Source organism: Hippopotamus amphibius, chromosome 13 (genome assembly GCF_030028045.1).
Source record: "Hippopotamus amphibius kiboko isolate mHipAmp2 chromosome 13, mHipAmp2.hap2, whole genome shotgun sequence".
Lineage (NCBI taxonomy): Eukaryota > Metazoa > Chordata > Mammalia > Artiodactyla > Hippopotamidae > Hippopotamus > Hippopotamus amphibius.
Genome location: NC_080198.1, coordinates 103,512,610 through 103,649,888, shown reverse-complemented (window position 1 = coordinate 103,649,888; position 137,279 = coordinate 103,512,610). Strand labels below are relative to the sequence as shown.

The following is a 137,279-nucleotide window of genomic DNA, read 5'->3' as shown; positions in this document are numbered from 1 at the left end:
CCTCTGGTTCACGGTCAGCTGGCCAGAGGCGCGGGAACAGCCGGACTTGGTGTCTGCAGGGAGCGCAGAGGCGGACTCCCTCTCGGGGTGGACGTGTCAGAATGGAGTGGGATTCTCAGATTCCACGCTGGCGTGGAAACCTGCTGGGTGAGGAGGAGCCGCCACACACAGTCACTGGAATTGGGTCCAGGAAGCCTTTCCAGTATGACACCACTGTGTGGCGTTTAAAGACGTGCACCCTATGCTCATAGCAGCACTGTTTCCAGTGGGCAAGACATGGAAGCAGCCTCAGTGCCCATCAGCAGATGAGTGGATAAAGAAGATGTGGCACATGTCGACAATGGAACACGACTCAGCCATAAAAAGGAATGACATGATGCCATTTGCAGTAACATGGATGGACCTGGAGATCATCATATGAAGTGAAGTAAGTCAGACACCACATGATATCACTTACACTGGAATCTAAAATATGACACAAATGAACGTATTTACAAAACAGGAATAGACTCACAGACATAGAGAACAGACTTGCGGTTGCCAAGGCGGGGAGGGATGGACTGGGAGTTTGGGATCAGCAGATGCAGGCTAGTATGTATAGGATGGAGGAACAACAAATTCCCACTGTAGAGCACAGGGAACTGTATTCAGGTTTATCCTGGGATAAAGCGTAATGGAAAAGAACACAGAAAGAATATATAGAGAGAGATACCTGAGTCACTTTGCTGTGCAGCAGAAATTTACACAACACTGTAAAAAAAAGCTGACAAAACAACACTATAAGATGTGCACATGCACTTTTGTTGTAGAAGCACAAAAACTCCCTGAGCACGACCCACAGTCAAGGAGAGGTGAGGACTTCCTAGGTGGCGCAGTGGTTGAGAATCTGCCTGCCAATGCAGGGGACATGGGTTCGAGCCCTGCCCTGGGAAGATTCCACATGTGCGGAGCAACGAAGCTCGTGTGCCACAACTATGGAGCCTGTGCCCTAGAGCCTGTGTGCCGCAACTATTGAAGCCCACGCGCCTAGAGCCCGTGCTCCACAAGAGAAGCCACTACAATGAGCCCTGGCGCCACAATGAAGAGTAGCCCCTGCTCACCGCAACCAGAGAAAGCCTGTGTGCAGCAACGAAGACCCAACACAGCCAATAAATAAATAAAATTTAAAAAAAAAAGGAGAGGTGAGTGGTGACCCAGAGGATGAGGGGACGCCCTGGCTGCTCCTGTATCACTTTACATATTTAAAAGTAAAAGAAATATGTGGACCAAACACGGGGAATGACATTTTGAACTGCTAAGAGCTTTGTGTTGTATTCTTGATGCAATGTAAACTGCATTTCGTCGGTGGATACACATATATTATATTACGTGCAGTACATTATATTTAACATTTTTCCTGGTCAAAATAAAGGAAGTGCGTGGGGAGGAGGCTGTCCGAAGCTAAGCCGGTCAGCAGCCACACGCCACGGCAGCTGTCCAAATTGAGATGGTCCAAATTGAGATGTGCTTTATGTGTAAAATACAACCAGACTTCTGCACTTAGTATGGGAAAAAAGAATACAAAAATCTCTTTACCCTCCAGCCTCCCAAGAGTGAGCACGTGCACTCGCATCCGGGCAGGTGGCGGGGACGGAGGCTGGGATTGCCGGCATCTGGCCGGGGGTCGTTGTTGAGTGAACACTGAATTATTGAATTATCGAAGGCTGCATGGAGGGGCTTGGTGACGGGCGTAGGGGTGGAGCCCTCAGCAAAGAAGAGGGAGATGCTGAGTTTTGTCAAAAGGCTGAGTTTAGGTCCTGAGGGACCCTGAAGGAGGCAGCGAACAGGCAGTCAGCTGAAAGCACAGAGGTCTGGAAGGAGCTGGAAGTTGTTACACTGCCCCCACACACCGGGGCTCATGAAACGCGCACAAACTCGGGAAGAGAAACCTGCTCCTGCTTGTGGCTGGAACAAGACAAAGGGCCCAGGCACCAGGGAAGACTGGGCTCTGACGCCTGCTCTCACACAGCTCCATCCCAGGCACACAGCACCTTCCCTAAGCTTCGATTTTTCTCACCTGTAAAAGGCTGTTTCCAGGATTAACGGAGGCAGTGACCTTAGAGTGCTTGCCGCACAGCGCCTGGTCCATGAGGAGCTCTCAAGACAAATTAGCCATTGATCAAGGAACGCCGGTGCTGACAGAGATGGTGGTGGGCGAGGGACCCCGGGGCTGGCGTGCAGGCTCTGGCAGGCTGGTTGGATGGTCAGGTGAGGGCATGGCCCCTGGCAGCTCCTGGAGCTTCCCCCCAGCCTCCAAGAAGGGATGGGGATGGCAAGAGGTGAGCGAGGCGGGGGCGGGGCAGAGCTCACGGCTGTGGGCGGCTCGGCTGGGCAGGGACAGGGGCTGCTGCCTCGTGGTGGGCCGGCGGAGCGGACGGTCCGGTCCTGCAGGTGCGTTGAGGGAGGCGCCCAGCAAAGGCGACGTGCCAGCGGGCCAGTACACGGGGCAGCGACGAGGGTCCGGGGTGGGCACAGGCGCAGAGGGCACTGAGCGAACCGAGGCTGGGAGGTGAAAGATCAGGTGGAGAGAAAGCCCCTAAAATGAGCGCACCAGGGTCCGGCACTGCCCCAGGCAGAGGCCCGGAGGCTGGAAAAGGCCCCTTTCCGAGCAGCCCCGGGGTCGGGAGCGCGCCGTCCTCGGTCGTCGGCCTTTCCCCTGGACACGACTGGAGTCTCCCAGCGGGACGAGAGCCTCTGGCACCGAGGCCACGCCCCTCCGCGGCCCAAATCTGCCAAGAAGAGGAGAGTGACGTGTGCCAGGCTGGATTGGCAAAATAAGGCAGTCACTGGGGCTCTTATCTGGAAATGTTTGCAAATATGCCAGATGTAACTGATTTTCAGAAAGCTTTTCCCCTCGGGGGATTAATTTTACTGTTTCAGCTTTTTGCAGAATGTTCATCTGACAGCTGATGAGGACTCCAATGGCTTCACACCTGCACCCCGGTTCAGGGAAGGGCGCCTGTCCCCGGGGGGCCTCAGAGCTGGCCCCGGGCAGGAAAGAAGGAGCAAACTGCCCAGCCTTGGCTGAGTTCTGTACTGGGTTCAATACCGTTCAGTACTGTTCCCCACTCCCCACCCCGCCACGTGCTTGTTCACCCAGAACATGGCCTTATCTGGAAGTGGGGTCTTTGCAGATCACTGTGGACTAGAGAAGGACCTAAAGCCAACGGTGTCCTTATAAGAGGCAGAGAAGGGAGCACAGACCCAGGAGGAGGCCGCTAAAGGCGGGCAGAGATCACGGTGAGTCCACAGGCCCAGACACACGCAGACTGCTGGCCCTGGAGCCTGGGGGAGGCACGGAAGGGATTCTTCCTCAGAGCTTCCAGAGCAGCCAAGCCCGTGGGCCCCCTGACCTCCCACTTCCGGCCTCCAGATTGCGGGAGAAGAAACGTTTGCTGTTTGAAGCCCCGTCGTCCGTGTTGCTTTGTGACAGCAGCCCCAGGAAACTAAGACCAGCTCCTACAGCGTCCAGGTCAGGCCCACGCCCTGGTGCCCCTCTCCCTCCTCCCTGACTCAGGGACACCAGTCAGTTTGCTTCCCCAGGAAGCACACCAGCCTCAGTCGCCACCCCTGCTTCTTCCCTGGGCCCCACAAGACAGGAGTCCCCTGGGACCCACAGAGGAGGCTGAAGGGTCAGGCTGGGCCAGGCCCGTAAGTTTTTACTTTCCTTCAGAAAGGCAGCTCTTTAGAGTTTCTGGGTAGGACAACACGATCTGACACCTGTTTCAGGAGAAACCTGCATCAGGAATGGAGCTGAAGGAAGGGCCCTGGCTGGTGGTGCAGGAATAGTGCGAGGACACGGCAGGTGCACGGGCCAAAGCCAGGCCTGAGTGTCGGTCGGGGAGAAAGGCGTCCCTCCAGCTGCCGCGCGCAGAACGGGACGGGGCCAGCGCGGCCTCCCTTCCCCCGCCTGTCTGCTTGGCCCTCCCGCCCTCGGTGTAGCCCAAGTGGCCGTGACCACACAGTCTGCTCGACCAGGACAAAAGCCACACAGAGACGGGGAGGAAATGATCATTCTGTGGCATGTGTTGTGCTTTTAACACACATTTCATTGACCCTAAAGTGGCGGGTTTCTACTGACATTCTGTTAAGGATCGAGAGTAGGTAAAAAGGCAAAGGAGAGGTGGCGGCTTCTCTAAATGACACAGACGTGGACCGTTTAAGAAAAACGTTACAGACAGTGACAGGAACCACCAGGCTTTCTCCCACCACCCCAGGAAGTCCTTAGAATTCAAACTGGGGACATGATGATGTATGGGCACTATTTTCCAAAGTTAAATTTTCGTTTTCCATTTTGGTGGGGTTTTTTCCTGTCAATTAATTACTGTGCTGAAAAGTCGCAAAAGAGCAAAGACGGTGGGTCATCTAGAAAATAAACCAGTCGACATTAGGCTCCTGCCTTTGTCGCCTATAAAAATAGGTATACAGGTATAGCTTATACTTACTTATATGCCAGAACTCATTTTTCTTAGAGTCTCTCATTTATTAATGCTCATTCATAGCTTGGTGAGAAAACAGTGCTTTGGGGCCATAACAACACTGCGGGCTTGCATGCGGCCCGTGCCCAGAGGTCACGCAGAGGTCCGTGCCCCCCAGGCCGCAGCAGTGTCTCTGCAACACCCCCGCCCGGGAGCCTGGACACTCAGCCTGCCCCGCACCCGCCCCAACCCCAGGGCAGCCCGGGCGTGGCTGGCTGTGCTGTGACGGCCGCTGGGTGAGGCGCCGTCCCATCGGCCTGGCCCACCTGGATGGGACGGAGCGTGTGGGCCTACGTGCCGCTCTGCACCCACACGTACCCTCCGAGAGGTGCTCCCCGTGCGCAAGGGACGCAGCAGCCCACGGCCAGGCCACTCCACCCGACACGTCGCACCTGGAGTCCTGGGTGCCCAGGCCTGGCCCTCAGATGTCACCCGGGAGGCTGTGTGTGTGTGTGTGTGCACGCGCGTGTGTGTGCGCGCGTGTGTGTTTGTGTTCATGCACTGATGCCTGTGCTTGCAAACGTAGGTATGCGTGGGACTGTAAGCGCATGCATGCGCCGTGCACATGTGCACACATGTGCGTGTGTGTTTGCGGGCATGTGCACATGTGCACACGTGTGCGTGTGTGTTTGCGGGCATTGCTGGGCGCATGTGACTCACAGGATGTGTGTGCTCACTCGTGTGTGTGGACACGCCGCACACAACTGCGCTTGTGTGTACACCCGTGCGTGTGCACTTCCACATGTTCAGGGCCCACCCACTCGGCGCCACGACACTGGCCAAGAGTGACCAGCCGTCTGACCTTCATCACAAACACCACCTGATTTTTTAAATTAAATGATTGTTTAATTAAAAGTGAAAAATTCCGTTTTCTGGTTGAGATTTGCGTTGCCAAGAGCACCTGCTCTGCCTGAGGAAGGCATGTAAACCCAGGCACTCTGGGAGCACTTGTCTATCCGTCTTAAGAAAACACGGCTTGTTTGGTGACTGTGTCATGTGTTGTGTTAATTAAGTTATTCTTTTAAATGTAAACAACCTTTATGTTTAAAATAATAGTTTACAAACTCAGCATTAAGCAATGTAAAAACACTAAAATGTGTTTAATCTTGGTATTTCATCATGATAATAAACTCTTGGTCCGGCCTCCACCAGGCCAAGAGTTTATTATTATTCTGAAAAATAGAATAAGACCCATATTTTAAGAAAGCTCCAAGAACTGGCATTATTTTCCAAGGAGCAAAAAGAACCAATTCTAAGCGACTAACAAACTTTCACAAAGGAGACTAAGCGTGAGTGAGAAGGGCTTGTGCGCCGGACAAGCTTCCAGGACTCTGCAGCCATCACAGGAACTCCGTCCTAATTCGAAGGAAGCCGGGCAGCTTCGCGATTTTCTCCACCCGTCTCCCTGAATGCTGGTCTTTGGAACAAATTAAGTGCAGGGATAGTTGAGATTTTATTTCCTCTAGTGAACTTTAAAACATACAGCCCTGCTATCCCCCATCATTGTATCAGCCTCTATAAAGTGGACTTAACCACATTCGTGGAGTTAGAAACGTATCTTTAAAAATCCCCTCTCGCTTCTTGGTCATTCGCACGCTTGACGGGGAGAAGCAGCTGTCTGCACCCTGAGGCCCTCTGCTGCCCCGCCCCCTTCTGCCTTCTGTTTTATCCCAAGGAAAGTCCGACACTTGAGGTCACTGGTTGTGCTTGCAAATTTGAAAGATTCATAAGGCATCTTACACTTTCAGCTGCACAAACCATGTAAGATGGAACCTCAGAAAACAGGAAGGATATGGGAAGGTCTGACATCTGACGTCTGTGCTGCCCGTGCGTTTGCTCCGTTCTGGGGGTCCCTGTCCAGCAGCCTCCACAGGAGCCCACCGTGCGCCTGGCCCACTGGGAGCACGTGGGCCTGGCAAACTCCTCGTGTCGTTCTGGGAGGTCAGCCGTGCAGCTGCCAGTGAGATCTCTGCTCCAGCAGTGGGGAGCAGCCCTGCTCAGGGGCAGGAAATGCCTTATTGGTTTGACTTAGAAAGTCACTTTTGCTACCACTTATCCCTTTTTCTGCTTAGGCTGACGGCCAGTGGGCTGGTGGTGCGGGGGCAGCGTGGGGAGCAGGCGATAAGGACCAGCAGTGGGACTCGCCGGGCAGGGCCCTCAGCCTGGCTGAATCCAGAGGCCTAATATAGACCATTATCTGAAGAGGTCTGTGCATGAGGACCTAGTAGATGGGTCCTGAATGATTCTTTTTCCGCGGGTGGCATCAACACAAGAAGGAAAAGACACTGCCCATGGCCTCTTAGATCAGAATCCCCAAGTTTCAAAGTAATTGTCCAAGCATCAGCATGATGGCTTTGCCACCTCCACTGAATGGTGACAGCCCTCCACTTCTCTGAGTGGAAAGGGGGCCTCCTCTCTCTAGCAGCCTCCATTGCAGCTGGGCAGCCGGGCCAGGTCCCAACTGGATATAGGCTTCGATCACCTGGGTACAGGTGAACTCCAGCTTCAGGCAAGGTACCTGGGAGCTAAGGAGGGGTCTCACCCCAGAGCCTGCACCTGAAAACTACATCTCCAACACTAAATCTGGCTGCTTTTTCACAATCAGAAGTGGACCCCAATACACCCTACAAAGATCACACATTATTTCCTTAGCTTTTCTCACCTCAAGTGTCTTATACGGTGCTCAGCCTAGCAGAGCACAGAGTGTACCCTCAACTCCTTTTGCAGGAGGCACGCACCACTTGAGTCAAGGCAGGGCTCTGCCTAGAGCAAGTCCTGAGTCAGCAGCACACCTGCCTGGCCCACAGTTCCGGCACGTGGAAGCTGCATCGCCTTCTCCCAAGGTTCAGAGTCCGCCCGGCTCTCAGTGAGCCCACCCGGCTCTCAGTGAGCCCACAAGACTGGGGGGAAACACACCTCAGCATTATTTGGAACACATTTCATATTGTGTGTGTAAATACGCACACACATGTATATCCTAACGATTTAAAAGTATGACCCTCACATCAGTTAAGGCTATTTAAGGGGTATATTTCAAATGAAATGCTATCATATTCAAAATTACCAGATTAATGAATTAATCAACAGGATAATAACCTTTTCCAGAAAAACTATGACTGTGATTTTCCAAAATAGGATTGGGTTGTTCACATGTATTAACCAAAATAAGCTCAGCTTTACCATAAAAACCCCATCGCCAGTTTCCAGAAAAAGAAATGTACAGGACCTGATATACACACAGAAAGCCTCCGAAAGAGGTTGGATTCAGTCAACCAACTAGCATAACACAGCTGTTCAAACTCAACATTTGTCTAACCGAATTCAATCACGTCCCCCCAAAACTCATTTGCGAGTTGACATCCTCTAACCCCAATCTGATGAATAGCTCCAATAACATAGCAGTTAATTTAATAAAGGAACTCACCAATTTTAAATTGCAATAAATTTACCAAACATTTTCACTGTTTATGGAGAGCTTTACAGTAAGAAAGTATCCACAAAAGCAGGCACATCCGTGTACAAAGTGCGGCTGTTGGGTGCTTCTTCACTTCCATTCCTAAAGTAGCAGCCGCCCTGTCCTTCTGTCCTCTCGGCGAGCGTTCTTCCCGACGCGAAGGCACCCTCGCTGGGCGAGCTCTCCCTCGAGCCTGGGCGGGCGCCCAGGGAACGGGCTTGCCACAGACGAGTGCGGTGCGGTCGAGCCAACCCCGGAACATTTGCTGTAAACTTGAAAATGGAGTCCGGATATGAACAGACAGAGAAAAGAAGAAAAACCTCCCAGACACATCAGCAATAACACCGGAGGGCCAGTCTCGCGGCGGGGAGCCCCCAGAGGCGCCGCGCCGAGACCGCCCCCGAAGACGCGGCGCCACGGGGAGGCCCGGCTTCGCGCCGCGCCAGCCCCCGACCTCGCCCGCCGGGGCGGCCGGGGAGCCGGGGCGGGCGCGGAAGGTCCGGATCGGCCCGGAGGCTCAGCAGGCCCGGCGCGGCTCCCAGGGGCGCGCCGCCTCGCAGGGCGGCCGGCAGCAGTAGGGGTAGGAGGCGTTGAGGTCGGGGTCCGAGGGCGCGTACCCCGGCAGCTCCACGGACGGGTGCCCCCCGCAGCACACCTCCACGCCCGCCTCGTCGAACGCGCGGGAGACGCCCACGTTGATGTAGGAGACCGCGTGGCGCGCCGCGAAGCCCGCGCAGTCCCCCGGGGCGGCGAAGTCCGACTCCTCCGGGGACAGGATGCAAGCCTCGCTCGGCCGCGGCTGCAGCCGCCGCCCCCGCCGGCCCCGCCGGCCGCGCCGCGCCCGGGAGGCTGGCGGCTGCGCACGGAGCCCCGGGCCGCCGCGGGGCCGCGCCGGGGCCCGGCCTCCCTTCCGCCGGCCGCGCCGGGCCTGCGACGACTTGTAGTTCTTGACCAGCAGCAGGCTGAGCAGGCCCAGGAGGCACTCGAGCGAGTTGAAGACGGTGGAGAGCACCAGGCCGCGCTGGTAGTCCTTCAGCTGGCGGCACTTGGCGGGCGTGGCGCCGTCCGGGGTGCTGCGGGCGCGCGGCGCGCCGGGGGCCGGGCCGGGGGCGGCGGCCGCGGGGCCCGGGGCCGGGCCGGGGCCGGGGGGCAGGCAGTAGTGCGAGTACTTGCGCTCCACGAGCGACACGGTGTCGCCGTCGATCACGGCCCCCGCGAAGGCGCTGAGGACGCCGAGCATGAAGACGAGCACGCCCAGCAGCAGCAGGTTCTGGCTGTGCGCCGGCCCCGCGGGCCCGGCTGCGCCCCCCGGCTCGCCCGGCGCGGCCTCCGGGGCCCCTGCGGGGGCCGCGGGCACCCCGAGCCCCGGGCCCGGGCCCGGCCCCGCGAGGGGCGCGTCCCGGGGCCCGCAGCAGAGCAGGGCGGCGCCGAGCAGCGAGAGGCCGGCGGCCAGCAGCAGCCCCGAGTAGAAGGCGCCGGCGGCCGCCCCCAGCCGGAACGGCTCCCCGCGCAGCTCCGAGCCCAGCGAGAAGCACTTGAGGCCGACGGCGGCGGCGCTGAGCGCGCAGGCGAGCAGCAGGCAGGAGGAGAGCGCGGCGCAGGCCCCGCGGACGCTCCACTTCATCCTCCGCGCCCGAGCCGGCCCGCACCCCGCGCGCCCGCCGCCGCCCGCCGCCGCCCCCGCCGCCTGCGCCTCCTCCCGGCGCCGCGCGGCCGGACCGCCGGCCTCCTCCTCATCCTCCCGCGTCCTCCCGGGCCCGCGCCGCCGCCGCCGCCGCCGCCGCCGGAGCCCGCATCCTCCGCCTCCCGCCGCCGCCGCCGCCGCCGCCGCGGCCCCGCGCAGGGAACCGATGCGGCGCGGAGGACCGCTCGGCGCGCGCGCCCCCTCCCCGGCCCGCGGCGCCCCTCCCAGGACGCTCAGCTCCCCCCCGCGCCGCCCGCGGCCCGGCGCGCCCGGCCCAGGCGCCGCCCTCCCGCGCCCCCCCCAGCCCCCGTGGCCCCTGAGACACCCCCCGGCCGCCTCCCCAAGGAGAGGCGCCCCCCGCCGCGTCTCTCCGCCCGCCTGCCCCGGTCAGCGCCCCCGGCCTCTCTGCGAACGCCACCCCGCACCCCTGGGCTCCTTCCCCAGACGCCCCCAGGCCCCACCCCCAGCACCTCCCACCTCTCGCGCCCCAGCGTTTGCGCCCCCCCCCCCCGGTCGCAGGGCTGGGGTCTCACTCCGTGCCCACCGGCCTGCCCGAGAGCAGGACGCCCGAGGAAGTTAGCTTGGGATGCAGGAGCGGGGGAGCTCCCATCCTGGGGGGCTACAGGGGAGAGCCGAAGCGCCGGACAGGGGCCGGGGCGAGACGGGGGGCGAGGGGAAGAAGGAAGAGCCTGGGTGGGAAGGAGGCTGGGGGCCGGGGGGGCGGGAAGGGAAGGGGAGAGAGGAGCCCGGGAGAGGAGGGGCGAGCCGGGCTGCTGGCGGGGTGCGGGCGGGAGTCCGGATGCGGGGGGAGAGGGAGTGGGAGGAGCAGCTCAGGTGCCGGGACCCTCGGGGGGTGGGGGCTGCTGCCGAGCTGGTGGCGAAGCCTCCGGCGGACCCTTGGGGGAGTCTCGCTGGGCTTTCGTCGGAAAAGCGCCTCTCAGGGTCGCGCGGCAGTTTTCCGCAGATGCGGGTGCGAGTGAGTTAACTCGTCAGAAGGCGGTTCGCGGCCGGAGAGCAACGCGGGGCGGCAAATCGCCTCCTTCCGACCGGCGCGGACCGAGAGGAACTCCCAGGGGGCGAAAGCAGGGCGTGGGGATGGCCTTCCCCCGGCCTCTCCGGGGCCCCGGCCTCCTCCGGGCACGCGAGCGGGGAGGGGCGTCTCTGGGAAGCGCCCTGAGGTGCCACCGGGCCGGGCGGCTGGGCCTGCGCCCCGGGCCCTCCCCACGCCGCGGCCGCCGGTGACTCAGCCCCGCGCTCCCTGCGGCGTTCGGCCCCTTTGCGCTGGATCCCGGGGAGGCGGGCGCGGGGGGCGCGGGGGCGGGGCGGGGGTGCTCCGAGAACGCGGCCGCCTTCCTGCCGCCCGCCTGGCAGCTCCAGGCCCGGGGGGAGACCCCCCCCCCGGAGCTCACGGAGCCCCTTGCCGCACGGCGTGCCCGCGGTGCCCGGCGGGCGGGGGCTCAAGCCCCAGAGGCCCCCCGCCCCCGGACAGCGCCTCGCCCACCTTCGCCAGCGGCCGGCGCGCAGGGGGCCCCCCCGCCCACGTGTCGCGGAAGCCGTCCGCGCGGGGAATATACGCGGAGGCCCCTCATGCGGCGCTCCGGTCATTTGCGTGGGCTTGGCTTGAACGGCAGTGGCTGCGCGGCGAAGGAGCGGGTTCCACTGTATTTTTAGCAGGGAGTGCAGATTTTAGAACATCAGCTGCACCTCCTCGTTCCGTCCTGCTCCTCAGGCATGACGACGTGCCGGAAAAGTAGGGGTAGGGAGCCCTCGTTCACTTTTATGGGGTGCAGGTTTAAAGGCACAGGGTGTAAATCAGCTTGTATAAGAACCGTGGCACCCACGCGCGTGAGCGGAGTTGCCAGGAGCTGACTTGCAGTGATTATCTCGGTTTCCAGGGAGACGAGCTTTGCAGCCACCTCCCTGAAGGATGGAGCAGAGTCTCCGTTCCCACTGAGGTGCTGCAACAGCCAGACTGACTCGGCTTTGCGGGGAGGAAGTGAGCTGACGTCGACGGGTCCTGCGCCCGGCCTCGGAAGGAGGCCTGAGCCGGCCTGGGCGGGCTGGGGGCGGGGCAGTGCAGCAGCCTCGCCAAGCAAGGGGCCTGAACGAGGCAGGTCTGTGGTTTAGTGTTTCTCCAGGGTCTGAGCTCGCCGCCCCCACCCCTCGCTGGATGCTCCCCTGCCCCGCCCACCTCTCTGTGCCTCTTCGCCAGGCGGGGCCTTGGCTCGTGCTGTTGCCTTCTTCTGCTGTGTGTTCCCAGGGCGGCAGCCCAGCCTAGCTTCTGCCTTCTCATCACTTAGACCTTAGCTTCAGCTCCCTTAACCGGACCTAACTTTTGTTGGGTCCCTGCTGTCCTCCCCACAATGTAAAGAGTGCTCCCCAGGGCTTTCTTGTTCAGTCCTTGCAACAAGCCTTGAGGCACGTGGGCCTGTTATCCTCACAGAGGCTTTACACCCAAGTAGGGTGACCTGCGGAGACAGGACTCAAACCCAGACTCTGCCTCTGCCTCCCTGCCCCCCTCCCTGCCCCCCCACCTCCCTGCCCCCCTGCATTCTCACCTCCCTGTCCCATCTCCCTGCACCCCACTCCCTGGCCCCCACCTCCCTGCATTCCCACATCCCTGCCCTCACCTTCCTGCACCCCACTGCCTCCGGGCCCTCCAGCTCCTGGCAAAGCGTCCCCCATAACAGGCAGGATCTCCCGGTGGTCTGAATGTCTGTCTTCCCTACCAGATTGGGAGTTCAGTGCAAGCAGGGTCCATGTCCAACTTGTCCCCACCTGCTCCCCATCAGGACTCAAACCTGCCCTGGCTGCACAGAATAGACGAGTGAGCAGGAGGATGAATGGGTGGATGGCAGCCGACCTGGGGTTGCTCTGTCCTGTGACAGCATCTAATGTCAGTCCAGTTTTGCTCACAAGGAGAACAGGGCCAGGTGACAAAGCCAGGCCAGTAGGCAGGAGAGGACCCACCTCCCTGTTGCAGTGAGGGAGGCCCTCTGGGAGGGACCCAGGAGGAGAGCAGAACTCTGTGAACTCTGTGGGCAGAGAGTGACCAGCGGGTGTCCTGTCATGAAGCGTCTTGAGCTGTGCAACTTCTGACTTCATCCTGAGGATGGGGAGACCCTAGAAAGGCCACAGCACGCTGCAGTGTTTTAGAGGCACTGCTGTGAGAAGACTGGGTTGGGGAGATGGCGGCCTGTGGGGGTTCAGGTGCAGGTGGAGGGTGCTGCCCCCATCACAGTGATCATCGAACGCAATCTCAGGCTTTCCCTTGCCCCCCCCCCCCCACTGCCTGGCCCTCGGCAGGCGGTCAGCTGTCTTGACACGTGGGTGTCTGTCTCCCCTCTGTGTCTGCAGCGGAGGGGGCAGCAGTCTGGGGTCCCTGGCATACAAAGCGCACAGGGACCCTGTAAGCACCCCACTCTCACAGTGAGCACCTCTGCTCTTGACAGTCCTTTCCCCCAACCCCTGACAGGCTCACCTGTGAAGCGTCTCCCTTCCCAGCCGCCTGGCGCAGCTGCAGCCCCGGGAGGAACTTGGGGCCCCACAGTGAACTCGGAGCCAGGGAGCTGACTCTGGAAAGAAGCACCACCCTCGTGAGAATGATTCTCTAGGTGGTGAGGGGCGGGTGGGAAGGAGTAATTTTAAAAATCGCAGCGCCTACCTCGTGCCAAGCAAATTCACAGGGACCCTGTGGTGCCTCTGTGTGGGACACATCACTGCCACATTCTAAAAACAGGGCCCAGAGACCAGAGAAAACGATGTTTTTAAACCACCATGTGTTTTTCTTTTCTGATTACAGCAGTAACCATGTGTCAAGTGAGAATATTTTCTCTATTACCTTTAAATTGCATTTTAATATTTACATATTTATTAGCATTCAAAATCCAATCTCCTACAGTGTTGACTTCAATTAATTTGGCTGATTCTGTTTTTTATTTGTTTTTCATTTAACTTTCCAGTATTTTTATCCTTTATCTTTTTAACTGGCTAAATGGTCAAATTTTTCTTTTATTATTAATTCTAAGCTCCTTTTTTTCCAGGAACAATCAATATTGATCTTCACGTATCGGTGCAGTGTGTGCATCTCTGTGCCAGCTCTGCACGGGCGATGGCTAATTTAAAGAATTCAGTCTCGAGACTTCCCTGGTGGGGCACAGTGGGTAAGAGTCCACCTGCCAATGCAGGGGACACAGGTTCGATCGCTGGTCCAGGAAGATCCCACGTGCCACGGAGCAGTGAAGCCCGAGCGCCACAACTACTGAGCCCGCGCACCTAGAGCCCGTGCTCCAGAACAAGAGAAGCCACCGCAGTGAGAAGCCCACACACTGCAACAAAGAGTAGCCGTCGCTCTCCACAACTAGAGAAAGCTGGCGCGCAGCAACGAAGACCCAACGCAGCCAATAAAGAAAGAAAGAAAGAACTCAGTCTCGCAAAACCAGAGCCAGTGAATTCTTGGAGACACAGCACGAACTTTGTTATTTTATAAGCTTCTGTCTCGTGAAGTATAATAGAGCCACAGGAATTCCATAAAACATGCACATCACAGTTTAATGACTTATCCATAAACTTGTGTGTGCTTGTCACCAAATCAGGAGACGGAGCGCTGCAGACCCGAGCACGCAGCTCTCCCCGCCCTCCGCCAAAGTTTCTGCTCACTTCCTTGAAACCACTTCCTTGGGTGTTTATTGGTACTTTGATCACGTTTTAGTTTGGCTTTGCCTGTTGTTTGAACTGTATACAAATGGAATCATAGGCATGATCGTGGCGTCTGGTTTCCTTGGTCCAACTTGATGCCTGTTGCTGTGTCTGCCCTTTATCCCTTTCAGCGCTGGTGCCGCACCCCCGTGCGCGTGTGCCACAGGTCACACCCACGTTACTGGTGCTGAGCGTTTGGGCTTTAGTTTGGGGGTGTTACAAATAAAGCTGTTGTGGACGTTCTTATGCTCATGCACTGATGCACTTGAGGCTGCGTGTTGTTGGATCATGGGTAATATATACATATTCAGCTTTTTGTGCTCTTTTTTTTTAATATAAATTTATTTATTTATTTATTGGATTTATTTTTTTATTGGCTGTGTTGGGTCTTTGTTGCTGCACACGGACGTTCTCTTGTTGCAGCGAGCAGGGGCTACTCTTCATTGTGGTGCGCGGGCTCCTCATTGTGGTGGCTTCTCTTGTTGTGGAGCACGGGCTCTAGGCATGTGGGCTTCAGTAGTTGCAGCACACAGGCTCAATAGTTGTGGCTCACAGACTCTAGAGCGCAGGCTCAATAGTTGTGGTGCACAGGCTTAGTTGCTCCATGGCATATGGTATCTTCCTGGGGCAGGGCTCGAACCTGTGTCCCCTGCATTGGCAGGCAGATTCTTAACCCCTGCGCCACCTAGGAAGTCCCTGTGCTCGTTTTATTGAGATATAATTTACAGGCAGTAACAATCACTGATTTTAAGTGTTCGACTCAATGAGTTTGGACAACTGTACGGGTTGGTACGAGTTACCCCCACAGTCACAGTACAGGACTAGTCTAAACCCCCACACCAAAGTTCCACTTCTCAGTCAGGCTCTCCTCCACCCCAGGCACGGCAGAACTGCTCATCTGCCTTCTGTTGCTGTAGTTTTAGTATAAAATTTCATGTTCCTACAGCCATAAAGTATGTCATCTTTCATGTTTGGCTTCTTTCACTTGACAATGCTTTGTTTTTATTGTTGAGTAGAATTCCACCAAAATTTGATTATCCACTCACAAAAGGATGGACATTAGATTGTCCGTATGGAATTATGAATTAACGTTCACGTACAAGTCTTTTGTGAACGTACGTTTAATTCTTCTTGGGTTTGTACTTAAGAGTGGAATTGCTGGGTTGTGTCTTAAGTTCACATTTAGCTTTATAAGAAACTGCCCAGTTGTTTTGCAGCAGTGGCTGTACCGTTCTGCACTCCCCTCAGTCACGTTTGAAAGTTCCTGGCACTCCATCGCCTCAGCAAACCTCGATGTTCTCAGCAGTCTGCTTAGTAATGTTGCGCATATGACTTTGATTGGAATCGGATTGAACCTATAGATTAATTTGAGCATGACTGATATGTCAGCAACATTGTATCTTCTGATCCATGGACAAGGTTTATCTCTACATTTATTTAGGTCTTCATTAATTTCTTTCAATATTTTATAGTTTTCAGTATACAGGCCTTGCACACATTTTGTTAAATTAGCCTCTAAGTATTTTATATATTTATTCCTTCTGTAAATATTACTTTAAATAGTATTTTATTGTCCAATTGTTTGTTACTAGTATATGCAGATACATTTGATTTTTCAAGTTGCCTTGTAATTCTGCAACCTTGCTAAGCTGACTTATGCTAGCAGCTATTTTTGTATATCCCTTAACATCTTCTATGCAGACAATCATATCACGGGTAAGCAGAAACCGTCTTAATGCTTCTTTTCCTGCCTGCGTGCCTTTTCTTTCTTTTTCTTGCTTAACCCTCACGCGCAGTAGCAAATAGAAGTACTGGGAGTAAAATTCCTTGCCTTGTTCTGGATTTTTCTTTTTTTTTTTGGTTGCACCGTGGCAAGCAGGACCTTCGTTTCCCGACCAGGAGACCAGAGAAGCTCGACGTCCTCATCCCTGGACCGCCCGCCAACTCCCCATTGTTCCTGATTTCAGTGGGAAATCATTTGACCTTTCGCCCTTAAGTATGATGTACACTCTAGCAGTTTTGGAGAAAACTTTCATCGGATTGAAATCTATTTTTAGTTTTCTGGGACTTTTCTTTGATCATGAACAGGTGATGAGTTTTTGTTGCTGCTGTTGTATTTGTTGAGATTATTATATGGTTTTTCTTTTTCAGTCTGTTAATACGGTGAATTACATTAATTGCATTCCTGATCTAAATCCCACTTGGTCATTCTCAAGCAAGTAGCATCTATTGCCTGTTATCAGGAAGAGAAGTACAAATACTTCTGCCCACTACGTCTTGGTTTAGGAGTCGCCAAGGAAAACAATATAGTCAAGCACTGGATGGAACAGGCTTTACTCACACAGACAAGTGACAGAGCAAAATAATAGCTTCCAAGTGAGTGTTGGTTTCCCTCCCATGGCCAGCGGGTCCTTCCCAGCAGCTGACACGTGGCCGTTAGCCGGCATGCACCCTGCTTGTGCTGCAGCAGAAGGACCCTGTCTCCTCCCCACGTGGAACCGATGTGGGGTTGGTCGGGCGCCCTCCAGCAAGGAACACACATGGAGCCTAAAATAAGGAAAACTATTCCCACACAAGCTGACAAGCCCAGTACAGACTTGAGGACTCTTTACCTCTTGGTGAGGAAGTGCTCCAAGCCCAAGGCCTATTCCTACGCTGCCGAGTGGGGGTTAAAAGACTGCCTTTGTCAACAGTCGTGATGTGTTGTCCTTTTTACACTGGGGCGGGTGTGACTGCTATTATTTAGTTGAGGATTTTTGTGTCTAGGTTAACGAGGGATACTATTTTTAGTTTTCTTGTAATGTTTTGTCTTATTCTAGTGTCATGGTGATCCTAACTTCATAAAATGAGTGGGGAAGTTCTCCCTTATTTTCTCTTTTCTGAAGAATCTGTGTAGAATTGGTATTACCAAGATTTCTTCCTTAGGTGTTTGGTAAAATTCATGTGTGAAGCCATCTGGGGTTAAAGTTTTCTTTCTGGGATGCTTTTAACTATAAATTCAATTTTTTAAAACAGTTAGTTATAGGGCTATTCAGGTTACATGTTTTTCTTTTTTTTTTTTTTAATATTTATTTATTTGGTTGTTCCAGGTCTTAGTTGTGGCAGGCGGGCTCCTTAAGTTGCAGCAGGCAGGCTCCTTCATTGCGGCATGCATGTGGGATCTAGTTCCCTGACCTGGGATCCAGCCAGGGCCCCTGCATTGGGAGCGCGGAGCCTTATCCGCTGTGCCGCCAGGGAAGTCCCCATCTTTTTCTTGAATAAGCGTTAGTAGTTTGTGTCTTTTGAAGAATTCGTCTGTTACATGTAGGTTTTCAGATTTGTTGGCATAAAGTTGTCCACAATATTCCCTCCTACGTGGTGATTTTTACTGTATGTAAAATATATCTCAATAAAACTGAAAGAAAAAAATGTTTAAATTTTTTTTAAATTTTTATTTCTGTAGGATCTGTAGTGACATTTTCTCTTTCATTCCTCATATTCATAATCTGTGTGTTTTTTTCTTGATCAGTTTGGCTAGAGGTTTGTCAATTTTTGACTGTTTCCAAAAACTAGTTTCTGGTTTATTTTCTTTTTTTTTTTTTTATATATATCTTTGATTCTGCCCTTTTATTTCCCCCCTTTTTTTTCTGCTTACTTTGGCTTTAGTTTGCTTTTTTTCTAGTTCTGATTTGAGATCTTTCTTTTCTTCTTATATAATCTTTTAATGCTATAAATTTTCCTTTAAACATTGCTTAGTGGCTTACATCAACGAGTGAATTGAATCCCTTAGTTTGAACTTGAATTCGTAAAAGAAAATTCACTTTTTATTTATATGCCCCCATAACTTTTTAAGGTGGTACCTGATGGAAGATGCTAGAAGGTAGTACTCAAACTGAAAGACAGGAGCTGGCAGAACCGATGGTTGGTGGGTGGATGGATACATGGATAAAATAGGGTAGATGGATAAAATGAAATGCAAGAGGGACTTGAACCAACGGTGATAATGTGTCATGAACTGGGGAACAGGATTGACTCAACGCCAGTCTGTGGTTACAAAAGAAGTTAACTTCTTGTGTTGTGCTGGGGTAGCAGTCGGCCTCAGACGAGCGTGGCTTATACGACAATCAGAGTAGCCCTCACACTTCATGGTTGCAGGAAGCCGTGGTCTGTGTTCTTCATTCTAGGACCCCAAATAGCCCCTTTGGGGACGTGATATGTTCACAGACGAGGGATGGAGGGCATAGGAGGTCCCCCACGCTGTTTAGAAGAGCCATTCCTGCGTCCTCCTACATTCCATTAGCCGGAGCCACAGGTCAGTTGCCTGAGGTCAGGTGCAGGGATGGGGGGCGTGGAGCTTAATCCTCTTACTAGGTTGTCAGCCACTGCTTTTACGCTGCCCGTCGGGCGGTAGTATTTTATCCCAGCTCCTTACTTGTCACCTTACTTGCAGCCACAGCGTCTTCTGAGCAGACTGGTCCTCTGAGCCAAAATATTCGCTCTCAGGGCTTTTCAGCATCCCTCTTGGCCCCTAAGTCTGTGATCACCTGAGTTTCCTAGCTCAGGCAATCACACATCCCCTCCGACGTGAGGGCCCGTCCCCTTCAGCTGGTGTTCTGCGCGTTCAGACACGTTCCGTGGTGAGTCTCCCTCTGAGAGTCACGCCCAGGCCGCAGGACCTACCGTTCTGTGTCTCTGGGGAGCCCTGGCTCATACAGCAACAGCTGAGTTTCCCCCACAGGTTCAGAAAAGCTGCTCGCAGGGCTAAATCAGCCCCGCTGAGGAGAGCTGGTCCCAAGCCCTTCCCCTCGAGGTCTCGGCTCTTCCCTCCCCTGCTCTTGGCCCTGCCGTCAGACGTGCCTCCCCCAGGACAGCCACACTGGGCACGACCCGGAGGAAAGACTCATGATTGGCGAGCACGGCCCGGGAGCTTCCCTCGGCACTGGCGGCCGCTGTCGGGAAACGTTCAAGGCAGCTCCAAGCCAGCCCCCAGCCCGTCTTTGGCCCCAGGATGAGGCTGGCGTAGACCAGGCAAACTACAGCCCACAGCCAAACCTGGCCCACCAGCTGTGTTCACCTCCTAGGGCTGCCCTCACCGAGTCCACACAGTGGGGGCTTCGTGTCCTTACCTCTCAGTTCCCGAGGCCGGACGTCCAGGCTTGCGGGCTGGTCTCCTCTGGGGGATCCGTCCCAGGCCTCTCTCCCGCTCTGGTGGCGGCCAGCAGTCCCTGCATCCTTTGGTTTGCAGACATATCACCCCAGTCTCTGTCTCCATGCACACGTGGCTGTCTCCTCTGCCTTTTCTCATAAAGACACCACCCCCCCTAGTCTGGTAGGACTCATCTTACCTGGGGTACATCTGCGAAGACTTCATTTCCAAAGAGATTCCCATTCATAGACTCCAGGTTAAAAAAACAAAAGGCACGCGTTCATTCACCAAGGCCTTCTTTACAGTTTTAAAGAGAAAAGACAAAGCCCTGTGGTACCTGCTCCTACTCCCCTGCCCCCCAAGCTCTCCCGTGTGCCCCTCAACGCACCCCACTGAGGCAGAGTGCTACTTGGTTGGCTGTCACAGCCATGGGTCCTTGGCTTTTGATTGAGTTAAGCAAAGCTATTGGACGTCCGTAAGCGAGACGGATTCCATCTCTTCTGCCCTCTGCTCCTGGACCCACGTAGGTAATGGCTGTTCCCAGCTCTGGCCGGGCAGGCAGGCAGCCTTAGCAAGGCCACCCGGCAGCACCCAAGGCCGCGCCTTCTCTGGGGGAGTGGCAGCAGCAGAGGTGGCGCTCCCCCCTCCCCCGCTCTCTCAGCTGTTCCAGAACCGGGTGGAGAACAAGGCAGCATTTAATTCCGCTCAAAACCCACACAGAAACATCCTAAATGTCCATGACTAGGAGACGAATCAAACACGTTGTGGAACCTCCACAAAATGGAATTCTGTACAGCCACTAAAAAGGGTGATGGGCAGGCCAGAAATGGCCCACGCCCTGGGTCCCAGTAGGGAATCGTTGGCTTGGACGCATGTGCAGGGAGGAGGCGGGCAGGGGGGAGTGACATCGCCAGCAAAGCTCCTGGCAGGGACACGGACCGATGCAGCCCCTTCGTGGGAAGGGGCGGCCTGACCCTCTGCCCGGCCAGCTCCCCAGCAGCGTGTGTTTCCTTAGGTCACTTCTAACAAGTCCATCTCGGTCGAAGAACTGCCTGCTGTTTGGGGGGTGACCCGCTGGGAACGTCGCGCCAGACCCCGCTGGGGCGCCTGGGGTGGTCACAGTGCCCCAGGCCCTCCCTCGGGTCCACCTCAGCCCCTCCGCCCGCCCGCCTGGAGTTCGGCGAGGTCACCGTCTGCCTCGGCCGCTTCTCCTCGCACTTCTGGCCACGAGTGGCCCACCAGCCCAGGGCGGGGCGCCCGGCTGCCGAGTGGCGGCCCGCGGGGCTGGGGTGCCCCCTGCGGGTGTGGACGCAGACTCCCCGGGGCAGACCTTGGCCAGTGGGAGGCGGGAGGCTGCAGGGCAAGGAACCAAGTCCCCTCCTCCCTCCTTCCTCGGCGGTCCTGGGGCACGTGGCCGAGTGGTCGCACCTGCTGCACGGCCAACCGGGAGCCAGGGCTCAGTCTCCGCCCCCCACCCCCACCCCCACCCCCACCCCCGGGCTCCTATCTCTCCTGTGAAGCACGTTGCCCCGGACTCCGTTTTCAGGGAATCAGTCATGCACGGCATGTGGCTTAAACGACTTCGTGTTTCATGAGCTGTGGGCCAGTCGTTTGGGCCGGGCTCCGCTGGGCAGTTCTGCCCGTCTTGCCTGAGGTCACACGGTGGCTGTGGGCGGCTGGCACCTGGCCTGAGGCTGGGTGGCCTAGGAAGGCCAGACTCAGCAGCCCTCTGGCAGGAGGGCTGGGCCCTGGCTGGTGCGCAGGGAAGACTCAGCCGCTCCACTGGGCGCCTCCCCGCGTTCGCCCCGGACACCTCCGCCCCAGCGCCAGGCGGCAGCCCTGCCTTCTCTCCTCAGGCAGACGTTGTTTTTTCCCCATGTTTCGGCTCCCCCCAGATCAGCACAGACCCCAGACGGGTGGCCACCGTGCCCCCTGGTCCCCATGCTCACAGCTCTGCACCCGCTCCCTCCAGGCCCCCTCGAGGTTGACCTCTGTTCTCCGCCCCGTCCCAGCCTCCCCGCCCGGCCCCTTGTGGCCTGTTTAGGGAGCCCTCAGCCTGCACTGCGCCCGCCCCGCACGCTTCACGTCGCCACGTCTCACCAAAAACAGCCAGAGCCGGGCCGCAGTCAGGCAGTTGGGGGCGGGGGGAGGGGCAGCCGGGGGGCCGCAGGTGCACGCCCGCCCCGACCCGGACCAGCGTCTGAGCCGCGGCCCCTCACCCCACCCCCACGTTCGCATCCCTCCTTCCATCACGGGGCAGCTATCACCTCCCCTGTCACCCCTCCTCTGAAACCACCCTGTGGAAGTACAAGGTCCTCGTGGGTGTGTCCATTTTCTGCACCACAAATTTAATGAGATTTCTGAACGGGAACGCCACTTTTCTCACCCTTTCCATCTCTTGCCGTTCCTCTTGACGGCTTAATTTTAATTTCAGGGCATTTGCTCCTTGTGACATTGTATCATCTCCACGGTTTGGGGCAAGAGCCTAGGACTCTCTCCACGTAGCAGCTGCTGAGACACGCCTTGCTGTGACTGGCTCCCTGAACGGGCTCGCTGACAGAACCCCACTCTGTCATGGGATGACATCGGCAGCACCCATCCCTCCTCACACGCCCTCCGGGTTCACCCGTGCAGACTTACCTGCTGCGTGTGGTGGAGCCTTGAACACAGGTGTACGTCACGCATGCACCCTGCGGGGCAGCACCGCACAGGTGTGCTCAGAGCGGGATCTCACAGGCACGCGGCGCGCTCGGAGCCGCGCCAGGCACAGCGCTCGGCCCGCTCTGCGGGCGCCCCACGTGCTGCATCTGACCGCACCCAGCCCACCCTTGGGGACCGCTCAGGGGCCCGGGCACCACCAGGGCGGCGTTGAGAAGTGAGAGGAAGGGGCGGAGCCCTGCAGGCGAGGCGGCCGGGCACTCACGCACACCCTGGCGGCCACGCGCCCAGAGCTCCTCGGGGCACCGACGCCTGTGCCTCTGCTCGCACGCCTGCAAGCGCTTTAGGGTTGGGGGCGGCAAAACCCACCAGTAAGTCACCCTGGGCTCCCTTCGCACCACCCACTGCCCCCTGGTGTCCCACACAAGAGCTCCCCACCCACTCCGCGCTGGGGCCCCGCTCCGGCAGCCGTGCCTCTGAGCCCAAGGCTGCGCCCCCCAGAGCAGGCCCATTCCTCACACCGGTGCCTGTCACCCCTGCGCCCCTCTCTCCTCAGCCCTGCGGGACAGGGAAGGTGGGCCCTGGGCGTGCGAGTGGAGGACCTGGGGAACACCCTCCCGGAGACCCGGCTCCCCCGGGCCCCTCGTCCGTCAGCCCTGCCCTCGCATCCAGGCGTGATCTGGACTCCAGCGCTGGGGACTCTGGACGCTGTCTGGGGCTGAATTCAGAGCGAGGCGACCCACCGCCCTGACCCCAAATCCAAGCACCAGTGCCCGCCCAGCACCTGCCTCCCCACCAGCATCTCGCACGCCCTCGGCCCCAGTCACACTCACTATTTTTAGGAAAGCGGGGGCCTCAGAGCAGATCCCTGAAAGGAATCTGCTGCGTGACTAAGCAGAGGCGGGAACATCACGGCCCAAGGCCGGGGCCCCGAGCTCGGCCAGCTGGGCCCATTGTGGCCTGCGCAGCTGCCGGGCGCCCCCCCAGGGCACACGCAGAAAGGCCCTTGGAACAGAGATTTGTGCTGAGAGAACTTGTGTGCCTGTACACGCGTGTACACACGTCTCTACCAGCTCAGAACACACAAACCCTGCCTCCCAGTTAAGAGCATGGTAGCAGTGCAGACAGGCAACGTGAGAAAGAGACAGAGAGACGTTAGGCCCTTTCCCTCCTGGTCCTCGGTGGCTCCTGGTCCCCGGCTAAGCCACTCTGCTTCCGCCTCAGAACAGGGCGGCCGGCACCCCCGCGGCTGCCGCAGAAGGAGAGCCCAGGATGCCAGGCACGTCCCAGCCTTTGCTGAGTGATGTGCGCGGCGGGTCCACAGCCCTGACAGAGCTCCTACCCCCAAGCGTGCAGCAGTCCCTGGGCGCAGGTGCACACTCACACGCACACCTGTGAGCACACACTCACATATGCACACGTATCTGCACACAGTGTCCGGTGTGAAGCGAAGGGCACTCCTGCAGCTGGAGAGTCAGGCGGACCTGGGGTGAGCCCTCCAGCTGTGACCCAGCCTCCTTTCTCACAGCCTGGCTTACAGGGGGGCGAGTGTCTGTCTGACTCGAGGGGGGACGGCCGTGCCGTCAGCAGGAGGCGTTGCTGCCCTCTGGGCCCACAGGTCCATGTGTTAGGCACGACACTCAGGAACGATGCTGTCTGTAAAACACAGCAGTGCCAGCAGCGCAGCTGTGGGCGGTACGCAAGGAGTGGGTCTAGCAGCATGAATAAGGGTCCCAATAAGCAGGAATTAGGCCAAGAAGACAGAGGCACAGTGGGCGTTCGCTGAGACCACGTCTACCTAAGGATGCTGGATCTCAGCAGAGACGAGCCACCTCCTGACCAGATAAGAGAAGGGAAGGTCTGCGCAGACCCCCACGTCCTCCTCCCTTCTCCCCACTTCCCTCCGTGGGGTCGACAACACTCCCGGGGGACCCCCTCCCCCTCCCCGGGGCGGAGCTGCGGCCCCGCCTCCCCGGCACCCCTGTGCCCAGGTCTGGGGGCTCAGGAGACCGGGCGCTACCTGCTGGACCGTCCCAGATCCGCAGGCGGCCCCTCAGGCAGAAAGGGTCGCGGCACGTGTGGGGTCACCTCTCTCCAGGGGTGGGGTGTGACCGCCCGCCCCCACCGCCCAGCACCCCGGCCGCAGGCGGGAGGCCCCCAGCTGCCCCCTCACAGCCCCCGTTCCAGGGGGTCAGATGTCCCCGGAAGCGGGCGGCCGGGTCAGCGGGCGTGGTAATCGCCACTAAGAAAGGCTTTGCTGACGACAGTGTTTGCCGCGGGGCCCTGCGCGCCGGGGGCTGGCGCGTCTCTCGGACACCATGAGCCTGGGCGAGGAGCAGGTGCGGACGTTCCTGGACCGGAACCCCGGCTTCGCAGCCCGGTACTTTGGAAAGAAGCTGAGCCCCGAGGATGCGGCCAGCGCCTGCGAGGACGGGCGCCCGGCGGGCTGCACGAGCTTCCGAGAGCTGTGCCAGGTGGAGGAGAGCGCGGCCCTGTTCGAGCTGGTGCAGGACATGCAGGAGAGCGTGAACATGGAGCGGGTGGTCTTCAAGATCCTGCGGCGCCTCTGCCCCCTCCTGCAGGCCGACCGCTGCAGCCTCTTCATGTACCGCCAGCGCAACGGCGTGGCCGAGCTGGCCACGCGCCTCTTCAGCGTGCAGCCCGGCAGCGTCCTGGAGGACTGCCTGGTGCCTCCCGACTCCGAGATCGTCTTCCCGCTGGACGTCGGGGTCGTGGGCCACGTGGCTCAGGCCAAGAAGATGGTGAATGTCCAGGACGTGACGGAGGTGGGTCCCGGGCCTTGTGGGGGTCCGCGAGGGGTTCCCACGGGCTCTGAGGGACAGGTCGGCCCACTGGCCATGAGCGGACCCTCAGCTTTCAGGAAGGCGTTCCGGGAGGCAAGTGGAGCAGGTCCAGGTCAGAGCTCACGGGAGGGAAGGGGCCCCGAGGTGCCTGGGAGGGCGGCCTGGGCAGGCCCTGCGGCCCCCTTGACCCACGCCTCCCCGGATGGCGGTTTGGGGAGGAAGGGGTCTGAGCTGGGGCAGGTGCAGAGACCCAGAAAGGAGGGGCTGGTGGACCCCAGAGCCCTCCGTTCGCAACCTCATCAGAGACCATACTGCTCACTGAGGCGGGCAAGTTTGGGGGTTCAGGAGAAGCAAGTCCCGGTTTCCTGGTGGTCCAGTGGTTAGGACTCGGTGCTTTCAGTGCCGTGGCCCTGGCGTAACCCTGAAACTGAGATCCACAGCGGCGGTCGGAAAAAGAAGCAGCCGCTGGTCCAGGGTGGCGCAGGAGGGGTGGACACAGTGCCTGCCGCCGAGAAGCCCAGGAGGACAGCCTCTGGCCGCATGGGAGGCAGGGGAGGCCAACGGCGCTTCTGGGGGTGAGGCGGGGTGCCAGGAGGACAGGCGCCCCCAGGGAGAAGGGGGTGGGGCGGGGGGGGACGATGCCTGTCGGACACGTGCGAGGGGCTGGGCCCCGAGGTGGCGCGGGGAGGGTCGCTCTCCCGCCCTCCCCCTCCTGCCTGGGAGAGGGTCGCGGGTCTGGCCTGGGAGGAAGCAGGAGCCGTGGGCCGGCTCACCTCCTCCGCTTGCTGTGAGGGAACCCAGAGGGCGTGAGCTCCAGGACGGGCCTCGGCCAACGCAGCCACGGTCCCCGGTCCCTGGAGACACACGGGCTGTGGACAGGCCGCCTCCGCGTCAATCCTCTTACCCTGATCGGCTCCGAGGAGCCCGGGCCCCGCGACCTGAATATGCTAATCGCGGGCGTTGGTGTCACCTTCACTGCCTTGCCAGCAAGCGGGTCAGCGGTGGATCCCAGCCCCAGGACCGCGACTCCCAGGGAAACCAGGCTGGCGGGAGTGGGGGCCCCACTGAGCGCCTCCCTGCCCCCCCTCCTCCACACCACGCTCTGCCCCCTCCCTCCTGTGAGCCTCCCCCCCGCCCAAACCCGCACGGCTGGTTCCGCTGAGGGTCTGGGTCGAACTGCCTGTGCGCCCCTCCCCCGGGGGGGGGCTCAGCTTCCCTTCCCGTCTCCAGCAGGACGGCTCCTCTGCGGTCTCCCCCGCTGCCCACCACAGCCGGACATCTCCTTCGTGGAGCAGGGACCTGGCGCTGGCCGCGATCCGCAGGGCTGCGCTGGGTCTTGTTTATCTTAGCTTCAGTGGAACAGAGACCAGAGTCAAAATCAGCAAAACATGGAGTTTCCAATAAGTGTAACATGAAGCCCAGATGTCACTTTATGGAGAGGAAACGGAGGCAGAACCTGCGTTCCACCGTGGGGGGCAGGGTGGACCGCTGTGGCTGGAGGGGTGCCGCGGGGCTGGGAGGTCACCCCACCACCCCAGCCTGGCCCCTGAGACCCCGGGGCTCTCGGGGAGGCAGCTGGGTGAGAGGCTCCAGAACGCTCAGGGGGGCACCTGGCTCCACCGCAGTCTCTAAAACCGCGTCATGAGGGTCTGGCATCTAGACCCTGTCGAGACGTGTGGCTGGCCACGTGGGGCAACGCCCAGGGGCCGGATGGCTCGGGTGAGGGAGGCGGGGGCAGGACGGGGCAAGGCACCGATGGGCCGAGAGGCAGGGCGGCAGGGGTGCCGCGGGGACCGACGGCTGGATCTGGGCAGTGGAAACGGAGAGCTGGGGGCACTTTAAAGAAGTCAAGGGCTGGGCTAGGTTTGAGGGGCAGGGAGTCGCCAAGGCCCAGGTCCCCTCGTGGGCCAGTGGGTGGATGCCAGTCCTTGGGACGGGGACAGGGCTAGGCAGGTGTTTCTGATAGTGAAGTTCAGGTGCGACGGGCCTGAGGCTGGTCACCCCCAATCAGCTGGGCCAGGACAAAGCTCAGATGAGCTGCTCCCTGTGGAGACAGACCTAAGACCCCGTCCACTGGCCCCTGACCACGGACAGGCCCCGAAGAGCAACTCTAAGACTGCCCTGGGGGCCAGAGTTGGACAAGAAACCCCCTGGAGCAGAAGCCGCCTGGAGCACGGGCTCAGGAGACCCCCGGGGCTGGCGGATAGGTCCTGCGTGTGGAGCCGGCCCAAAGTGGCAGAGGGCAGGAGGAGACGACAGCTTGGACTAGGAGGGGCTTGGGGACAAGTGGACTAGACAGACTCCAGGGGCATCTAGAAGGCCAGTCAGCCAGGTGGCAGCAGATGTGGGAGGAGCTAGGTCTGCCCGCAGCCCAGGGCGGGGGCAGGGTGGGGAGATGACGGCAAGGACTCTGACGAGCCTGTGGATGGAGGGCTGGGGGTCACAGGCTGCGGGAGGGGGTGACAGGGAGTGAGTCGGCTGGAGCCCCAAGGACAGGCCCTTGGCCATGTCCTCGTGTGCTTCCCAGGCCCCAGATACCCAGGGCGTGGCCACACGGGCCTCAGCACCGGCCTGGGCAGCTTAGCCCTGACCCCCAGGGACCAGGGGGGCCAGGACCCCAGATCCACAGAACAAGAGCCTCTCCCTTCTCTCCTCTTGCCTCGCAGTGTCCGCATTTCAGCTCCTTTGCTGATGAGCTGACCGGCTATGTGACAAGGAACATCCTGGCCACGCCCGTCATGAATGGCAAAGATGTGGTGGCCGTGATCATGGCTGTGAACAAACTGGATGGCCCGTGTTTCACAAGTGAGGACGAAGATGTGAGTGTCGGGGAGCCCTCCGGGCACACACACCTGTCTGTCCCTGAGTCGTCAAAGTCCTGTGCCTGGCGGGGCGCAGGCCGGGTGGAGTGCGTGCCTGGCAGGTGATGTCTGTGTGGGCACCTCTCTTCAGCTTGGCTCCGCGGGCTCATCTACGCATCTGCGTGTGCAAGTTCACAGCCCGCGGGCGGAGGTCTGCCCTCCTCCGGGCAGCTGGGTGTCTCCTCCACAAACCAAACCTGGGCGCACCTCTGAAAACCAGGGTGTTTAACGGCTGTCGTCACAACTCTTGTTTCAGGTTTTCCTCAAGTATCTGAACTTCGGGACATTAAACCTGAAGATCTACCACCTGAGCTACCTGCACAGCTGTGAGACGCGCCGCGGCCAGGTACCCGCGCGTGCGGCCCGTCCGCGCACCCCGCCGGCTCCCGGGTGCGTCCGGCTTTCCCGGCCCCGGTCTCTCTGGACAGAGGCATGTCGGGCCGTGCGCACCTGCGCAGCTCGAGGGAGAGGGCTCGGGGCTTTTGCGATCGTGGTTGCGGAGCTGTGAGTGTGCTGAGCTGAGGGCAGGGAGGCCGGGTGCCTCGCCCTCTGGCCCTCGGGGTGTGACCACCTGCACACAGGGGTGTCATCACTCCTCCTTAGAAGCCGCCTCAGACCTTCTTTGCAAGGAGCAGGGACGGATTATGAACATACAACAGGGTCAGAGGGTCCCACCACTCCGCGGCCAAGCCTCCAGGTGGGCTCTGCCCCCGGCCACACAGGAGAGCAGCGGCTTCCGGGACTGGCGTCTGCTTCCCCCTGAGCGAGGCGGCCTGAGGGCCCTGGCGGGGGGGGTGGGGGGACACCGCCCACGGTCCTCTGTGACCCGTGCAGAAGCCGGGGGGGGGGGGGCACAGTGCGGGGGTGGGGGGGGGCCCGGGGCAGGGCCGGGGGTCACGCAGGAGCTGAAAGCTGGCGGCCAGCGGGACTACCGTGTGGGGCTGGGCAGGCCTCGGGGCCGGGCACGGTCCCCTGAGGGCTGCGAAGTGCAATGAGAAAGGCTGCTGGGTGGACACCAAGGCCCACACGGCGGGGACGGGGCTGCACAGGAGATTTACTCCGCCCACCTCTTTCTTTCTGTCATCATTTGTCTATCCGTCTGGACACGTGGGTGTTTCCAGCACAACCTGACAGATTTCATTGTTCAGCTAGTCTTCTCAGGGACTCCTGTGCCCTCTGACACGTCCACTGACCCCACCATTTTGGGTGGTTTTTGTTTGCTTGGTTGGTGGATTTTTCTGGTTTGGGGCTTCTGCACATCCTTGCTCTCGGGCGCTACCAAAGGCTCCCATCTCATCTGCGCTCTCCTGCCCAGTCCTAGAACTAGCCTTCCTCAAGGAGTACTGGTTCCTTGTGCAGGAGCCAGTCTTAGAAGCAACATCTGGGCAGCAGATGTGATCCTGGCTTGGTGTGTCATAGCTTCCAGGCCCTCTGAGCTGACAGAGCAAAGCGATGCGTGTGTGTGCCAGCTCGGGCACGGGCACGTCTGCAGATGCTTCTGTGCGTAACCATCCGCACCCACGTCGGGCGGAACCTGAGTTCTTGCTGCTGTCCTCACACGGGTCATCCTAGCCTCCTCCCCTCCACACCACGGGGAGACCCCTGGCTCCTGTCCTCTGCTGTCCACGTACGCATCGTCCGGCTCCGGCGCACGTGTACAGCAGGGTCAGAACGGGAACCTGTGACCCACGGGAGACACGCTTGCATCACAGGAGCACGGAGGTGTGTGCAGTTCCTTTGCCTTTACTCTTGCAGACGCCACGCATTTCCAAAAATGCTGAGGTCAGCACCTTTTCCCATCCCCAGCCATGAGGCAGTCTCTTGCATTCTCTTGTCACAGTCTGTATTGTTTCCTGGAATCCCCCAACTACTAAATGATTTTTTTTTTTGCAAACATTACGGTTCATTCTTTGTGCTGTAAATTTCTATAGGTCTTGACAAATACATCTTGACGTGTACCTGCCGTTACAGTGTCATAAAGGATCATTTCACCACGCTAAAAGCCCCCACCTCCACCAAAGCCCTGACAACTCCTGATATTGTCACCGTCTCCATAGTTTTGCCTTTTGCAGAATGTCGTGTACTTTGAAGCATACAGTATGCAGCCTTCTAGGACTGGCGTCTTTCGCTCAGGTATATGTGTTTAGGGTTCATCCGTGTCTTCCCACGGCTGGGTAGCACATTGCTTTGTATCGTTGAATAATATCCCAGCATCTGGATGTATCACAGTTTATTTATCCATTCACCCATGGAAGGACATCTTGATTGCTTCCAGTTTGGGGCAATTGTGAATAAAACTACCAGAAACATTTGTAGACAGGTTTTTGTGCGGGCACGAGTTGTCAGTTCAGCGGAGCTAATAGCAAGGCGTGTGATTGCTGGATAATATGGTATAATTGTGTTTAACTCTGTGAGAAACCACGTACACGTGCCTATACCATTTTACATCCCCATCGACAATGGACGGAAATTCCTGTTGCTCTGCATGCTTGTTAGCTTTTGGTGCTGTCAGTTACTTAGAGTTTAGCCACTCTAACAGGTACTTCCTGGTACTGCTTCATTTACAGCCCTGGAGTGGCATGTGCTGCTGAGCATATTCTCAGCACTTATTCGCCTAAGAGTATGTCTTACTCTTCGGTGAGGTGTCTGTTCAGAGTTTTGCCCGTTTTAAAATTAGGGTGTCTGTTTTCTTATTGTTTAGTTTTAACAGCTTTTTGCAAAATTGGGGGTTAAGTCCTTTATCGGATATGTATTTTGCAAATATTTTCTCCAATGATATAGCTTACCTTTTCATTCTCTTACCGGTGTGTTTGGAAAAAGAGAAGGTTTATGTTCTCTTTTTTTTAATTGAAGTGTCGTTGATTTACAATGTTGTATTAATGTCTGCTATACAGCAAAGTGATTCAGATATATATATATATATATGTACACACACATTCTTTTTTAATATTCTTTGCCGTTGTAGTTTATCATAGGATATTGAATAGAGTTCCCTGTGCTCTACAGTAGGACCTTGTTGTTCATCCATCCTGTATATAAAAGCTTACATCTGCTAATCCCAAACTCCCACTCCATCGCTCCCCAACCCCCTCCCCCCTGACAACCACAGGTCTGTTCTCTATGCCCATGAGTCTGAAAAACAGAAGTTTTAAATTTTAATGAGTTTATTTAACAAATTTTTCTTTCATAGATTGTAGCTGGGTGTTGTATCTTAAAACTCTTCAGCAAACCCAAGGTCACCTAGATTTTGTCCTTTGTCATCTTCTAGCAGTTTTACAGTTTCGCATTTTATACTCAGGTCTATGAGTTAATCTTGTGAAAGGTGTAAGGTCTGCATCTACACACACTTTTTTTGCATATGATGTCCAGTTGTTCCAACAGCAGTTAGTGAAAAGACCAGCTTTTCTCCACTAAATTTCTTTGCTCCTTTGTCAAACTGCAGTTGACTGTATTTGTGTGAGTCTCTTTCTGGGCTGTCTATTCTGTTCCATTGATCTATGTTCCTATTTTCTCACCAAAACCATACCGTCTGGATCACTATAGCTTTATAGTCTTGAAGTTGGGAATATCGACCGTCCTTTTCTGCAGTATTGTACTGGCTATTTTGTGGGGTTTTGCCTTTCCATATAAACTTTAAAATCAGTTTTTCCATATGCACAAAATAGCTTGTTGACGTTTTAATTGATTCTGCATTAAATCTGTACGCTAAGTTGGGAAGAATTGGCATCTTAACAATAAGGAGTTTCCAACTCATGAACGGAGAATATCTCTCTGTTTATTTAGATTGTCTTTGATTTCTGCAGAGTTTTGCATACAGATTCTATACATATTTGTTAATTTGTACCTAAGAATTTAATTTTATGCTAATGTAAGTGTATCATGTTCTTAATTTCAAGTTCCAATTGTTCATTGCTGGTGTGAAGGAAAGCAACTAACTTTTGTATGTCAACCTTGTTATCCTGTGACCTTAAGACAGTAACTAATTCGTTCCAAGAGGTTTTAAAAATTGATCCCTTGGTATTTTCACATGGATGATCAGGTCATCTGCAAACAAAGACAGTTTTACTCCTTCCTTCCCCGTCTCTGTCCGTTGTGCTTCCTTTCCTTGTCTCACGGCACTTGCCAGGACGTGCAGTAGGATGCGGACTGTGAGCTGTAAGAGGGGCACCCTTGCTTTGCTCCCAGTATTGAGGGAAGAGCCAGTTTCTCAGCATCAGGTATGACAGTCACTGTAGGGTTCTGTAGAATTTTTATCTAGTTGAAGAAGTTCCTCTCTATTTCCACTTTCCTGAGAGCTTTTCTTCCGAGTGAGTGTTGGATTCTGTCAAATACTTTTTCTCCACCAACTGATATGATTGTGTTATTTTTTTTCTTCTTCAGCCTGATACTGTGGTGACTTACATTAATTGATGTAATTAATTTTCTTTTTTTTTAAATTAACTTATTTATTTTTTTGGCTGCTTTGCGTCTTCGTTGCTACGTGCCAGCTTTCTCTAGTTGTGGCCAGGGGGGCTACTCTTTGTTGTGGTGCGCAGGCTTCTCATTGCAGTGGCTTCTCTTGTTGAGGTGCACAGGCTCTAGAGCGCAGGCTCAGTAGTTGTGGCGCGTGGGTTTAGTTGCTCTGCGGCATGTGGGAATCTTCCCGGACCAGGGATCAAACCCGTGTCCCCTGCATTGGTAGGTAGATTCTTAACCACTGTGCCACCAGAGAAGTCCCACATTAATTGATTTTCAAATGCTGGACCTTGACTACCTGGGATAACTCTCACTTGGTCATGGAGCATAATTATTTTTATATACCTTCGATTTGTTTTGCTAATATTTTGTTAAGAATTTTTGTACCTATGTTCATGAGAGATTTTGGCCTGTAGTTTTTCTTTCCTGTAATGGCTTTATTTGGTTTTTGCATTAGGATAATGCTAGCCTCTTGGAAAAGGTTAAGTGGTCTTCCCTCTGCATCTATTTTCTGGAAAATATTGTAGTGAATTACCGAAATTTCTTCCCTAAATGTTTTGAAGAATTCACCAGTGAATACATCAGGAATTGGTCCTTTCTTTTTGGAAGGTTATTACTTGTTGATCGGATGTCTTTAATACTTATAGGTCTATTCAGATTATTCTCTTTCTCCGTGTGTGGGTATTGGTAGTTTGTGTCTTTCAAGGCTTTGAAACATTCACTTAATCTAAGCTATTTAATCTAAATTATCAAACTTGGGGGCACAGAGTTGTTTTAAAATTTATTATTATTTATTTTCTTCTGCTTCATTTAGGCTTAAATTAATCTTCTTTTTCTAGTTTCCTAGGATTAGATTATTGATTTTACATCATTCTTCTTTTCTAATATGCGCATTCAGTTCTATAAATTTCCCTCCAAGCACTGCTTTCACCGCATCCCACAAACTTTGATAAGTTGTATTTTCATTTTCGTTTAGTTCAAAATCTTTCTAAATTTCTCTCGACACTTCTTCTTTGACCCGTGTATTAATTAGAAGTGTATTGTTTAATCTATCTTGGAATTTTCTGACTATCCTGCTGTTAATGACTTCTGGCTTTTTGCCCTATGGTGTGACAGTGTATTCTTTATGATTTGTAATTCTTTTAAATGTGTTAAGATGTGTTTTGTGGCCCAGAAGATGGTCTATCTCGGCAATGTTCCACGTGACCTTGAGAAGAATGTGTACCTGTTGTCGCTGGCTGAAGCCGTCTGCAGGTGTTCATTATATCCACTGCTGTTTAGTTCAGCGGTTTTCTTACTGATTTTCTGCCTGCTGGACCTACCAATTGGCTGAAAGAATAACACTGACATTTCCAGCTGTAAGAGTGGATTTATCTATCGCTTCTCGCAGCTCTGTTGGTCTTTGCCGTATGACACGTGGTGCTCTCTTGGTAGATGAATACACATCAAGGATTGCTGTCTTCTTGGAGAAAGGACGGCTTTATCATTACGTAACGTCCCTCTTAACTGCTGATAATTCTTCTTCTTTCGAGGTCTGCTTTATGTAAAATTACTCTAGCTACTCCAGCTTTCTTTTGATTGGTGTTAGCATGGTATATGTTTCTCCATCCCTTTACTTTTTCCCCAATTATTTTCACTGTGGTAAAATGCACATAACAAAAAATTATATCTTAATCACTTTTAATCTACAGTTCAGTGGTATTAAGCATATTCGTGTTGTGCAGCCATCCACTCCAGAGCTCTATACAGCTTCCCAAACTGGAACTCAACCCTCACGAAACACTCACTCCCCAGTTCCCCCATCCCAGCCCCTGGGAACCACATTCTACTTTCTGTTTCTATGATTTTAACCCATGTAAGTGGAATCCTACAGAATTCGTCTTTTTGTAACTGACCGATTGCACTGAGCGTAACGTCCCCAAGGTCCATCCATGTTGCAGCCTGTTACAGATTTCCTTCCCTTTTAAGGCTGAACACTATTCCATCGTGTGCACAGACCACATTTTGCTTATCTGTTCATCTGTTGGTGGATGCTTTTGTTGCTTCCATATTTTAGCTGCTATGAATAGTGCTGCTGTGAACATGGGGGTACAAGTATCTCTTTGAAACCCTGCTTTCAATACTTTTGAGTATATGCCCAGAAGTGGAAATGCTGGATCAAATGGTAATTCTGTTCAATGTTTTAAGGACCCTCCAAACTGTTTTCCAAAGTGTCTGCACCATTTTACATTCCCACCAATGGTGCAAAGAGGTCCCAACGTCTCCACCTCCTTGCCAATGCTTGTTTTCTGTTTTGCTTTGTTTTGTTTTTAACAGTAGTCATCCTAACAGGTGTTAGTTAGTTCCGATTGTAGTTCCCCTACGATTAGTGATGTAGGTCATCTTTTCACGTGCTTATTGGCCATGTGTGTTTCTTCTTTGGAGAAATGTCTAAGTTATTTGCCCATTTGTTAATCTGGTTGTTTGTTTTTGTTGTTGTTCTTGAATTTTAGGAGTTCTCTACATAATCTGGGTATTAATCCTTTATCAGAAGTGTGATGTGCAAATATTTTCTCCCATTGTGGGTCGCCTTTTTACTCTGTCGATGGTGTCTTTTGATGCACAAAGGTTTTTAGTTTTCAGGAAGTCCACGTCATCCATTTTTTTCTTTTGTTGTCAGTGCCTTTCATGTCACATTCAAGCAATCATTGCCAAATCCATTGTCATGAAGTTTTTTCCTGTGTTTTATTCTCAGTTCATAGTTTTGCACGTGGATATCCAGTTTTCCTGGCACCATTTGTTGAAAAGACTGCTCTTTCCCCATTCAGTGGTCTTGGCACTCTTGTCAAAAATCCTTTGGTCATATTTGCCAGGGTTTATTTTTGGACTCTATAAGCTACCTCATTAGTCTATATGTCTGTCTTTATGCCAGCAGCACATGTTTTGATTAATGTAGGTTTGTACTATGTTTTGAAATCAGGAAATATGAGTCCTCCAGTTTTGTTTCTTCTTCAAGATTGCTTTGAACATTCAGGGTCCCTTGAGCTTCTATATGAACTTTGGGATGGATTTTTCTACTTCTGCAAAAAGATCATTGCGATTTTGATAGGCATTATATTGAATTTGTAGGTCACCTTGGGTAGTATTCACATTGTAACAATATTAAGTCTTCCAATTCATGAGCAAGGTATGTCTTTCTAAGTATTTATGTCTTCTTTAATTCATTTCCACAATATTTTATAGTTTTCATCATTACAATGGTTCTAGCTTTTATCACAGCTTGCGTGTTTACCTTTACTGGGATCTGTATTTCTCCACAGTTTGAGGTCCTTTCGCTTCCCCTGCAGGACATTTCTTGCAGGGCAGGTCTAGGGCTCATGAACCCCCTCAACTTTTGATTTTCTGGGTATGTCTTAATTTCTCCCTTGCTTCTGAAGGAGAGTTTTGCCAGATATGGGAATCTTGTTTGACAGTTTTTTTTTCCTTTTAGCACTTTGAATACATCAGGCCCCTGCCTTCTGGCCCCCAAGTTTCTAGTGAGAAATCTGTTATGAACTTATTGAGGATCGCTTGTATGTGATGAGTCGCTTCTGTCACTGCTTTCAAGATTCTCTCTTTTGATAGCTTGATTATAGTGGGTCGCGGTGTGGGTGTCTTTGAGTTTATCCTGTTTGGTGTGTGTTGAACTTCTTGGATGGAAATAGTCATGTCTTTCATCAAATTCCAGGGGTTTCCAGCCTTTATTTCTTCAAATAGTCTTGCTGTGTATCCTTCTGCCCCAGGTGAGGTCCAGCCCATCTCTCTTGGGGGAAGTGTTCTGAGTGGCTTTCATTCTGCCCTTGCTTTGAGGCTTGCTTTCTCCCAGCTTCCTTTCAGCCAGGCCCCCTTCACCTAACTGTGGTGAGGACATTTCCCCAAACCCTATCAGCAGCTCAAAAACAGTGGCCTCAGGCCAAGATTCAAATCCAACGTCACACACCCCAGGTGTGGGCCTAGGGAGGCAAGTCTGGGAGCATTTCCTGGGTCCTGCCCCACCGCACACACTTTCTTCCAGGAGAGTCAGATCTCAGGAGAAGCCGGGTTTTTAGTTCTCTACCTGTCATGTCCTGAGCCCCCACCCCTCTCTCCAGGTATCCCCACTTTCCAGCTCTCTTTCGTGCACACTCTCAGGGTCACCTTCCTTCTGCACCTCTCATCAGCCACCATCCTCTGAAAACTTAGGTCCTGTCACTGGGTGGCCCTCAGGGGCTCCCCTGCAGACCCCTGCCCCTTCCTGGCTCTCCCCACTTCACCATTCCTCCCCAGCCATGCTCCCCTCAGGGGCCTCTGTATTTGCTGGTCTCTCTGCCAAGAACACTGTCCCTCCCACCCCATGGCTCCTTTGTGGCGAGGTCTCCCCTGACCTCAGCACCCCCAACCTCTGGCCCTGCATCCCCTCCCAATCCACCTGCTGCGTCCCCTGCGTTTATTTACGCATCTCCCTGTAATGAGCCACCTGGGTGGCTGGTTTGTTCATGTTCTAGCTGCCACCTCTCTCCCCTTTAGAAAGTGAATTCTGAGAGTTGGCGACTTTTGTCTGTTCCGTTGTCCAGTTATACCAGACCTTAGGCGGGCAATACATACCATTCAGCAAATGAATTTCTGGCACTTGGGAAACACGGCTGTCTGGAGACGGCATTTCCAGCTCTGCAGACCACATGCATGGACAGATGTGCTTTGGGTGGGAGTTCTGAAGGGGACTTCCGACAGCGGGCATCCACATCCCAGTCAGGTGCCTTGCTTCCCACTCGGATGTCACGTAATCCCAGCAGAAAGCCGCTCCTGAGACCTTACACGCTGAACAGCATTTTAAACAAACCTAATTACGTCACAGCTCCATCTCACAGCTCTTTTTGAAAAGAAACATCTAAAATGAACAAAGCCTGGATCCCACCCCGCCTGCAGTTCAGCCTGGTGCCTGCTTCTGCAGGGGGCCCCAAGCACGAGTTCCAGCAGCTCTCAGCACAGCGCCCGCCTCGCCCACCTTAGCAGCCCTCCAGGGCCCCAGGCCCCCTCCCCAGGTCAAGGACCCTCTTGGCCTGTCCGGGTCACTTTCCCCTGGACTCCAGCTGGGGGCTCCCATCAAGCCCCTTGTGAAAGTGTCCCGGCCACTTTGGTCAGAGGCCATAGAAGCAACAAAGAAGTCATAGGTTTGACCCTGGGACATTGGAACTTCTCTCAGAGCTGCTGCATCGAGCTGCCCGTGCAGTTTCGTGTGATTCCCACTGCCCAGCAGTCTATGTTGCACCAGCAGCTGGATGAAAACCCCATGGGTGCAGGGCTTGTGCAAAGGCCCTGTGGTTGGTCAGAGTGAGAGCTGAGGTCACAGTGGGAATGTGATGCAGACACAGGGCAGAGAGGTGGCAGGGCCTGGCCACCAGGAAAGCTTTCTCCACCAATAGGGGGAGGTGGGCATAGAGGGGGTGGGGCCAGGCCACAGGCAAAGCCTCCTTCAGCAAAGGAGAGAGCTGGGCAGTGGGCTGCCTCCTGGTGAGAGGACTCTAGGACACGTGGGGTCTCCAGAGCCCATCCCTACCTGTGACACCAAAGGGTGCGGGTGATGCAGAGGGCCCCGAGGACGGCTGGCAGGCAGGGAGCCAGGCAAGCGGAGGAGAGGGGCTGGGCACCAGGCCACCCTTATTAAAGGTCAGAAGGCACAGAAGTGGTGAGTGGGTGTGAAAGGGTGGGGCCTAGAGGGACCTGCCTGTGGGCCATGGCTGTGGAGGTGGGGAAGAGAGCCTGATGGGTGGCCCTGGACAGCAGCCTGGGGCCCAGTCAGGGGTCAATGTCTCAGGCAGGGTCTGGCCTGGGCCACTCTCAACTTGCTGGGCAGAGACCACAAAGGCACTTGACATCCGGAAAGCAATGACGTCACGTTCTCAAGCCCTGGGTGCTGGCACCTGGGGAGATGCTGCTGGGAGAGGCAGTATCCTCAGGGTCCCCGGGCGAATGCGTGTGTCTCAGGTGTGACCGCTCACACCCAGGTGCTGCTGTGGTCAGACAGGTGTTGCTGGGTGTGGCCACAGACCCACAGGTGTGTCCATCCCCCAGGTGCTGCTGTGGTCGGCCAACAAGGTGTTTGAGGAGCTGACGGACATCGAGAGGCAGTTCCACAAGGCCTTCTACACCGTGCGGGCCTATCTGAACTGTGACCGATACTCAGTGGGCCTCCTGGACATGACCAAGGAGAAGGTGAGGCCTCGGTGCCCCCAGACTCCCTGGCCGGCCCGGCCCTGCCCCGCCGCTGACTCCGTGACTCGCTCCCTTCTCTCCTCTGCCCAGGAATTCTTTGACGTGTGGCCTGTGCTGATGGGGGAAGCCCAGCCGTACTCAGGCCCCCGCACGCCTGACGGCCGTGTGAGTCCCAGGGGGTGGGCTGAGGGGAGGGAGGGACGGGCCTACGCACGCACCCTGGACTTCCTGACTCCAGTTCCAGGGTGGGAAGGGGCCTGTCTCCGCCCGACCCAGGGTGGGAGAGGGAAGGAGGGCCGGGGAAGGCTGCGGGGGAGGCGAGGGCAAGGTTGTGGGCTGGCTGGCTATCTGAGCGCTCCAGAGGGCAGGCCCCCGAGGGCCATCTCCCCAGACTCCAGCCCTGAGGTGCTCTGGGGCCAAGGGCCAGGCCTGGCCTCCCGGAGAGGGTTGTCAGCCTGGTCGTCACGCCCGACACCTGTGCTGGTTGACCCGTCCTCCTGCCGCCCAGCTCTTGAATCACTGTGGCATCTGCCGGAGTGGGGCCGCGGGGTGTGTGTGAGCAGGGCAGGGACCTGGGCGGGTACCTCTGCCACCTACTGTGCATCCAACTGGGGTCACACTTCAGAGCCCGGCCGTGCCTCAGTCTCCCCTCCTGTCAAACGGGGGTAATAACAGGATGTCACAGGGACTCCGTGGGTTCTGTGTGCCAAGTGCATTCAGGAGTCCCCGCACAGAGGCTGGCTGTGACCACGACTTGTCACAGTCACGTGAGTGTGCGTGTGTGTGTGTCACCGACGTGCAGACCCGCGTCAGCTGCGTGCGTGTGTGTGAAGGAGTACAGGGCCCAGTTTGTGCGTGGGCTTGAGTGCGACACAGACCACAGGGGAGACGAACGTAAACCCGAGTGTGTCATGTGTGCCCCACGACAGTCAGCAACGGCCCGTGCGTGTGGACACGGTGTGCGCGTGTGGGCGTGTGTGGTGTGTCCTGCGTGTGAGTGTGGTGTATGTGGCGGGGGTGTGTCCGGAGCGTGTCCAGGGCGGCTCCTGTCACCTCTGAGGGGTTCCCGTCGGAGAGGCCCTCACTCCTGCTGCGGTCTGCTTCTCAGGAGATCGTCTTCTACAAAGTCATCGACTACATCCTCCACGGCAAGGAAGACATCAAGGTCATCCCGTACGTGTCAGGGTCTTATCAGAAGCGTCACCCGAGGGCGGGACCACCCCGGACCCAGGCTGCACGGGCCTGAGAACCCACCACACGGAGTCAGCGGCCCCTGGCTTCGCCCGCACGCCTCTGCGCCCCCCAGCCCCGCGCCGTGGGGGCCGGTAGGATGGGGCGGGGAGGCCTGAAGCCCCACGGATGTTGGCTTGGACGTCACAGGCGCCAGGCTCCGTGCAGCCAGCTCAGCAGCGACTGGCCTTTGAGGTCCTAGGGGTCACATCTCGGTCCGCCTGGCCAGCCCGGCAGGTGGAGCCCCCACAGGGGAGGCCCAACACTGCACACCCAGGGGGGCGGGAAGGGAGGGGCCCAGCCCAGCAGGCAGCAGAGCCAGGTGGAGGCCAGGGCGGCCCACAGAGACCAGGGCTGGCAGCTGGCCGTTCCCAGCCCTACACCCGCATGCCCATGTGACCTCCACGGCCCCATAAGCCTGGGAGGACCCCACCCCACAGGCCCCACGCAGGGCCTGGGATCCAGGGCCAGGCCCAGGGGTGAAGCACATGTACCCCGCAGGGCAGGGGCCCTCAGCGCGGGCAGAGAAAGAGGAACGAGGCAGCCCGGGTGCCCCCAGACCTCGCCCCTGGTCGCCCCTCCTCCCAGTCCCTGCCAGCTTCCCACAACCTACCTGGAGCTCAGAGAAGGCAGTCAGCACGGACACACCCCGTGCGTCCGGTCCGCCTGACCCTCTGCTTCCCTCCGGCAGCTCGCCCCCGGCCGATCACTGGGCCCTCGCCAGCGGCCTCCCCACCTACGTGGCAGAAAGCGGCTTTGTGAGTCCCCAGAGCCCTGCACCTGATGGCTGTCTCCCACCCCTTCCCACCGCCTGGGCCCCCAGCCTGCCTACCTGGGAGCTCGTCCGCTCGGACAGTCCACTCCCGAGTCGCACGGTATATGTGGCTGCTTCAAGGGAAACTGTTTCTGATCCTCTTTCAGATCTGTAACATTATGAATGCCCCCGCTGAAGAAATGTTCAAATTTCAGGTATCTGTCTACCCATCAATAGAAAATGCATTGTCCCTAGGAAAGAAGGTACTGTGGCTCAGAAAGGATGGACTGAATGCGTGTTTGTTGCTTAAGAAGCAACCTCAGATCTCATGGGCTCACGGCGGCAAACACGAGCTCCCCGCACACAGGCCTGCAGGTTGGCCGGGCGCGGCTGCCTGGCAAGGTTTCACGTCTGCCCCACGTGGGGACGCACGACCAGGGCGGGCTGTTTTCTGAAAGAGGCCTAGGTCAGGTGGGCTGGTGGAGATGAGCTTTGTCTCTCAGGGCCTCCTCCAGGGACTGGCCGGCGCCCCATCTCACTGGCCAGGCATCAGTGGGATGTGAGCTAGGACCTGCTGCCCCTGTGGCCCAGTGGGATGGGAATGCCAGGCCCCTCCCTGCTCAACACGCAGGAGGGACTTGGCCGCCGCGTTCAGTCAAGCGGGGGGCCTTCCATGCGTGGGGTCCTGTGTGAGCACAGCCCTCACACAGTGAGGCCGCCCTGGCGGAGTGTCCTCCGCCTCCTCCGGGAGAAGTCACGACACACGCTCGCGGGCGTCAAGCGCTCACGCATGGCGAAGGCCAACAGAGAGGAACAGTGACCCGGTCTCCGCGGTGTGAGGGCAGAGGCAGCTAGGTTCACGCTCCCTGGGTGAGAAGCTGGGCCCGGGCCGGGCCAGACCCAGGGCAGCAGGAGCTCTGGACGCCCCTCCCTGCAGGAAGGGCCCCTGGATGACTCCGGGTGGGCTGTCAAGAACGTCCTCTCCATGCCCATCGTCAACAAGAAGGAGGAGATCGTGGGGGTTGCGACGTTTTACAACAGGAAAGACGGGAAGCCCTTCGATGAGCAGGATGAAGTCCTGATGGAGGTAATCACCCATCAGAGGTGGGGCCCTGGAGGTGACACCTGTGTGGTGGGGGACACCACCTGCTCCGGGTCCTGACCCGGCATGAGGCCCAAGGAAGAGCTGTGAGGTCCCATTCTGCGGGCAGGGGGCGGGCCCACCGGGAGCTCCCTGTGCACTGGAGGGCGCACCTGGGAGCCTCCCCCGGGGGCGCCCGTGGCCGGTGACGTGTGCCCGCAGTCCCTCACACAGTTCCTGGGCTGGTCCGTGCTGAACACCGACACCTACGACAAGATGAACAAGCTGGAGAACCGCAAGGACATCGCCCAGGACATGGTTCTGTACCACGTGAGATGCGACAAGGACGAAATCCAGTTGATCCTGGTAAGTCCGGCACCCCCGCGGGGAGGCAGGGCGTCCCAGGAACACAACCTGGAGTCCCACAGGCTGCGCACGGCCGGGGCGTCCCTCCCCTGTGCCTCAGGCCCTCAGCTGCGAGCAGGGAGTGACCACCGCCCCTCTGGTCGTACCACGCGAGGGCGCCAACATCATCGTCCGAGTGGAGAGCTTAGACGGGTGCGGAGAGGCGGGGACGCGCAGGAAATGAGAGCCGGCCCCCAGGCACCATCACCGTCTCTGAAGCCAGAGGCTCGGGCTGGGGCTTCCCGAGGCTCCCGCTGTTCTTTTGTGCCTGTGTCACTTTGTCCCACAGTCAAGAGAGGTGTAGCTGACAGTGTCACTCTGTCTCGTGACACATATCCTCTCTCCTAGCCAACAAGAGAGCGCCTCGGGAGGGAGCCTGCTGACTGCGAGGAGGACGAGCTGGGGAAAATCTTGGTCAGAATCTGACTCCCGCCCCTCAGGTGGAGACTGGGGGGCCTGGGGGTGGGGGGTGTCTCGGTTCCCCAGAGGCCGGAGCGAGCTTGGGCGCGGAGCGCGACCCCGTGATGGACGCGGCTGACTCGCACCCACTCTCCTGCCACGGCGTGCGCCGATGTGGGTGCGCGTGCGCCGGTGCACCTGCGTGTGCGCGTCTGTCTCTGCGTGCGCCTGTGTGTGCCTACCTTTGTGTCAGTTCCCTGACAGCTTCACCGTGTCTGCCCAGCCGGCCAGTTCTTGCTGTTGGGCCACAGGTGGGAGAAGCGGGGAGGGAGGAGGCTGAGCTGGGTGGGGATGCCAGTGCCCCAAGCCACAGGCCCGATGTCACCAGACACCTGGGTGTCTGAGGCTGGACAGAGGGCCCGAGAGGAGAAGAGACGAGGAACAGGTGGGGCTCTGGTGGGCCCGCCTCCCTCAGCCCCGCGATCCCTCCCACAGAAGGAGATGCTGCCGGGGCCCTCCAAGTTTGACATCTATGAGTTCCACTTCTCCGACCTGGAGTGCACGGAGCTGGAGCTGGTCAAGTGCGGCATCCAGATGTACTACGAGCTGGGCGTGGTTCGAAAGTTCCAGATCCCCCAGGAGGTAAGGGGTCGTTTGTGATCAGGGTCCCAGATCTCCCAGGAGGTTGGGGAGAGGGGGTGGGGGTCCCAGGTCCCACAGGAAGTCTGGGAGCAAACATGTTCATTACCGAATGGACAGTGCAGGCTGGCAAAATACACATGGCAAGTGTGCCTAGAATACATGACTGGATAGATGGATGGACGGAAAGTTTGACACACAGGTGCTCCAGGCAATCTGACACACCACGTGCAACACTGGGCAGCATGCGTGTTTGCTATGGGGGGAGAGGAGACAGAAGCAGCCCAGCACCTGTGCAGAAAGCATGCAGCACCCTCTAGGTCTGAGCGCAGAGAGCCCCTCAGAGATGGTCCCGGGGACACGGGACAGCCTTCCCAGCTCTGCCGCTTCCCTGTGGTTTTCCGGCTTCTGGCCTGCTTCCACCTTCACACCTCAGGGAGCATCTGCTTCCCCAAGGCCAGGTGAAGGAACCACGTTTCCTTATGCCCTGGAGAACAAGTGCAGCAGGCTGGCATTTTCTAAGACATTGTACAAAAAACTAAAGGAAAACACAAAAGAAATAAATTATAGACAATATTAACAGAATTGGAAAAAAATTCCAAATAATTTCTGGCCCTAAAAACCACAGTGGAAGCAATGAGAGGCTCCCCTGGGCCCATGTTCTATTGTCCAGCGAGAACTGCCCTTCAGAAAAAGGCTCACCCTCCTGCCGCCCCTCAGCCTCTGGACCTTCAGCCACCACCCCCTTTCCCCATCACGGGGCCAGGTGCCCACACTTCCTGCCCCGTTCAGATACCCGTGGCTGACGCAGACCCCTTCTTCTAAAATATCCCAGCCCCCCTGGCCTGGATTCCCCTTCCTAACCTGGGGCTTGGCAACAGGACGGAGGCCGCGGACGCCCTGTGAACTCCAGGGCTGCTCTTGGCCTCCGCCGCTCTGGCTGACTGCCACCCCCTGTCCACCCCGCAGGCGCCACCCACAGAGGTGTTTGGAGGCCAGTGGTGAATCACTGGACAGGAGGGCCGTGGGGCGGGGGACCGAACGTGGGCCTTTCACACCGCTGTCAGCTGGGGACACGGCAGCGGGACTGGGCGCTCAGGGCCCCAGAGCCCGTGTCTCCGCCTCCCTCAGGTCCTGGTGCGGTTCCTGTTCTCCGTGAGCAAGGGGTACCGGAGAATCACCTACCACAACTGGCGCCACGGCTTCAACGTGGCTCAGACGATGTTCACGCTGCTCACGGTGCGTGGACGGGGCCCCCCGACCCGATCAGGGCTGTGAAGACCCTCCTGGTTCCCAGGGCAGCGCCCTAGGCACCTGGAGGTGGCGGCTCCCCCGCGTGGGAGCTGGGGGCCTTTGAGGGCAGAGGCGCGGAGGAGGCGGACGCCCCTCTGCCGGGCGCACACCCCCAGCCCGGGAAGGGGGTGGAGGGCACCTGAGCTGGGGGGGAGCAGCGCGGTGGGGCCCAGCTCCCCCGCTCCCGCCCCGCCTGCCCCCACCCCCTGGAGCAAGGAAGGAAGGGCAGGCGAGGGTGCCGGCCAGGCTGCGAGGGCTGGGTGTCTGTCTCTGCAGACGGGCCAACTGAAGAGCTACTACACGGACCTGGAGGCCTTCGCCATGGTGACCGCCGGCCTGTGCCATGACATCGACCACCGGGGCACCAACAACCTGTACCAGATGAAGTAGGCGCGGGGCGGGGCCTGGCGAGCGCGCGCCGCCGGGCAGGGGGGGCGGGGCAGAGCGGCGCCCCAAGGCGGGCGCGGGGGGCAGACTGGCTGCGCTGCAGCCTCGGACCACCGCTTCTTTCTAACGAAACCTCCGTAACAGATCCCAGAACCCTCTGGCCAAGCTCCACGGCTCCTCGATTCTGGAACGACATCACCTGGAGTTCGGGAAGTTCCTGCTCTCCGAGGAGGTGCGCCCCCGCACCCCTGGAATCCGCCCGCGCCCGCGCCGCGCAGCTCCGGAGGCCGCAGGCTCTGCGCTGGCGGCGGTGGGATTGCTGGGGCTTCCAGTCTGGATACGCCCCAGCGGGGGTGGGGTGGGCTCGGGTCCGGGTACGTCGGGGGAGGGGCGGGCCCCGGGCCCGCCCGGTGCCCTGTGGGGCCGCCTGGGTCTGACGCCCACGACCCTGGTGTGGCAGCTGGCCAGCAGCGCCAGGAGGGACAGACGGACGACCTCCAGGAGGGGGGTGGGGGAGGGGGACGGACCTTGACCGGAGCCCCGCCCGCAGACCCTGAACATCTACCAGAACCTGAACCGCCGGCAGCACGAGCACGTGATCCACCTCATGGACGTCGCCATCATCGCCACGGACCTGGCGCTCTACTTCAAGTGGGCGCCGCGGCCCGCCCCGGCCCCGCGGGAGGGAGCCTGGCTGGGGTTCCCTGGGGCTCCAGGCTGACACCGCGCCCCGCGGCCCCCGGAGCCTGGACTTGGGGCCTCTGTACCGCTCCTGGAAGGGGGGTGGGGTTAAGAGCAAGTAGGACGGGTGGGGGCGGGGCCCTGCCTGGGTGAGGGGGCGGGGCCGACTCCCTCCCTTTGTCCTTGGGGTTCAGGAAGAGGACAATGTTCCAGAAGATTGTGGATGAGTCCAAGAACTACGAGGACAGGAAGAGCTGGGTGGAGTACCTGTCCCTGGAGACCACGAGGAAGGAGATAGTCATGTGAGTGGAGGGCGAGGTCTCAGCCCCTCAGCTGCCCTTAATCCTGCAGACCTTCCCCCAGCGGGACTAGGAGCCCAGGGCCCCAAAGGCTCCAGAGAAGAACAGCTTTAACGCCTCAAACAAGCGCTCCCCCTCACCTGCTGTCCTCTCAGGAGAGGCAGCAGGATTGGGGTCAGACAGGCCACATCCAGTTAAATAGCTTGCCCACTTCATGAGCCTCCGTTTCTTTGTCTGCAAAGTGGAGATTCAGAGCCACGTCCAGGCCCAGGCCTGTCCCAGAGGTCCAGTAAGGGAATCTGTGTGAATCGCTGCCCCTAAGAAATGCTTGCCGACCTTTGTCCCTGGCTGCGTCGGGAGAGGGGAGAGGAAGAGGGGAGTCTGGGGGGACGGCTGGACTGCTGTGCAGGGTGGGACCATCCACTGCTGGAAGGACATTGGGGCTTGGACCTGTGCCCCATGGTCGCCGGGCCCTGCAGGGGTGGCGGGGAGAGAGGGGAGCCCGTGTGGACATGCCTGGAGCTCCGTCTGCCCGCAGGGCCATGATGATGACGGCGTGCGACCTGTCTGCCATCACCAAGCCCTGGGAAGTCCAGAGCAAGGTCAGAGGCACGCGGGGCCCCAGGCGTCTCGCCGGTCCTCACGGGGCTGCATCCAGGTGGGCCCGGGATGGGGACAGACCCATTCGTCTGCGAGCAGCGCCAAGGGCTGCCACCCAGCTCTGGGGCCCGGCCGGTGCCTGCACGGTGGAGAGGCTGCCGCACTCCTGCGTGCCAGGCCCAAGCTGAGTAGTAGGGACGGAGGCGGGGGTGCAGAAGGCCGAGGGCACTGGCCATCCTGGCAGGACCTCAGGACAACATCGGACCGAGCCCTGGATGCACAGGACGCTGCCCTCCTTGCGCCTTTCAGGTCGCTCTGCTGGTGGCGGCTGAGTTCTGGGAACAAGGGGACTTGGAGAGGACGGTTCTGGATCAGCAGCCCATTGTGAGTGTTGCTTCCAGAATCCTCCACACCTGTCATGGTCCTTGGGAGCCTCAGGCCTGGCTCGGTGCAGACAGGGGACCCCCGGAGGGTTCTGGGGTCCTGGGGCCTAAATCTCACATCTGGGGTCATGTGACATGAGCCTGGTGAGAATTTAGCTGGGTCCGGACCTGGGTAAAGTTGTGGAAAATACAGGGATTGGGTAAAGCTCTGATGCCCCGCAGAGCTGGGAAACTGTTGCTGGAGCTGCAGAGCCAGGCTGTGGCTCATGGCCGAAGCCTCCATGGCCCAGGCAGATCCCCAGTGAGCGTTTGCCTGGCCGGCAGCTGCTCCAGAAAGGCCCAGGGCAGGGCAGGCCTGGCCCATGAGGAGAGTGCTGGCCAGAGAGAGCTGGTGGCTGGAGTCCAGGGCTCTCACCCTGGGTGTGGCTGTGGCTGCAAGGAGGAGAGGGGAGAGGAGGCGGAGACTGTGGGAGGAGGGCTGGAGTGTGCGCAGGGTAGGACTGTCCACTGCTGGAAAAACACCAGCGCTTGGACCTGTGCCCCCATGGTCGCCAGGCCTCACAGGGGTGGAGGGGAGGGAGGGAGGCCAGTCTGGGTGTCCCTGGAACTCGGTCTGCCTACAGGGCCACAATGAGGCCAGGATCTTTGAGTCAGTAATGTGGGGTCAGGAATCTGGCTAGACCGAAGTGGCACCTGCATGGGAACAAGGACATGCGCCCTGCTCGGCAATGAACAGAAGAGATGGAGAGAGATTTTGTCTCACAAGCCAACTCCAGCCACTGAAGAGCTTTTCGAGCACGGGGCTGGGAAGGCTCGTGCCAGTGCAGACTGCAGGAAAGGGTGCCCTGACCAACTAGCAAAGCCTCTTGGGGGGAAGGGCAGGCAAGCTGTTTGCCTCCTCCGGCCAGGCCTCTAGGGTCCTGCATGGCTCACTCCGGCACGCTGAGCTCCAGACGTGGGCAACTCTGAGGAAGAGACTGCCAGGAGGACGCTTGGGGTGGGGGGATGGGGGGGTGGGGGCGGTCCAGAGCCGAGACACCAAGGACAGCTCCTTCAGGAGCCTCTGGGGTTGGCCCGTTAGGAGTCGTGGCCCACGTCTTGGGTCAGCACCATGGATAGCTCGTGGCGGCGGGGAGCTGGAGGGAGGCGCTCGGAGCTCCGCCCAGGCCGACGTGGCCTGAGCCCCTGGCTCCCCAGGGCAGCTCTCCAGAACGCTGACCTGGCTGCCCCAGAGGGGAGAGGGGCGTCCAGGCTTTCCCCCAAGCTCCTCGCCGGGGCGCTGCTCACGCTCGACCCTGTGGATACGTTCATCAAGCGGGGTGGGGCTGAGTCCGGGAGGCTTGGGGCGGCGCCGGGCACGCCTGCCACCGGCTGCCTCACGGTGTCCCCGCTCCCCCACAAGCCAATGATGGACCGGAACAAGGCGGCCGAGCTCCCCAAACTGCAGGTCGGCTTCATCGACTTCGTGTGCACGTTCGTGTACAAGGTGAGCAGGGCAGCCCAGGGCCTGGCTGGGTTTGCAGGGGAGAGGCGGGGGGACGGGACGGGGGTGCTGGTGTGGGGCTCCACCCCCCTCGAATCTGCACTTAAAGTCGAAACCCTCAGTGTCACCCCAAGGGGTCCCCTCCCCATCAGTTCCTCAGAAGCACCATGAGCTCGCCCGCTCTCTGGAATGTTCTCCGGCTCACCTTGAGGCCGTACCTCAGATGCCCCTTCCTGAGCCCCATCACAGGCGCCCCTGCCCAGGGCCTGCACGCTGTTCCCAGGGCGCTGGCTGCAGTGTATGTGCGGTGCATTTGCTCAGTGTCTGAACACTGAGAGGACAGGGGTGGTCCACTGTCTCCAGCTGGGTGCGCCCGGTCCAGCAAACACCCAGGCACAGCCAAGTGACAGTGGAATGCGTGCCAAGGAGCTGGGGCAGGTGCTGTGACATCAGCTCCGGAGACTGGCCAGGGGGTGAGGGGGCAGAGTGACACCCGCCACGATGTCACAGGCTCCACCCTGTTTCTTCGCTGCAGCCTTGTGGGCAGACCCCACACTCCAGGGAGGAGATTGTCAGGGTCTGAGTGAAGTCCTTCCTGACCCGCCCCCTCCCACTCCCCACCTCAGCCCCAAGGCCTCAGTTTCCCTTTACTGAAACACCAGCTCCCTTTTCTGTGTCCACCGAGGCGGGGCTGTGAGTGCTGGGGAGGAAGACGGGACCACGCGTGGTCACTGCTGAGGTCCACCAGGCACTCCCCTCCCGCTGCCTGCCCCACCTCCATCCACCCGCACAGCCTGTGTGTGTGAGCATGTGTTCGTGTGTGAGCATGTGCTGTGTGACATGTGATGTGTGTGAGAGAGGGTGAAAGAGCCCCAAGACCTGCACATCTGCCCAGCCTTCCCAGCCCCCTTGCCAGACAATGTCCCTTCTGCTTTGATGTTTTCTACTCTATTCTTGGGGACCTCGCCCCACAGCTCCTGTTCTAACCTCAAGGACACAAACCCCCAAGTCCTTCTCCCTTTTCAGGCCTTTGCTGGGAATGTGGCATCTCCGTGCCCCCCCCTCCCCCTCCACGAAGCTCAGCCTTCCCAGGAGCCGCTGGGGGTGCAGTCCAACTTCTCAGTCCCCTTTCCAGGAGTTCTCCCGCTTCCACGAGGAGATCCTGCCCATGTTCGACCGGCTGCAGAACAACAGGAAGGAGTGGAAGGCCCTGGCCGACCAGTACGAGGCGAAGGTGAAGGCCCTGGAGGAGGAGCAGAGGAAGGAGACAGAGAGGACGACGGGCAAAAAAGGTCTGCGCTCCACTCCTGCCACCACTAAGACCACACAGCCCGGGCCTCGGCCTGCAGGGGGCAGCCACGAGGCAACAGAGCTCAATCTGGAGAGAAGTCAGGCTTCGGGTGGCCCTGTGAAGGGCGCCCCGGGGCTCCAGGCTGCACAGCTGATTCAGTGTAGCTGAGGAGCCCAGACTGAAGGGCCTGCTCCTGGTCTTAGCCGGGGCCTCTACACGGAAGTAACTGTTACTTCCTTACAAAGGGGAGGAAAGCCTAGCTGAGATACAGTGAACTCTTACCAGCTCTTCCGTTCCATCATCAATCAGCAGCTCCCTCTTAAAGAGCTCAGAAAACCTACCTGCATGCCCGCGCCAGCCTCAGAGATAAAACAGAAAAGCCATGGAAGGCAGAGAGCAAGCAGGAGCCAGCGGGCATGGCGTCTCTCCCCGTGCTGCGGGCAGAGCTTGTCCAGCTGCACCCCACGCTGTGGGAACGAGGCTCTACCGTAACCAGTCAGCGCGCCCCCAACAGCCCCCACCCCGTCAGAATCCCTGAGCTGTTGCCTTTGGTCTCTGCTTGTGTTCCTGAACTTCTGTCGCCCAACATGTCCTGCAGGGGAGGGAACCAATAGAAACAAGCTGGCTTCAGAGAGGCCCAGGCTGGAGTGCCACCAAGGGCTAAACTAGGAACTGCTGGGCTAATTGGCTTAGGCCGACCAGCCCTGGCTCTGCCCTTCCTCCTGCAGGGCAGGCGGAGGGGAGGAGCGGGGCCGCGCCGTTCTCCATCACCGATCACCGTCTTTTCTTTTGCAGCGGGCACAGAAGTTTGCAATGGCGGCCCGGCACCCCAGTCTTCCACCTGCTGCATCCTGTGAGCTGGTCAGCGGGCCCCCTGCCCCCTCATCCCATACCTACACTGGGACTCTGCTTCTAACCATTGGTACAAGAGGTTAGGAAGCCTGAGAAAATGACTGAAGACCATTTTGGATATTTTCAATTTTTTTAACGTTGGTGTTTTTATGAACTAAAGCCAAGTACAAATGATTTGAACAGTGTAGCCTACCTTACACTCACCCATCTTTTGGATGCATAGTAATACCACTAAGAGATCTTCAAAAAGGGTCTGTAAACTGTGTCTAAAAGCACTGGGTGAATGTATCCACAACTGCACATGTGTTTATGTGCATACGTGGAGAAATGGATACACAGATCTCAGTGCCCATCTGGTTCAGGAACAAATATGTGCACAAAAATTTAGAATAAAATCAAAAGAAAACACGCTGCCCTTTTTTTATTTGGCGGAGGACATTCATTTGTGACCAACTGGGAAATCCTGCCAGCGGTCAGACTTGAGTGACGTGTGCAGAAATGGCCTGTAGTAAACACTGCCCAGGGAGCTGCTGCCCCTGCGGACAGACCAGCACCTGGGTCTGCCCACGTCCTCCTGCACCAGAGGCTTCCTTCATGGAAGCCACCACATGCCTTCAAGCGCCTAATGATTCTGAGCCGGGAAGAAAAGCAAGTCAGATCCAAACAGGACAACAAAGGACTCAGGTTTGAAATGGGTACTAAATTATCTGACAGAAATTAAGGACTTTTAACTCGTAACGTTAGCTCCAAAACAAATGTTTCCAGATACTGGAAAGTCCTCTTGGCTGCAGCCTTGGCCAGAGCTACAACGGGAAAGGGGACGCCCCACACAACCTTAAGCTCACAGCAGTGACACCTGGTAACAAGGGCCTGTGACTGGGTGCTCCTCCAGATTCCCAGGGGGACCCAGTGCCCACCACCCACCAACATCAGGACACCCCAGCTGCACCTAAACTGAAAACAGGGCTGTGCGCCGCTTATTTTCTCTTCACATTTGCAAATGAACTCATTCTACAAATGAACTGGGGCTGTAAGCCTAGGAAACCTGCTTCTGGCACAAAGCTGAGAAGAGTGACTTTTGACACCAGGCCTGAGGCTGAATAGGGCACAGCCAACAGGGGTGGCTTCTGAAGGCCCACCCCCCCCCCAACAGCCAGCTGCACCCCAGCCCTGTCCTCAGGGGCCACACCCCCTCCCTGGGGTCTGGAGAGAACCACACGGAGGGGGATGGAGACCCAGGTCCCAACTGTAAAGGCATATGCCCCACCCCCACCCCCCTGCAAAGCCTGCCCCTCCCCGGCCCGGGCCCGAGGACAGAAGACCAGCAGCGCCCACGACGCTGGGCCCGCTGTGTCTCAGTGACAAACTGTATCTTCCGGGACTTCCCCACCGGACGCCGCTCCCTGTTCACGCACTGACCATTGCTTAGTTCCTCTGGAGTCCCTCCCCATCCACACCCCACACCATCTGAAGAGATCCCCATACGAGTACTGAGTCTGAGTCCAGAAACCAGACAACTGCGGACAGTGGAGAAAAGTCAGAGTCACACAACACAGGAAGCTTTATTCATCCACACTGCTCCGCAGAAACGCAGGCTCACTTCAATATGCTGTCCTCTTGGGCTGGAAGGTTCGAAGGAAAACACACACGCCATTACACACTCGGGCCGTCCAAAAGGACCACTTTTGATTTTCAGTGTTAAACAGTCCAGTGCTTCATTCCACGGGAACCTGGCTGTGCTCTGCTTCCACTCCCATCCCTGGCCTTTCTTATCCCGGCCCGTCCTCACCGGAACCTGCCATGCAGGCAGGGAGAGACCAGCCTGGTCCTGGTCCCCTGGCCTCTCTGAGGGTGGCAGACAGCTCACCTCCAAGGCCTAGGGGCCCAGGCCTCACCAAAGGCAGGTACCACCGAGTCCCCACAACACCCACGGTGGCTCGCTCTCCCCCTCCCCGAGAGGAGGGCCCAGGGGCCAGTGGGGATCAGGAGGGGCCCATCTGGAGCAGCAGCTGTTTCTGGAAACCTGGGGGGAGAACAAATCTAAGAAACTGAGCCACCCGAGTACCTTCCGCCAGTTCCCTCTCGATGCGCCTCTGTTCATCCTGCTTCTTCTTCTCCTCAGCTGCCACCCTCCTCTCCTCCTCTGCCCGGGGTTTCAGGTAGTCTGTTAAAGGAGGGGGAGTGGGCAGTGACTGCCATGAACTTTCTCACTGAGGCGGTGAGTAAAAGGCACTCAGTCCACAAACAAAATCACCTTCCAGTGCCCCGTGAACACGGGAGGCACCTGCTTCCCGTTTCCCCTTTGCCGGGGCGTAGATAAAGGCCTGACACTCAGCCCTCCAAGGCGAGCCCACCCCGGAGGGCAGCCACAGGGTCCCCGCGGCCGCGCGCAGGGGTCCCGCCCGCTCGGGGTTCTGGCTCCGGCGCCTCCCGCCCGAGCGCGTCGACTTCCCGCACCGGGAAGCCCGCACCGACTTCGGGACGCCCCGTGTGCGCCCCGCGGCGGCCGCCCGTGCCCACTCACTGTAGCGCTTGGCTCCGTAGGCCACGCCGAGGAACAGGGCGGAGTAACGGCCGAGCTGCGGGGAAAGGGGGGTCAGAACCGGCGGGGCGGAACCGGGGTCGGGGCGCGGGGAGGGGGGCCCGGGCGCGGGGGAGGGGCGCGGAGGCCCGGGTGCGGTCGAGGGGAGCGGGGAGGGGCGCGGGGAGGGGGTCCCGGGTGCGGGGAGGGGTCCCCCGGGCGCGGGGTCGGGGCGCGGGGCCCCGGGCGCGGGGTCGGGGCGCGGGGAGGGGCGCGGGGGAGGGGGGCTCGCGCCCGCGGCGTCAGGGGCCGATGGCGGGGGGGAGGTTCGCGGCCTCCGGGCCGAGGTCGCGCCGGGAGTCTCGAGCTCCGCGGAGTCGCTCACGCGCGGGCCTACGCGGAGTCGAGCAGTCGGCGGCGGCCGCGAAGCCTGGTCACCTTGATGAGTGGAGACACCTGCACCGGTGGCACCATCTTGTCCGTGACCTTCGCACCGGAAGCACAAGCCGGATCGAGGAGGACGCCGCAAGGGCCCGGAAAACCTTGGAGAGGCAGAAGCGCACCAGGGCGGGCGCATGCGCTGTCGGCAGCGAGAAGGCGCCGGGCGCCGCCCCCTGGCGGCCGAAGGGTGAACGGCGCGCGCGCGCGCGCCCGTGCGGGGAGGGGTGACGTCATCGGGCGCGCGGCTCACGACGGGCTCCGCTGACGCAATGGCCCGGGCGGCACGTGCAGGTTCCCGGAGAGGGTGCGACTCCTGCCGCCCCTGACGTTTCCGGGCCGGGTTGAGCACAAGTCGAGACCCGCAGCATAGGCACAAACATTTGCAAAGTGCAAGTCTGCCTTACAAGGTGCGAGACAGCCCTCCATCCGCCGGCCCTCGGCCGCCCCGCCTCGCCCACGGCCGCAGTGCGGCCCCAGCCACGTCCAGGCCTGTCCAGGCCCGCGGCCCCCCAGGTCCGCCCCGAGGACAGCCCGGGAAGGGGCTCGAGGCTCTGCTCAGGGAATCCGGGGTCCGGCTCCCCACAGAGAGGGCTGGCTGCGGCCGGCCCTGCTGGACTCACGGACCGGCCAGGCCGACCACGTGGCCCCCAGAGCCGTTTCCTCGGACCGCACTGCCTAGGGTGCCCCCTCCTGCCACTCCCCGCCCCGCCACAGAGCTAGAGCCTCCTCACTCTCTCCAGCAGAAGGGAGCTCAGAGCTTCCTGGGAAGGGCACCCTAGCACAGCCTGCTCCCTGGGACTCCCCGAATCCGGCCCTCAGGACCGGGCAGCCCCAAACGTCAAGGTCCACATCGGACAGGCCCTCACTCTCACTTCTGCTGCCCTCTGCTTAGGAGGCAGGGGTCACACTGGTGGGCTACTCTGTCCCCTCAGAAGAGATTGTTTCCCCCAGCTCTGCGGTCATCTCCAGGGAAGACAGAGTTGACCCAGCCCAGCTGTGCACAGAGGCTGCCCAGGGATGGGCAGTGGTGGCCAGTCTCCCAACGGAGCCTGCTGTGCTGCCACATTGTTCCCATGGCAACGGGGCTTGGGGGTCTGGTGGGAGGACCACCCATCCCCTGGGCCCTGCGCTGCTCCAGGTATGAGCTCCCTGAGAACCAGGGCTTGGGGCTCACAAGGGTGCCCTCTCCACTGCTAGGGGAGGCCACTGTCTTCTGTTTCCAGAGAGAACCTATGATTCTGAAGAAAGTAGGATGCAGGGACAGAACTCCAGGGCACACAGCATGTGCTCAGTAGATCACCAAGCGGGAGCCCCTCAGGCAGCCTCCGGGGGTTGAGCAGAGTCTGCCCCCTGTGCACTTGCTGGGAGTCCTGGCTCCGGGCCTCCCACTGGGAAACTAGAAAATCACCTGTGCTGTTTCCTGGGCTGGGAGCGGGAACACCACGGAGGATCCTATAGGGCAGCTGGGCTCTTCTCTGAACCCTCTGAGGAATCCTGCCTGACGCCTGTGGCCTCTGCGGCCTCTGAGCACCTCCACTCACTCCTTCCCAAGGAAGCTGTAAGCACACACCGACCCCACAAGGCACAAGATAACCCCCCTCGCCACGCCCCATCCCTCCACCACGCCCCCACCCCTCTGCCTCCACCTTGCCCTTGAGCAGCTGGGCAAGTGACCTCAGGTGACGAACATGTTTTCCCTTCCCTGGATTTTAAAATAAACCACACTCCTCAGCAACTCCTGCTTCCAGAATCAAAAATAAGTGTCTCGGAGGCTGAAGATGGGGCCAGAGCGCTGGTGGGGGGACCACATACCAGTAGCTTCCATGGAGGAGGGGGTGCGACCAGTGGAGGGCACACACAGGCCCAGGAACACATGCTTACCGAAACCACCCAGAGAAGACCCCTGGAGCCGGAGAGACCAACATTGGCCCAGGGTCCTTCCTGGGGACTGCAGGATGGGGTGGGAGTGGGGGCATCCAACCTGGCTCAAGACACAGGGGCCGCCTGCTGACACCCCCGCACCTGTCAGGCCAGCTGTCCTTGCTGAATCCCAGGAGCCAGGCTCTGTGGCTATCTTTAGAGCTGTGCTCAGACCCAGGCCGGTCGCAGGACATCTCCCCAGGGGCTCAGCGAGGCTCCTTAGGCCCTCTCCGAGTCCGGGGCCCCTAAGCACAGACCCCACAGCCTTCCCCTCCCGGTGTGCTGCTCCCCACTTCCACACCCAGACCCACCTGGCTGGGACTGTTGGGGTCCCTGCACAGCCCGGGCCTGGGTCTCCTACATCCGTCACACGTTAGCCCTCCAGGGGTCCTCCAGGTGGAGCCCCCAGGTCCCTCCAGGCGGGTCAGGCATCCCCACCCAGGTCCCTCAAATGGTGAGCTGGCCCTGAGATTGTGGGTGGCAGTGCCTCAGGAGCACCACGTGACCGAGGGTGTGTGCCCCTCACCTTCTAGCTGCAGAGGGGTCCTGTGCTTCAGAGGTGTGGTTCCCTGGGGACTCCACCCAGCAACTGCAGCTTGTCCCAACCCCAGCCAGACCTTGGCCCGGGGGCTCAGAACACTTGCTCTCCAGGTGTGAACCTGTGGAATCCCATGTGCCCGCTTCCGCTCCCCACCGGCCTCCTCCCCCTGCTCAGCCTGCAGAGCCTCCATCCCTCCTGCCCCAACCTCTGCACTTGCCCATCACCAAGGACCGGGGCACCTGCTCCCTGACTTGGTGGTGACCTCCGACATCTGGCACCACCAGCAGGCACCTGGGCCGGGATCCCTCCCCAGACTCTGCCCCTGGGGCCGTGGTGTAGTGAAAAGATCCGGCTGAGTGCTGGGCCCGGTTCACATGGGCCGTCCTCCATCCCAGAAATGTCATCCCCCTCTGAGGACCAGGCAAGGAGCTCCCTGACATGGGGACAGGAGGGGTGGCCCCAGGGCTGAGGTCAGGGCCTGGGACATCTCTGCCACCAAGGCGGGGAGGTGAGGGCACACAGACATACTCGGAGAATGCTAGGTGACTGGCCACCAAGGTCATGAAGAGCAGCCGTGTGCAGATCTGGGAAAGGTGCCCCTTCTTCTGGTTCCTGAAGCCCCCAGGCCCTAGACCCACGTGCAGGGCACCCTGGAGATGCACAAAGTCCAGGAGAACACAGGCTCCAGGATGGGGGGCAGGTGGGGAGGTGCCTGGGAGACTGGGGGCTTATTGGGCCAGCAGGACGGGGACGTCTGACCCACTACTAGCTGCTAGAGCTCACTCTGCAGTCTGGTTCCCCGCGTAGCCCTGAGCCTGTCCTTTCAGGGAGTGACAGCTGGAGTCTGAGCTGTCCTGGGGGACTGGGTAGGAACTTAAGACAGATGATCTCAGCAGGGAGGGCACAGACCATCGCATCGGGCAGACCCAGGCATGGTGGGTGTGCCACGTGCACTCACGTGAATGTGTTTGTACATGATGTGCACGTGGGACTGTGTGCACGTGTCACACGCGTGAGTGTGTTTTGCCTGAATGTGTGTGCACACAAGCTGAATTTGTGCACGTGTGAGGGTGTGCATGTGCTGGGGGTGGGGGAGATCTGTGCCCCATGAGATCCCTGGTGACAGCCTGGGGCTGCAAGATGGGGGTCCTGGCCTTCACCTTAGTGGAATCCCCAGAACAAACCCTTCCACCTGCTGGCCGCCGGCACAGTTCATCTGCTCCCTGGTCCTCCTGGCTGGACTGCAGACCGAGCAGGGCACAGTTCAGGGTGAACTCTGGGTGCTGTGCTCTGTCAGAGCGCCTGCAGCTGCCTCAGCCCAGGGGTCTTACGGCCCCAAGCGCCATGGTCCACCCATCCTATGCACGGTCTCCCCAAGTGCCCGGGTGCCCCCAAGGAGACCCTCCACAGGCTAGAGGCCCCTCAGCCTTGGTGTTCTCATCTCAGGCCAGCAGGAAGACCAAGAAGAAGGAAGCGGGGGCCCTGTGAGCCCAGAGAGCATCATCCAACGTCTTCTCCAACTTCGAGCAGACCCAGCTCCAGGAGTTCAAAGAGGTGAGGCCCTGCTTTTCTATCGGGAACTCTCCACCCAGGAGCTCATGCTGTCCCCTGGGAAAGGTAACGCAGGTGCTAAGACCCTCCATCCAGAGCCAGGAGAGGGGGTGCCTGCACTCAGCCAGGGCAGCTGGGCCGGCAGCCCGGTAACCTTGGCCTCGGTTCCAGGTGTTCACACGCAGGGACCAGAACCGAGATGGCTTCATTGACAAGACCTGAAGGACACCTATGCCTCCCTGGGTACGTGCCCCAGGGCAGAACTCCAGCACAGCACCCCGCCACCCCCAGGGTGTTCTCCAGTCCCAGAGCCTTGCCTGCCCCTTGGCCCTAAAGCCTGACCTGACTTCCCCCGGGCTCCGAGGAGGGGGTGGGCCTCTCCTGGATAGAAATACCCCGTGAGTGTGATCAGGGCTGGAAGAGGGCGTCCCAGGGTGGGCGGTAAAACCTAAGCGTGGGCGTCCCAGAGTGGGAGTCTGGGGCCTGACGCCTCTGCGTGGGGGAGGCTGGCACTCCCACCCCCGGGCACGGTAAGCAGGCCCGGGAAGGGAGCTGGGAGAGGACAGGGAGACCCGGCTACGCTCCCCTGAGGAACCAAAGGCTGGTCCTTTCCAGGCGGCAAGGCCCAGCCCGCGGCCCTCCCTCACGCGCCCCCGGGACGGCTGTCCTCGGTCTGAGGTGGTCCTGTCCTTGGAGCTGGGGGTGCACACCAACCCACCTCCCCTCCAGGCCCCCTCACACCCTGGTGGCAGATCGCAGACCTCCTGGGCCCCTCTCCCCCTGGTCTGTCCACTGCCCAGGGCTGGGATTTGGACTTCTGCGGACCCTCAACCTGCGCCCACCATGCCTGGGCCAAGGGTCCCCGCACCAACTCACCTTCCTCCCTCCGGTCTCCCCATCTTCATTCTGGGGTCACCTGGAGAATGATGCAGGGGTGGCCCCAAGGGGCACCTATACCAACCACAGGGCAGCCAGGGCGGGTGACACGCCTGCCCTGTGACGCCTCCCACCCCCCACCCCCCTCCACATCTGCAGCAGGCAAAACCAACGTCAAGGACCAGGAGCTGGATGCCACGCTCAAGGAGGCCTCAGGGCCCGTCAACTTCGCCATGTTCCTGAAGGTGTTTGGGGAGGAGCTGAGCGGTGAGCGCCTGGTCAGCCCGCCCGCAGGTGTGCCCGCACATTGTGCATGCTTTCTGGGCTCCTAACATTAGAGACCCACGTGTCTCACATAAAGACCCAAATATGCAGATCTCTTGAAAAGGCCCAGGACCTGGCATTCCGGGACCCACATCTGGGACATTCCGGGACCCACATCTGGGGGGCCCCCATCAGCCCCCCCTCTTCTCTGCCCGCTGTCGGGGGCCTCTGTCCCTCACTGAGAACTCACCCAGCTCTGGGCCTGGTGGGACCCAGGGGGCCCCGAGAACAGTACCTCCGTGGGAGCCGAGCATTTCCCAGGTGCTCAGAGTGTCCACTCAGGGCACTGAGTGGGTAAGGACATGGGGAGCCCTGGACAGTCGGGGCAGAACGGGAGTGCGAGATGCCCAGGGCCCAAGGCCTCCTGTGGGCGGGCACGGATGCCGAGGAGACCATCCTCAACGCACTCAAGATGCTGGACCCCGACGGCAGAGGCAGCGTCAACAAGGACGCGTGAGCGCGGCCGCGGGCGCCCGGGCGTCACCAGGGTCGGGGGGCACCAAGCCCACCCCCAGCCCTGCCCCCCTCCAGCTTTCAAGCCGTGATGGGCCTGCCCGGGATCCCGCGTCCCTCAGGGCGATGGGGGCGGGATCAGTCCTACCCACGCGGGGCCAGTGCTCACGGCCACGCGCACCATCGCTGGGTCGTCAGCCCCCTTGGAGGCTGCTGCAGCCAGGCCCCGTGAGCAGGCGTCTTCGGTGTGCCAGGCACGTGCTCCCAGCCTCCCTCAGTCACCGCCCCCGGGGGGTGGGGGGCAGGGGAGGCTCCCCGCGGTCTCCCCCCACCCGCGGCCCAGGCTCCCGAGAGGCACCTGCCCAGTGAGCGGGTGAGACCGAAGGGTGGGCACTTCCACCTGGGGCCGCCCCTCCATTTGGGGGCCGGTGCCTTCCCCAGAACAGCCTCCTGTGGCCCCTCTCTCCTGTCTTCAGCCTCGGGCGGCGGCTCACATCCCGGGCCCACAGGATGACGGCTCAGGAGGCTTGGCCCCTCGTCCCCACCTCGCCTCCTTCCCTAAGGCCCTCCGTGAGGCCCACGCGAGGCCATCGGTGCTCTGGGGGCTCTGGAGGGGGATGTGCCCCAGCTCCCAGAGGCTGCAGCACTGGGGAGGGGGGACACCCACCCCAGCCCCACCCCTCGTTCTGCAGGGTCTCTCCCCACTTCTGCCCCCAAGCACAGACACAAGACAGAGCTCGGAGTCCCGTTCCTGTAATTAGTTCGCCTGCGGGCTGCAGCCGTGGGGACCCTCCCACTCCCTCCCACCCCTGCCTGGGCCTGGTGCCCCCCAGCAAACTCGCAGGTCGACCCGATGTTCCAGTTCTCCACCGTCGACACGGCAGGCAACCCGGACTGCGAGGCACTGAGCTACGTGCTCACCCACGGGGGCGAGAAGGAGCCAAGGGCACCCCCACCCCACTGGGCTGTGGCCAGTTCAATAAACGTGAACCCGCAACCTGCCTGCGAGTGTCTCTGCCGCAGGGGTGGGAGTGTCCACGGGGTGGGGAAGGTCTGGGACGGGAGTGTCCCCCTGGGGGTAGGAGGGTGTTCACGGGGTGAGCGCATCCGCCTGGGGCCCACCCTCTGCCTCCAGCCCAGCCCGGCCGCACCTGCTCTCCCCACCTGTGCTGGCACCAGGCGGGGGGGCCGGCCACGCAGTGGGCAGCAGAGGCCGAGCCTGGCTCTGGGATGGGCTCCTTTAGGGAAAGCCTTCCCCACACCTGTCCCCTCCAGACTCAGCCATGGTGGGCCCTCAGAATCCCCAAGCTACCCAGTCCCCCTCGCCCCGTGCCCCCCACGCCGGGCCGGCCTCCCCGTGTGCAGCCCCTGCACCAGCCACCTGGTCTGGCATGGCCGCAGGGCATCCCGCCTCGTCAGTGGCCTCTCGTCTACACAGCAGCCGCTCTTCTTGCTGCAGCCACAGGGGGTCCGTCCCCTGGGCCAGCCCGCCGTGCCCTGGGTGTTCAGGGGCCCCGGGCCCCCAAGGACGCTGCCGCTGCCCCGGCCTCAGTCGTGACTGGGACAGCCAAGGTGACCAGAGCCTGCCCCTCCTGGCCTCCCCTCACACTCCCAAGCCTGCTCCTTATCACACGAACTGCCCCCGGCCTCTGGCCCTCTGCAGGGCCCCCGCGACGTCCTGGAGGGCTCCCAGGAGGAGGGAGGCAGAGCCAGGAGCTCCGGCTCCAGGAAGGGGCTGCTGGGGGCGGGGGGGCGGCGGCAGAGCCTCAGGGGGCAGCTGCCGGGGGTGGCGCGGGGTCCAGGGTTGCCGAGGTTGCCGGGCACACGTCCTCCTGGATGGAGGGACTGGCGTCGGCCTCGGCCTGCAGGCGCCGGTACGGGGTGTGGAAGAAGAGCACCACGAGGCAGCTGAAGAGGACGCACAGGCCGGCCATCAGCAACATGGACACTGGGGAGACACGGCCCAGCTCTGCCCAAGGCTCGCCAGGCGCCCGCGCACCCGCCCAGGTGCAGGGAACCCCGGACCCCACTCACCGTGACCTGAGAGTGGCCCCAGGGACACAGCCCAGCCCAGCCCCAGGAGGCCCCAAGCGTGGGTTCACAGACCTAGGGGCCATGAGCCGTGACCCCCAAGGTCCCCGCACCCGGTCTGGGGACGTGGGCGTGCGGCACGCCACCTCTCTGGGGGCCGACCCCCGTCCCATCTCTCTGCCTCTGTCTCCATTTCTGTCTGTGTCTGTATCTCTCTCTCTCTCTGTCTCTCCTTGTCTCTGCTTTTCTCTGATCTCATTTCAAAACCACCCCCAGGGGGACTAGAGGTTGGGCTCTCGTAAGGGCCTCAGGGCTGCTCCCGCCAGGCGGAGCCCAGCGTTCTCCCCGTTGCCCTCTGACCGTCCCCCCGCCCCGCTGTGGGTGCCCTGCACCCGCCCGTCAAGGACAGCAGAAGTGGCCAAGGGCGCCCGGAGGGGAGAGTCCCAGGGCGGGGTGGGGGCCGAGCTCCCAGCCTGCGCCCTCGCGGCCCCACAGGCGGTGGCGCTCACCCTTCCAGTCCAGCGGGCCCTGGCCGTCCCGGCAGGTGGAGGAGGACGGCTCTGCGCGGCGCACGGTCAGCGCAGTCAGCAGCAGCATGGTGAGCGCACCCTCGGCCTGCCTGCACAGCCACCAGGCCCTCAGCCCTGCCCGCACAGCCACCAGGCCCTCAGCCCTGCCTGCACAGCCGCGAGGCCCTCAGCCCTGCCCGCGGCCGCCCCGAGGCCAGGGCCCTGTCCCGGTCCGCACGGCCCCGGTGCCCGCCCCAGGCCCGCCCACGGCAGGCTCTGGGTTACCCGCTGTGGGGGCTGGGGCGCGGCGAGGGGAGGGGCTCTGGGTCCCCAGGGAGGCGGTGGGGCGTGGGCACTCACCCCAGCACGAAGACCAGGCCCGCGGCCGCGCCCTCACCCACAGGGAAGGAGCACTCGACAGCCAGCTCCATGGCGACAGGCGCCACCGAGAAACCGAAGAGCCCGAACAGCGCGCAGAGGGTGGCCAGCGCGACGGTCTGTCCCTCCAGCTGGGACACCTGGGGGCAGCGAGCCGCACAGACAGACGGGGGAGGGGTCAGACGTGCCACAGCCCTGCGCGCCCGGAGTCAGGCCCCACAGTGGGGGCGGAGAGGCCACGGTGCCCGTCCCACTCAGGGACCCGCCCAGCAAGAGTCGCCGGGGCCTGAGCGGGACTGCACGTCCGTTCTGGCCCCCCTGCCGGCGGCCCCGCCCCGGGGCGCCCCACTTTCACCCTTGCAAGGTGGTCTCGGCTCAAGAGGACTCTCACCAGGGCAAAGGCCACGCAGACCAGAGATGTCAGGCAGAAGCCGACCTTGACGGCTCCGGTGAAATGCTTGGTCCGGTCCACATACAGGCCGAGAGCCAGCGCCCCCAAGACCCCAAATGCGATGAAGAGAGCCCCGCAGAGGCCTGCAAATTCCTGAAGGAGGAGAGGAGGAGGGGGCGCCCCGTCATCTGCGCCCCGGGAGGAGGCACTCGTGCTCAGGGTGTATGCCGTCACCAGGGAGCCCACAGCAGGGTCACTGAACGGTGCCTGAGGCCCAGGCAGGATGACACGGACCTCCAGGGGGCTGTCCTCCCCTGCAGGTGCCACCTCCCTGTGTGACCGCCAACCAGGAACTGCACAGCTGCCAGAGAAAGGGCCTGGCTGCTGCAAACACCCGCCGTGCCTGTCACCCTGAGAAACTGGGAACACGAGGGGCCCGAACCCCACACCCAGGGCTGACGCCCCAGATGGCGGAGGGCACGGCCACCGATGCTGGGGGCAAAACGAGGCCCTCCCCGCCGCATCTCCAAGACCAGAAGGGCCCACAGGGCTGGGGGGCGCGTGGGCGAAAGCACCACACAAAGCTGCACACAGCACCTCAGCAGCACCCACGTCCCCCCGCCCAGGTGTGGACACCCAGCGCGTGGGGAGGTCGTGGGCCACTCCACGGCCACCCGTGGGAGAGCAGCAGAGGCAGACGGCCTGCGGGGTGACAGGCCCCCAGAGCTCTGTCCTGCTGCGGGGCCCCCAGGTTGGGGCCAGCCCTCACGCTGGAGTAGCCGTTCACGCAGAGGATCTGCTCCAGGAGGGCCGAGAAGCTGGAGACGATGCCGATGCCGCCCCCAAAGCCCACGGCCAGGATGACGTAGGCCTTGTTCCTTGCGAGCTAAAGGGGAGGGGCCGCTCAGTCCAGGAGCCCCAGCAGCACAGGCAGAGGCTCCACGGGGCAGCCCGGCCCCTCCCCTCCTTGGCCTCCCCTGGCCCCGGGGTCCCGCAGCACACACGGCACTGACCCGCTTCAGCCCAGCCAGGAAATTCTGCGAGGTGGAGCGGGCGGCCCCCGCGGAGGGCGGGGTGGGGGGCACGCTCTCCCAGACGCACGCCGTGGCCAGCAGGAAGGCGAGGCCCGCGGGGATGATGTAGACGCCCAGCTGCAGGGAGGGTGCGTGTGAGCGTGTGCAGGCACAGGCCCTCGTGGGTGTGTGCGCCCGCCTGCGGGTGCCCCACGACCGCCGCCCCGGGCTCCCCGCCGGCTGCCCGCCCCGGTCCCCCCGGCGGATGTCAGCAAGCCGCGGGGCTGTGCTGCGCCTGACCTGCTTCGGCACGTGGAAGCCGCCTTCCAAAACACCCCCCCAGGCGGACTCCAACCGCGGCAGCCTCAGCTCGACCCGCTCTGGGAACCCCGTCCAGCTGCCACCTACCCCCTCCCAGCTCTGTGAGTGACCCCGACACTCACCCAGCTGGAAGCCCCTCTCCCCCCAGTGCACCTCCACACCCCCAGCCCTGCGCCTGCCCTGCCCCCCAGCCCAAGCAAAGCCCCGGCTCTCTCCCTGGACACTCCGGGCACACCCCTCGCTCCCCAAGTCATTCTGGACCAGATGGAGTCACGCTCCCCTCACGCCCCCCGGGGGTCCATCCCGCCAGTGCCAACCACCTGCCCCCGGGCTGACTCCTCCCACCAGCCTCCCCTCGCGCAGCAGACACACCGGCCTCTGGCTGCAGCCCCTGCCCCTCAACCTCACGTCCACCTCCGTGCCTGCTGACCCCCCGTCTCCTTCCCTCGCCCCCGCAAATGCCTCCTCCTGCTCCAGCTGGCCTCTGGCCCCTCCAGGGCGCTCTCCCCACCATGGAGACCACCCTACATCCTGGTCCCTGGAGCTGGGCCTGACGCTGGGAAGGGGTCCAGAACTTGCACCCAAGGAAACCCCACGGGCATGGAGTGCACGCACCTGTGTGACCACAGAAGGTGGCAGGTGCGCACTCACGTGGAAAGCTGTGGATGCAAGAGCCCACCACGCGCACAGTCAAGTGTGCACACACACGGGCACACACAGCCCATACACACGCACACACATGCCAACACACAGCCCCTCACGCACAGCGACACGACATACAACACACGGGTGCACACACCTGCACACAGACACGCATGCACACACCACAGACACACGTGAGCGCACCCGTGAGCTCCCTCACCATCAGGGGGATGTCCTCCTCCTTCTTCACCAGGGCAGGAGACAGCAGGTTGGCCACCAGGACGCCCAGGGGGTTTGCTGGATGGACAGGGACACAGTCAGCTCAGCGCGGCAGGCTGGTCCCCAGCCCCCAGCTAGGAGCCCCCGCCCTCGGAGAGCAGGGGGCACAGGGGTGCCAGGCCGCGCACTAAGCCCGTGGGGCTGCCGCTTCCCCCCCCCCCCCCCGGACTCACACATGGTGCCGATCATGTTGGCGGTTGCCCGCTGGTGCTCAGGGAACCACAAGGCGGCCAGCTTGGCTGGAGAGAAGATGACCAGGGTCTGGGCCAGGGCGCAGAGGCTCTGCCCCGCCACGAGGAAGGCAAAGGGGTCCCGGGTGCTGTCGATCATGCAGGGCAGGGCGCGGACCACGCTCCCCGCGAAGTTCAGCCACGCACACAGGACGGTCTGCGGGGGTGGGGCCGGGAGAGCTGCTCACCAGCCCAGACTGACCCCCCACACCTCACCCTCCGCCCACCACGCCATGGCTGGGGACCCGAGTCTAGGGAGGAGGTGACAGCTCTCGAGCCCACCCACGGGGCCCCTGCCCGTCTCAGAGCGGGCCCTGGTGTGGAGTCTGACTCACCGCCCAGCGGAGCCCAGCAGAGTCCAGAACCCAGATGGCCACTACGCCGAATGGGATGGACACCACAAGGTAGACCAGTGAGAGCCAGTTGGTCTGCTCGGTGGAGAGCTGGAAGTGCCGGGTCACCGTGTCAGCCACGGGCGCGAAGCTGAGCCACAGCTGTGGGACACAGGCCGGTATCAGCCCAGGAGGCACCACAGACACCACGGCTGCCTGCCGTCCTGAGTGGGGCCGGCTGGTTTGAGGGAGAGAAAGGGTCCAGCGGTCCTGTCAGGGCCAGGCTCTTTGCCTGGTCACGCCAGAGGTAAGGCACCGATGGGGATTCAGACACCGTGCCTGGGCTGTGGACCGGCCGCATCCTTGCAGGCATGGTCCCGGAGGCGGACAGAGGCTGACACCCTGCCTAGAGTCTGCAGGACAGCAAACCCCCAGGGCTGACCTCCAAGGAGAAGGCCCGAGAGCTGTCAGCACAGGAGAGATGGCCACCATGTGGCGCGGGGTGGGGGGGGTGCCCCGCACCCAGTCACATGGATGTACAGTTTGCCCAGACGGGCCACGCAGAGGAGCACGCTGGGGGCCACTCAGCGAACACTCAGTGCCTCTGGAGCACACCTAAGTGGACAAGGGCTCACTGCAGGAGGCAGGTCTGGCTTGGCACAGAGATGCAGGTGTCGCAAATCAAAGCCTGTGAGCGCTCCGACTCCGAGAGGACCCAGCAACAAGGAAGCCTGACCCAGGCCACACCCCCACGGCGGAGGCAGTGAGGTCCCGGCTTCCTGACCCAGAGTTCTGACCACAAGGCCTCACATGACACTGAGCTTGGGCAATAGCTGCCTCCCCTTCCCTTTTTCAGGACAGAGCTGGGGACCGTTCTCCCAGCTTTAGGAAGAGCACCGTGCAGGCCCAGCTGCTTCCTGCCCGGCCTGGCATCTGGTTGCCACACCTGCCCTCTGAGCCAAGCCCACCCCTTGCCAGCCTGGCCCCATCCTCATTCCTCCCCAGAGCTTGTGGCTGGCAGGGCAGAGAGGGGTCTAAAACACGCACAGCAGCGTGCAGACGACTGTTTGCCATCGCAGATTTCACTTCTACCTGTTCCCAGCCGGCCAGGTGCCCGACCCACCCCCCATCCCCCCGTGTCCTTTGAGAATGTTGGCGGCTACCCCACACGCTGGCTCTCTCCCAGACCCCTCTGGAGCCACCAGACCTCACTCCGAGCACCGCCCCACCCGCCCTTCACGCTGCCCCCTCAGAACCCGGGGCCCCGCTCATCTGGCTGCAGGCGGAGTAAGCAACAGGGCACGCAGACCTGGCCGGGGCACACCTGGTGCTCCCTGCTCCCTGCTGTGACCACACAGGGACTGCGACAATTCCTGGTGCGATTCTTGTCTGCTCCATAATGCCTCGTGATCGAGACAAGTGCAGTGGGACAGCCTCGGTGCCCAAGGACCTCCTCAGGGCCACCCGATGCCCGTCCACCCCCAGACTCATCGAAGCAGCTTGGGGGGCTGCTGGAGACTCCTGCTCTGTATTCTCAGACCAACGCACCCAAACCCACTTCTGGCCTCACAGCTCAGACACGGGAACCGGGGAGCCCTGCAGAGAAAAAAGGCTTCCGGAGTCCCGGCAGACACCGGGCCCGGGCCGCAGAGGCCCCCTGTCCCAGCACAGGACTGGCCACCAAGGAGGAGGCAAAAGCCCTCAGGAAGTCTGGAATGACATCCAAGAGGGGCTGCCACCCAAGAACCTCTCCAAGGCGGCGTCCTCCCGGACTGTCCTCGCCTGCCGGCCCCTCCTCCTCGCAGTCTCTGCCTCTGATTGTCCCAGCTCGGTGCCTCCCTGAGCTGTGGGTCCCACTGCCACCTGCAGCTCTGCATTGCATGACTGTGGCCACCCAATGCTGCCCAGCGGTCCCTGGGGTCCTGTGGGAGACCGAGAGATGTTCCTCTGGGGGGAGGCAGCAGTGCAGGGGAGGCGGGCGCGCTCAGGGGGCCTTTGCGGGCAGCCCTGCAGCCTGGGCAGGCAGCCTCTCGGGCACAGGTGTGGGAAGGGTGTGCAAACGCCTCTCCAGGGCCCTCGAGGGTGGCCCGGCCCAGGCGTGGAGGGGAGGAGAAAGGTCCACCGGTGGAGCCCGGCAGGGCGCGATGGGCTGGGCAGAGCGACCGGGGCCGCAGGGCTGAGTCTCGGGAAGAAGCCGATGGGGAGCGCTGGGTCCCCGGAACTGGCAGACCCAGTTCCCACGGGCTGCTTCTGCTGTCTCAGGGGCGGTGACAACGAACACAGCCCCTGGCAGCCGTGGGGACAGCTCTAGACCAGGTGACAGGCCACTGCAGACCCCGGCTGGGTAGCTGTGAAGAGACTGGGTGGCCAGTAAGGAAGGTCTCCTGTGAGGGACCTTGGAACTGAGTCAGAAACTCAGGGCGGGGCACAGGGCGGGGGGGGGGGTCACGGGACGGGAGCCAGCGGGAAGGCCTGCGCCAGGGGCTGCGCGCTGCGCCGGGGGGGGGGCCAGCGGAGGGGCCCTGCCTGGCTGTGCGCAGGGACCCCCTGCTGTGGCTGCAGAGCGGCGCGTTCACAGGACCCGGGCTCGGTAGCCCCGTCCTCCCTGCGCGGCCGCGGCCAGGGCAGGGGCTCTCTGTCCTCAGCCGGCCCGCGCCGCCCCGCAGCCCCGCAGACGCGAGAGGGTGGAGGGCCGGTCCCGGGACTGGGCGACCGGGTGCTCACCGGCCGGTTCTCCGGAGAGGCGGGCGCCCGCGCGCACCCGGACACCGGCGGAGGCGAGGAGCGCGCCGTCTCGGGCGCGACGGTCGGGGCTCGGCAGGGTCCCGCCTGGGCTCGCGCCCCCGCCCCCTGACCGCCGCCCCGCCCCGCCCCGACCCCGACCCCTGACCCACGCCCTGACCCCGACCCCCGACCCCGCCCCGCTCCCCGCCCCGCCCCGACCCCGACCCCCGGCCCCCGGCCCCCGCCCCGCACCCCGTACCGCGGCGTTGGAGCAGCTGAGCAGGCTGGTCACCAGCAGGAAGAGCCAGCGGCGCGCGTAGGCGCGGTAGCCCCCCAGAGCGCCCCCGGCGAGGGTCGCGGCCGCCCCGGGCCCGGCCCCCGCCTGCCCCGCCATCGCCACCGCGCCCGGCAGCCGGCCTTGGAGGCGCGCGTGGGCCGGGACCGCCCTCTGAGGCGCGTCGGGTCGGTCCCCGCCCCGCCGGGGCGGAAAAGGGACGAATCAAGGAGCTGGACCCGCCCCCGCCGGCCGCGGCGGACGTCTGTCGCGGGGACGAGGACGGGGTCCCCTGGCAGGGGCCAGGCCGGGCCGCGGCCCGTGCGGGGCCCTGCGGCCGACGCGCCCGCGCGGTGGGCGGGAGCGGGCCCGGGAGGGCGCCGCCGCGCGCTTCCCGCCGGAAGGGTCCCTGAACCCGCGCGGGGCCGGAGAGCGGGCCTGTGGGCAGCGCGCAGAGTGGTGCGGGCAGAGGAGGGAGGCGTGGCCCGCGCGCCCTCCTGCCCCGGGTGCCGGCCGTGCCAGCGCACAGGACCCGGGGCCGCGGAGGGCGCCGGCTGGCCTCCCCGCCGGTGATCGTCTGCACTCTGCAGTCGAGAAAACAGCGGGGGCACAGGGAGGAGACCGGTTTCTGCGGGGCTGGAAGGCAGGGAGGGCGGAGCACCCCCGGGCCTCTCCCCTGTGGGCGGGCAGCCTCCTGTCGCGCTTCCTCCCGCCCGTCGGTGCCCCTCCGACGTCCCTCCAGGGCTCCCCCGGGGCGACTCCTCCTGAGCTCGCCTGTGTAGCTCCCTAGGTGGGGCTGGCATAGATGGACATGGGGCCGGCCCGGTGCTCTTCTTCCTCCACGCCCCTCTCACCCTCCTCCTCCTGTGGGCCTGCCCTCCCCACCCAGAGGGCTCTTATGTGGCGTTGGCAGCCACAGAACAGCCACTTTTCCACACACCAACTTGGAACATTGTGGAAACCGACATTAAAGACACGTACCATTTACAATTATGTCAAAGCGAGTTAAATACTTGGGTGTAAACTTAGGAAAACACACACAGGACTTGTGTGCTAAATATTATGCAGCAGTGATGAAAGAACCAAAGAAAACCGAAAATAATGGAGAGATATACCATGTTCAAGGATCAGAGGACTCAGCATAGTAGATGTTGTCTTCTCAAACGGGTCTGGAGGTTTAATACAATTCCTACAAAAGGGTTTTTGTAGACATAGACTGGGAGAAAACGTTTGCAAACCATGTACCTAACAAAGGTACATTATATATCTAGAATATATAAAAAGCCCTCAAAATGCAAAAGTAAAAAAAAAAAAACTCCAGTTAGAAAATGGCCAAAAGACGTGAAGGGGCATGTGTCTGTATCTTGACTGTGGCATGGATACATGGACCTACACACGTGATAACACGCGTGTCAGGTACACATACACACACACACACAGTGAAAGCGAGTGTAACCGGAGAAATCTGGATAAGAGTGTGGATTGGATCAGCCTCTGTGTTATGGCTGTGATAGCGTACATCTGTGTTTTGCAAGATATTATTTGGGGGGGAAACGGCAAAGTCTACAAGGAATCTTGCTATTATTTCTTACAACTGCATTTGAACCTATAATTATCTCAAAATAAGAATCAATTTTTAAAACTTACAAAATGTGGAAAGCACATTCATCTGGAAGCAATGACTTTTTCTCCTCACATCTGATGAAAGAGTTTTGTTTAAATTCTGGACAAGTATCTTTAACGTGAGTATCTACACGGCTCAGGTTTCGACTCGAGCTGTACTAGCACCCACACAAGTGTCTTTCTGCGCCTGGAATCCATGTGCATGTCTTTGGAACCATCACGTCTCGGAGATACATACCCTGTACTGATCTCCACACAAAAACCCCCTTGCGTCTTGCTTTCGAAAATTATCTTTAAAGCCTTGTTTAAAGTAACGTTCAACACACACAATTATGACTAGATCTGTGTTTCAGTTTCTTTTTTTTTCCTTTTTTCTTAACCAAAGGTAGACTCCGATCAGCACCCACATCAGCGCAGACTGAGGCTTTCTTGGGCGGATGTGTCCTCCCTAAGCTGTCTCTTGCCTGAGATTTGGCACCTGGGGGGCGTCTCTTTGCCAAGACTGGAGCAAAGACAGCACATCTTTGCAGAGGATAACATCAGGGAAGAAACCTCACCTCACACGAGGAGTTGCCCCACCCTGTTTGTTTGGTGTTTACTTGGTTTTTATCTTCTCCCCTCAGGAGAATACCAGCTACGTGAGGTCAGGAACCAGTCTGTCCACAGCAGAGTCCTTGGAGAGGGGTGGGGCCAGTGTGCATGGCTGTGGCTGAGAATGGAGTGTGTGGGGTGGCTGCGCTTTCTGCCTTGGGTCTGCCCACCCCACCACCCCCAGTCTGCCCGGTAGGTTCTCAGAGGGGGGCTCGCTTCCCCAGAGTGCACCCCTGGGATGGAGCCCACCAGACCGTCTGGCTCCAAAGCACAGTGTCCCCTCCCAGAGTCGGAGCCTCTCCTGCTTCCCTGGGTTCCCAGCTGCTGAAGGTCACACCCCCCAGTACCTCCCTGGCAAGGGTAAGCAAGCAAGTCGGAATCTGGATTCTCTAGCTGCCTCAAAAGGGCAGTGACTTCATCCTTTTTTAAAAAATAAATAAATAAATTTATGTATTTATTGGCTGCATTGGGTCTTCGTTGCTGCACACAGGCTTTCTCCAGTTGCGGCAAGTGGGGGCTCCTCTTTGTTGTGGTGCACAGGCTCCTCATTGTGGTGGCCTCTCTTGTTACGGAGCATGGGCTCTAGGGGCGTGGGCTTCAGTAGTTGTGGCATGTGGGCTCAATAGCTGTGACACACAGGCTTAGTTGCTCCACAGCATGTGGGATCTTCCCAGACTAGGGATCGAACCTGTGACCCCTGTGTTGGCGGGTGGATTCTTAATCTGTCCAGGGAATCTGTCCACTGAAAACACTTGACAGACTTGCACTGGAACGTGAGCCTGTTTACTTAAACGGAAGATCTCTGTGGCCACTGTGGCCTGTGTGCAGTTGGCTCCCCCAGAGAGGAGCCCTCGGTGGCTGCCTCCTCCCACCCCCGTCTGCCCCTCTGTCTCCCCCCAGCATAGCTGGGGAAGGTCAGCACAGGCTATCATACACCCCAAAGTCCTGGCAACAAGTGCCTGGGACCCAGCTCACTGCCCCTTCCCACCGAGGAGCCTGTGTTCCCATCCACCTGCACTTTTCAGAACCATTCAGCCTGTTGAAGAAGTAGGAGCTTCGTGTGTGTGCACGCCCACATGCATACAAGATGGGCAACTTTTTCATATGTGTAATGTGAGGTTGCATGGGGGGGGCGGGTGGAGAAAGAGAGGGAGGGAGGGAGAGAGAGGAAGGCAGAGAGGGAAGTGGGTATGTGATGTCATGCATGGACTGGTATCCATCTATTTTGTGTGTCTCGTGTGAGATGGGTATCTAGCGTGTATTCATGGTGTGTTTTGTAAGGCTGCATGGTTAGTGATTGGTAAGATATGCATGCTGTGAGATGAATTTGGCCTTTTGTGTGTATATATGGGGTAAAAAGTTTACCTAACTTTTCTGCCTGAATGGAAGAAATGGGCATCTTATTCTTTGGTGTAAAATGGGTGTGTTAGATCAGAAACCATGAAGGCTCTCAGACTGCTCTCTCTGCAGCTATCAAGGTGGCCCATCACAGTATGTCACGTGAGCTGTCTGTGGAAGCGCGACCCCCGGGTCAGAGGCAAAGACCATTGCTTTCTTGCAGCCGTGGCAACACCCCTGACCGGCTCCTCCATCTCTTCTCCACAGGCATGCAGGTGGCACCCACACACGCAGAGGGGTGTGTTTCAGAAGAACCCTGAAATTAGGAAACTCTGATCTGATACAGGACTGCTGCGGACCTCCCCATCCTGCCTTCCAGAGACAGAAAACCTTCTCTTTACTCTCGAATGTGAGCCGATCTTCTACCAGAAGGGGACGTTGCTGTCTGCCCTGGAATGTCTCTAAGGCGAACCTTGACTTGGCTGTAAATGACCTTGCTGAGTGCCTGGACCATGCAGAAACAGACACATGAGATGTTCATGGAGAACTGCTTCCCAAATGGATCTATGTTTTAAAAATACTTCGAGATGGGGATCTGACTGTCCATATGTGGCTAGGGCGTAATGGCTCTTTCAGCATGGTGCTCTGAGCTGGAAACATACGGGGCGTGTATATGTGACATGAGTGACATTTATTGTTTAAAGTGTGAGGTGGGTGTTTAGCCTTTTTCTCTATATTGCTGGAATTAGTATCTCATTTTTCTCTCTACTGTGTGGCATGATATTATGTGTATGGTATGAGATAGTTACCAAATTTTCTGGTATATATACATTGGAAATGGGTATCTATTTGTATGTGTACTGTAAGTTGAATATCTAATATTTTGTAAATGATATGAAATAAATATCTCATTTTTTGTATGTATGGTGGGAGAAGGTATCTGATTTTTCATATAGATGTTTTTCAGATGGATATCTGTTCTGTATTGTGTGAGACAGTCATTTATGTTTATCTCTGTGTGTATTTATGGTGTGAGTTATCTAATTTAATATTTTTACCACGGAGATAAACACGTAGCACTTTCATTTTTATCAGCTCTAAATATTTTGTCCTTTCCTTTGTAATTATCTTTTTTAAATGACAGCTTTATTGAGATATAATCCTCACGTCGTATAATTCACCCATTTAACATGTATAATTCAGTCGATTTTAGTATGTTTGCACAGACGTGCCAGCATCGCCACGATCAATTCCAGAGCATCTCCTCGCCCCAGAGGAAGCGCTGCGCCGCCAGCAGGCACTCCCCACAGCTGAACGTGAGGTTTGCAAGGTTCCCGTGTGTCTATGCATGTGCTCGTACCTCCTTTCTTTTTATTACCAAATAACACTTCACCGTCTGGACGGCATTCTGTTTATCCATCCGTCGGCTGAGGGACGTTAGGGCTGCTATGGACACGTGTACCAATGTGGGGCAGACATTTGTTTTCATTTCTCTTGGGTCTGTACCTAGGTGTGGAACTGCTGGGTCATATGCGAACTTCACATTTAATTTTTCTGAGGAACTACCAGGCTGTTTTCCAAAGCGGCTGCACCATTTTATATTCCCACCAGCAGTGCCTGATGATTCCAATTTTCTCTGCGTCCTTGGCAGCATTTGTTTTTGCCTGTCTTTTGATTCTAGCCGTCCTGGTGGGTGTGAAGTGCTATCTTATGGTTTTGATTTGCATCTCCCTCATGGCTAATGACGTTGAGCATCTTTTTGTGTGCTTATTGGCCATTCGTGTATCTTCTTTAGAGAAATATCTATTCAGATAATTTGTTCATTTTTTAATTGCGTGTTTGTCTTTTTGTTGTTGAGTTATAAGAGTTTATGCGTTGTTTGTATCCTTATATATTTTTTATGTGTTCCAGGTACAAATCTCTTATCAGGTATATGATTTGCAGAAATTTCCTCTCATTCCTTGAGCTGTGTCTTCACTTTCTTGATGGCATCCTTTGACATACATATGTTTTTTATTTTGATGATATTCAATTTATCCATTTTTCCTTTTGTTGCTTGTGCCTGTGGTATCATGTCTAAGAAACCATTGCCTAATCCAAGATTTATATCTATGTTTTCTTCTAAAAGTTTAAAAGTTTGAGCTCTTATATTTAGGACTTTGGTGCATTCGAGTGAATTTTTCTGTATGGTATGTGGTCGGAGTCCAATTTCAGTCTTTTGCACGTGAATATTCAGTTTTCCCAGCACCATTACTTGAAAAGACTATGCTTTCTCCATTGACTTGGCTTGGCATCCTTCTTGAAAATAAGTTGATCATTAAATGTGAGGGCTTATTTCTGGACTCTCAGTTCTAATCCATTGATCTGTATGTCTGTCCTATGCCAGTACCACACTGTCTTGGTCACTGTAGCTTTGTAGTAAAATTTTGAAATCAGGAAATCGGAGTTCTCCAACTTTGTTCTTTTCCAAGATTGTTTTGGTTATTCTGGGTCCCGTGAATCTCCACACACATTTTTGGATCACATTATCAATTTCTGCAAAGAAGTCAGCTCGGTTTTGATATGGATTGCAGATCAGTTAGGGGAATATTTATATCTTAACAATATTGTCTCCAATCAATGAACATGGATGTCTTTCCATTCATTTAGGTCATCTTTAATTTCCTTCAAAAATGTTTCATAGTTTTCAGAATATAAGTATGGTACTCTTCTGTTACATTTATTAGTAATTTGTTTTTTAATTAATACACTATACTTAAATAAATAAAATAAAAAAAATACACTATACTTTTTAGAGCAGTTTTAGGTTTACAGAAAAATTGCTCACAAAATACAGAGAGTTCCCACATGTCCCCTCTCCCCCAGCCCCCCCCCCCCACACCCAGGCCCCTATTATTAACATGGATATAGTTGTTACAATTGCTGAACCAATATCGATACATTGTTACTAACTGAAGTCTATAGTTGACATTGGGGTCACTCTTGGTGCTGTACGTTCTATGGGTCTCCCCGTCCAGACCCCTGGCAACCACTCATCCTCTCTTTTTCTTTTTTTAAATTTTATTATTAATATTTTTTATGCTGCATCAGGTCTTTGTTGCTGCCTGCGGGCCTTCTCTAGTTGCACCCAGCAGGGGGTGGGAGGGCCAGTGGTGCGGGGGGCTGGGGGAGGGGAGGAGAGGGGGATGGGGGCACTCTTTGTTGCAGGCACAGGCTCTAAGCACACAGGCTCAGTAGCTGTGACACACAGGCTTAGTTGCCCCACTGCATGTGGGATCTTAGTTGCCCAACCAGAGATCGAACCCGCGTCCCGTGCATTGCAGGATGGATTCGTTACCACTGGACCACCAAGGAAGTCCCTCTCCTCCCTTGCTTTTGTTTTTTTTTTAATAAGTTTATGTATGTATGTATGTATTTACTTGCTGCATTGGGTCTTCATTGCTGCGCGCTCGGGCTTTCTCTAGTTGCGGTGAGTGGGAGCTGCTCTTGTTCGGGCTTCTCACTGGGCTCTAGGTGTGTGGGCTTCAGTAGTTGTGGCACATGGGCTTAGTTGCTCCACGGCATGTGGGATCTTCCCAGACCAAGGGTCGAACCTGTGTCCCCTGCTTTGGCAGGCAGATTCTTAACCACTGAGCCACCAGGGAAGTCTCCATCCTTTCTTTATCTCCATAGTTTTGCCTTTTCCAGAATGTCATAAAGTTGGAATCATACAGTATGTAGCCTTTTCCACTGGCTTCTTTCACTTAGAAATATGCATTTAAGTTTCCTCCATGTCTTTTATTTTTTTTATTTTTTTTAGATGACACTGAGTTTTTGTTTTCGTTTTGGCTGCATTGGGTCTTTGTTGCTGTGTGCCGGCTTTCTCTAGTTGTGGTGAGTGAGGGCTTCCCTTGTTGTGGAGCACAGGCTTTAGGCACACGAGCTTCAGTAGTTGTAGCACGAAGGCTCAGTAGTTGTAGCACACAGGCTTAGTTGCCCTGCAGCATGTGGGATCTTAGTTCCCTGCCCAGGGCTCGAACCTGCGTCCCCTGTATTGGAAGGTAGATTCTCAACCACTAGACCAGCAGGAATGGCCTTCCTCCATGTCTTTTCATGGCTTGATAGCTCATTTCTTTTTAGTGCTGAATAATGTTCCACTGTATGGATGGACCACAGTTTATCTATTTACCTATTGAAGGACATTTTGGTTGCTTCCAAGTTTTGGTAGTTATGAATAAAACTACTATAAACATTCCTGTGTGATTTTCTGTGTGGACAAATATTTTCAGCTCCTTTGGGTAAATACCAAGGAGCATAGCTGTTGGATCTAATGGTAAGAGAATGTTTAGTTTTCTAAGAAATGGCCACACTATCTTCCAATCTGACTGTATCATTTTGCATTCCCACCAGCAATGATGAGAGTTCCTGTTACTCCACATCCTCACCAGCATTTGGTGGTATCAGTGTTCTGGATTTTGGCCATTCCATTAGTATGTAGTGGTATCAAAATGTCGCTTTGATTTGTATCTCCCTTATTACATATATGTGGACCATCTTTTCATGTGCTTGTTTGCCATCTGTAAATCATCTTCAATGAGGTGTTTGTTCAGATTTTTGCCCATTTTAAACTTCAGTTTTTTATGTTCTTATTGTTGATATTTAATAGTTCTTTGCATATTTTGGATAACAGACATGTGTTTTCCAAATCTACCCCCAGTCTGTGGCTTTTCTTCTCATTCTCTTAACAATGTCTTTCACAGAGCAGAAGTTTTTAATTTTAATGAAGTTCAACTTAAGCGCCTTTTTCTTCCACGGACTATTTGGTGCTGTACCCAAGTCACCACCAACCCCCCACAGTCACTTGTATGTCCTTCCTTGTTTTCTTCTAGGGGTTTTACAGTTTTGTGTCTTACAGTTAGGTCTATACTTCATTTTTTAGTTAATTTTTGTGAAAGTTGTAAAATCTGTGTCTTTACAATGTGTTACGTGTTTTGGCATGTGGGTGTCCACTTGGTCCAGTAACATTTTTTGAAAAGACTATCTTTTCTCCATAGAATTGCCCTTTTCCTTTGTTGACGAGCACTTGACCAAATTTGTGTGATTCTGTATCTAGGCTCTCTATTGTCTTCTGTGGATCAGTTTATCTGTTTTCACCAATACCACACTAACTTGATCACTGTAACTTTATGGTGAGTCTTGATGTGAGATAGCCTCAGTCCTCCAACTTTATTCTTCTCCTTCAACACTGTGTTGGCTGTTCTGGACCTTTTGTCTCTCCATATAAACCTTAGATTCAATTTGTCCATATCTACAAAAAACTTGCTGGGATTTTTATTGAGATTCCATTGAACTGATAAATCCAGCTGGGAAGGACTGGAATCTTGACAATATTGAGTCACCCTATCCATGAACATGGAATATCTTTCCATTTGTTTGGATCTTCTTGGATTTCTTTCATCAGAAATTTGTAGTTTTCCACATATAGATTCTGTACATAATTCACAAGTTATTTTAAAATGTATTTCTAATTTTCCAAACACGAATTTTTAGAAAGCTGTCTTATTGTTTAATTCCATATTACTTGCAGAGAAGTCAGAAAGTGTTGTTTGTAAGAAATAATTTTTTCAAATTGTCTGAGACTTTCTTTGTGATTGAATACCTGGTCAGGATCAGGCTTCAGCTGTTGCTGATGTGGTATCTTCTGATGATCTAGATGCTGCTCTCCCATCGGTGTCTGCTTTCTCTGGTCAGAGGCTGGTGGGCGACCAACCTCCCCTGTCATCCTTCCCCAGCTTCAGGGGTCTCTATGTTAGTGTCTGGATCTTCGGGGTCAGGTTAGTCTTCTGTTTTACTTTGTATTTTTTGTTCATTTGTTCCTTGTTTTTTTGACCGTGTTGGTCTTCATTGTTAAGCACGGGCTTTTCTCTAGTTGTGGAGAGTGGGGGCTACTCTTCATTGCAATGTGCAGGCTTCTCATTTCAGTGGCTTCTCTTCTTGTGGAGCACAGGCTCTAGGCACGAGGGCTTCAGTAGTTGCAGCATATGGGCTCAGCAATTGTGGTTCACGGGCTCTAGAGTGCAGGTTCAGTAGTTGTGGTACATGGGCCCTAGAGCAAGCGGGCTTCAGAAGTTGTGGCATGTGACTTCAGTAGTTGTGGCACACGGACTCTAGGGTGCAGGCTCAGTAGTTGTGGCGCATGTGCTTAGTGGCTCCACGGTATGTGGGATCTTCCTGGACCAGGGATTGAACCCATGTCCCCTGCATTGGCACTTGGATTCTTAATCACTGAGTCACCAGGGAAGTCCCAGGTTAGTCTTTAAGTCTGAAACTTCAGCTACTCTCTCATCAACTATTGCCTCTGTGTCCTCCCACTTTTCTTCTGTTAAATCTGTCTGCCAGGCCAGCCCTTGACCACCCTTCAGTGTTCACCTGCCTTCCTGCTCCACTGCCCCTCTGGTCATCATCTGCACACAGACACCTGACTGTTACTGGGCTGCTGTGCCCCCCTCTGTGTTTTATGAGGGTTCCAGGGAGACATGAGTCCTGCTACTGCCACCATCTTCACTGAATCCACACGGATTTCTAACACAGGCAAACACGTGGAACACACGATAACCCCCATGTTCTGGGTACCTGGTAGCAGGCTGAATACCTTCTTCTGCATCTTGCCTATCTTAACGGTGTGCCCTGGACACCACCCTGGAGGTGACCCGGTGACAGCATGTACAGGTGTCTGGTGCTCCTTTTACAGTTGCAAGAACCCCTGTGTGGAGGGTCAATGGCTTATTAAGTACTTGTGCTTGATGCCCTGTGGACTGTTCCAGCTTTTTCTATTACATATTGTGTTGCAGTTAGTAACCTTGTTCGTGCACCTTTTGCATTTTTGCTAGCGCACCTTTAGGATAACTTCCTACCAGGTGATTGCTGGACCAAAGCATGAATCTCATGTTATTTTACTGGACATTGTCAATCTCCCCCTGTTCCCGCCAACAACACACGAGATGAGAGTCTTGCCAACAAGGTAAGTTGTCAAGTGCTGGGGTTTTGTTGCGAGATTGGTTGAGAGGACTCAGCAGATACCTGAGGACAGGCCTGAGGATGGGAGAATCCATGTGGGCGGCTGGGGAGGGCCACCCAGGCCTGGGAGAAGCTCAGTCATGGCCTTGAGGTGTGAGAGTCTGGCAGGTCCAGGAGTGCCAAGGGGGCCAGGCAGCTGGAGGAAGTCAAGGGAAGAGCAGTGGAGGCCAGGCCAGAGTCGGGGCAGGGCCCAGGCCCAAGGCAGGACCACGGAGACCTGGAGCAGCCGCTGGGCTGCTGGGCAGAGGCCTGGCACACTCAAACCCAGGCTCTGGGCGGTCGGCCCATTGGCTGCTCTGCTGGGAGAGACCAGGGTTCTGAGGCGGAGGCTGTGGCACCAGCTGCACGGGCCAGGTGGGTCAGGCCATCAGCTGCGGAGGCTGAGCGTCACGGCTGCGTTAGGCACATCTGAAGACAGATGCGAGAGGACGTCCCATGAATTGGATGTGGGAAAACAGAAAGAGAGGAATCAGGCGTGAGTCCGACTGTCTGTGGCCCAGTGGCAGAAAAGATGGAGCGCCATTGGCTGAGAAGGGAAAGTTCGCCATCTGCAGTTCACCAAGGGACACACGGGTGCACGGACGCTCAAGCTCAAGGCCACGCAGCAGAGTGAGGGCGCTGGCCAGGAGTGGCCACAGGGAGAGGAGAGGAGGATGGCTGGGGGGCTGAGAAGGTGCCAGTCAGAGGGCAGAATACAGGGCAATGGGCTACAGGGAAAGTGTCTTCAGGAGGAGAGAGCAGCGCAGGGGGTCAGAGATGATGGCAGATGCAGCCCACAAAGTCTGGGGTGACCTGGACTAGAGTGTTTTCCAGGGCGGGGGTGGGGAGGGCAGAAGCCTGCCAGGTTAAGAGACAAAACGGAGGGAAATTGGGGCGGGTGACTGTGGACAGCGCTTCTGAGGAGTCGTGCTACAAAGACAAGCAGGGAAGCACTCGGTCAAGAGAGAGCCCGTGTGTTCTGTCCTGTTGTTCAGATGGGCAGCCTCACCAGAATGGTCCATCAGAGAAGAGGAGGACAGGCCCATCAGGAGAGGGGGCAGGGAGGGGGCGCCCCTGGGGGGTGGCTGGGAGGCAGAGGAGTGAGGACTGCTCACTCTCTGGGGAAAGAGGAGGCATGGGTGCGGTGGGGTGGGGGTCTCCTCTCACGGCTTGTGTCCTGGTTTCTGGTTCCTTCTTTCTGTTCTGCCCTCTTGAGGAATAACCCCACAATGGAACCTGTACACTTCAGTGAGTTCTGATCCATGTACACACTCAGGAGCTTATCACCACCATCGACACATCACACACTTCCATCATGCTAGGTGTCCTTGGGCCCCGTGACCCCCACTCGTGTGCTTTTGCTCTGAGTGAGGCCCCTGGAAGGTTTCAGGCAGAGGAGGGGCGTTTCTTGTCGAATGTGTTATGAGAGTTACCATTTCGTGTTAAGGATAGATTTGGGGCCAAGGAAAGAAGCCGAAGGCCAGTCCTGAAGTGATGTGCCCACTGGGGGACTCGATGGCCTGGGACCAGGCTGGGGGTGGGGGTAGGGGAGTCATGGCAGATTCTGAGGGGCCTACTGACAGCATAGATGGGCTGGAAGGACCTCCGTGCTTCAGCTCAGCAGGTAGGAAGGAGCCCACCTGCTACGGGGCTGTGGAAAGGTCAGAAGTTGACCTTCTGACATCAGAGCCTGAGCTCCCTAGAGATATCGCAGCACAGATGTAGCTGGGCAGCTGGACACAGGAGCCCAGGGTTCAGGGTCGAGGCCTGGGGTGTTTTCACCGATGAGGTCACCTGGGAGAACAAGCAGGCAGCCCAGATGTCCGGGCTGCACGCTCAGCAGGCGACCCTAGGTCTGGAGCGAATCTGGAACCACTGCCGTGCCTTGTGCTCTTGCTCCGGGCTCTCTTCCATTTGCAGACTGGTGTCAGGGCTGTCAGATGACTTCCAGGGGTCACTTTGCCCTCAGCCTAGGGCTGCTCCCTGTCTGCTGTCCTCTGGGCCCCCACTTCCGATCTGGGTCAACGGCGCTTCCATTTCACTGGAAAACAGAAGCAGCTAGAAGAAACTAGGCATCGGGGTCTGCCCCCCTCGTCCCAAGTGAAGGGCCACCAGCTGCCCCCTGCACCCTGTCCCCAGTCCTAGGTGGGGACCTGAGCTCATGAGCATGGTCATCTGTCCCCTGCACACAGTCATCACCGCTGAGGTCGCCAGGGCTCAACCCAAAAGACACTCCACCCGGGTGTCTCCTCCTCCTGGCACCCGAGCTGTTTGTGGCTTCCATCCACAGCCTTGAACAACTGTCTCTATTTGCCCTCCTCCCCTGAGCAATCTGTTTTCACCCCAGCAGTGCATCCACGCTGCACTGGCCATGGCCCCAGAGGGGCCTCACTACCCTCATCTCTCCACCCCTCTCCCCTGGGGTCCTCCTCCCCACCCTGTTCCATCTGGGTCTTTCTCACTGGCTCCTGGACTCCGGGGTTTCTCCACCGGGAGAGCTGCAGGGGGCGTGGTCCCCCCTCGCTTACTCATTCCCTGGACCATCTCATCATCTCCAGATGCTGCAAGCTCACTCACACTACTTCTGCAGCCCGCAGCCTCACAGCAGTCCCAGTTGGGGGTCTAGTGACATCACCATCCCCAGATGGCCAGCAGCGGCCCATCCCTCCTCTCACGGCTGCTCCCCCAACAGTCCCATGCCTCCCGCCCTCCACAGCACCACCGGGTGCAGCGCCCTGGCTCTCCCCTGCGCTGCCTCCCGCTCCAGCCCCGCCCCCACAGACAGAGGGCAGCGCGAGGCCAGCCTCATGCCGACAGCCCTCTGCTCGGACAGCCCAGGGACCTCGCCATCTGATCTCATCTCCAGCCTCACTGTGCCCTCTAGCTTTCGGGCTGGTGTCTAGAAAGCATCCTCCACAACCCCCTCCCACTTTGGGGCCTGCGGCTGGCTGGACTCCCTGCCTGTGAACCGCCCCCAACTCCAGATACTTACAGGGCTCGCTCCCTGCTCCCTTCTGTGCCCGTTCACTCTATGTAACCAACTCCGGACACCCACTGCCTCCCCCACCCGGCTTGTTTCCCACAGGACACCACATTGACGTTTTCCTCTGTTATTCCCGCCCCCCTCGCAGTGCGGACCCCACGTGGGCGTGGACGTCACGGTCACGGTTTATAGCTCCAGGGCGGGGCCCGCAGAAAGGCGGACACATGGACGAGTTGTGGGGTCAGCCTTGTCGCCTACCGTTCAGGAGACCGGCAGGCAGGGTCCCTGTCTGTCCGCGGTGCCCCCGCTCCTGCCTGGTGCTAGTTCCCAGGAAAAATAGGAATGGAAGAACAAGACCGCCTTCCTCGGAGGAAACACCGGGTCCGGGACCAGGGCTCTACGCCAGCTGCCTGCAGGGTCCAGGGTTCCGCCAGCGGCGCCCCAGCCGGAAGCAGCACCCGCCGGCCACGCCCCGGCCCCGCCCCAGGCCGGGGATCGCGCCCCGCCTCCTTGAGGCCCCGCCCCATCTCTGGCCCCGCCTCCCAGGCCCCGCGCCGGTCTCACGCACCCTGCTGGGTCTCTGCTCAGAGCCCGGCCCAGAGGCTCCCTCTGACCCCGCCCCCTGTCACCTCCCACACACCCCCCCCACCACGCCCCCTTCCGGGTCCCGCCCCCGGCACCCTCTTCTCTCCAGGTCCCAGGGACGAGCCCAGCCAGGGTGCGCCTGCGCCCTCTGACCACGCCCAGGCCCCGCCCCGGGACCCACCCCCTCCGGGCCCCGCCCCTGTCCCGGCTGCCGGGTGGGAGCCGGGCCGCGCAACGCGCATGCTCCAAGAGCGGCGCCCCCGACTCTGCGCTCGGCTCCGCTCGGGTATTTCCGCCTCTTTGTTTTAAACTCCGGACGGGTTTTTTTCTCCTGCTCTTGGGGGGGACCCGGAGGGAGCGGCGCCCCCTCCCCCTCCCGGCGCGGCCCCCGCGTGCGCCCCGCTCGCCCGCAGCTGAGACGGCAGGTCAGTGAGTCCGCGCCCCGCCGGGCCTGGCCCCGCGGCGCCCGCTCCACAGGCCGCGGCCTCGGCCGTGTCCGGGCCCGGAAGGCTCCGAACCCCGGCCCGCGCCCCTGCGCCCTCGTCGGCCCGGTCTGCGGAGCCCCGACTCCGTTTGGCAGGCCCGGGCCCGGGCCGGACCCACGGGGGGCCCGACCCTGGACGGGTCACCGGGGAGGGACCAGGGAGGACCGGACCTCTGGACGGGTCACTGCGGAGGGACCAGGGAGGACCAGACCCCAGGACGGGCCACCGGGGAGGGACCAGAGAGGACTGGAGCCCAGGACGGGCCACCGGGGAGGGACCAGGGAGGACCGGACCTCTGGACGGGTCACTACGGAGGGACCAGGGAGGACCAGACCCCAGGACGGGCCACCAGGGAGGGACCAGGGAGGACCGGACTTCTGGACGGGCCACCACGGAGGGACCAGGCAGGACTAGACCCCAGCACGGGCCACTGGGGAAGGCTAGACCCTGGGACTCACCGAGAAAAGGACTAGGAAGCACTGGACCCTGAGACAGATCACCTAGGAGAGCCCAACCCTGATTTGGGTCATGGATGGAGGGTCCAGCCTCACTGTGGGTCATGGAGGAGGGTTGGAACCTTAAGACTCAGCAGGAATCAGAGAGCTGGACCCTGGGACAGGTCACTGGGCAGGACCAGGACCCAGGAACAGCTGGGACACTGGGGTGGGTCACCGGGGGAGGTCTGGACCCCAGGATCCCGGAACCGTCCTGTGAGCACCTCTGGGGCCCTGGGACATCCCCTCCTTCCCAGGAGGCTGGGGCCCTGGGACTGTGCCGTGAGGAGGGCTCTTGCCTTGTGACAGGCTCCAGGGGTTACCCGGGTAGGTTGTGCAGGAGCGTCGGGTGCTGGGGCAGCCGTGGGGAAGGCTGACTCCCAGAGAGGGCCAGGGCCACACTGCGAGCTGGAACCTGGAGACAGGGCCCCAGGGAGGACTCAAGGGTGGTCTGTAGGAGTGCTGGGACCCCAGGCTGGACCCTCAGGGGGTTGAGCCCTGGGGCAGGTTCCAGAGGTATCCAGGATCTGCCCAGCCCGCCGAACTGGACCCACTTGCTCTGGAGCATCAGGGACCTTGGTCGCCTGAGCCCCACAGGTGCAAACCAGCTCTCTCCGTGAGGCCCCTGAGCACCTGGGCCCCACAAACCTGACCGTTAGCAGACGCTTCCTAGGCTGGCCCTGGGGGTAGGCAGGGTTGAGGCCCCTACTCCCGGCTCTGGGAACTCGAGGAGGGGGGCTCCTAGTCCACACGGGCTCCGTGCCCCAGGCCAGCGCTGTGCCTCTCCCCAGACCCAACGAGCTGCCCCCTACCCTGTCCTCCCAGTCCCTGCGCCAGGGCTGCTGTCCTTTCCTTGCCTGGGCCCTGTGGTCAGTGTCAGGCACCTTCAGCCACTCCTGCCCTCCCCTCCCTCTGGTGTTGTCACCAAGAGGGCCCCATTCTCAAGGTGTGGAGGTGTTTTCAGTGTCCAGGCGTTTCCAGGAGGGGTGGGGTCCACGTCGGGAGTGCGGGCTGCGGGAGGAGTTTGGGGCCAGTCAGCCCGGTGTGTGTCAGGTGATCCGCGAGGCGCCTTCTCCACTCCTGGAAAGGACCTTGGGTGGGGGCTTTGCTTCTCCGAAACTGTCCAGTCAGACTTGATCAGATCTTGCCCACATTGTCTTTAATTTGGAAGTGGGGATGGAGAAGTGCTGCCCTTTGGCTGGGAAGGGCGGCAGAGTGTGTCCAGTAGGATACTATGGGAGGAGCTTGAGAGGGTGAAACGCCGGGCAGCCCCTGGGTCCCGGCCAGGGTGGGCGTGCAGCACCTCCTCTGCAGGACAGAAGGCACCGGTGCTCTCAGAAAGGCCCACCTGGTTGGGGTGAGGCGTGGTGACCCTGAGACTCCCAAGGGGGATGCTCCGACTGGTCCATTCAGTATTGCATGTTGTTCGATAACTTCATTTCTTGGTTACTCTGGAGAAAACCCCTTTGGATTTTCATTGTCACATCTTGTAGGACCTAAGCTTAAGCGAATGGAGTCCTTGAATGGTCCAGCCTGGAAGCTTTCACTTGTCAAATGTAACCACACTTGGAATCTTCTTACTCAGTGCTCACTTTTCCTGCTTGTTTGTTTTTTAACATATAGTTTACTTTTTTAAAAACTTAATTTGCTTTGTGAAGGTTTGGAAAAGACTTGCAAAACCGGGCATTCAGGTTTGGTTAGGCTCTTTATTTTCCCATTTTTGGATTTCTGGAGGTGTGATGGTGCTGGGTGGTTGTATTATTCATATGTTATTGTCCCACAAATTACCCCAAAATGTAGTACCTTAGAACGACACCAGTTATTATCTCGTGGTGTCTGTGGGTCAGGAGTTCGGGCACAGCTTAGCTGGGTCCTTGGGCTCAGGGTCTCACAGGCTGCAGTCAGAGTGCGGGTGGGGCTGTGGTCTCGCCTGTAGGCTCGGCTGAGGGGGTCTGCTTCCAGGCTGCTGGCTGGAGATGTCGACCGCGGGGCAGCTTGAGGGAGCCCGCAGCAGAGCAAGAGAGCCGGCAGGAGCCCACGCTCTCGTGACCTAATCTTGGCAGGGATATCCCATCCCTTTTACCGTCTCCTTTGTTAGAACCGAGACACCAGGCCCAGCCCATGCTGGAGGGGGAGGAACTCCACAAGGGTGTGCTTCCCGGGAGGGGGTGGGGGCCACCGGACCTTCCTAATGCCTGGCCTTGATCAGGTGTTAGCGCCTGAAGGGCCTGTACCTGAGAGGTGCCCTGCAGGTGAATGAATAGGATTGTGTGGAGCAGTGCTCAGCCGGAGGTTTCAGCAGCTCAGCTGTCTCTTGAGTTACACAGGTTGCTCTGATGTCACCATTATGATGATATGACGATGCTGGAGTTTACACATGATGGGAGAGAAGTTACAAATAGGAAAGATTTTTAGGAATTAACTTAGAACACCTGTAGCAAGCCAAACCAAAAGCACCCCCCTCACACACACACACACACACACACACACAAATTGTCATGTGTGCGTTGGTGATGTAGAGTTCTTTGAAGCTTCAAGTGCAGTGATTTTAGTTGTTTCTAGAGCTTTATTTTATTCCTGCCAGTTATTTTGCTCCAGAAATTATAAACTGATGGTTGTAAGACATTTTTAAGATGTGAGATTCCAGAATGTTTTGGATACTTGACCCTTGTAGGGAAGGGTTCTCCAGGAACCTGTGCACATGGGCCCCCCTGCCTGGTGCCCAGACTCTGCTGCCTGGGTTTGCGGTGCTGGGGCTGGGGCGCAGGGCTGTGAAGGGCGCCCATGCAGGGCACACACACGAGGCCTCCCTTGAGGACTTGTCACACCGAGGAGGGTGGCATCCCCTCCTCCCACCCTGCTCTCTGGACCTGCCAGGTTTCTTCCCTGCTGGGGTGAGGCAGGGCCCTTTGCCGGTGATTGGAATTATTTATTGAGTTGTTAGGTCTGGGTTGTAAAGCCGGGTTGTTTTGGTCTGTGCTGTTACTCTTTAATCTACTAAATGGCAGGAGTTATTTCATTGGAGCTTTATTTGGTTAATGGTCAGAATAAAATTTGAGGTTGAGAATGTAGTTTTCTATTGAAATATGTTGAAGTTTGGGGACAGTTTCTTATACCTTTCTGATATTTGCTGTCACTATTGCAAAAATGCTGCACAATTCATTGTGCTTCAAAAAATGGAACTGTTCTTCATTTCTGCAAGTTGATGGTTTTTCCTTGAGTTTTAAAAAGTGAGGTTTGTGAAAGTAACTAGGCTGTCTTTTCTCAGCTGCACGTCTCTCCCTACAGCGCAGTCCTGTGAAGGCCTAAGGGGCAGTAATGAAGCCCTAACATGTGACGAGGGGGTTGCGGCAGGCGTGTTGCTTCAGAATTCCCAAACTCACTAGAAAATATCGTCCTTAAAAACGAATTGTTAGGTCAACTGGTGTTTTTTGAAGAGAACTTCTAATGCTTAGGTGAATTTAGAGAGTGGAGGTTAACTGGATTTTTTTTTTTTTTTGTAAATACATCAATATTTGCTGAACTTTGCTACATTAACAGTAAATTCTGCGTGTTTAACACAAAATAAGCAAACAGTAGAAAGCTGTCCACAGACCCCTTGAAGCCCTCTGCTAACGTGCGGGTCCTGTGCGGGTCTCGTGAGGGCCCGTGGGTGTTGTGGGCTCTTAGCAGCGGCTGTATGTGTTGATTCTTGGCAGGGTCTGGCCCGTAATAGGTGCTCAGTGAAGAGTCAGTAAAAGCTGACTTTGTTGTTCCCTGTCGTGGCCCTGTTCTGAAGGTGTCCGGTGTATTAACACCTTCAATCTTTTTTTTCTTTTCTTAATCTTTTTTTTCAAAGTATTTATTTAGCTGCGCCAGGTTTTAGTTGCGGTGTGTGGGACCTTTTCTGGTTGCGGCATGGCAGTTCTTAGTTGCGGCATGGCAGTTCTGAGTTGCGGCATGGCAGTTCTTAGCTGCGGCATGCGATCTAGTTCTCTGACCAGGGATCGAACCCCGGGCCCCCTGTGTTGGGAGTGCAGAGACTTAGCCACTGGACCACCAGGGACGTCCCAACACCTTCGATCTTAAAAGTCACCCCAGGACGCTCTCTGCTCACCTGTGTTTGCCTGGTGAGGAGAGAGAGGCTCAGTCCAGGCAGTAAGGGGCAGAGGGGATTATGAGCCTCTTGTCTTTTTTTCCAAGTGTATTTGGTCTTACTTTTTCACTGAAGATTTTGAGAAAAAAAAAGACAGTGGAGAAAAACCAAAAGAACTAGACAGTGAGCGCTCTTCCACACTCCCCTGGATCCGGCAGTTACTTAGGCTGTACCATGTGTGCTTATCTCTTTTTTAAAATACATATTTACTGTTGAATCATCTGAAAGTAGCTGCAAACCACCTGCCACGTTCCTTAGGCGATTCAGAGCATGTAGGTCCTAGTAAGAGGATGGTCTCCACACAACTGCAATGTCATGATCACACCTGAGAAGTGGACACATACCACATACTGGCTAATTTCCTGTCCACTTTCAACTGGCTCCACGATTGTCTCAAGAGTGTCTTCAGGGCATTTTCCCTGAACCAGACACAGGCGGTTCCCCATGGGGCACTGGGGGTCTCGCCCCCTTTAGTGTCTTTCAGGCTCCTCACTTTCCCAAACCCACAGCGTCGACTTCTCCAGGCCACCTGTCACATCAGTCTTTTTCTGATTCTTCACTTACAGTGCTGTGCCCCTGCGTCTCTTGTCCCCTGTTTACTCCGTAGACTAAAGGAGGGGTGAGTGGAGGCTGGGCCAGGCTCCTGGTGGCGATGGCCTCTCAGGCGCTGTGAGTGCTGCGTGTCCTGCTGTTGGGTTATGGCGCTGCTGGGTCAGCCCTGCTGGTCACACTCCTTGTGCCTCAGTTCCCAGGCCCAGTGGGCTGGGCCGAGTCTCCAGGGAGCGGAGACCGTCAGGAGCCCAGGGGCGTCGTGCCTTCGTGCTGGAGAGCTGCCCTCGCTCTTGCAAGAGGGTGACTCTTATCAGCCTCCTCCATCCCGTTGCCTGACAGGGAAGTGTCCTGGGGCCTTGGCGTCGCTTCTCACAGACACACGGTGGTGAGTCCCACTCCAGTCGGCTTTGTTGCTTTTAGCAGACTTCATAAAAGGTTTGGTGGGTAGAAAGCTTTTGAAATTGTTAGGGGAAATAGGACTTCTGCTATCAAATAGGGTCTCCTCTACATAGAGAAGCTGCTTCCGTACCCTGGAGATGGGACCTGCTAGGGGCGGCCTTGCGTCACGAAAGAGCCGGAACAGGGTGTCTCAGCACACCTGCCGGGTGAAAATGCCACAGACAGGGTGGCTGAAGCGGCAGGCGTTTAGTTCTCACAGTCCTGGAGGCTGGGGTCCACGCTCGGCACGCTGGCGGCTTTGGTCCCCAGTGGGCCCCGTCCAGGCCTGCAGCCGCGCCTCCGTACTGGTCCCTCACGGGCAGACGGGAGCACGCTGGTCCCTGCCTCTCGGGGCACCAGTCCTGTCCTGGGCCCGCCCTGCTGCACCTCAGCCTCCCCAGGGCCCCCCGTTTGGGGGGAGGTTCGGGCGTCAGCATGTGCATTCGGGGGCATAGTCCGTCCGTGCCAGGGGCTTCCACGTCTTCCTCGTGTTTCTTAACCTCATTCTTGTCTCTGGACTTGGGGGAAGAGTTGCCTACTGTGGTGACTACTCTGCATTTTACGTGCTTAGGAAACTAGCCCTTTCTTCTGCCAGCAACTTCCATTTCTCTAAACACCATTGTCGTGTTTTCTATTGCTGGAAAGCAAATTGCCACGAACTTAGTGGCTTAAAGGGACACCCAGTTATTAGTCGCAGTTCCATGGGTCAGAAGTCCAGTAGGGTGTGGCTGACTCCTCTGCTCAGGGCCTCAGAGGCTGAAGTCAGTGTGCAGGCCCAGCTGCAGCTGTTGTCTGGGACTCACCGGCTGGGGACTGCCCTCAGCTCCTGGAGGCCCCGCCGTTCTTTGCCCGGGGCCGTGGGCAGTTGACAGACCATGTTGCCTTCTGCCAGGTCAGCAGGACTCGGCCCTCTGACCATCTCTTGTGCCACCAGCTGGAGAAACCTCTGCTTTGAAAGACCATGCAATTTGGTCAGGCCGCTGGATACTCACCCTGTTTTAAGGTCAACTGGTTGGAGACCTTAATTACATCTTCAAAAACCCCTTTACAGCAGTAGGTAGGATAATAAGGGTGCAGGTACGTGTACACCAGTTCCCAGAATCTTGGGGCCTCTCAGAATTCTGCCTACTATAGTCTCCCCTCTGGCGCCCCCCCAAATCCATATCCCCCAAGTGCAAAACACGCTTGCCCCTCGCTTCCAAGTTTCCTCAGAGTCTCACCCCCTGGATCACCTGTCTGGTGTGACCCACCAGGTGCAGCTGTGAACCAGCGAGGCGGGCGCTTTGCCTGCCCCCAGCACCTCAGGGCGGACGTGCCAGCAGGCTGTTCTAGTTCAAAGGTGGGGATCCCAGCCTAGGTCCATGGTTCTGCCCGTGGTTTTCTCGTGAAGGGGCCGTGTGTCTGCAGTGGCGTGGGGTCCACAGGCAGCTGCCTGCCAGTGGAATCTTAGGGTCCCCCAGCCCTTTCGCTGCATTTTTCATGCTTCTCCAAAGCTTGCATCTGAGTGAGAAATCGACGTGATTATGTAAATACAGTCTGTTTCAGGCTGCCTTCTAACTGCACCTCCCCTTTCGCCTCACTTTGCCTGACGTTACTGTCCTGGTCCATGTTCCGGAGGGTCGGGCCTGAGCTCCGCACCCTCCTTGGCCCTGCGTCCCGTCTGGAGGCCTCGTGCTGGGCTTGCAGGGTACCTTGCCCTGCCTGCACAGTGCCCCAGGTCAGCGCTGAGAGGTCCCTGTGCACGGCTGGCCGCTGGCTCCTGGTGGTCACCGGTGCATCTGTGCTGACGCACCTGCTGGCACCTGACACATGCTCAAGGGCATTTTCTGAGTGGTGTTTGAGCGCGTTTCCTGAGACCTCTGAAAGTTCACACTTGGTGAGTAGTTTGGCTGCACACAGCCTCCACGTGAAGGTGTCTTTCCTGGGACCCTGGAAGGAGTCGATGCTTTGTCTCGTGGAGCTCGGCGTTGCAGGTGCAGAGTCTGGCGCTGGCTGACTCCTGCCCCGTGTGGGGCACCCCCTTTCCCTGGAGCCTTTGGGGCCTTTCCTTGTGCCTTTGATGGCTTCAAATGCGGGGGCAGGATGTGGGTCCGCACTTGGGCCTTTGCCATCCGATTCTTCCAGCTGTGGAAATACTCGAATCCTTTTTTTCCAAGTCATGAAATATTGGGAATAAACGAGCATGGGGGCGACACAGGAATGCATGTGCACTCATTACCCAGCTTGAGAAGTAAAACACTAGACTGTATGTCAAATCTCCTTCTCTGTTTTCTTTTTCTGAAACACCTGTTAGTTGGATGTTGCGTCTCTTCTACTTCCTGTCTTTTCTACCCTTTGGAAGGATTTTCTCAACTTTATCATACAGTCCTTCTGTTGAATTTTCAATGTTGCCAGTCACGTGGCTGACACTGTAGACCAGAGAGGTGGGTAATAACAAAATAAGTAAGTTGCAGGCTGGAGGGTGGTCGCTCAGCATCCTGTGCACAGGCCTGGGCCTAAAACAGGGTGGCCTCGTAAAGCTCGCTGGGGAGGTGACACTTGACAAGAGCCTTGCTGGGGATGAGGGAGGGGCCATGTGGCCATCAGAGAGAACGTTCTGGCAGAGAGTACAGTAATGTGAGGACCCAAGGCGGGGCCGCACTTAGAATGCGCTACACCCAGCAGGGGCCCACCGTGCAGGAAGGCGGCCTTGGGGCCTCATGGGCCACCGGAGGCCATAGCTTTCCCTGAGGCTTTGCAGGACTTCACACCAGGGATCCCTCTAGCCATGTTGGGGTCAGTGCGGTCCAGTGTGGACGGCGCAGGAGTGGGGCAGGGGTGAGCACAGAGCCCTGCGGGGCCGTCCACCCTTTGGGCCTTGCGCAGACCCAGCGCTGCCACCAGAGTGTGAGTCCCGCAACTGTCTCGTGCCAGGCACCGTCGTGGGTACCGGCTCGCCTGGTTAGCGGGACCGGGTGGGTCCGGGTGGGTGTGGGAGGTCGCCGGGGCCGCAGGGAGGGCAGTGAGGCCCGGGGGACAGGTCGGCCGTGGGGAAAAGGCCTTGGGGGATCCGACATGGCGCGGGGCTCTTCTCGGGCACCTGCTGGTGGCAGCTCCTCTGGGCGGACGGGGAGGGAGCTGAGGGCGAGCTCTGCTCAGAGCAGCTGGCCGTGAGAAGAGGGCGTCAGCGGGGAGCGGAGGCTGGCCGTTTGGTGATCTCTGTGTGAAGTGAGTAGGAGCAGGTTTCCCAGAATTTTTGGATGCCGGCTCGCCGGACAGGGCTTCCTTCCTGGGACCCGGCTCCGGGGCGGGCGTCCTGCTGGACGTGGTGCCCCGTGGTGAGGACGTGGCCTCGGCCCTGCTGGGGTTGCGGGGCGCAGACCCTGAGGGTAGGGACAGGACAGCGGGTGGGCTCAGACGGGGCCTCTGATGGCCGCCCTGAGGCTGGCGCGCCCGGCCGCTGGAGGCAGCAGGCACGCAGCTGCGAGGCGGGCGAGGCCGAGGGGCGTGGACGCCGCCGTGCGCGGGGCGGAGCGTGGTGCGAGGACGCGGCTCGGCAGCAGTCGGGCTCCTTCGATGGGTTTGTTCAGGGGACGTGTCTGGTTTGCGTTTCTGACGTTGCTCAGGCTTCTCACAGAGGATGAGTCGGGGGTGCACGTGGTTGGGGGGCCATGCTGGTGGCTCTGCCATCCAGGGAAGGGCCGTGGGCACAGGAGACCGAGGGAGGCGGTGGTGCTGGGGAGCGGGAGGACGGCCCCCCGGGGCCGTGGGGGCTGCAGCGGGGCGGGTGGGCACAGGCGGCCTCCGCAGGGGGCGTTTCCCCGGAGTGGCCACGCATGACTCCTCACAGCAGCCTGGTCCCCGCAGCCCCGAGGGACACAGGCGGGAGCCGCCTGCGGGCGAGGGGCCGAGGGTCAGGGCGGGCGCCGCTCGGCCTGCCCCGCTCACACCGCTTCCCGGGTCAGGGCCCGGGCCACCCTCTGCACGTGGGCCGTGGTTATTGGTCAGGCGTTCACAGTGAAGCTGTTCAGTGAGGTTACTGGCCACTGCGAGCGATTCCGTGTCTATAAACTTGATGACCCATTTCCTAGGAAAATATAACTTAGCAACACTAATCCTAAAATAAATAGAAAACCTTAAGGCTCTCGGAAGACATGTGAATGGAGGCAAGCATGACCTGGGTGGGCCTGTGTGGAGAGGTGGTTCTTTCTCCGGGGGTCCTCAGGGGAGGGGCTGGGGCTCGCTGAGGCCTTCGCCCCTGGGAGGGGCTGCGGGGCCCCCGGTCCCACGCGGCCGTGGCTGCGGTTGGAGACCTCGGACGGAGCCTGGTGAGCACCCCGAGGGCCTGCGGACGCGTTTGAGAGGGGCCGAGCCTGTGTGTGCTGGAAGTGCCGGCGGGGAGTGCGCTGTCCCGCCAGGAACAGCAGGCAGTGTGGGGTGGTTAGCATTGTAGGGCTTTTTCCTTAATTACATTCAGTAAAGAATTCCAAATTTTGATTAGTAAACGTGTATATTACTTTTATGCTGCAAAACAGACCCAGTATGTTTCCCTAGAGAATAAAAAGGGATAATGTATGTGTAATACGAGGGTAGCGTTGCAGGGAAGTACCCCTTAAACATGCTGTGGAGTTGGGGTGGACAGGGGTCTGGGTAGGGCCGTGGACTAAGGAAGGCAGGGACTCACACAGGCGCAAATGCCACCAGGATCTGGCGTGAGCTGTGGGGCGCGTGGCCTGGCCCTTCTGCAGTGTACGGGGCTGGGGCCAGTCTCCGATATCTGCTACCTCCCCTGGTGGCAGGGGCCACGTGGGAGGGGTGAGCTGGGCTGCAGGGCAGTCTGTGGCCCTGGAGATTGGGGGCATTGGTGATGTCCTCGTCACCAGGACCTGGTCGAGCAGTTGTGTGGAGTGGGGGACGGGAGACAGGAGGGAAAGGGGTGAAGGGGTGGGGAGGGGGTTGTTAGGAGGGAGGTGTGGAAGGTTCTGGAATGCGAAGGGCTTGCTGGGACCATCAGGAGCCCTTGAGAAGCAGAGTGGGGTCTGGATCAGCCTGGAGACCAGAGAAGGGGGTGTGGGAGCTGCAGTCCTTCCCCCAGGGAGGAGGGAGCAGGGCACCTTGGAAAGTGGGTACTTCGGGGGGTGCAGGGGAGCGTGGCCACAGAAGGGGGCCCCTTGTGGGAGGCGGGGCCTCGGTCACCGTCTCTGGCCTGCGGTGAGCTTGTCAGGGCAGCTCCCTAGAGGCCCGGCAGGCCCGGGGCATCGGGAGGCCAAGCGGTGCTTCCAGGGGCGCAGACGGACGGGCGAACTCCTTACACTCTCAGCCGTGGATTATTCCAGTGAAAGGTCACAGCAGAATTAGCGAAGGAAAAGGCAGGTGGGGCGCACCTGGGGGAACCAGGCAGCGTTTAGAGTCCTCTCCCGGTGGCGTCAGGATGGACGCACTGCATAGGTGTGAAGGGCTGTCGCCCAGGGCGGCCCCCAAGACCAGGGCCCACGGGGCTGCTCACGGGGCACCTGCCCGGCACGGGCTGCCCTCGGCTCCCAGGGATGCGGGTCTCAGCGTGGACCATGCTTCGCATCTGGGCAAGTTTTAATTGATGGTGGGAACTCTTACCAGCCAGGTTCCCAGGTGCCAGCTGAGGCCCAACCTCGCTGGCCTCTCCCAGGACGAGGCCAGCCCTCCTGCCACAGCAGCCACATTCCAGGGGCTCCGTCTACGCTGGTGACAGGGCTGGTCGGAGCAGATGACAGCACTGGTGTTGAGGGGCCAGAGCGTGGGGACTCCAGGCCTCGGTTTCAGGGAGGGGAATGGATCGTCTGAAGTGTCCCATTATTGTTTGGCTTCGTGTTTTTAGTAGAAGGGACGCCTTCGGTGTTGACACAGTTAAAGATTCTGTTTACGTGCGTACACAGTCACGTGCGGTGACAACTCCCCCGGGCCGGCGGCCAGCCCGCAGCCTGTCCGGCCTCTCGCGTCTCCGGTCGGTGGTCAGCCCCGGGCCGTGCTGGACAGTGTTGGGACGCTCCCGCCTCAGAGCGCGGAGGGACTGGGGTCCAGCCCGCAGGCTGCAGAAGCCGCAGGCGGGGTGGGGGGTCGCGGCTGTTGTGCAGGACCAGGCTGTTCACAGTTGCTTCGTTTTCCTGTTTCAAAGTTTCACTTAAATTTCTGCCACTTAGGAATTCGCGACGCGTGGACTCAGGAGGTGGCAACGGCTCGGGTCAGGGGAGGAGGGCGCCTGCCCCGCCCGGGGGCCTGCCCACCCGCACCTGGGCCCCACTCGGTGCTGGGCGGAGGCGCGGCCAGTCTGTGCGCTCCTGGGACGTGGGGACTGCGCGCGTGCGACCCCGGGGGCCGGTGAGCGCCAGGCGGTGCTCGGGTGCCTCTCGTGCCTCCTCCCAGCGCACCCGGCACCGGCTGTCTGGGGCCGAGGGTTGAGGAGACGCCTGGCGTGAGGCAGGATTGCACCACTAGGAGTGATGTTTGTGTTAGGTGTTTCGTGGGGGTTTTTGTGTGTGAAATACACTTTATAGGGAGGCGTCGTTTCCATGCGCGGAAGCACCCGGTTCCATGGTGTGGGTGGCGTCTCTTGGGGCGTCTGTCTGGTCACGAGCCCCCCAGGAGCGCTGACCGCCTGTTGTGGAGCCTGTCGGGGGCACGGACACTCAGCCGCAGGCGGCTGCTGGGAAGAGGGCTGCGCGCGTCGGGCATGACCTTCGAGTGGCTGTTTGTCTCTGAAGTGGAGAGCTTTTATCAGGTGTGGACAGTTCCTTCTGTTCTTAACTGCTGAGAGTTTTTTGAAAGTCGTGAATGGACAGTGAGTTTCATGAAATGGTTTCTGCGCATCTCTGGGAAGATCTTACCATTTCTCTCCTTTCCGCTTTTGTCGTAAGTTACATTCACGTCTTACATCGAGCCCCTCGTCATCTGGGGTGACCCTCCTGCGCACCCTGGAGACGGTGTTGTGATTGTTGCTTCATCTGTGTGCCCAGTTCGGCTCTGGCGTGCGTTGTGTGGGCGCCACACACGAGTCGGGAAACGCTGTCTCCCGGATTCTCTGGGCAGGTCCGTCTGGGACGGCCGCTCCCACAGGTTTGGTAGAACCGGCCTGGGTCAGCTTCCTCAGGAGTCACGGAACTCTCTGGGTGCTGTCTCCACGGGCCTCAATCCTGGTGAGTTATTTTTCTAGGGATGTATCAGTTTCTTATGAACTTTCAACTCTGTTGGCGTAAAGTTGTTCATAACATTCTGTTATTCGTTGTCACCTCCTCGGTGACACGTTCCCGACCACCCTGACCGCCCCCCTTCCCTCTCTGGCCCTTTGATGTGTCACCTCCAGCACCTGAGCCGTGCCTGCTCGTTGCACGTACCGCTCATTGTCTGTCTGCCTCCACGGGCACGTGGGCTCCAGGGGTTTGTGTCTTTTTTGTTCACGGATGTCTGAGGACGCACGTCGAGTGTCTGTACCTGTGTAGCTGCCACACCTAAATTAAATAAGACAGTACACTGAGGTGCCGCGTTCACGCTCGCCAGCGTTCAAGGGCTCGGTGGCCGCTGCGTGGAGGGCGGGTGGAGCGCTGTCCACCCTCACGGAGGTTCTGGTCTAGACCCATGTTCGGGTCTCCTCTTTGTGCTCTTGTAAGTGCCTTTTAATCTCCCTGAATAACTGACTCTCTTCCTCCCTCCCTCCCTTCCTTCTTCTGGTAAAAGTTAACTGAGCTTCAAAGACCAGTTACTAAGACATGCAGTTATGGGAAAACTTGGAGAGTAAAAGTGACATACGTGGGTGTGAGTGTTGGGCCCTTGTCCCCCGCCTGCGTCTTACCACTGTTGTTAAGACACAGGCGCCTCTAGTGGTGTCGGGGCCCGCCCCTTGCCCCCGTGACAGGTGGGGGGACCTCGGGCTTCCGTGAGGAGGGGGAGCGTGGGCGGACGGGGCGGGGGGGCTGTCCACCTAGGTTTTGGAGGCCCAGCCACCCCCCCGCAGAGCTCCGAGAGCAGCTGGCAGCTCTCTGGTCCCATGGCTCCCATCGCCCCGCGTCAAGGCCGAGTCCTTCCAGGGGCCTCGTGCTGCCGACTCACTGCCGCCCTCCTGCTGCCCCTCGGTCAGCCTGCCGCTGCCCTAGCCCCTCACCTGTGCTCACCCGGCTGAGGCCCCGAGGCCCCACGCAAGCCTGCACGGGCCCGCCCCGTCCCCTACAGACACTGCCCGTGGGTGTGTCTGTTGTCTCTGGTGGCCCAGAACCCGGCTCGAGCCTGTGGGTGTCCTCATTTCGGGTCACTGAGTGAGCGGCCCAGGGGGCACCTTCATGGGGCATGAGATGCAAGAGCATCACAGAAATTAAATAACATGGTTTGCCCTCCCTGGCTTCCCTGCGGCCCAGCCTCCCACCAGGTCACCCTGAAGCCCACCGCCTCCCCAGGAGCTTTCCCAGGCCTTCATCCTGACTTCTTGGGCCCCAGAGCACATGGTGCAGCCCCTGCCTGCCCCCAGCACCCCCCCCCCCACCTCCCAGCAGCCCCGGGCCTCGGTGCCACCAGGCTGCCACCAGGACCTGCCCGTGTCCCCGTGGTCCATGCCAGTGTTTTATTGTCAGTCAGGCTTGCTTTTCTTTTGGTTGTTCTAAGCAGGTAAAGGAAGAGACCTGTTTACCTGAGGAGCTGAAGCTGCTGTTCTGGGGAGCCGGGCTCCGTGTGGACAGCACGTGTGGGTGACGCCTCGTCCCGTGTGTCTCCCCAGGCTTCAGAATGTAGCAGAGGATCCGGCTGTATGTACAGGTACACGCAGTGTAAACTGACCTTTCTCCTTTCAGTGCATGGGAATTGCTTAAATTTACCTGGAACGACACTTTGTGAGTCTGTTGAAGCTGTAGAAAAAGTCAACGCCTTGTAACTCCTTCAGAATGTAGTCTCTGACAGCTCCAGAGCAGATTAGGGTACAGTCACTTTTGTATATTCAAGTTTTCTTCTGATTAATATTTCTCACCGACTCCGGCTGTTTGCTACGTGGGACTCATCTAAAACTTGTAGCAAGAACGCAATTACAGGGCTGCGTGCGTCACAGACGTGATGTGAAGTTGAATAGCAGGTGCTGTTTCTGTGCTAGAAAATGGAAAGTCAGCGAGGGCCACAAGGAAGGCGCAGACGTGACGAGCCAGGGCGCGGAGGGCACGGCGGACGAGGAGTGACCGCATCACACCCGTAGCTGGAAGCGTCCGATGCGGAGGCAGCAGGAGGGGACAGACGGCCTCGCGAGGAGGTGAGAGATGCCACCTTCTCCCGGCGGGCCTGCTGTTCCGGGAAGCATCGCAGGGGCCAGGGGACTCAGAGCCTTGAGCCACTGCCTTTCTCTGTCCGGGCGGCGCCAGCCTGGTGTGTCTGGCGTCAGGTGCTGTGCAGGGCAGCCTGGGGACCGTGCCGCAGCAGTGGTGACAGTGGGCGTTGGCCCCTCGTGAAGGCAGCTGCTCGTGCGCCTGAGGCCAGTGTGGAGGCCCCGCGTGGGCAGAGCCGGCGGTCCAGGCCCCTCGGCAGGTGCTGCGCCTGGACAGCGTGGCCTCTGTCTGGCCTTGGCTTTTATAACCCTGACGGTGTTGGCAGAGCGACCTCCCCCTGGGGGCTCGGGGTGGCTCTGGCAGGAGTCCTGCCAGGGGTGCTGTGTCCTTGTTTGCGTGATTCCAGGAGGCGTACCTGCCGGCTGGCTGGTCCTCGCCCGGGTGTCACCTGGTCACCTCTCAGTGACCTCTAGGGGTTTCTCCCCGAGGGTCCCACCCTCCCTGGGGGCTGATAAGTGTTCAGTGGGGAGATGCTTGGAGCCTTTACGAACCTGCACTTCCTTGACGAAGTCTCGCCACTGCTGACCGCCCACCGAGGATCCCCGCGTGAGCGGCCACTCAGGAGTTGGGTGGTTGTCCTTGGATGGTGACCTTCCAGTCCTCCATTTATCAGCTCACGTTCTGTGAGGAAGGATGTCCTTTCTCTGCCGGTCCGTGTGGCCTCACGGGCGTCTGTGTTATTCTGCTGATTGTAAGCAGTGATGGCGGTTGTCTCTATCTGAGCACAGTGGGACCCCGGGTCCCGCAGTCACTGCCGGGCCCTCCCCGCGGATGGAGCTGGAGTGGGTGGGTGAGTCCATACTCACGTGCACACACCTCTGTGTCTGTTTGCCTGGCTGCCACTAAACATGAGTTGACATCGCCCCCAACCCCTGGTCTGTGTGACTTCGGAGCTGGTTTTGGCTTTGGTCTGTCTGTTGGGTTGGCGGTGGGTGAATGTGTCCGGCGTGTAAACAGCGCCCAGTGAGTCGAGGGCACGGTGCTGGGCTTGGTCGGGCCGGTGGTGGACGGCACACCCTGGGCCTCGGCCTCGAGCAGGGATGTTTCCCGGTCGGTGCTCTCCCGCCTCTGCTTTGCTTTGCTTGGGAATGACTACGGTTTCTCTTCTCTTAGGTTATTTCCCGTTACTTCCTGCTCCACGAGGCGTGTGGGCCCTTCTTCATGGAGCTGGTCCCAGCAGGTCCGAGGGGTCAGGCCGGGCTCGGCACAGCACGTGGCGACCATGACATCAGAGCGCGTAGGCCCCTCAGACGTGGGCTGGTTTCCCGTGGGTTGGCCCCTGGCGCCCCTGTGAGGATGACCCCCTTTCGTCTCTCTTGACAGCTTGGAACCCGCTTCAGGGGCCGCGGGAGAGGTGTGTCTAGTGGGGACCGTGTGCCGGCTCGCTCCCGGGATCGAGGGGAGAGCAGAGACGCGGGTGAGCAGCCGCGAGTGGAAACCGTAGGGCCTTCCTGCTGGTGTAGAGGCTGAGCCTGGCAGCCTTGCCGGTCGCATCCATCTGCGCTGTTGGTTGATTCCGCTGGGTGTCAGTGTAGGTGACAGTTTAGTCTCCGGGGGCCCCTCCCCTCCAGGTCCTGCCCGGCCTCATCTGCACGCCCAGCTGTCTCCTTCCCTCTGCCTTTCTTCAAACAGTGTGGAGGCGTGCGTGCCTCCTGGGGAGCCCGGGAGCCGCACGCGCTGTGGCCGCTGCCCCGGGGGTGCCATGGGCCACCTGGGCCTTTGCCTGCATCTCCCAGAGCATGTTTCTGTCTCTCTGAGGAGTTCTGTTAGTGATGCTTCTCTTGAAAGCTCCTTGGACCCTGCACAGTGTCCGTCTCTGGCGAGTCTCCTACTTGTATGGCAGCAAATCCCCAGGAATCTAGTGGCTGAAGCCACACCGTGTCTTTCCTGCCAGCGCTGCAGGCCAGAGTCCAGGATGGGTCTCACGGGGCTAAGATCCGTGTGTGGGCAGGGCTGCTCCTCCCAGAGGCTCCTTCCAGCTCCTAGAAGCCTGTGTTCATAGCCCACAGGCAGCTTCTCCCATCTCTCCTCTGAGCCTCCTGCTCCCTCATAAGGGCCCTGTGATGACATGGGGTCCCCCCGGGGCTTCCAGGGCCATCTCCCATCTCAGGGGCCTTTTGCCACATGAAGTGACACACAGGTTTTGGGTAGGATGTGGCGTCTTCAGGGCTGTTTCTCCTCCTGCACAGCATTGTATTAGGTCAGTGATGGGAAGACCCTGTGGTCCAGTGGGAGAGCCGGTCAGAGCCACCACAGCTCCGTGTGTCCGCACTTCAGTGCACAGACGTTTGGACCTTAATGATGCTGTGTTGTGTGCTGTACTTCCTAGGGTGGAGGGGGCCTCAGCCGCTCCCCTGTAGTCGGCTTTACGGGGGATCCAGAGTTTCAGAGAGACCCCTCTTTCTCCTGCCCAGACCCAGACTCAGCGTGGCCCGCCTGCTCCCCGGCCTCTCCGCCCGCAGCTCCACAACCCCCGCTCCCCGCCTTGCGCCACCTCACCAGTTGGCCTCGCTGGATTCTGAGCAGGGGGACAGGGTGGGGGGCCCAGCACTCCTCCAGGGGCGGGGTGCTCTGGCACTCTGGGAGGCAGCTGTCTCCTGGTGGAAGCAGGGCCACAGGGCAGGGACCCGGCCTCAGTCCTCCTCACACTGCGCTCCTCCTGGACGCACGGACTGTAGCTCGATTTACATTGACCCTGAACCTTGGATGAGACATCAGGCCATTTCATATATTAGTTAATATTGTGTTTTTCTCTTGCAGAAGCCAAAGATGTTGACCAGAAAGATTAAACTCTGGGACATAAACGCCCACATCACCTGCCGCCTGTGCAGTGGATATCTCATCGACGCAACCACGGTGACCGAGTGTCTGCACACATGTATGTGCAGAATATTCTAGAATGTGGCCTTAGGCGGCTGGGGGGTTGGGGGAGGTGGTAACTGACCGAGGGTCTGCACACAGGTACGTGCGGAATATTCTGTGTGCTCTTTGATACTTTGGCTTTTTTTTTTACCAAAGGCTTTTTTAGCGCGAGCACAAATCAGGACTCAGCAGCAGGAATAAAGGTGACCTTGAAGATAAAATGAGAAAAATTACCTGAGGTTAAAACACTGTGGATAATTTCAGTAGAGATATCATTTAAGAAAGCTAAATAAATCCAGGAAACAGTTATTTCGATGTAACAGCTAAACCATTATGTGTGGTATGACAGAATATTCATATCTCGTGGGCCGACGCTTATTTTAGCAATTTGCACATGAGTTCCTTAAACTTTGTGGACAGAGCTGTCTGCTCATCTGCCCCTCACGGCCAGTGCCTGTTGGGATGTGTAGACTTGCCGTTGGCGCTGACATTCGGTGTCGGCCCCGCGTCCCCTGAGAGAAAACGATCCATCCTTCCGGAGGCTGGGTCCCCTGTGAGGCCGGCCCGGGGCGCCGCGGGGCACTCCCGGAAGGGAAGCGAGTCCGCTGCCATCCATGATTTCTGACCCTGTAGTTTTCACTGTAGAAAATATTTGCCAGTTTTGATAGAATTTTTATTTTAATTACGTGTTAGATATGGGCTGGCAATCTGTTATATTCACTGAGTTTTACCTAACTTTCTCGTACAGAGAAATTCTGGTGATCTTTTAGGCGGACTGATAGAAAGTAGCTATCGCCCCCGGGGCGGAGCCCCCGTGGCAGGCCCTGAAGGCGCGTCTGCAGCCCCTCCGCGCCTCCGGGTTCCCCTCCCGTTTCTGCGCCTCCCCTCTGCCTTCCCGGGTGGTGGACCCCGGGCGGCGGGCTGTCACCGTGTCCCTGGGGTGGCCTCGGGGAGCCCTGGCGGGAGGAGCGGAGACTCCGCCGACGTGCCCCCTGGTGTGCTGTTCCTGCCCCCCTGACGCGCGCCCCCGCCCCTGACACGCGCGCCCCCCCGCAGTCTGCCGGAGCTGCCTGGTGAAGTACCTGGAGGAGAACAACACGTGCCCCACGTGCAGGATCGTCATCCACCAGAGCCACCCCCTGCAGTACATCGGGTAAGCGGCCGCCTCCGCACCCGCTCGGCCCGGCCCGGCCCAGTCGCTGCCGGTGCCCGGAGGCGCCGGCCTGGGGCGCGGGGCAGGTGGGGGCCCTGCGAGGACGCGCGGGTCTGAGGGGGGCCCGCTCGCTCTCGCCCGCCCGTGCGCAGGAGAGGCCGTGCCCCCAGGCCCGGTTCTTTGCGCCCCGGGCGGCCCGGCGTGGTCGCTCGGGGACCCAGATGTCCGGCCCCGTCCCTGGGGGTCGGAGGGGCTACGAGAAGCTGGGGGGCTGCGGTTAGGAGGAAACACGGAGGGTGTCGTGGGTGCTGCGGGCCCGCCGTGTGCCCCGTGTGTGTGTGTGTGTGTGTGTGTGTGTGTGTGTGTGTGTGTGTGTGTGCGCGCGCGCGCGTGTCCGAGCCACACGATCACACAGATGCGGGTGTCCTGACGTGAAAGGCGTTTCTTGACGCGGGTCCTGCTCAGGAAGGGTTGAGAAAGCCTCTGGGGGGGCACAGCGCAGGCTGCCGGCTGCCTGAGCGCTGGAGGCGCCCGGCGGGCAGGGGGCGGGGGTGGCGCGCGGACCCGGGCCCTGCGGCCTCCCGAGCTGAGCTGCGCGCGCACGTCGGGAGCCCGGCTTCAGGGACGGGGTCCTTCAGGTCTCGTGTCCCTTGCTAGCACACACTGTTTGTGCAGTGCACAGGAGAAGCGGAGTTCAACCCAGACTCCCGGGTCTGTGATCCTGGAGTTTGTTGTTGTTCAGTGGAGACTGTTCGAGCGGGGGAGCGGTGACGTTTCTGGCTGACGCACCTGTTCTCTTCCTTTTGCCAGTCATGACAGAACCATGCAGGATATTGTTTACAAGTTGGTCCCAGGCCTCCAAGAAGGTAAGTGTCAGAATGTTCACCTGGAGCCCTGCGTCCGCAGCACGGCCTCCGAGGGGCTTTTCTCTCGGGGGTCCTGGCTTTGGACGTCTCACCCAGCCCTGCCCTGAGCTCATGGTCCCCCGCCCGCTGGCCTCGTGCAGCGCCACGCACACCTCTGCTGCTTGGCTCGCGAGGCGCCGGGCGCCCGGGGTGCGCACAGCCCTGGCTGGGGCGCCGGGGCAGAGCAGGGCGCGGGGCGGCCTCTCACGGGTGCTGCCCAGAGGGGAAGCCAGGAGCCCTGTGTCGGTGAAGTGTAACTGTATTTGAAGTCAAATTTGACGAGGATTGAGAAGAAATATTATGTGGCGCAAGTCCTGAAAGTGGAAACAGCCGTTCTTTTTAAAACGTTTCTGCAGTTCTGAACGCAGAGACTGTCCTGCCCTTGTTGAGGGCGATGACTGGGGGTGTGGGGCAGCGGCCTCAGAATTCCGCTGGTTGTGGGCAGTGGCTGGCAAGGCGGTGCCCGCTGATGAAACCCAGGCACAGCTTTCTTTCAAAGATACGACATGTTAGCGATTCCTTTGGGCAGTGTTTTTTCACCGTTGTGTTTCAGAAAGGAGGTGTAATTTAAAGTACAGGCTTATTCTATTAGGTCAGCAGATGTCACTTCTGACTTTTAAAACACCGCCTAGGGAGGGATGTTATTAAAGTCTTCTTTCATTGTTCATAGAAGTCATTCTTCATTCATAAAAGAAGAATTTAAATTTTCTGAGGTAAACGTAGATAGAAACAATCATATTTGGATATTTGAAGGGTTTACTAGTGTTGGGAAAAGGCAAAGACTGCATGAAAATTAAATACTGATACCATTAAAACTTATAGACTATTTTAAATGTAAAAGGCAAGGTCTCATAGAGGATGATAAGTGTTTATGACGCAGAGTCCGGAGTGTCAGCTTGTAGAGAAACCTTTTCATCTGCTGCCCTTCCTGTTGTTTCATCTGGAAACGTTGCCATTTGTTTCCCCAAAGAGAAGGACTGTTCTTAACACAAAACAGGGAGACGCAGCACCTTTGTAAACCTAGAGGCTGGTGCTGACTGCCTGTTAGGATCAGGTACTAGCGGGCGAGAGACCTCAGTCCGGGTCCAGGGCAGGCCCCCTTGTCCCCTCCTGTCTCCACCTTCCTGTGTGCGGGTGGAATCGAGAGGCCCCATCAGATTCTGGCCCCTTCCAGGTGTTACTCTGTCTGGACGGGACCCTCGCAGGTGTGGTCCTGGCAGCCAGGTCCTGGGGCACTGCAGCCCATGAGTCCTGCAGCCCATGAGTCCTGGCGGCAGCCAGACAGGACCCTCCCATTCCGTCGTCCGCCTCCACTGATGAAAGGGAGACTACCACGAAGACGCACTCCGTGACTTGGTTTCTCGAGGTCCACTCTGTACAGAAAAGCAGAACAAATGCATACATTTTTCTCTATTTGTTTACAGAATACGAGCTGGTTTCCAGCCCCTCCAGCTGCAGATGGATTTGAGCATTTACTGTTCTCAGTTTATCGCAGTTACTGTCCCTTTTGAAGTTCAAAATCTCTCCTACGTGTGGCTGGCAGACACTGTCTCCTTGGCTCCCCGGAGCCGGTCAGGAGGGTCCGGGCTCACCCCTGGGTATAGTGGTGCCTCAGCCCAGCAGTTGGCGTGTGGGGCACAGTGACACGTCCTTAGTGGAGCTTTCGCTTTTGAGGGAAGCGTCGCAGGTGTGAGATCTGCTGACTCTCCGCCGAGTCCGTCCTGTGCAGGGGTCCCCGCACCCTCTCCACACCCCCGCGTGGCAGCTGTTAACGCCACCCTGTAGTGGAAGAATTGGAGAGATTCCAGAATTCCCCAAGTTCACACCTTAATGCCCAGGCAGCCTGAGCTCTGCCCTTAGGCCAGGGTATTTTCTGGGTAGGCAAATAGTCTGTTTCTCGAACTTTCAGTCCTTTGTTGCTCTTTAAAAGATGGCTGTAGTGTTGACGTCCGAAGCAGCAGGGCTGTTTCCTGGAGGCGGGCTGTCTGCGGTTGCTTTGGTTTTGTGCCAACGTTGTAAAGCCGATTTCTCAGGTGGGCCCTCCTCCTGGTCCTCCAGGTGGTCCAGAGCACAGTTCTCCGTGACGGGCGGTGCTGAGGCAGAGCAGCGACCCTGGGGTCCCGGCGGATCCGGAGCATGCCCTCCTGCTCTGCTTCTGCAGCCCCTCGAGCTGCCCCCCACCCCCCCCCCATCCCACCCCGTGGCTGGGCTTCCCTCCTGGCGATCAGCCCCTCACACGTTTTGGGAGATAAAAAGCGGCTTGGTTTTCTGGATCCAGCAGGTGGCTGGTAGACTGTACTGTGTCTTCTGTTCCTGTGTAGATACAGCATTTGGGTGGAAAATTAGTGTTTTAGTTGTTTGTTGTTTCTTTTTGTTTTTATAATTTAAAAAAGCCTGTTTTCCCAGAGGCAGCACCACATGTGTAAACTCTGTCGAGCTCCCTGTTTTGTGTGTCTGCCCCTCGCTCGGCTGCAGCTGCTCCTCTCCAGGGTCTCGACAGTGGCCGCTGGGCTTCCTCCTCTCCGTTCAGGGTCCTCTCCTGACCGACACGTCAATGTGTCTCATCTTTTGTTTTAACCTGAGGGGAGGGACGCCGTGAATATTCCTTTTCAGACTTTGTGGACATGGGTGAGTGTGTCTGCGGGCTTCATCCTGGACGTAGGGTCGCTCGGCCAAGCACCCGCATTTGCATTTCTTTCTCTTGCCTCTTCGCATTGGCTGGAGCAGCAGTCAGCAAACCACAGCCACCCACCAGATCTGGCCCTTGCCTGTCCGGGGCAGCTCCTGAGCCCAGGGCGTTTTTCACTTTCTTTTTTGGCTGTGCTTCATTGCGGCACACAGGCTCTCTAGTTGCAGTGCACAGGCTCAGTTGCCCCGCCGCACATGGGATCTTAGTTCCCTGACCAGGGATCAAACCTGCATTCCCTGCGTTGGAAGGTGGATTCTTAACCATCGGACCACCAGGGAAGTCTCCACATTTTTAAATAGTTGGAAGAAATCAAAAGAAAAATAAATATCTCGTGACGTGGAAGTTTTGCACTGAGACGCCTCCCTCCGTGGACCGTTTGCTGGAGCACAGCCCTGCTCCTTCAGGGCTGCACGGTTGTGTCCCACACGAGGGCGGCTGGAGCATTTGCAGCGGGTGGACCAGCCCGTCCGCACAAACGCTGTGGAGACTCTGTTACCAGCACTCGGCACGTCAGAACAAGCAGAGACGCGTCAGGCTTTCCAGCCACGGTGACGTGTGGACGGTTTTGTCCTTGGGATGTCACTGTCAGCTGGGGACGCGTCCTGGGAATCTTGTGGTGACTCTACAGCTGTGCTAAAATAAAAGGTTATAATACGTGTCGGCATCAGACTAAACACTCAGAGGAAAGCGACTTTTAGAAAGAATTGAAAATTTCAAATTGAAAATTTGAATATCATCTCGCTTGTGGCGCACCCACAGGCGAGATGATTTCCGAGGAAGCTGAGAAAATGCAAATTCCATACAGCCTGAAGTGGGCTCAGCTGAGGTGTGTCACTCCCGTGTTGGTAAACACGTGTGTGGCTCAGGGAAATGCTTAGTTGGAGAATTAACTAAACTTGTGAAAACGTTAGATTTTAACCTTAACGCTCACCACAATGCTCATCAGCAGGTACTTTGCAGAAACTACTGGACTCTTGTATGTTGTGAACCAGTGGTGTCCATGATGGAATTCACCCGCGCTTTTGGGTGTGATTCATTTGTGTGCATTCTTGTCGGAAGTGAAGGCTGAATATCCCGACTTCACAGCCACGTGGTATTTTGATGTCTCAGCAGTGGTAATTTTTTGATGTATATATGTGTGTTTTGGTGGGTTGTTTTGTTTTGTTGTGTTTGTTTCTTGTTTTTTTTTGTTTTTTGTTTTGAGCTAAGGGCCGATTGAAATTTTTCTGAATGAAAAGAAGCACCTTCAACAACATCACACACTGAATGGCTTTGGAAATTAGCTTTTGCTAAAGACCTGATAATGTCTCTTCATGAATCCAACCTAGTAGCATAAGGTACAGTGATAACCTGCAACGTAGGAAGTTGCTTCAACAACTGATGTTGCTTGAATCGCAAGCCAGCTGCCGTGCAGACGCCTCGGGCTGTCGGCAGCTCAAGGGGAACGGAGACCACCCCGCCACCCCAGACTCGCAGCAGACCTGTTTCCTGAGATCCAGCAACAGCCCTGGTGGGTCTGGGGCCCGATGCAGGTAAAGCAGCTTCCATGTTTGAGAATCCACATACCTGTGCAGTCAAGGGGCATCCACTCGACCTCCAGTGGGAAGTGACCAGTTGGCAGAATAAAGGCAAATTCTGAGAGAAGAATCTAATCGAATTCTCTCAGGGCCTTGAGTGACGGCTGCTTGGGACTGAGGTCAGTGCTTCTGTGTAGAAAGATATTTTCAGGGTAAAATATGTGAGATCTCGTTACAGATGAACATGAGCAGTCAATTTTGATGATTAGTAACACTTCTCACCCCACTAAACAAATGTTATCCCCCCAACAGGCGTCCGTTCTTCTTGTTAGTGGCCTGCACTGCGAGTTTCACGCTCAGTTATTACTACTGTGTTTTTAACTTCGTGACTTCAGGTTTCCGGTGCCTCATGTGGGAGCTTAGAAGTCTCCACTCATCCCAAGAACAAGTAAAAGGCAGAACGGACTGAACAATCAACAATTCTTAGATTGTGTGAGAGGAAGGTGCAAGGCCAGCCGCTGCCCCTGGAATTGGGGGACTGACCACAGACGTGGGAGCATGACTGCCTGGAGCAGACTCAGGACTGGAAATGCCCAGGAACCACAGCCTGGGCAGGAGAAGCTGACCTGTGACTGAGGGTTGCAGAGAGTGCTGGTGGACAAGTCCGAGTGTTGAGACCTGCATGGGGGCCATCACAGGGTCCCGCGATACTGGGAGCTTCCCCTCCAGGAGCTCGACCAGGTTCCTCTAGCAGGGGGAGGGGTAAGAACGCCCAGAGCCCCTGTTATTCTGAAGACCCTGACCTCCGGGGACCCAGTTAACCACAGCCTCGCCTGCTGGGCTGTTATCAGAGCAAAACGGATCCGGAGACAGGGAAGACCCAACTCCAGCCATCTTGTCCCACCCGAGTGGGGAGGAAAACCTGAGAAACACAAGTGATGTTCACAGTCCAGAGGCTCAAGCTCACCAAGGACAACCCTGATCAAGGCTGTCGGCCCTCCCCTCCCCCACGCCTCACCACCACAGCACTGAGGCCTGTTTACAGCAGTTCATTTTACCCAGTATCATGTCCGGCTAACAAGAAACAAACTACGAGTCATACTAAAAGGGAAAAACACAGTCTGAAGGGACAGAACAGGCATCAGAAGCAGACGTGGCAGGGATGCTGGACTCATCAGACCCGGAGTTAAAGCAACTGCGGCTAGTGTGCCAAGGGCCCTAATGGGTAACGTAGACGGCGTTCAGGACACACGGGGGGTGGGGGCTGGGGAACACGGGCAGAGAGGTGCAAACCCCAAGGAAGAACCAGAAGGAAACACTAGAGATCAGAGCCCTGTCGCAGAAATGAAGGTTGCCTTTGACGGGCCCCTTAGACGGGACACGGCTGAGGAAGGAACCGCTGAGGGAGGACATCTCGGCAGAATCCCTGAGGACACAAAGGCAGAGAGAAAAGGCTGGAAGAACAGAACATCCAGGGCTGTGGGGAGGCTACAGAAGGTGTGACATAACGAGGAGTCCAGAAGGAGAAGAGAGAGAAGAACAGAAATGCTGAAACATTTGAGCTGAGAATTTCCCCAAATCAGACACCAAACCACAGATCCAGGGAACCCAGAGAACACCCAGCAGGGAAAATGCTGGAAAAACGACCCCTGGGCATGTCCGTTTCAACTGACAGGAAATCAAAGATAATGAAAAAATCCTGAAAGAAGCTGGGGGGCAGGGGGACACTTTACCTACAGGGGAGCTAAGATGAGAATGACATCCGACTTCTGCTCAGAAGCCTTGCGAGCAAAGAGTGAAGTGAGCTATTTACAGTGTTGAGAGAAAAACCAGCAGCCCAGGATTCTGTACCATGAGAAATTATCCCCCAAAAGTGAGGAGAGGCTTTCTCAGACAGAAATTGAGGGAATTTGTTGCCAGTAGATCTGCCTTCTAGAAATGTTGGTAAAAGAAGTTCTTTAGAAAGAAGTAAAACGATAAAGGTCAGAAACTCAGATCTAGTAAAGAAAGGAAGGGCACTGAAGAAGCAGTAAGTGAAGGTAAAATAAAGACGCTTATTTTTCTTATTCTTAATTTATCTAATAGATAAGTTTGTTGAAAATAACAGTGGTCACAGTGCACCCGGTATGTGTGCCTGTGTGCCGTACTGTATTGAATATTTGTTTCCTCAATAAAAATTCTGTTCTCTCCTGTTGCATAAGTACCAATAAAATATGTCGGTTTTGACATTTAGCTTACAGGGCCCCACATAGTTACTCTGTCCTTGACAGCAGCGTGTGCCAGCCCCGGGCTAGATCTTGGTGGTGTGGGATCCCTCCTGTTCCTGACCCCGGGGAGGCGTTCCGTCTCTGAGCCGCGAGGCCGACGTCGGCTGTGGGCTCCCGCACACCCTCCGTCAGGCGCAGCTGCTGTTTGTCGGGGGCGGGTGTTGGGTTCCATTAGATGCTGCTTCTGCATCCGTTGTGATGATCGAGAGGTCTGTGGTGCAGTGACTCACATGGGCAGATCCGCTGCCCAGGGCAGCGCTGCTTTTATAAGCCTTTCCTCCCTCCCCTGAACTCACAGTGTCCTAGTCATACCGCTGTCATAAGTTTCACCCAGAGTGCGATCATGTTCTGTCTATAATGTTCTCATAACAGTTTGTTGTAGAGCTGCTCCCTGTCCATAAGTATGATCTGTGTCATCTTTTCTATTGGCTGCAGAGAATCCACGGAACAAACAGCCCACTCTCTCATCCGAGTGTCGCGGAGAAGTTAGGTTTATCTCGCATGTCAGCTGTCCGTAGTGGATGGTAGTGGTATCTCAAGTGCGGTGTTGAGAAGGGTTCTGAGGCTCTGCGGCCTCAGCTGGGAGTGTCTGCTGGGACAGAATGAGGCCAGCGGGGAGTCGGCTCTTCTAATGGCCCAGCCCACATTGTCAGATGCGTGGCCTTTAGGCTGTTTCTGATACTTCAGTGTTGCAGATGAGGCTTTATCTCCTTCTGCACGTACCTGGTTTCCTGGGGTTAGGTTACTATCAGTAGAACTTTTGGGTCAGCAGTTAAGTTTTTACATATTTTTTTATATATATGCCGAGGTACCTTCCTGAAAAGTTATCCGAATTGACGTTTCTGTACCTGTGTATATCTGACATTGAGTATTGTTATTTTTCAATCCTTTTTCGTTCTGAGAGGTGAAAATTAAAACCAGGTACAGGCAGACCTCGGAAATACCACAGGTTCTTTTTCAGACCATCGCAATAAAGTGAATATTGCAACAAAGTGAATCACACAAATCATATACAAGTGCATGTAAAAGTTACGTTTACACTATACTGTGGTCTGTTTAGTGTGCGATAACATTATGCCTAAAAAAGTGTCCATCTCAATTAAAAATACAAAACAAACAATTAAAATATCAACATCAAAGATCACAGATACCATAACAAATGTAATCATAATAGAAAAGTTTGAGAGATGGCAAGAATTACTGAAACTTGGCACAGAGACCCAGAGTGAGCAGATGCCATTGGGAAGCGTGCCGGCAGACTCACTCCATGCCGAGCTGCTGTCGGCCCTCAGTGCGTGCCGTGTGCGTCTGCCTGTGCGTTCGGCTGCGTCCCATCCACCGGTCAGGGGAGGGGTCCCTCTCCCGCAGGCATCAGTGCGGCTGTTACCTGCAGGCCCCGCCCTTCCTGGAGGACCAATAGGACGACCTCCCAGCACCGGCAGTGCGTTTCAGGCCTTCATTCCTGTGCTGGCCTTTATGTGATTGTTTAAGGGAAATGTTTCCTTTCAAGCTAATCCCAGACTTTCCAGACTCCTGGTTTCGCCATATTTGGTTCCAACACCCCCAGCTCTGGGCCGGCCCATGCTCATCCGTTCGGTTCTGAGAGGCCTCCCTCTTTCTGTCCGCGTCTGCTGCCTCACACGTTCGTTGTCTCCTGCACAGTCAGGTGTTCTGGAGTGTCTCTGTGGGTCCAGGACATGACTAAGGCGTGTTCCTGGCCCTCCCGGAGCTTGTGGTGTTTAGGGGAGACGTGTGCGGGTGAAAAGTGCAGACAGGGTTTACTGGGCCACCTGCACACAGATGTTTCTTAGTGACTCACATATTGGCCTGAGCAGCTGGGGTTTACGTGTCCTTTGCTGCCGGCCGTGTGGACCTGAGCGGCGACCGTTGCTTTGTCACCGGCATGTGAGCCCCACGCCAGGAGCCGCCTCTTGTCACGAGGTTGGTCCTTCCCGGGAATGCGCGAGGGTCCAGCCTGGACCAGCTGTCCTCTCCCTGCCCGGCCCAGTCCCCACTCGGTGGCCGGAGGCTGACGGCCGGGCAGGAGGCCGCGTGGTGCCCGTCGCCCCCGTTTGGCAGGGACCCTCCCCCATGGAGGGCAGCTCCATCCCCCCAGCCACAGCCACCAGGGAGCAGTCTGCCCCTCATCAAGCTGCCTGGGGCAGCCACAGCAGGGGTGGGGACGGCTGCCCTGTCCTGGGAGGGGCCCGCGGGGCTGTGAAGATGCGTCCAGAGAAGCAGCAGCACCCCCTTCGCAGGGCTCGGCCCCACCCAGGGTGCGTCCTGCACCCACAGCTGGCAGCTGCTCCAACATCCGAGGGGCACGGTCCAGAATTGTCATTTTCTGACAAGTAGAAGCCTTCAAACTTTTAATCCAAATCTGCACTTTTCTTTATGTGATATTTGTGATATGTATGTGAAAATTCTTTCGTTGCCTACTTACGATTAAGGATTCTATATTAATTTTTAATAGCGGAAATGAGAAAACAGAGGGAATTCTACCACAAGTTAGGCCTGGAAGTTCCTGGAGACATCAAGGGGGAGACCTGTTCTACAAAACAGCACCTGGATTCCCATCGGAACGGTGAGTGAGCTGGGTTTTATTTGCTGGTCCTTTTGCTAAGAGCCCCCTGTGCCCCCTCCTCCCCCGCAGGTTCCTGACAGGTGCGGGTGGGTGTCCGCGTCACTTGTGGTGCCGACAGCAGCAGGTGACACAGAAATGGGGTCTCCGGCTGAGGGGTTACATGGTGGGCCGATGAGGGGAAGCCCGAGGGGTCCCCGAAGGTGCCTGGAGGTGGGTCATGGAGGGACTGTGGGGCGTGCGGACGGCAGGCCTCCCAGGGCTCTTCTGGTTTTGTGTGTTTTCTTGCAGAATGGCCAAACGCCACTTTGGCTTTGACTTAAAGTTAATGGTGCTTTAGAATGTGTACAGGTCAGAACAGCTGCCCTGCATCTGTGACGCCGTGGACCGCACAGATCTTTAAGCGCGTTAGTCTGCCCTGTGCACGTCTGATGACCTGAGAAGGAGGCAGAGGCCTCGGCTGTTGGCCTGGGGACGCGGGGGCTGCAGACCGCGAGCTCGGGGCCCCGTGCAGGCGAGGCCACGAGGCAGTTAAGGGAGCCAGGAATCCTGCCTCTCCTGAGGCGGAGGCTTAACTTTTAAAGCAGTGTCAGATCAGCGCGCGTTCCGGGAGTCCCGTGCTGTCTGGCGCAGTTGAGACACGAAGTGTCGGTGGCACCGGGCGGGGGCAAGGCGTCCAGGACACGCACCACCAGCCCACGTGCCCCCGGCTTCGAGGATGCCGCAGTAAAAGCCCTGTGTAGACCGGCGCTCCTCTGACCCTTACGTATGCAGACCCTTGTGATGGGGGATTTTGTAGCATTTGAGTGTACTGTAGAGTTAAAAAATAACGGTTCAGCACGCTGGGTTTCATGACACAGTATTTTCTGTTTTTGCTGAAAGGAGAAACCAAAGCAGATGAGAGCTCGAACAAAGAAGCGGCGGAAGAGAAGCAGGAGGAGGACGGGGACTACCACAGGAGCGACGAGCAGGTGGGCTGCGCGGCCCCCCCGCCCCCAGCTCCCCGGCCGTCTCTCCTTTAACAGGGGAGGGGACGGCGCCGACGCTGACCTGTCCGCGGCTTCCTTAGTGTCTCCCCCCAACGCACCTTCCTTTCCTTTCTTCCTTTCCCATTTTTTTGGCTGTGTCGCGCGGCTTGTGGGCTCGTAGTTCCCGGATCAGGGGTGGACCCAGGCCTCTGGCAGTGAGAGCGCCACATCCTAGCCACTGGACCGCCTGGGAATTCCCATCTCCTTCTTTTTTTAATTGCCAAAGCCGTGCATACTTCCTGTGGAACATTTTAGGTATAAAAAGGTTAAAGTTCACCCTCTACCCCAACACGGGTCGTCATGTGGAGAGGGTGGGGCAAGCGTCTTCCATGCAAAATAAGGTGATTAAAAAAGAAAAACGAAATCATCAAGGGGATGCTGTAAAAGAATGAAAGTCCCGTGTCCGTGTCTACGGGGCTTTTCCTCAGAGCGTCTTGGCTTGGCAGCTACGGGAGTCACCGTGCTTTACGGTGGCGCAGAGCTGTCTCATTAGTGTCAGAACAAGAAGGTGTCCCTTCTCAGCTGTCACTCAGCATGACCTGGGAGACCCTGCTTGCGCAGTCAGGAAACAGGAGAACGTGGGCCGGGAATGCCGTGGCTCTCAGGGTGCACGTCTTGTGGCGTGGCACCTTGGGCAGCGCTGAGAAACTGCTCGTTCAGGTGATGGGACCCGTGTGTCACACTCAGGGTGTGGGGGCCTCGTTCACATAACTAATAAAACCATTGAGGCTGCCTAACGAGACATGTGTGAGGCCGAAACAAAGACGTGTTCTCCCCGTGGAAGAAGAATTGATGTTCCTGGAGGGAAGGCTGGTGTGAAGATGCGTGTTCTCCCCAAATTCATCTCGGTGGTGGTTTTAGCCATTTATTATACATAGGACTTTCACCGGCTGCTTCTGAAGCTCATCTGGCAGAGGAAAAGCTCGGGAATAACCATGAGAACTTAGGGGTATTGGCCATATCGGGACGTATACGTGACATAGCTACCCACACACATTTGAACACATAGACCCCCCCCGGGAGACTCTGCGATTCGGGTTCAGACCATTGTAATAAAACAAGTCGTGAATGTTTTGGTTTCCCGGTGCATATAAAAGTTATGTTTCCACTATACTCTAGTCTATTAAGTGTCTAAGAAACAACACACATCCCTTAATTAAAAGATACTGTATTGCTAAAAAAGGGAAATCATCTGACTACGCAGGGCTGCCATAAAAAACACACCATCTGGGAGGTACAGTGAAGCGAGGTCTCCCTGTGTACACGCGTATGTATGTATATTCTGTTCAATACGTTTATATTTAATAAGTAAAATATGTGTATATATGTACGCGTACATTTATTAAAGGCGTAATTAGTGAGATTTGGGTATACGAATGGAATAACGGAACCTTCATTTTCTAGTTTATATACTTCTGTATTGTTAAAAAGTTTCCGTGAGCATCACAGGGACAGGAGCACATCTGTGTGAGATGTAACGGAACCTTCATTTTCTAGTTTATATACTTCTGTACTGTTAAAAAGTTTCCGTGAGCATCACAGGGACAGGAGCACATCTGTGTGAGATGTAGGGGTGCTCAGAGGTGCTTCACATGAATGGCGAGAAGAAGGCGCCCTGGGTGAGGCCCCTCTGGAGCCTGTGTGTTGTCCGGGTTGCTTCTTGCTGGACTTGGAGGCCCCGCGGGGATCCGGGGTCAGGGCTGCCGGCCTGGCCTCCCCAGGCACAGGCCGGGTACATCTCCAGTGTTTATGTGGATTGTTACTAATTTCTGCCTTTTCTTTTTTATCCCAACCATGCCAAAGATCTGTCTATTCAATTGGTCGCATTCAAGAGCCAGCACGCTGCTAGGGGGAGGAGGGGGGCCCCACCACGTCCCTGCGAGTCCCAGCCAGGCTGAGCACCGCACAGCTGGTCTGTCACTGCTCCAAGCCGTGTGCTCTCGCCCGGCAGCTTCCAGTGGTCGGGGCGTTCCTTTCCTCGGGAGTGAGCTGTTGCCCCTGCTCGGACCTTGGCAGGACCTCTTTACCTGGGAGGTCAGGGTGTCAGGAGCCCATCTTTGCCACCTTCCTGTGTCTGGGACCCACCTTCTCGCGCTCGGAGACCCTCCTCTCTGTGCTGCCTTCTGGGACCCTGGCCTGTCCTCCGCCTGTTCCTTGTTGCCCCGGCTTCACCTTCAGATCACTTCACAGCTGTTCTTCTCATTTTCAAAGAAGTTGTTCTGTTGTTTGTGTTTATTTTTTTATTTTATTTTATTTTATTTTTTTGCTTTTACATTTGCATTTATTTTTTGTGGCATTTATTCCCGGGCCATAAGTTTCTGTTTCTTCAGTTTCTTCTCGGATATCTTTTTCTTCTGTGCAACCTCTTCTTCTGGTTTAGGAACAATCTGTTCTTTCTCAGTAAGAATCACCTCAGTGTGGCAGGGAGAGCTCGTGGACGGGTTGATCCGAGCACGAGCTCTGTACGTCCTTCGCCGCGTCTTGGGGGCTTTGTTCACCCGGATGTGCTCAGTGACCAGAGGAGCTACATCTAAGCCCTTAAGTTCAGCATCACTCTCTGCATTTTTGAGCACGTGCAGTAAAAATGCAGCACTCTTTTTGGGCCACCGACCCTGTGTCCAGCCCCACTGTTTGGCCTGGGCACACCTACCAACTCCACCATTGTAACGACGGAATGGCACACATTGTTTCTTTAAAGTGACATCCTTCAGATACTTGGTGGCTTTTCGGATATGCATACCCTTAATGGCCTGGGCAGTTTCACGAGTGTTCGTAAAGTGAACGCGAAGATTTGAATCTCTTGACGTGCATGACTTTGTGGGGTTTTCTGGGTCAAGTGAATAGCGAACCATTTTTAGAGGTCACCTCAGGCCGCTTGCCGGAAAAGCTGTTGTTTGTGTTTAAATAGAAGGCATCCGTATGTTTAGGTGCAGGACGCTCCTCCTGAGAGTCTGCCCCCTCCATCCTCCAGGGCAGCTGCAGGCCCTCCCGACAGGGCCCAGCTCCTTCCTCCTCAGCCTGTGCCTGGGGTGGGAGGGCTGACGTGGATTAAACAGGCAGTTTCGGGGGTGGGGGTGACCCCCCCCCCACACACACACACACACACACGCTTCTGCCATCGCCCCGCCTCCTCTCCGTCACCGGGGCCTGTCGGCGCGTCTGCTCCTGGAGCCGTGTGCTGGGCCGTCCTGAGCCTGTTCCTCGCGGGAGGGACACTCTGTCCTTCCGTCCGCTTCGTCCGTAGCGGGGCTCAAAGGGGTTGCACTTGGGAGTGGGTTCAGCCGCCTGGACGGCACCGTCCCTGCTGCCCCCGCGGCAGCTTCCTGGGGAATCAGGTGCCCCAGCACCGGGAGGGGGTGCCTCGTCCGTCAGTGCCTGGCCTGCCCTCCCCCAGGACACGCAGTGCTCTGCCTGCGAGGACCCCCACCCTCTGGGGCTGATGGGTGGTGAGGTGGGGACCCTCAGAGCCACAGGGTGGCGGGGGCGGGGCAGGTGCTCACAGGGGGCTCCAGGTGTGGGGAGCGGGAGGAAGGGAGAGTGTGGGGCCAGGCCATGAGCAGGGCGGTCAGACGAGGGGAGCAGGGCCTGCCGGGGAGGGGAGGGCCGGGAGCATGGGCAGCATGGCTGGAGCCCAGGGAGCGGCGGGGGCTCGGGCAGGTGGTGACACAGGGTGCTGAGAGCTCAGCCTGGGACACGTTGAAAGCACACCCGCGGGGCACGCTGGCTCCACAGAGACTGTTCACCGAGCAGGTGCTGAATCTTCACGTTTGTGATGTAGCCACAGAGCACAGAGACTAGAGAACAGGTGTCTTTGTGCAGCTCCCTGTTCTCAGTTAAAGTCATACTTTTGACATCCTGGAGGGGCGTCATGTACCTCTTCCTACAGTTGGCGTGTGATGCGGTGCCGCCGTAGGACCTGCAGTGTGTCCCGTGTTGTGTGCAGAGCGCGTGCCTTGGGCACGGATGTCACTGTTTTCTCTCTGATGTTCTGATTATCCCAACCCTCACAGGCTCCCCGGGCACATCCTCCACACGCTGCTTGTCCCCGGGGTCTGCGGATCTGGTGTTTCCTGTCCGTCTCCAGCTCCGGGGCGGGTGCACCTTTTTCATATGTATTTGTTTAGTTTTGGTATCAAGGTAATAAGTCTCAGAGCTGGGGATAGTCTCTCTCTTCCCATTTTTATTCTCTAGGAAAGTTTGTATAAGATTAAGAGCATCAGTTTTATTGAATGTTTTGGTTAAACTTCCTATATAAAGCCATCAGATCTTGGTTAATTTTTTTGCAAGGGGGTAGGAACATTTTTAACTATCAATACAAATTAAATTTCCTTAATGATTTTAATCCTACTCAAGTCTTCTTTCTTTCTTTCTTTTTTTTTTTTTTGGCACACGGGCTTAGTTGCTCCACGGCATGTGGGATCTTCCTGGAGCAGGGACCAAACCCGTGTCCTCTGCATTGGCAGGCGGATTCTCAACCACTGCGCCACCTAGGAAGCCCTTCTTTCTTTTTTTAAATTAAGTAATTTATTTATTTGTTGGCTGCATTGGGTCTTTGTTGCTGCGCGAGGGCTTTCTCTAGTTGCGGTGAGTGAGGGCTACTCTTTGTTGCGGAGCACGGGCTTTAGGCCTGCAGGCTGTTTCTTTTCCAGTTCATTCGATCAGTTGTATTTTTTCTAGGGAACTGTCTACTTGGACTTGGGTCTTCAGTGTTTTCGGCATAAAACGGTTCACGGAATTCTTCTGTTTGTCTTCAGGCCTTGACGCCTGTGCAGCTATTTCTCCATGTCTCTTCCTCATGTCACAGTTGTGTCCGCCGCTCTCTAGGTTGTTCCTGCCAGAGGTTGAACCATGTTCGTTTCTGTTAATCATTCCTTCCTGCTGCTCCTTCTGTGTGGCCTCTTGTTCCTTCTTTAATTTCCACTCTACTGTTTGGTTCTAAATATTTTTAAATGTTCATTATGATTCTTTTTTGACCCATTAGTTATTCTTTAAAGTATGCACTGAAAATTTTGAACATCAAATCTTATTAAAAAGCTGTAGTAATCCAGACATTGTGTTACAGGCGTTAAGGTAGACTTTAAATCAGTGGAACCAATTCTGCAGTCTAAAAATCAGCCCTTAGATTTTGGGTTGCTTGCTTTCCAACACAGGTGTCACTGGGGAAAGGATAGTGTCTTCATCAAATGGTGCTGGGACAGTTGGACACCCACATGCAGAAAGGTTCATTTATGCCTCAGTGCATACCACATATGAAAGTTAACTCAAAATATAAGAGCTAAAACTTGATAACTTTTATAGGGAAACATGAGAGAAATTATTTGGACCTTGGGTTAGGCCTGTAGTTCTCAGATCCAAAACCAAGAACACAACTCAGGAAAGAAAATCGATGAATTGACGTCATCAAATTAAGAACTGCTGCTCTTGGGACTTCTCTGGCGGGCTAGTGGTAAGACTCTGAGCTTCCACTGCAGGGGGCCCAGGTTCGATCCCTGCTTAGGAAACTAAGATCTCACATTCTGTGCAGTGCGGTCAAAAAATTTAAAAAAATTAAAAGTTTTAAAAAAAGCAACACTTTGGGGAAAAAAAAAAAACTGCTGCTCCTTGGGAATTCCTTGGTGGTCCAGTGGTTAGGACTCCATGCTCTCACTGCCAAGGGCCTGGGTTCAACTCCTGGTCGGGGGACTAAGATCCCACAAAACATGCAGTGTGGCCAAAAAAATAAGAATTGCTGCTCTTTAAAAGACACTATTAAGAAAATTTTAAAACACCACAGACTGGGAGAAAATATTGGTAAATCACATTTCTGAAAAGGACTTGTATCTGGAATATGTAACTCTTATAAGTCAATGAGAAGATAAACAATCCAGTTAAGAAATTGGCAAGGGACTTACTTCCCTGGTGGTACAGTGGTTAAGAATCTGCCTGCCAGTGCAGGGGACACGGGTTTGAACCCTGGGCTGGGAAGATCCCACATGCCACAGAACAACTAAGCCCACGTGCCACAACTACTAATCCTGCACCCTAGAGCCCGCGAGCCACAAATATTGAGCCCACGTGCCGCAACTACTGAAGCCCGCATGCCTAGAGCCTGTGCTCTACAACAAGAGAAGCCACCGCGCTGAGAAGCCTGCGCATGGCAGCAAAGAGTAGCCCCGGCTCGCCGCAACTAGAGAAAGCCCTTGTGCACCGCAACAAAGACCAAATGCAGCCCCCCAAAAAAGAAATTGGCAAAAGATTTCAGTAGACATTTCACCAAAGAAGAATTACAGGTGGTTAATAGCCACATGAAAAGATGTTCAGCATCATTAGTCATTAGGCAAATTCCAATTAAAACCATAGTGAAGCAGCACTTCACACCCCTAGGCTGACTGTAATCACAGAGCGCACCGCCAGCAGGTATTGGCGAGGATGCGGGGCAAGGGGCCTGGTCAGCAGTGCAGGGAACCACCATGCACCTGCATCTCACGCCGCTTTACCGTGTGAAGGAAGTCAGACTGCGTGTCGTATGATCCCATCTATAGACCGTCCGGAGGAGGCTGGTCCACAGACACAGGCCAAGGGGTGGCTGCCTGGGGCGGGGCAGGGTGGACCACCAAGGCTGCTAGAGTCTTTATGAGCTGATGGGACCGACCTCAGACTGGATGGTGGTAGTGGTTGCAACAGCTCTCTCAATTTACTAAAAATTACTGAATTGTATATTTAAAACCGATACGTGTAAGTTGTACTGCAATGAAGGGGTTAAAAGGTTACAAACATGCTTTATCTTAGTGTATTTAAGTAGGTAATAGATTCATACAGTCCAAAGGTTAACATCGTGTGAAACTGTTAAACACGTCACTGTCCTGAGCCCCCCCGGGTAGGTCGCACTTCGTGGTCACTCGTGTGTTTACACAGACTGTGTTTACACCCTCTCCTCCTTGCCCGTTGTTGGGCAGACTGCCCTCTTTATCCGGTCAGCACCTCTGATGGGCACAACGGCCTGTCCAGCTGGGGCTGCAGGAGGGTGGCCGGCACCCCCCTTCCCGTGCACACGTGGCCCCCCGTGCTGGGTCTAGTGTTGTGTGTGCGGTGGGGTCCTGCTTGGGTTTTGTGGTCAGAGAAGCAGCCTGCGTGCTCCCGGTTGCTTTGGGCCTGGACACAGATGCCCAGCCTGCCCGTGTGCCTGGGGCTGGCGCACGACGGGAGCTCTGTGTTGGGGGCTTTGCCATTTCTCCTCATTCTGTCAACTGAAGTTTGTTACTAGGTGCGTTCAGTTTTAGAAACGTTTCCCATCCTTAGGGAGTTTTTTCTTATTACGCTTGCTTTCTTAAAATCTGCTTTATGTAATATTAATACAGCTCTGTCCACTTTCTTTCTGGCTGATATTTGCCTGCCTGGTATTTCAGGGGTTTTTTTAACATCTTTCTTAAATGTGACACATTTTTACAGCAGAGAACTGGGTTTTTAAAAAAAAAAATCAAATCAGAAAATTTATTTCCTCGACAAGTTATTTTAGATTTACCATGGTGGCTGGTAAAGTTGGGTTTATTTCTGCTTCAGTTTGTGCTTTCCACTTATATTTTTTATGCCCCCTCCCTTGAGTCCCTTCTATTGAATTAGTAAATTTTATTTAATCTCTTTTTGGCCTCTGATTGGTAGGTTACATGTCCTATTTTTATTATTTTAATGCTAATGAAACTCTAAAATAAATGCATTTTTTAAAAGCCCAAAATTAATTTGAGTTTCTTGCTGTCTCGCCTAAACAACACCAAGCTTGCCCGCTGCCTGGGCTCCCCTAAACCCAGCTGGTCCGGCCGCTTCAGGCTCTTTCTTCCTCAGCGGCATCTTCTCCTACTTCTGTTCTGTGTTCATTTGCAGATGGCTGTATTCATTTCTACTCTGTGTGATAAGTTAGCTCTTCCTTCCTGTCGGCGCTGCCTTGGGAGGGTCCCGGGCTCAGTGGCCTGAGTGCCAACCCAGCTCTGTGGCTGCCCTGGGCCTCAGCCCGCTGTGTTCTGAGGGGTCGTCATGTCGTCTGGGTGCAGGTTTCCTTTTACTTCCTTTGTTTTGGGTTCTTTTGCTTCCTAAATTTAAGGACTTCCATCTTTCATCATTTGGGGGGATCTCTGGTCATTATTTCTTAAATGTTGCCTCTCCCTTATTCTCTCTTCTTCCCTCTGGAACTCTTGTGATGTGTTTGTTAGACTCGGGTCTGTCTTCATGTCTCTTACCTTTCCTTTGTTTTTTTATTTTAATTGATATCTTTGTCTCTATACTTCTTTCGGGTAATTTGCTCAAGTTGATCTTTCAGAAAATTGATCTGCCTTCAGCTGAAACTAATCTGTGGTTTGCGATTGAGTTTTTAATTTAAGTGAATGTTTTTTATTTTTAGACGTTATATTTGGTTATCTTTTATACCTGCCTGTTCTTTATTCATAGGGTGTTATGTTTTTAATTCCTTCTTTTATACCTCTAGTAATTTTGGACATAGATATTTCAGTTAATGCCTTTGTTAATTCTTTTGTCTGAATTTTTAGGGTCTGGTTGTGCCAATTTTTGTGGCTGTTGGTAGAGAACTCCTTGCCCATGAGTGAGGTGAGGTGCGTTGTCTCGGGTGAGACTTTCTTAACTGCAGCCGGGCTGCCCCTCCGCTGCACCCACCAGGCGCCACCTGACCCTAGGGGTCACTTTTACTTGTGTGTTGTCTTCCAGTCCTTGTCACACGCCAAGCACTCTGATCCCACGGAACTCTTAACCTTCCAGAAGGTGACCGTGGACGTCCGCCTCAGTGCCTCTGCTCAGAGCGCTCTGTCCTCTAGTGAGTTTGCTGTCTTCCTCAAGGCCGAGCGTGATGTGCCTCCTTGGTAAACCTTCCTTGTGGCGGGGTCTGTGGTGCCGGCGTGTGTGTGGCGTGTCTTTCCTTGTCGTGCCCACAGAGCACTTCGCATGGCCTGTGGGGTGACGCGTGTGTCCCCCACCGGCCAGACGCTCATGGAGCAGGTTCCTGTCTCTGTTGGTGTAGCCCTGAGGCCAGCCACACTGCCACAATACGGAAGTGATTCTCGGGTTTACGTTAGAGTACTGGGGCAATGAGACACAACGAATAGGGTTAGACGTTTCACAAGACGGCAAGTAATAAACAGACTTTAAGATAGGGTATGTATAATGATTAAAGTAAAGTTCTTTCACTGTGGTGTTTCGGTCCAAACAGATGTCTGATTGGAAAGGCAGCAGCCCTCTTAGGTCTCAGGGAATCGGTAGGTCGCTAAGAGAGCCTGCAGCACGTAGCCCAGCAGGACCCCCCTTGATGAGCCTGCCCGGCTGTGTCCTTTCTCTTGAAGGTGAGCATCTGTCTCGAATGCAACAGCAGCAAACTGCGGGGCTTGAAACGGAAATGGATCCGCTGCTCAGCCCAGGCCACAGTCCTGCACCTGAAGAAGTTCATTGCCAAAAAACTCAACCTCTCGTCTTTCAACGAGGTAAACAGAAACTATGAGTCACTTCTTAATTTGTACACGTGATACCTCTGAAGTTCTTTGGGTTTGTTTGCTCTTTTCAATTTTGTTTGGAGATTTTCAATCGGAAAAAAATCTGAATTTGTTTTGCCTACCCCCAGGTAGTGAGGTGGTAAATAGCGGTGAAGACGGTGGCGTCCCAGAGCCCATGAACACGGGAAGCCACTGCTCAGAGAAGAGGAAATGCTGAGGGGTGGCAATGAGATATGTTAAATATTTTCACTACAAAGAGAAGTTCTGTTATTTAATTTCACAAACAGATGATGGATGGGTGGATGAGGATGGATAGGACGGGTAGCTGGATAGAGAAGATACGTCCAAGTTCTGATAAATGCTGAGAGTAGAGGAAGACCTGTGCCCTCGTGGTGCAGCGCAGGGCGGTGCCCGGAGGGGCGAGCAGGCACAGTAGCTGAGGGGCTGCTGGGGAGCCGTCCCGAGGGCACTGCCTTCTGCTCTGACGCAGACTGTCAGTGGGAGCCGGCTGTGCGCAAGCAGGTGTCAAGAGCAGGCACCGGGGGGCCGTGCGCCAGGGCTCGTGGTGGGAGCAGCCCTCAGGCTGCGAGGAGAGTGCGTTGTTGGGGTTCAGAAATGGAAGCAGGAGAGGCCAGCTGAGGGGAGTCTGTGGCAGAGGTCCCAGGAGAGACAGACCAGGGTGGTGCAGTGAGGATGGAGGGAAGAGGCCGACGTCTGAGATGTGTTTTAGAGGACAGTGGGTTGAACGTGGCCCCCCCAAAGAGATATGTCCACACCCCAACCCCCACAACCTGTGAACATGGTCTTTTTTTGGAAAAAGGATCTTTTCAGATGTAACGAAGCTAAGAATCTGGAGATGAGATAATCCTGAATTATCTGGGTTGACCCTAAATCCAATGCCATGTGCCCTTACAAAAGTGAGGCAGAGGGAAATTGGAGACACACACAGAAGAGAAGATGGTGTGAGGACAGAGACAAGAGATTGGGGTGATGCAGCCACAAGCCAAAGGACACCCAGAGCCCCCAGAAGCTGGAAGGGCACGAAAGATCCTCCCTTGGAGCCTCCAGACGGAGCACAGCTCGACCAGCACATTGATTTGAACTTCTGGCCTCCACCTATGTGAGAAAGTAAATACCTGTTGTTGGGACTTCCTAGGTGGCACAGTGGATAAGAATCCTCCTGCCAGTGCAGGGGACATGGGTTTGATCCCTGCCCCAGGAAGGGACCACATGCCACGGAGCAGCTAAGCACGTGTGCCACAACTATTGAGCCTGCGCTCTAGAGCTTGTGAGCCACAACTGTTGAGCCCATGCGCCGCAACTACTGAAGCCCACTTGCCTAGAGCCCGTGCTCCGCAACAAGAGAGGCCACCACAATGAGAAGCCCGCGCACCACAATGAAGAGTAGCCCCGCTTGCCGCAACTAGAGAAAGCTCGTGTGCAGCAACGAAGACCTAACACAGCCAATAAAGTAAATAAATAAATAAATAAATAAATAAATAAAATTATTAAAAGAAAAAAAAGAATCCGCCTGCCAATGCAGGAGACACAAGTTCGAGCCCTGGTCCGGGAAGATCCCTCATGCCCCGGAGCTACTAAGCCTGTGCACCACAACTACTGAGACTGTGCTCTAGGGCCCACGAGCCACAACTATTGAGCCCATGTGCCACAACTACTGAAGACCGTGTGCCTAGAGCCCATGCTCCGCAACAGGAGAACCCACTGCACTGAGAAACCCACGCACCACAACAAAGAGTAGCCCCCATTCACTGCAACTAGAGAAAGCCTGCGTGTAGCAGCGAAGACCCAACACAGCCAACAACAACAACAACAACAAAAGTAAATACTTCCTGTTTTAAGCCACCAGGTTTGTGGTACATTGTCATACCTGCCACGGGAAACCAAAACAGATTTTGGTACCAGGAAGTGGAGTGCTGCTGGAACAAATACCTAAAAAATGTGGCGGTACTTCTGGAGTTGGATAAGAGGTACAGCTTGGAAGAATTCTGAGACACATAATTTTTAAAAACCCTAATTGCCTTAAAGAGACTGTTGATATGAGTGTGGTCATTAAAGATGATTCTGGTGATAGCCCAGAAGGCAGCGAGGAGCATGGTGGAGAAAGCATCTGCCACCTTTGAAGTACATGTTACACAAATAGTGTTGGTAGAAATAGGAACATTAAAGATGCTACAGACTAGAGTTCAGAAGAGAAAAAGGAGTACAGTATTGGAAAGGGAAGAAAGTGATTCTTGTTACACAGAGGCTGAAACCTGGCTGAGTTGTGTTCTACAGTGTGTGAAAAACAGAACTTGGAAACGATAAACTTGGATATTAGTGAGGACATTTCCAAGCAAAGTGTTGAAGATGTGGTCTAGTTTCTTCTTGCTGCCTATAATAAAATGTCAGAGGAGAGAGGTGAATTCAGGAAGGAACTGCTAACCAAACTAGCACTTGATGATTTGGAAAATTCACAGCCTATCCAGATTGGAAAAAGAAGGTAATAGTAGGAATTTGACTGTTAGAAAAACATGCTCTGGAGAGAAGGCCAAGTGTGCAGCTGTTCAGCCTTTTGCTGACAGGATTGGTTGTTTGACTCTTGGTGGCTCAGCCGTCCTGTGGGAGGAATAGGAGTTACCCAGGAAAGATCTGCAGGGGATCTTCATGTCAGTGGCCTGGATCTGTGACATACCTGGGAGATTCACAAAGTTTTTAAGAATGTGGTATCGGCAGAAACACCATCAGCTTGGACTTAAGGGGACAGAGACAGGAAGAAATGAGATAAGGCTATCAGACTTGCAGAATTCTACATGCAGGAAATAAATAGGCTGATAGAGCTGCTCAGCTGCCAAGGTGAGCCAACCCCAAGAAGAAGGAAGAATGACTCCAAGGCATAGCCTTGGGCCCAGAGGGTGAGGCCATCACAGGCCCAGAGAGCAGAACCTTGACCCACAGTGGTGTGTTCTCAGGTCTTGAAACCTCATGGAATTTTCACTGCCGGGTTTCAAACTTTATTGAGACCAGAGATCCCTTTATGCCTTCTACTATATCTCCCTTTGGACTAGGAATATCTATCCTGTCCCACCTTTTATTTTGGAAGCAGATAGTGTGTCTTCTAGTTTCACAGATCCACAGCTGGAGAGAAATTTTGGCCCAGGATGCATTATACCTAGAGTCTCACCCATCCCTGATTCCTGTGATCTAGGAGAGAAGATCTGGGACTCTGAGCTGATGACGTGTAGGTGGCATTTGGGGATTTGGAGTTGATGCTGCAGTGGATTGAGTCTCTTGGAGGTGCTGGGATGGGGTGAATGTATTTTGTATGTGGGATGGATGTGGATTTTGTGGGAACAAAAGGCAGATTGCAGTAGGTTAAGTGGTGACCCTGCCAAAAGATATGTCTACTTCCTAACCCCAGAACATGTGAATATGACTTTATTTGAAAAAAGATTTTTGCAGACATGAAGAATCTTGGGATGAAGAGACCCACCTGTATTATCCAGGTGGGCCCTAAATCCAATAGCAAGTGCCCTTGTAAGAGAAGGGCAGACACAAGTTGCCTCAATAGACTTAAAAAGTAGATACTATATGAAGTATCTTCTCGGAGCACAGTGGCATGAAGTTAGAAATCAATAGCCAAAGGAAAACTGGAAAATTCACAAAATTGTGGAAATTAAAACACAGTTTTAAAGAACCAGTGGATCAAAGAAGAAATCAAAGAGAAATTAGAAAATACTTAGAGAAAAATGAAAATAAAAACACAGCTTACCCAAACTAACGGGACACAGTGAAGGCAGTGCTAAGTGGGAGATTTATAGCTATAAACACGTTAAAAACAAGGAAGATCTCAAACCAACAACCTAGATTTACAGCTTTAGGAGCTAGAAAAAGAGGAATAAGCTAAACCCAAAGCTAGCAGAAGGAAGAGAATAATACACATTAGAGCAGAAATAAAATAGAGGATAGAAGAACAATAGAGAAAATCAGTGGTTCTTCAAAAAGGTCAATAATGTTGACAAACTTTTAGCTAGATGGGCTAAGAAAGAAAGAAGACACAAATTTTATGTAATCTGAAATGGAAGTAGGGACATCACTACTGATTCTTCAGAAACAGATTATGAGAGAGCACTGTGAACAATTGTGGGCCAGCAGATCGGGTAACCTATATGAAACGGACAAATACATAGAAACACAAAGCCTATCAAGACTAAATCACAAAGAAATAGGAAATCTGAATAGACCTATAACTAACAAGGAGATTGAATCACTAATCAAAAATCTCCCAACAAAGAAAAACCCCGGACCTGATGGCTTCACTGAATTCTACCAAACATTTAAAGGGTTAATAGCCATCCTTCTCAAACTTCTTCAGAAGATCAAAGAGGAGGGAATGCCTCCTCACTCATTTCATAAGGCCAGCATAACCCCAACAGCAAGGCCAGACAAAGACTACAAGACAAGAAGACCGTAGACCAATATCCCTGTGAACGTGGATGCAAAAATCCTCAACACAGTGCTAGCAAACAGAATTCAGTGTATTCACCATGCCCACGTGGGACTTATTTCTGGGATGCAAGGATAGTTCAACGTGAAAATTGATTAATGTAATATGCACATCAACAGAGGGAAGAAAAAAACCACTCATCAGTCATCTCAACTGACGCAGAAAAGGCATTTGACAAAATTCAATACCCTTTCATGATAAACACACTGAACAAACTAGAAATAGTAGCCATGTATGAAAGTAAAATAAAGTCCATACATGGAAAACCCATTATGAAGATCATACTCAGTGAAGTTTTTTCTCTAAGATCAGGAACAAGGTAAGGATGTCCATGTTTACCCTTTCTGTTCAACATAATACTGGGAGTCCTAGCCAGAAAAATTAGATAAGAAAAAGAAATAAAACACATCCAAATTGGAAAAGAAGAATTTAAAACATTATCTCTGTTTGCAGATGATATGATTTTATATGTAGAAAACCGTAAAAATTCCACCAAAAAGCTGTCAGAACTAATTAATTCAGCAATGTAGCAGAATATAAAGTCAGCAGAAAAATCAGATGCATTTCTGTACATGAGCAATGAACAATCTGAAAAGGAAATTGTTTATAAAACTAATGTCGTTTATAATAGCATCAAAAAGAATAAAATACTTAGGAATTAACCAAGAAGGTGAAAGACTTGTACAATGGAAAGTACAAAAACGACTAAAAGAAATTGAAGACATAAGCAAGTGGAAACACATCCCACATTCATGGACTGAAAGACTTAATGCTGCTGAAATGTCAGTATTACCCAAGTGGTCTACAGATTCAGTGCAATTCCTGTCAAAATCCCAAAGATGTTTCTTGCAGAAATAAAAAAATCCATTCTAAATTTTGTATGGGTTCTCAAGGGACCCAAGTAGCCAAAACAGTCTTAAAAAAGAACAACAAAACTGGAGGACTCAAAACTTACTATAAAGATACACTAATGAAAACAGGGTGGTGCTGACATAAAGACAGACTAATGGAGCAGAACAGAGAGTGCAAAACTAAACCCGCACATACATGGTCCACTGACTTGACAAGGGTGCGAAGACCCTCCAATAGGGAAAGGACAGCCTTTTCAACAAATGGTGCTGAGAAAACTGGATCTCCACATGCAAAAGAATGAAGTTTGACCCGTATCTAATACAATATACAAAAATTAAATCAAGGGACTTCCCTGGTGGTTCAGTGGTTAAGACTCCATGCTACCAATGCAGGGGGCCCAGGTCCAATCCCTGGTCAGGGAACTAGATCCTGCATGCTGCAACTAAGAGCCCACATGCCCCGCCCCCCCCCCCCAATAAAAAGAGCCCACATGCCTCAACTAAAGATACTGCACACCGCAACTAAAGATCCCGTGGGCCACAAATAAGACCCAGCACAGCCAAATAAGTAAATAAATATTTTTTAACTAACTTAAAGTGTATCAGGGATATAAATGTAAAACCTAAAACAATAAAACTCTTAAAACATCTGACAAAAACTTAATGACATTGGATTTGGCAGTGGTAGAATGATAGAATGGCAATGATAGAACACCTAAGACACAGGCAACAAAAGAAAAAATAGGCAGTTTGGACTCCCTTGAAAGTAAAAAAAAAATTGCACAGAATGGAGGAAAGCATTTGCAAGTCATAAATCTGACAATGAATTACTGTCCAGAATATATAGACAATTCCTAAAATTCAACACAAAAAAACTCGAGTAGACATTGCTCCAAAGAAGACATACAAATGGCCAATAAGCACGTGAGAACATGCTCAGCATCCCTAATCACAGGGGAAATGCAAAGCAGAGCCGCAGTGAGACCCACCACATACCCAACAGGATGAGGACTGTAAAACACAAGTCAGCGAGCGCTGGTGAGGATGTGGAGAAGTCGGAGCCCTCGCGCAGCTGCTCCGGAAAACAGTACGGAGGTTTCTCAAAAATCACAGAAGTACCATGAAATCCAGCAATTCCACTTCTGGGTAATACCCAGAAGAATTGCAGACAGGATCGCGAGGAGATGTTTGTACCCCGTGTCCGTAGCAGCCTTACTGACAGCAGGCAAGAGGTGGAAGCAGCCCGAGGGTCCGTCAGTGGGTGATGGACAAGCAGACTGTGGTCCGTCCACACACTGGGGTGTTCAGCCTGCAGCAGGGAGGAAGTCTGACACCTGCTGTAGTGTGGATGGACCGTGAGAACACTGTGCTAAATGAAATAAGCTGGTCACAGAAGGACAAATACTGTCTGATTCCACTTATACGCGGTGCCTAGAGTCATCAGAATCATGAAGACAGGAGGTAGAACTGGGGTTTCCAGGGGTTGGGGGCCGGGGGATGGGATGTTACTGACTCATGGGGACAGAGTTACAGTTTTACAAGATGAAGAGTGTGTGGGTGGACATGGTGACAGTTGCACATTATGAGTGTATTTAATACCACTGAGCTGTGCACTTAAAAATGGTTAAGATGGTAAATTTTTTGTGTATTTTGCTGCAACTTTTTTAACAGTGAGAAGGAATGAACTACTGATACAAAGAAAGGAATAGAGAGAGTTTTGAGGCATAGAGTGGAAGGGCCACCTGAGGATGGAAGCAGAGGTTGGAGGGATGTGGCCACAAGTCAGGGAACCCTGGAGCCTCCAGAGGACATGAACCTGTGGGCTCCCAGGCAGAAGTCTCAGGACTGCGTCTCTGGAATTAAACGTCCTGTCCCGCAGTTGTGGTGTTTCCATGGTAGCCACAGGAGACAGAGATTTAGGACCCTTCTTCCCCTAACCTGAGGGAGACGTTTAAAAGACCATCTGGGTGGGGCTTCCCTGGTGGTGCAGTGGTTAGGAATCTGCCTGTCAATGCAGGGGACACGGGTTTGAGCCCTGGGCTGGGAAGATCCCACATGCCGCAGAGCAACCAAGCCCGTGTGCCACAACTACTGAGCCTGCGCTCTAGAGCCCGTGAGCCACAACTACCGAGCCCATGTGCCGCAACTACTGAAGCCCACACACCTAGAGCCCTTGCTCCACAAGTGAAGCCACTGCAATGAGAAGCCTGCGCACCACAACGAAGAGTAGCCCCTGCTCGCCACAACTAGAGAAAGCCTGCGCACAGCAATGAAGACGCAATGCAGCCAAAAAAAATAAAAATAAAAAATAATGATTTTTAAAAATGAAATAATTAAAATAAAATAAAAGACCATCTGGGGATTCCCTGGCGGTCCAGTGGTTACGACTCAGCACTTTCACTGAGGTGACCCAGGTTCAGCCCCCGGTCAGGGAACTAAGATCCCACAAGCCACACAGCGCTGCCTAAAAACTGAAAGACCATCTGGGTCAACATCATTTGTCATCCGAGAAATGCACATTAAAACAGCACCAAGATCCCACTGCACACCTGTCAGAATGGCCAGAATCCACAACACTGACACCACCACACGCCGGCAAGGATGTGGTGCAACAGGAACCCTCAGCACTACTGGTGGGAACGCAGGATGGTGCAGCCACATTGGGAGACAGTTTGGGGGTTTCTCGCAAAACTAAACACACTCTCACTGTACGATTCAGCAGTCAGGCCCCTTGGTACTTATCCAAGGAAGCTGAAAACTTCATGTCCACACAAAAGCCTGCACATGGAGGTTCACAGCAGCTTCATCCACAGTTGCCAAAACTTGGCAACAGCCAAGGTGTCCTTCAGAAAGTGATGGTTAAATGAACGGGTCCATCTGGACCGTGGATATGGCTGAGCACCAGGAAGAAAGCAGCTGTCAGGGCGTGAGGAGACTCGGAGGAACCTTCAGTGCAGGTGGCTGCAGGCTGCGAAGGCGCATGCCGTGCGATTCCACGCCTGTGACGTCTGGAACAGGCGAGACTGTGGAGACGGTGCAGGCGTCAGGGGTTGCCGAGGTTGAGGAGAGGGATCAACAGGCAGAACCGCGGACTTCCGGGCGGTGAACCTGCTCTGCGTGGTGCTGTCACGGGGACACGTGTCACTACACATCTGTCCAAACCCCCAGGAGGCACAGCACCGAGCGTGAACCCTCGTGTCAACTACAGGCTGTGGGTGGTGATGACGTGTCAGCGGAGGGTCCCTGCTCACGACACGTGTACCTTGTGGGGGGGTGTTGATGGTGGGGAGGCTGGCGAGGGGAGACGGAGGGGGATGGGAATCTCTGTACATCTGCTTGATGTCGCTGTGAACCCGAAACTGTTCTAAAAAGTCTTTTGAAACAAGAAAGGAGAAAACTGTCTGTGGAGGCCATTACTTCTTCCCACTGAGGTGAGAGGGACAAGCCTGGCCAAGAGTGGACTGATGTTAGGGGACAGGGTGCTCTTTGGCGAGAGCAGCCTGGGGGCTGCAGCCCCCCGACAGGGGTGCTGCCTTGTGTGCAGATGAAGGCTGCCCCTGCCGCCAGGTGGGTGCGGGTGGAGGGCCCCCCGGTGCTCTGGGCCCTCTAGGGTGGGGTGTGGAGGGGCCTACCGAGCGCTGCTTCCCACCTGTGCTGCCCCAGAAGCAGGGCGGGTAGCCCTTCACCAACCAGCGTGACTGCTGTGGGCAGAGGCCGCGTGTCCTGAGCGCTGAGCCCTTGGCCCCGCTGACTGAGGGCTTGTTCTCCCACCAGCTGGACATTTTATGCAACGAGGAGATCCTGGGCAAGGACCACACGCTGAAATTCGTCGTCGTCACGAGGTGGAGATTCAAGGTGAGACTCTGCCGCGATAGGTGCGCGTGGTGTTCAGAATCTGTTCGGAACAGCAGCTGCTTTTGTGGGCATGTTTGTATTTCTGGGCTCAGGGGCAGCCAGACCCGTCTCAGGGTGTCAGGGACACAGCCACTCTGAAGTCATCAGCCCCAGAGCTGTGTGGCCGGGAAGGCGCGGTCCCCAGGCCCCGCCTCTCCGCTGCGCCTCCTGATGGAGGTGACCTGTGTCCTGGGGAGGGAGTGGCCGCTGCCGTCAGAGGGCACCCCTTGAGTGGCAGCGCCTCTCTCTGGAGCACAAAACAGACGGGTGGGATCCCATCTGCAGGGGCTGCCCGGGAACGAGGGAGAGGCAGCCCGGCTGACAGCCCCAGCTTGCCCGAGGTCTGAGGGCAGGAGCAGGTGCGGAAGCCGGGCGCGGGGCTCACCCACGGCTGATGGGCGTGGGGACGTCACCACCCTGTCCCCCTCGGGGTCACTGGTGCCGGCCCCTCGCCCCCTTGTCTTGCAGAAGGCGCCGCTCCTGCTGCACTACAGACCCAAGATGGACCTGCTGTGAGCCGCAGCGCAGCACAGACTCAGCCCGCGAGCTCGCGGCAGGCGGGCCCACAGGCGCCAGGAGGCTGCCCTGGGCGCCGTGTGGACTAGGCCCCGAACAGAGTATTTATCCCTTTTGTATGAGAGAGAATCGCAATCGCTGAGACGCTCTGGCACAGGGTTCCCGATGTGACGCGCCTTGTGGCCGGAGCCACCTCTGCTCCAGCGCGGACCAGCAGGAGGACGTGGCGACGGCCTGCATCCCGACACGTGACCTTTGCTTGCTTTCCAGGTCTTGAAAATCTGTCACTTCCGTTCAGTTTATGAATTAGGTTTCACGAGAAGCCCCCAAAATATGTGTACGTTTATCGAATCCTTCCTAAGTTATTGAAAACATGTCTTTTCATGGTGAATGACGATATTTATGTTGTCTTTAGCTTCCTGAAGACTTAGAAGATATATAAAAATATAATTTAAAAGCATACCAAAAGAGGTTTCCGTGAGTATCGTGAGTTAACCACGGTATTTCCTTTTCCACGTTAGGGATCGAGACGCCGAGGCTGCCCTGACGCCCGGGGGCCTGCGGCCTGGGGTGGGTAGGGCTGCACCCCGACGCCGACGCGCTGTCCCGGCCGCCCAGCAGGGCGGGCCCGTCAGCGCCTGTTCGCAGAACTGATTCTTGTTCTCAGAAATCTCTTTTATTAACTAGGGCACAGGTTGTTCAGTGCTGTCGTTTAATTTCCAGCTTATTCTTTCCCATTTTCATTTCACTGAGGATGTTGATGGTGGTTGTGGGGGCACCTTTCCAAAACATCGCCCCGCCAAGGCAGGGCTGGTGCCCGGGGGCATGTCTCCTCAGATCCCCGGCCTGCAGACCCCTGTGCCGTCACCTTCAGAGGTGGGGGGTGCCCGCCCGGCCTGCCCCGCCGCTCCTGGTGGGGAAGCTGGAGCCACAGAGGGCGGGGTGCGTGGGGTCCTGTGCCTTTTCAGGGACAGTGACCTAAAATGCGGCTGAAGGCAGCACACCCTCTGTGAACCCTTTCTCTTCCCGAATGTTAGTATTTTTGTGGAATTAGAGAATACACTCTTTGCCAGCACCTCCACTTTTGTTCCTTTAAGATGGTAACTTGCGATGCGTAAAGATAGGGACAGAGAGAAGGGCCTCTCCTGGGCCGTGAGCCGGTCCCTGCACCGTGGCCGCCCCGTTCATGTCTGGTGACTTCTGCCTGGCCTTTGGGCTCCTCCCCCTCTGTCACCTCCTGCACCTCCGGGGCCCTGGGGTCCCCAGGCCACCTCGCTTGGTAGGTGGTCCTGACGGTGGCTTGAGAGGTGGGTTTTCCCTGAAGAACTTCACTTGGTGACTAGAATTGTTCTTAAACTTTGGAAGTGGTGGTCGGGCTCACTGACGTTCAGGTTTGTTTTCTCCTGCTTCCTGTTTGCTGTGCACAGACGTCAGAAGCAGCTCCTCAGTGACGAGAGAAACAGAGTAGCTCAGTCCCAGTGGCTTTAGCATAAGGCCTTTCAAAACCGTGAAACCAAGTTTTTCTTAGGAATCGGTCAAAATTCACCTCTTTATTTGAGCCCATTACTCCCAGGACGGTTTGAATTATTCAGTTACCTAAGCTTGCTATTCATCCAAATCATTTTTTTAGAGTTACTATTCAAGGGTATAATGAGTAGATGTGTATGAGTAACTATGACCTGTCTACCTCAGATACACATTTCTGCTGAAGCGTTCTGTAAGACCATGCGTTCTCAGTGCAGTTGAAGTGTAACATTAGAATTTAGGTATTTTCCTGTGTGGTGACAGTAAGGAAGGACTGAACAGTATGAGCGTCCAGATTCAAATAAAATGAATTCACAGGTCAGATGGAAATGAACCTGGCTGTATAATCTCATAGTATATGTTTGTAACTTTGCAGCTATCTGTGCGATCACTTGAATAGGCTATGGTGCTAAGTCGATGTATTTAATACACAGAGAGGTGCAGGCGAGTCGGAGCCGGTCACATCCCCGCGGGGCCCTGACCCCATGCTGACCCCGCGTTTGTAACCGTGTTACCTTGATGAAACCTCAGCCGCAGAAGTACCTATTTTTCTAAGGTGTCCTCGTGCAGACTGCCTTCACTGCAGGAGATCCCTGGTCTCGCTGTCAGAGGGAAACTTTCACTTTTCTCATGCGTCTGTTTAACATCAGAGGCAGGATTTTATCTTTTCCAGCATGAAAGCCAGGATCAGTTAGTGATTGGATCCTATTAAGTTTTTTTTTTTAACAGATGGAGTTGCTGTGAAGTAGTTTTCACGACTCTTTATGCTGGTAAAACAAACGCTGTCGGTGACCGAACGGCACCCTCGTCAGCAGCACAGGGTCTCCCTAGATACAGGTGTCATGAAAATAGAAGATGCAGATAGACTATATAATATTGAATTTAAGATTTGGGGGGTTAAAAGAAGAAAACTTAACTTTATAAAATTATTTATTCTATTTTAAGCCTTCTATCATATTTTCCCATCCAGTTGTTTGGTTTCAGTGGTCCAGCTTTATTTACAGGCATATAAAATGAAATTGTGAGGTGTTTTGCAAGCTTCTTCTTTTTCCTTTGAGTAGGTTTTAACGTGTGTGTCTTGTCTCACGTGGATGAGGAGCGGTTCGTGCTCCTGCGCAGGAGGCCACAGCGTGCGTTCAGAAGGCTGTGTCACCTTGTCCGCAGCAGCTGTTCTGCTGAGTGAGAGGTGTAGGCGGACTCTCAGAACACGTATGTTCAGTGCTTTGATTTTCCTTTTCCATTGCTGTTCTCATGAGAACACTTGCTGGGAGTGAGTGTGGGCCTGTGTGAGGGGCGTCGGCCATCGTGAGAGCGAGTGACTGGCCGGCAGCCGCGAGGTGACATGTGGCCTGCACTGGCCTCGCGCCACAGACCCCACGTGCTGGCGGCCAGGACGCACCCCTGTGTCGACCACAGCTGTGACGGTGCTACTTTCCTGGGCTCCTGAGCCCTGCAGGGCGTGCGGCCTAGATGCCTCTTTGTGGTATTCGAGGTCCTTAGAAATTCATTCTTGTTTTTTTTTCCTCAAAGCCCACAGGATGGATTTTAGTGATTTTGAAATGTGTCATTGGATTGAATGTTGTAGGAACGAGCCAGCTGATTTCCACTTTGTTTGTGAATATTTGATGTGCTCTCAAAACATTGAAAATATATGTTTAGTGCAGATAAATCACAAAAATTCAGTTTCTGTGTTTCCTTAGGAAATCATTTACACTCCAGGCCATCACGCTGACCTTAGCGTGATAAACCCATGTGTTTCTCTGCCTTGGTGTTTAAACAAACTCAGTAGGTTGGGATAAGTCAGTTAGAAAACGATTCAGACGACACCGAAATCATCACTGAGATTCTGTCCCTGCCTGGGGACTGCCTGGCTCCTCACCAGCTCATGGGGGTCTCCACGTCCGCCAGCGCATCTGAAGGGGGGCCTGGGGTTTGCGTGTCCCCTAGAACATGTGTAGCGTTAGCGTAAATGTCAATTCCAACAGCTTCACTGGGTGCAAGGAAACCATTTTTCCCGAGTGATGTAGCGTCGGGCGAGAGCCCTCGCCAACCCTGGCGTCCCGCGTGGAGATCGGGGGCTGTGGGGGGTTGTGGAGGTGACTCTGCAGACACATGTTTTTGACTGTTTAGTTTGGAAGTTTACATTTTTTATGCTTTGTGTTGGTGTGTAATTTTTTGTACTCTTGGTGGCTAGTTTTTTTATCTAAAATCTTTTTTGGAATATTGCTTAAATGTTTTGATTTTATGATAGTGAAGCTTGTATTCAGTGTTTTGCCAATTGATATTATATGCTTGTAATAAAAGCAAAAGGAAAACTACCTAGTTCTCTGAGGCTGGACATTTGTTGCCTAAGATGTTTGTAAGAGCGTAAGATAGATGCCGTGTTGGCGTGATACAGTGTGACGAAACGTGCCACTGGTCTTGGTGAGGGCACACGCCACACCAGGCCCTCCCCTCCCCACCCGGCTTGGACCCTCCCAGGTTAAGGCCTCTGCCCCAGGTGGCACTTGTGACTGTGACCTCGGAGGCAGAACCTCATGAAGCTGATCCCGTGTTGCCACCAGAGGTGACGGGGACTCTGGGGTCCCACTCATTTGTTTGCTTGGAAGGAGAGCTGTCTTTGGTTTGCAGCTGCGTGTGCCGGGGAAGGGTCAGGGTCAGGGTCAGGGTGACCCTGACCCTGACCCTGACCCTAGCCCAGGGAAACCATGGTAAAGAAAACCCCCGGTTCCTGTGGGCCAGCTGCACCCTCTCCGGGCCTTAGTCAGGCTCCAGCGCACAGGCCCCCGCAGCACACGTGCGCACACGTGTCTCGCGAGGAGGCCCTCCACCCCCTTGCTGCTCTGCCCAGGTCTCGGGGCCGAGTGATGCCCCCGACACGGAGGGCTCAGTCCGCCGCTTTGGAGGTCCGTCTCAGCTGGGAGCACCCCCCCACACACCAGAGTAATTTCAGTCTGGGCACTGGGCCCTGTCAGGCTGACGTATGAAATCGGCTCTCGAGGACAATTTAGGGGGAAAAGTACTATGCCCAAAACTTTTAATTTTTAAAGGTTAAGAAATTTACAGCAGTCTTGAAAATCTGAGGAAACTAGAATTGAGAGAGGGAGAGTGAGTTCACCAAAATGATGATCTCGTGGCTTTCAGATCAGTGAACTTTAAAGATAAATTTAGTCTTAAGAAACTAATTTTCCCTATTTTTACTTATTTTTGGTAAGTCGTTTACTCCACCTAATGAATGTCAAGACGCCGAACCCATACGTAAACGTCCGTGTTCACCGAGGTGCTGGGTGACTGTGGAGACGGCAGGAAGCAGCCTTCATGATCAGGTCCCCTTTGCTGGGCTCCATGTGGGCCCGAGCCAGGGCCGCAGACGCTGGAAAAAGGCCATCCGCCAGGCGCGCGTGGGCCCCCCAGCCCCTGAGCCAGGAGGAGGGGCTGCTAGGGACAGGACGGAGACTCCAAGACGTGACCCTGCGTCCCCTGCAGGCCGCAGGAAAGGAGCACACAGCTCGCACAGCGGGGGCCTCCGCGATGCCTGCTGCCAGGCTGAGGATACGTGTCTCCCTTTGACTTCTGGTTCTTACAGACAAACCCCCAGTGGGGCCGGCAGTCCTTGTGAGGTGGCTGGGGCCGGGGGGCCGGGGGGCCCTCTCCCAGTTATGCCGGAGCTCAGCTGTGCTCCTGTAAGGAACAGACTCCCGTAGGGCGCACCGGCCACCCCTCCATCCCGGCGGCAGGCGCACCCGGGGTGCCGGGGTGTTTTGTTTTGGGTTCACGTGGCAGGTGGCCCTGAGAGGCCTCCCCAGCACCGGAGGCCTGTCTGCCTCAACCACCAACAGGCCCACGGGTCCACAGGACTCGCGTCGCAGCCTGATGGTCTCTGGATTTTATTTGGACTTAAAAATGTAAATCATTTGACAGTGAATCCTGTGGGGTTTTTTTTTTGAATGTGTATTAGGT

General features: G+C 56.4%; 7 protein-coding genes and 1 long non-coding RNA gene across 19 annotated transcripts; 4 read left to right on the top strand and 4 right to left on the bottom strand.

Annotated features, from left to right (window-relative positions):
• Positions 1-8,234: 8,234 nt before the first annotated feature.
• On the bottom strand, positions 8,235-9,666 carry TMEM271 (transmembrane protein 271). Its single transcript, XM_057704369.1, has one exon. The coding sequence runs from the start codon at positions 9,593-9,595 to the stop codon at positions 8,489-8,491; it is 1,107 nt and encodes a 368-aa protein (XP_057560352.1). The 5' UTR covers positions 9,596-9,666; the 3' UTR covers positions 8,235-8,488.
• A 1,347-nt stretch (positions 9,667-11,013) lies between these two features.
• Positions 11,014-14,804, top strand: LOC130834335 (uncharacterized). Its single transcript, XR_009048667.1, has 3 exons — positions 11,014-11,769; positions 13,131-13,251; positions 13,699-14,804. It is a non-coding gene; the product is annotated as an uncharacterized LOC130834335 (long non-coding RNA).
• Positions 14,805-24,423: 9,619 nt separating this feature from the next.
• On the top strand, positions 24,424-50,645 carry PDE6B (phosphodiesterase 6B). 2 transcript variants are annotated; one of them, XM_057705546.1, is made up of 22 exons: positions 24,424-24,922; positions 27,607-27,759; positions 28,058-28,147; positions 38,326-38,466; positions 38,557-38,631; positions 39,575-39,639; positions 40,388-40,454; positions 40,618-40,665; positions 41,388-41,537; positions 41,754-41,897; positions 42,285-42,350; positions 42,831-42,977; positions 44,106-44,213; positions 44,544-44,653; positions 44,799-44,886; positions 45,205-45,305; positions 45,530-45,637; positions 46,173-46,236; positions 46,544-46,618; positions 48,020-48,103; positions 49,236-49,392; positions 50,187-50,645. In XM_057705546.1, the coding sequence occupies exons 1-22, from the start codon at positions 24,455-24,457 to the stop codon at positions 50,246-50,248; spliced, it is 2,571 nt and encodes an 856-aa protein (XP_057561529.1). In that variant the 5' UTR covers positions 24,424-24,454; the 3' UTR covers positions 50,249-50,645. The 2 variants fall into 2 exon arrangements, with proteins under 2 accessions (XP_057561529.1, XP_057561530.1); XM_057705547.1 differs by lacking the exons at positions 24,424-24,922; positions 27,607-27,759; positions 28,058-28,147 and having other exon boundaries at positions 38,452-38,466; positions 49,236-49,321; positions 50,187-50,397.
• Positions 50,646-51,786: 1,141 nt separating this feature from the next.
• Positions 51,787-53,350, bottom strand: ATP5ME (ATP synthase membrane subunit e). Its single transcript, XM_057706137.1, has 4 exons — positions 53,203-53,350; positions 52,768-52,822; positions 52,309-52,407; positions 51,787-51,865 (listed from the first exon to the last, which is right to left on the bottom strand). Exons 1-4 carry the CDS (start codon positions 53,236-53,238, stop codon positions 51,840-51,842), a joined length of 216 nt encoding a protein of 71 aa, XP_057562120.1. The 5' UTR covers positions 53,239-53,350; the 3' UTR covers positions 51,787-51,839.
• Positions 53,351-57,010: 3,660 nt separating this feature from the next.
• MYL5 (myosin light chain 5) lies at positions 57,011-60,428 on the top strand. The gene is given in 7 exon segments (XM_057704672.1): positions 57,011-57,220; positions 57,389-57,428; positions 57,431-57,460; positions 58,256-58,360; positions 58,777-58,870; positions 59,347-59,395; positions 59,715-60,428. Coding segments are annotated over 7 exon segments (1,242 nt in total).
• SLC49A3 (solute carrier family 49 member 3) lies at positions 58,796-68,173 on the bottom strand. 3 transcript variants are annotated; one of them, XM_057706810.1, is made up of 10 exons: positions 67,980-68,173; positions 65,000-65,158; positions 64,608-64,821; positions 64,376-64,452; positions 63,193-63,330; positions 62,949-63,065; positions 62,180-62,332; positions 61,771-61,928; positions 61,411-61,520; positions 58,801-60,778 (listed from the first exon to the last, which is right to left on the bottom strand). In XM_057706810.1, exons 1-10 carry the CDS (start codon positions 68,112-68,114, stop codon positions 60,498-60,500), a joined length of 1,542 nt encoding a protein of 513 aa, XP_057562793.1. In that variant the 5' UTR covers positions 68,115-68,173; the 3' UTR covers positions 58,801-60,497. The 3 variants fall into 3 exon arrangements, with proteins under 3 accessions (XP_057562795.1, XP_057562793.1, XP_057562794.1); XM_057706811.1 differs by having other exon boundaries at positions 60,501-60,818; XM_057706812.1 differs by lacking the exon at positions 62,949-63,065 and having other exon boundaries at positions 58,796-60,778.
• A 14,170-nt stretch (positions 68,174-82,343) lies between these two features.
• PCGF3 (polycomb group ring finger 3) lies at positions 82,344-135,868 on the top strand. Of its 9 annotated transcripts, none has more exons than XM_057705229.1 (13): positions 82,350-82,574; positions 96,861-97,007; positions 97,336-97,488; positions 98,675-98,798; positions 98,885-98,978; positions 100,322-100,439; positions 101,480-101,576; positions 102,387-102,442; positions 111,428-111,538; positions 112,418-112,506; positions 121,884-122,021; positions 131,160-131,240; positions 131,748-135,868. In XM_057705229.1, the coding sequence occupies exons 6-13, from the start codon at positions 100,331-100,333 to the stop codon at positions 131,793-131,795; spliced, it is 729 nt and encodes a 242-aa protein (XP_057561212.1). In that variant the 5' UTR covers positions 82,350-82,574; positions 96,861-97,007; positions 97,336-97,488; positions 98,675-98,798; positions 98,885-98,978; positions 100,322-100,330; the 3' UTR covers positions 131,796-135,868. The 9 variants fall into 9 exon arrangements, with proteins under 9 accessions (XP_057561208.1, XP_057561212.1, XP_057561214.1 ...); XM_057705231.1 differs by having other exon boundaries at positions 98,885-99,092; XM_057705225.1 differs by lacking the exon at positions 98,675-98,798 and having other exon boundaries at positions 82,344-82,435.
• Positions 114,861-115,442, bottom strand: LOC130834692 (60S ribosomal protein L17-like). Its single transcript, XM_057705233.1, has one exon. It carries the CDS (start codon positions 115,413-115,415, stop codon positions 114,861-114,863), a length of 555 nt encoding a protein of 184 aa, XP_057561216.1. The 5' UTR covers positions 115,416-115,442.
• Positions 135,869-137,279: the final 1,411 nt, after the last annotated feature.

Excerpts from the sequence above, each read along its gene's own strand:
- TMEM271 (XM_057704369.1), bottom strand. The coding sequence starts at position 9,595 with ATGAAGTGGAGCGTCCGCGGGGCCTGCGCCGCGCTCTCCTCCTGCCTG.
- PDE6B (XM_057705546.1), top strand. The coding sequence starts at position 24,455 with ATGAGCCTGGGCGAGGAGCAGGTGCGGACGTTCCTGGACCGGAACCCC. Across the intron at positions 44,214-44,543 it reads CGATGTTCACGCTGCTCACG|ACGGGCCAACTGAAGAGCTA; the intron begins GTGCGTGGACGG and ends CTGTCTCTGCAG. Across the intron at positions 48,104-49,235 it reads TGTGCACGTTCGTGTACAAG|GAGTTCTCCCGCTTCCACGA; the intron begins GTGAGCAGGGCA and ends TCCCCTTTCCAG.
- SLC49A3 (XM_057706810.1), bottom strand. The coding sequence starts at position 68,114 with ATGGCGGGGCAGGCGGGGGCCGGGCCCGGGGCGGCCGCGACCCTCGCC. Across the intron at positions 61,929-62,179 it reads TCTGCGTGGCCTTTGCCCTG|GTGTCCCAGCTGGAGGGACA; the intron begins GTGAGAGTCCTC and ends CGCTGCCCCCAG. Across the intron at positions 60,779-61,410 it reads GGGCCCGCTGGACTGGAAGG|CTGCCTCGTGGTGCTCTTCT; the intron begins GTGAGCGCCACC and ends CGTCCTCTTCAG.
- ATP5ME (XM_057706137.1), bottom strand. The coding sequence starts at position 53,238 with ATGGTGCCACCGGTGCAGGTGTCTCCACTCATCAAG. Across the intron at positions 52,823-53,202 it reads AGGTGTCTCCACTCATCAAG|CTCGGCCGTTACTCCGCCCT; the intron begins GTGACCAGGCTT and ends CTTTCCCCGCAG. Across the intron at positions 52,408-52,767 it reads CTACGGAGCCAAGCGCTACA|ACTACCTGAAACCCCGGGCA; the intron begins GTGAGTGGGCAC and ends CTCCTTTAACAG.
- PCGF3 (XM_057705225.1), top strand. The coding sequence starts at position 97,448 with ATGCGGAGGCAGCAGGAGGGGACAGACGGCCTCGCGAGGAG. Across the intron at positions 97,489-98,884 it reads ACAGACGGCCTCGCGAGGAG|CTTGGAACCCGCTTCAGGGG; the intron begins GTGAGAGATGCC and ends CTCTCTTGACAG. Across the intron at positions 102,443-111,427 it reads GGTCCCAGGCCTCCAAGAAG|CGGAAATGAGAAAACAGAGG; the intron begins GTAAGTGTCAGA and ends AATTTTTAATAG.
- LOC130834692 (XM_057705233.1), bottom strand. The coding sequence starts at position 115,415 with ATGGTTCGCTATTCACTTGACCCAGAAAACCCCACAAAGTCATGCACG.